At 32.1% G+C, this 122,599-nt stretch overlaps 7 protein-coding genes across 9 annotated transcripts; 3 read left to right on the top strand and 4 right to left on the bottom strand.

Moving 5' to 3' along the window:
- Window positions 1-1,782: 1,782 nt before the first annotated feature.
- Window positions 1,783-4,383, top strand: LOC132752711 (amine oxidase [flavin-containing] A-like; the record flags this gene model as incomplete). Its single annotated transcript, XM_060743112.1, is given in 3 exon segments — window positions 1,783-1,924; window positions 3,248-3,397; window positions 3,685-4,383. Coding segments are annotated over 3 exon segments (475 nt in total), but the record flags the coding sequence as incomplete, so codon positions are not given.
- Window positions 4,384-5,696: 1,313 nt separating this feature from the next.
- LOC132752621 (amine oxidase [flavin-containing] B-like) lies at window positions 5,697-11,007 on the top strand. The gene is made up of 4 exons (XM_060743003.1): window positions 5,697-5,776; window positions 7,261-7,416; window positions 8,142-8,253; window positions 10,215-11,007. The coding sequence occupies exons 1-4, from the start codon at window positions 5,718-5,720 to the stop codon at window positions 10,530-10,532; spliced, it is 645 nt and encodes a 214-aa protein (XP_060598986.1). The 5' UTR covers window positions 5,697-5,717; the 3' UTR covers window positions 10,533-11,007.
- Window positions 11,008-11,545: 538 nt separating this feature from the next.
- On the bottom strand, window positions 11,546-19,925 carry LOC132754245 (mucin-2-like). The gene is made up of 6 exons (XM_060744891.1): window positions 17,955-19,925; window positions 15,538-15,885; window positions 14,760-14,904; window positions 14,162-14,240; window positions 13,470-13,623; window positions 11,546-12,634 (listed from the first exon to the last, which is right to left on the bottom strand). The coding sequence occupies exons 1-6, from the start codon at window positions 19,390-19,392 to the stop codon at window positions 12,483-12,485; spliced, it is 2,316 nt and encodes a 771-aa protein (XP_060600874.1). The 5' UTR covers window positions 19,393-19,925; the 3' UTR covers window positions 11,546-12,482.
- A 3,414-nt stretch (window positions 19,926-23,339) lies between these two features.
- On the bottom strand, window positions 23,340-25,213 carry LOC132752528 (uncharacterized). Its single transcript, XM_060742892.1, has 3 exons — window positions 25,099-25,213; window positions 24,322-24,393; window positions 23,340-23,917 (listed from the first exon to the last, which is right to left on the bottom strand). Exons 1-3 carry the CDS (start codon window positions 25,154-25,156, stop codon window positions 23,553-23,555), a joined length of 495 nt encoding a protein of 164 aa, XP_060598875.1. The 5' UTR covers window positions 25,157-25,213; the 3' UTR covers window positions 23,340-23,552.
- A 13,804-nt stretch (window positions 25,214-39,017) lies between these two features.
- LOC132754087 (uncharacterized) lies at window positions 39,018-90,030 on the bottom strand. 2 transcript variants are annotated; one of them, XM_060744715.1, is made up of 13 exons: window positions 89,140-90,030; window positions 75,773-76,080; window positions 64,525-64,637; window positions 63,916-63,983; window positions 62,633-62,889; window positions 61,255-61,422; window positions 43,983-58,472; window positions 43,239-43,397; window positions 42,682-42,855; window positions 42,215-42,377; window positions 41,670-41,821; window positions 41,302-41,460; window positions 39,018-40,447 (listed from the first exon to the last, which is right to left on the bottom strand). In XM_060744715.1, the coding sequence occupies exons 2-13, from the start codon at window positions 76,062-76,064 to the stop codon at window positions 40,251-40,253; spliced, it is 16,392 nt and encodes a 5,463-aa protein (XP_060600698.1). In that variant the 5' UTR covers window positions 76,065-76,080; window positions 89,140-90,030; the 3' UTR covers window positions 39,018-40,250. The 2 variants fall into 2 exon arrangements, with proteins under 2 accessions (XP_060600698.1, XP_060600764.1); XM_060744781.1 differs by having other exon boundaries at window positions 61,399-61,422.
- A 7,322-nt stretch (window positions 90,031-97,352) lies between these two features.
- LOC132753856 (mucin-3A-like) lies at window positions 97,353-107,108 on the top strand. Of its 2 annotated transcripts, XM_060744500.1 has the most exons (7): window positions 97,404-97,422; window positions 97,837-97,959; window positions 99,792-99,916; window positions 100,604-100,761; window positions 101,311-101,376; window positions 101,733-101,942; window positions 106,024-107,108. In XM_060744500.1, exons 2-7 carry the CDS (start codon window positions 97,837-97,839, stop codon window positions 106,566-106,568), a joined length of 1,227 nt encoding a protein of 408 aa, XP_060600483.1. In that variant the 5' UTR covers window positions 97,404-97,422; the 3' UTR covers window positions 106,569-107,108. The 2 variants fall into 2 exon arrangements, with proteins under 2 accessions (XP_060600410.1, XP_060600483.1); XM_060744427.1 differs by having other exon boundaries at window positions 97,353-97,959.
- A 70-nt stretch (window positions 107,109-107,178) lies between these two features.
- LOC132753995 (uncharacterized) lies at window positions 107,179-118,706 on the bottom strand. The gene is made up of 3 exons (XM_060744612.1): window positions 117,754-118,706; window positions 111,955-112,128; window positions 107,179-111,534 (listed from the first exon to the last, which is right to left on the bottom strand). The coding sequence occupies exons 1-3, from the start codon at window positions 118,120-118,122 to the stop codon at window positions 111,214-111,216; spliced, it is 864 nt and encodes a 287-aa protein (XP_060600595.1). The 5' UTR covers window positions 118,123-118,706; the 3' UTR covers window positions 107,179-111,213.
- Window positions 118,707-122,599: the final 3,893 nt, after the last annotated feature.

The following is a 122,599-nucleotide window of genomic DNA, read 5'->3' as shown; positions in this document are numbered from 1 at the left end:
CTTCCCTTCATTGTCCGTCTTTCCGCCGTCTTTTCATCCCTTACACTTTCTTGTCTGTTCCATAACTATTAAGCCACAGAATTTTTTTTTAAAACTTGGCACAAGTAATCACCATTATGACACAATGTAGGATTGCAATAATTGGGTTGCTACAGCCACATTTAAAGGTTAAGTGTTAAAAAGTCTATATTTGTGCCACTGAAAAAATTCTGAAATAGCTTGGCACAAGTGATCACCATTATAAGACAATGTGCAGAGCGCAATAATTGGGTTGCTACACACAAGGTCAAGATCACACTTAAAGGGCTCAAGTGTTAAATGCCCCGCTCTATAATTTACCCCATTTAAAATGTTTTTTAAGAAAATTGCAAAAATGATACCATTTGGATGTTGGTGCAAAAACCAAACCCAGTTGCTCCCCCCAAGGTCAAGGAAAAATTTTCCCTTAACTTTTTGTTTTTAATGGAAGTTTTTAAAATAATTTGGGAAAAAAAAATTACTTCATGAACTTGTGTTATAATTGATGGCAAAAATCAAGGTAAGGTTGAAAAAGTAAAGTATACTTCATGTTCATGGGGAAAGGGGGTTTTAGTTTCCCCTTTAGACTGCCTTGTAAAATTTATAATATAAAGTTTAAAGTTTTAAAGTTAAAGGGCAAAATGTATTTTTTTCTACCCAATTTTAAAATTCTTTTTTTTTTTGCAGGTGGGGTTTGAAAAATGAAAAAAGGAATTTTTTCGGGGAAATGCTTTTTTATTATATCAATATAAAACTTCTAAGAGGCACTATTGTATGGGAACTTATTAATATCTACAATACATGTAATTAGTCCCCTACCGGTTTACCGGAGGGGACTTTAGGTTTACCCTCCGTCCGTCTGTCAGTCCGTCTGTCCGTCCGTCTGTCTGTCAGTCCGTCCGTCCACAAAACTGGATCCCGCGATAACTTGAAAAGTACTGAAAATATTTTTATGAAACTTGGTATATGAATAGATGGCAGTATGGAGATTATGCATGTCTTTTTCTTTTCTTCCTATGTTGAAAATTCTGGTTGCTATGGCAACAAATAGGCTTAAAATATGGCAAATTTTACACATAAACTGGATCCAGTGATAACGCAAAAAGTACTGGAAATATTTTTATGAAACTTGATATATGGATAGATAGCAGTGTTGAGATTATACAAGTCTTTTTCTTTTCTTCTTATGTTGAAAATTCTGGTTGCTATGGCAACACATAGACTGAAAATATGGCAAATTTTACACATACACTGAATCCAGTGATAACTCAAAAAGTACTGGAAATATTTTTATGAAACTTGACATATGGGTAGATAGCAGTGTTGAGATTATGCATGTTTTATCTGTTCTTCCTATTTTGAAAAAATATCAGTTGCCTTGGCAACAAATAGGCTTAAAACATGGCAAATATAACAATTTTTGTGATTAGTCAAAAAGAGCTGAAAATTTTTATGAAATTGATCTTTAATTCAAGAGTTATCTTCTCTTTAAGAGTTTTGCTTTTAAAATGTTATATTTTGGTAACAGGGGTGTTTCAAATATTAACTTTAGAGTGTCCTTCAGTCTGTCTGTCTGTCTGTCTGTTCATAAAAACTGTTTCCTGTGATCACTTTTAAAGAACTTTTCCAACAAGTTTACTTAAAATAGAGAAAAATTGAAACATAAGTGAATGGCCAATGGCCCTTCAGAATGTTGATGGTGTTCTAACCGGTAGGGGACTTATGGATTGCTTGCAATACTATGATAATTGCTTGTTATTTCAGATCTGCAAAGGAAGTTGCTGGGATTCTTATGAAAGCTTTATTTTGTGCAGAATTGTCCGAGATATCTCTCCTAGGTGCCCTATGGTACTTCAATTGTAGTGGGGGAGTACTCAGAATAAGCTCAATAACAAATGGTGCTCAGGTAACGTCTTGTATTAACATTACCATAAACATCTCATACAAAAGAAAGGGTAATTAAAAGTTATTAAAGCAATATTCTTTGTCTTTACAATTGCTCCTAGTCTTAGTTTATACAAATTTATTTTAGTTTGATTATGTTGGAAGCTATAAGCTTATTGAAACACTCTCAAATCCGTTCCTGGAGTAAACCAGTACTAAGCAATGAGTGTAAAGTTTCTTGCTCATTGAAACAACGGCTTGCCACTGACGGGATTTGAACCCAAGCCCAAGGTGTTAACCAAATGGCCATGCAGCCACTACTAGTCTTAATGAAACAGGTACATAAATCTCCTGTTATGTTGTATTTCTGTTCATTATGAAAAGCCTTTGTCATCTGGGTATCAAGCTTAAAACTGTTTGTAAGTTTTGGAAGAGTTGAAATCGTTGGAACTGCTGTCTAGAATTATGTTTGATTAAATCAACATATCTTGGATATATGACAATAAATCTACACCTAAATTCACACTAATTAAACATGCTGCCTTTGGCATTAAGTTTTTGTATGCCAGTAGTAAACATTGATATCACTAAACACAACCTGTGGGGCATTTATCTAGTGTATCGAACACAAAACTCAGGCTCTTATTGGCTTAGGATGCATAATGGTTGACAAGCTTAAAATACCTGAGTGTAAGTTACCACACTACATATTCTGTATTTCTAGGATGCAATATATGTCACATGGATTTGAAAGAAAGTTGAATAGTGAGTTGTTATAAACAGACAGAAAGTTCTAGTTGTGTGTCATAAAATAAAGGTTACTTGAAGCATCAGACAAGGGATCATTATATTCAGGTGCAATATATTGAGTGTACTGAATTTTCTGAATATTCTGTTGAATCAAATTATATTTTGCGAGCCATTCAACTTGTTCAATAAATTCAGTATTTAAGCGATACAAATTTAATATTCTATTTATAACAAACTTTGAATAAGAACTGTTACAGTTAAAACACTCATTGACACTCTTATTGTGTAAAAGAAATATACCACAGTAGCAAAAGTAGAACTGGTTGTATCTCGGGGTTGGGGGGTTCAAGTATGGTCATTGTTGACAGGATGTCATTAAAACAGAGACGCAGGTTAGACTGTAATCTTGCAGACAAGTTTATGTTCACCCATTTGAATGATAAGTGACACTCTTTTATGTAACGGACATCAAGCATTAATGGAAATAAAATTGAGATCATTTGAGCTTCACCCTGGTCTTTTCAGAAGCAGACTAATTATTTAGCTACATGTAATTAAGTTAGGTTTAGTAACATTTATTTATGTTTAATTGTAGGAGAAAAAGGTTGAAGGAGGAACTCAGCAAATATCAGAAGGTCTTGCTAAATTGGTAGGGGATTATGTGAAGCTTAGTTCTCCAGCTGTTTATATAAAATATGATGATCATACAGTCATAGTTAAAGATTCTCATGGCAACGTTTATGAGGTAAATATACATATGTATATTTTACAAATAGCTTACTATGTCAGTCATAATCTGTCTGTTTTGGTATACTGCCACAGCTTGTTTTTGTGTTAGTTTGGATTACTGTGAATTCACTTAAGTTTGTGAGCATGAAATTTGGTGTTTTTGTCATACAGAACATTTTTGTGATTTCTTAAATTTATAGACTGTCTATTTTTCTAAAGGTGATGCAAAACAAGTCTAAAGACATGTATATTGCCATCTTTACTTGATTCATTTTTTGTACTTCAGTCTTGTATATATTATAGGCTAGGTATGTGATAAGTTCAGTGCCTCCACCACTTCTCAACCGGATAGAGTTTGATCCTCCGTTACCATGGGAACGATTACAACTAATGCAAAAAATGCCAATGGGATCAATAATTAAAACAGTGATGTATTATAAAACACAGTTTTGGAAAAAATTAGGTAAATGTGAATGTTGTTATTAATTGGCCTGAAAAATCAATTAAAATAGTACAGATTGTTCAGAAAAGATTATGAAATAAATAGAAGTGAGTTGCATTTATACTAATAATTTATTGAACATGTATATGTTGTTTAGATTGTCAATCAATGTGTATTGTTTGAATATATTAACTGGAGACTTATTCTTTTGGGTAGTGTTTTTTTAGTTTCCATAATTAGTTTGGATTTACCTATTGAAATGATAGTATAGTTCTAGTCCACTGGCCTATCGGATAAGTACTACAGAATTGAAATCTTGTAAATGCAAGTTTGAATCCTTGACAAACATTTTTCAAATTTGTTTCACAAAAAATATTTCTTGTTATTTTTAAATTCATACAATGACTGATTCACATGCACTAAAACACAGTGGTGAAGTTTCCAAAATATAATTAAAAAAAAAAATATGAGGAAAATATACTGTATAAGTGGTTAATTTTGCGACTTGGAAATATTTGCGATTTATGCAAATATTTGATTACGCAAAAATTATTTCTTTTTAGGCAAACTTATATATGTGTTAATAACACGATAGGTTATTCATATAACAAAAGAATGTTTCAAAATAAGACAGGGAAATGTATGATCAGGTATTTATCAAATAAACAATGTATATTTCAAACAAGTATATAAATATTAAAGGTATTACACAGCTGAATAGAAGGAATACAATAACGTCATATTCTTAACATGTACCTGTGTAATTACTGATATCACAAACACAGTATCAAATTCAAGAAATCATATTTTCGCAAATATTTCCGCACGCAAAAAGTTCACTTTTTGAAATTTGCAAATTTTTTGTGATGCATAAATATCCACTGATATAGTATATAAAAAATGTTTCATTATCATTTGAATCTGCAACCTTCAGGTGAACACTTTGTTACTAGAGGCATATTAGGCAAGTGTTAATCTGGGTGTTTAAAGCTATGAAAATACTGTTGTGCCATACTTTACAATGCATATGGCATATGGTTTACTTTGAGAGTCAGATTATTACCAGCAAAAGGTCCTTGAATATATAAATGTATCAGGCCAATATTGGCAAACACTAGAAAATATATTTAAGATGTGGACCAAACCTCCTGTTAGTATCATTAAAATACACTGTAAAGTTAGGCTCTCTCTAGACAGACTTGTTAAGAATTTTAAGGAGAGATTCCATTGTGTTTACCAACATTTTGTTTTGTTTAAAAAAAAAACATTTTTGTCTTTCAAATAAAAACAGAGGTATTTACTTTCTTATCTAAGGTTTTAGTGCAGTATTATTCACCAAACATTACTGATTGCATTGAAACTTTACATACCTCTTTTGGGACAATATTTTATGCTGTTGATGTAATTGTTATGGATGTCATTTGAACATCATTACCCTGTTATATATAAATATACAAAGTTCAGTTTTTGACGTATTTTGTTCAAACAGAAAGTGGTAGAAAGGTGGAATGTACTTCCTATTTAAAGATTTTGTTAAAAAATGAAAATAAAGAAAACAACTTTTTGTCTATGATTGAGTTGTAGCCCTTGCATTATTGAAACTATGATCTGATTGTAGATTTACATGGTTTCTAATTAGAAATACTATGTATAGTTAATTTTTGGGGCAATTTGTGGCAGAATATTGGGCTGTGAGTTTTGTCTCATATAGAGCTTTTGTTAAAGAAATTTAAAACTCAGTTAAAAAAAAGAAAAGGAAAAAAGAAAAGAAAACAGCCTTTGATTAAAAGTGTCTTATGGTTTGAGTGATTTAAATGGGGATAACCATTTTCATCAGACGGTTATTGCTGTTATTTATAAAAAAAACAAAAATAATGGTGGTCATCCAGCAATAATGGGGTTTATATTGGCTGATAGGGCTAGAGAAATGGCTGCTGCAACACCTCTTGTACGGTAAGAAACATGTATGGTGGCTGTAAATAACTACCCCATACTTTATTTTGGTATTGTTATAGTTTGTCGATGATATATATGGAAGAAAATGGCAGAATGGCAGAATATAAATTAAATCGAACTTTCTTGCTATTGCAAGACTGTAAACCTGTTACAAGCTTATCTAAACCTTAAGTTCATAGCATATATATCATGAGCCATGTATGGATGTCATAACATAGGAACTTGTTTCTTAGTTTTTCAAAGTCAATAAATGGATATTTTGAAAAATTCAGATGTTTTATGACAGTGCAATGTATCAGCTCTTACACTGACACATTTTTGTCCAAATGTGAAACAGTTCCCCATCAGGTGGGGACAATGTATGTATGCATGATTTAATTTTAGCCAGGTTTCACGGTATCATTTCTCAATCTCAGTAAACTACAGACAGTTGCACACTCCATTATTTGTATACGGAGATAAGAAAATATTGTATTTCCATTTGAAGAAACTGTAAATAAAAACGTTTTTCAACAAAGCCAGAAATTGGGTCATGAAGTTTAAAGCTGATGTATGTGAATATTTTATGTACTTGTATATTTGTTGACGACTCACAAAATAAATCATGCCATTCCGCAGTAAATCATGTGTCTTATTAAAAATCACATAAGACTTGCCTGCTTCACAGCCAAACAAGCACTCTTGTGCAATTTCTGGCATGTTGGTTGCTTTGATGATTCTGTTACATATCTTTTTCTTTTCATAGTACAATGTATATAATTGAAAGCTAAAAACTACATTTATCTTGATATAACATCATGAAAACACTGACAACTAATCTACTATTTTAGAAAAAAAAAGCACATTGTGTGGCGACCGTGCATTGATTATATTTGTAGTGCATTGATTGTGTTTGAATTACACTGCCACCCCCTTTATAACATCCCCTCAGTGTGATAACCCCCATCCCCCAAAAGTCAAATACAATCCACAACTTGTATTCAATAAAACCAGTATTTTGTTAATGCAGGATATTTCTGACACTATCTTGTTACAGTAGGCTAATCTACTTAATTTTTTTTATTTAATAGCAGGATAATGCATTTAAGATAGTTATCTTGTTGCTACGTAATTATGATGATAATTAATTTTCTTTCTCTCATTTATGGCCAAAGTTGATAACGTTGTTTACTTCAAACTACTTGCCTCTCAACACTGTAGGTTCTAGCTGTGCAAGCGTCTTTGGATCCTTCATGTGAAAAAGTTATCCAGCTAGCTTACGGAACGTGGGTGGCTCTACTTTGGAGCCCTTTGTGTCTGAAATTAGGCAATGAGGGGCACTCCAGGTCTTCCTCAACTAGTATAATTGGGGTCACTATATGACCTATACTGTGTTTAAGCGATGTAAGATCCAATAAAACAAAATTCTGCCTGATTTACATATGTTCACTATCATTCATAATTTGGATAATGGACTTCTAACCACAATATTGTTATTACAGGAAAGAAGCACTATGTGCTCACTATGCCTGGGTGTTTGGGACAGATGATTTCCTACGTCCTGTAGATTATAGAGAATATAATTGGATGGCAGATCAGTATTCTGGCGGATGTTACAGTTCAGTGATGCCCCCAAATGTCATAACAAAATATGGAAGGTATATTACAAGAAATTTATTTCTAAAGAATTATTCTATATTGTTATTGAAATATAGATGAATGTGATATGTTTGTTGTGGTGTTGCATACTTGATTTATTACAATTGCTTAATTAGGGCATACCTACAGATTTGTACTTAATGTCACTTTAGAAAAAAGTTCTTGTACTATTTGCCAGCCCCTATTTGTCTCTTTGGTCTACAATTGGCACATTTTGCATAGGTATTTCAACTCTTGATATAAAATTAGTAATTTATCCTGAGTGATTAAGTATGAATATTTTTATGATTAATAATAATAAATATTTTGTACTAGTACATTTTATTATCTGCTATATAAATAAATATATGTAATATCAGGTCATGTACATATATAATTCTTTTGCGGTTTGATGTAAAATAATATGTCTCATAATTATTATCAGTGTAATTATTATTTATTGTGTTACAGACCTTCTATCATAGCATAGACCAATTCACTTTAAGGTCACACTTCCAAAAGTAAAATTCTGAAATAAAGGCATGTTGTGTATAAACTATATTGATTTGAGAGATAATATTAAATGACATAATATGCAAGAAGTGATGTACAATGTGCCAATTATGTTTTTAAAATATTATGTACATGAATTAGATAAGAGCCAAGATGTGTTACATAAGAAGCAAGAAAGTAAATCAACTATTTTGTAATGGATGTAGCAGTTGATATATTTTTATCATTTCAGATGTTTGTGGGAGCCAGTTGGTCGTGTATATTTTGCTGGTACACAGACTGCCACTATGTGGCCAGGATATATGGATGGTGCTATACAAGCAGGAGAAAGGGCAGCTAACCAGGTGAGATGTCTAACCTGCTGGAAACAAAAAGGGATGAGCATTTACCACCAGTATAGGGCCAGGCCAACGAGCACATTTGTGAAGTTTAACCAGGCTCTATACTGCTGGTGGACTAACTTTAAATTTTCATCTTGATATTTCTGAAATTAATGAAGGACAGTTTCTAAAATGGAAGCTTAAGAAATACAGCAGATTATAGGTTACCTTGATTTTCCTCCCCCAAGTTATTAAATGGTGTGTTGATTATGTTGAAAATGCTTAAAAAGTTTTCTCCTTGAAAATTGTTTTTGTTTTCAATTTTATAGCAAAACTTTGATGTGACTCGCTATCTATTTCATTTTGCAGAGAGGCATGTTTGTATAAGGCCATTTGTCAAACTATTATGCACATAAAATACCTCAGCTATATTTAAGGTGGACACTGTGTAAAAGTTCATTTATAACGGGAAAAGATTACATTTTTTATGATCATATCTATTTTAGTAGGATTCATATCCGAAATTTTGTGGTGTCCTTAGCCAAGTGGTTAAGTTTGTTGACTTCAAACTACTTGCCTCTCACTGCTGTGGACTCGAATTTGGATTCTTGCATGTGAGGAAGCTGTCCAGCTAGCTTACAGAATGTTGATGGTTCTACTCCGGTGCCGGTTCATGCCCGAAATAATGCACAAAGGGGCACCTGAGGTCTTCCTCTACCAGTAAAGCTGGAAAATATCCATATGACCTTAACAGTGTTGGTGCGACCCAATAAAAAAAAAACTCTTAAGTTAAATCTACAGTGGATTGTAAAAGAAAAGTTTATCACATCATTGATTCTTTAACTTGTTGGCCTTAAATTGTTTTATTAGTCCCCTACCGGTTTACCGGAGGGGACTTTAGGTTTACCCTCCGTCCGTCTGTCCGTCCGTCTGTCTGTCCGTCTGTCTGTCTGTCAGTCCGTCCGTCCACAAAACTGGATCCCGCGATAACTTGAAAAGTACTGAAAATATTTTTATGAAACTTGATATATGGATAGATGGCAGTATGGAGATTATGCACGTCTTTTTCTTTTCTTCCTATGTTGAAAATTCTGGTTGCTATGGCAACAAATAGGCTGAAAATATGGCAAATTTTACACATAAACTGGATCCAGTGATAACGCTAAAGTACTGGAAATATTTTTAGGAAACTTAAAATATGGGTAGATGGTAGTCTGGAGATTATGCACATCTTTTTCTTTTCTTCCTATGTTGAAAATTCTGGTTGCTATGGCAACAAATAGACTGAGAATATGGCAATTTTTACACATAAACTGGATCCAGTGTTAACGCAAAAAGTAATAGAAGTATTTTTATGAAACTTGTAAAATGTGTAGATTGCAGTCTGGAGATTATGCACATCTTTTTTCTTTGAAAATTCTGGTTGCTATGGCAACACATAGACTGAAAATATGGCAAATTTTACACATAAACTGAATCCAGTGATAACTTAAAAAGTACTGGAAATATTTTTATGAAACTTGACATATGGGTAGATGGCAGTCTTGTGATTATGCATGTCTTATCTGTTCTTCTTATTTTGAAAAAATATTGGTTGCCTTGGCAACAAATAGGCTTAAAACATGGCAAATATAAACAATATTTGTGATGAGTCAAAAAGAGCTGAAAATTTTTATGAAATTGCATCTTTAATTCCAGAGTTATCTCCTCTTTAAGAATTTTGCTTTTTAAATTGTTATATTTTGGTAACGGATGTTTCAAATATTAAATTTAGAGTGTCCTTCAGTCTGTCTGTCTTTTTAACAAAACTGTTTCCTGTGATCACTTTTAAAGAAATTTTCCAACAAATTTACTATAAAAACATTAGTGAATGGCCAATGGCCCTTCAGAATGTTGATGGGGTTCCATCCGGTATGGGACTTATGGATTGCTTGCAATACTATGATAATTGCTTGTTAATAAAACGTTTAATGTGCTATTTTCAGATTCTCTACGCAGATGGTAAAATTTCATCATATGAAATAGATACAGTTGAACCTGAATCACAAGACTACCCAGCAAAACCAATTCCCTTCAGTTATATAGAACATTATCTTCCCAGCAACACGGCAGTTCTACGATTTGGTATAGCTATCACGTTAGGTTTTTTCGGATTTAGTGCATATGTGTTTTTCTTCAGCTGGAAAGGTGCATTATTTTGGAAGTGGTTCCAATGGAAGTATGATCTTGATGAAAAAGACATGTGGAAGTTGTCCAAATATTTTAAAATACCATCTCGATTTTACAGGCATGTTAAAAATTAGATTTGACATGTTTATTGGGATTATATGTTGCAATTTTTTTTGGTTTCATATATTACATCAAAATGTCAAACTTTTAATATTTAGAATGATTACTTTGAAACAACATGATTTATTATTTATGGAAAATTTTATATGTTTGTAAAAAAAAGAAATAAAAATCTACCTTATGTACTAATTATGTACATGTGTCTCACAATAATCTTCTGTTAAAACCAGAATAAATCTGAACCTTTAATGTGGTTCATTCAAGGCATAGTTTTGAAATATCTATTTGTTGATTTAGTTTATGAATGTTTTTTAACCTATACACATTACTTTATATACATCTATGTAGATTTTATACTTGTCGAGAGGTCTCCAATGTTTGCTTGATGAGAGGCCAAGTAAATTGAATTGCTTTTGCAACGAAATTTTTATTGGTTTTCTTTTAGTAAATATACACTTTCTGTTTCCTAATAAATTTATATCTTTGTTTTTTATTTGTTTGTTTTTTGTTGTTTGTTTTTTTTTTGTATTTGCACAAACTTGATTCTATGAATGAACATAGCTTATGTTTTGTGAAATGTTTATACAAATGTATGTATACCGATATAACATAAATTTTTATTTGATTTGATTGGAAAAACAGACAAGTTCACTGAACTGCATCCAGCTATTTCTATTTTCATTTCTAACTGCAACACAAACTTAAAGTCTTTTTAAAAAACAGTATTGCATTCAATACATGTATATAACATAATGTATTATCTATACTGGTCACTGCCTTTCATATTTGTCACATGTGATTAATAGAAACTTTCTTTCGTCAGTATGACTCCAACCAAAAATGATGAATTATTTTATGAGAAGGATCTATAGGTAGCTACAATGTATTTGAAGACACATTTTAACTCAATGTATGCTCGTGGCTGAAACAATTTTAGAGAGGGGCTAGCTTCTTAAGGTACAGTATAAAACTATACTCACAACAAAAAACCTTCATTCAATCAAACTTTGTTTTAAAATTTCCAGGAACGGATTCGAAAGTGTGTCTATAAGCTTATACAATGTAGCATACTACACAATCGAACTAAAATAAATTCTGATTCACCCAAACAATATATGTGTTGAAATGAAACTTATAAAATACTCTTGAAGTTAAATGAAACTCAGAACAACATATTTTTACAAAAATGTATATCACATTCAGTTAGCAATATTTTTTAAACATTTGTACGCTTCATTGATTTAAATTAACGATATTACTTTCTGGTCCTTATTGTTGCCATGGAATGGAATCTGAATTAGATATTCCATACTGTCACAGAACGGCTCATTTATCTTGTATAATATATATATTGTTGGAACAAAAATCAGCATATTCGCTGGAAAATTGCCTATTATACAGCCAATGTAATAAACTAAAACTATCACATTAGGCATGAAAGACAATATCTTTTAATCTATTTGGGTCACTTCATAATTTATTAAACGTAAAAAAGAAATGTTACATTCATAGTCATAATAAACAAATCCCATTTATTGCAGATTATGTACATGCATTAATGCTGGACTCATTAAGAACTCTCTTTTTTTAAGAAGAAACAAAATTAATGCAACTTTTTCACTATATGTACACGGTCACGTGATCAACAATTGCACAAATATACCTCTAATTAGTCACATTGTTTATATAACACCAGTACTAGTTAGGCCAGGAGACATACTCGAATATGTTTCGAATCTTACGAAGATACTGTTGAAAACTAAATACTAGTAGGTCTTCATATGACATCATTTGACTTGTAAACTGACATATGGTAAGATTAATCTTTATGATGTTCTCTCCCATACAAACAACTGCCCTTCTTCTATCCAGTTAATGGAGACTAGGATGTTGTTTTTGATCTTCTGGATGACGTCATCGAAATATATGACGCTATTTGAAACACACAAGTAGTTATGCTTCTATTAACCACATTCCTGTTTTCCCTCGTAAAAACACGTGCCACGAGGGCACAGTTGTATCACCATATCACCGGGTAGACATCTCACAAACTTTGTACATGGTGTATACGGATGTGGAATGCTCATTTCTTTTCCCTCATTCTGACAATAATTTACTGAAATATATTCAAAATATTTTCATTTATTCATGTTTTTGCACAAAACAAAAGTTTAACAAAAAGGAATCTAAACCATGTATACATATACATGTAGTTTTAATATGAACATATGTATGTACCTAATATCAATTAGCAATAGCAGTTAAAACAAAACAACCTGCTGAAAACAATATAGTGTATAAAATCCTAAATTTTCAGAGAAGTAAGTTATACATGTATGTCGGAACTTTTTTTTGGTTAAAAATTATTTGCAGTAAAACAACTTGACTTGAAACAAACAACAATAATTTTTTGTTTTTTGTTTTTATAAGTTATAGAATAATAATGATAATTTTACAGGCTGTTACAATCTTATGGATTTACAGCTGAAGTCAATATAGATGGGTTGGTTCCTCTTACTGCAATAAGGAAATTTACCTATCATATTTAATACAATCAAAATATTTACATATCCATACATAATATACACTTACATGGTATATACCAATACATACAGAATGCACATTAATATGATATATAACCATACATACAGAATGCACACTAATATGATATATAACCATACATAACGAATGCACACTTACATGGTATATAACCATACATACAGAATGCACACTTATATGATATATAACTATCCACACAGAATGCACACTCATATGGTGTATAACCATACTTTACTGAATGTACACTTACATAATATATAACCATAAACACAGTATGCTCACTTATATTGTATATAACAATAGAAACAGAATGTACACTTAAATGGTATATAACCATACACAGAATGTACACTTACATAATATATAACCTCAAACACAATATGTACACTTACATGGTATAACTAAAATCTTATCTTGGCCAGGCTGGACTTGTGTGAGATATTTTTCCATTGATTTGTCAACATAATATCTCTTAGTTTCGATATTAGGTTTCACTATAACGGTCGTATCATTCAAGTGTATTCGAGGAAAGACCACTATTGAATGCTGAAATATAGTTTTAAGATTACAGCAATTAGTATTTAATTAATTTATGAAACAGTTTAATATGCAAATTAGGTTACCAGTATATTCACTGAATAAGACACTAAGAAAAACAACATAATGTTATCTAGTCTGCATTTCTTACCATGCACAAGTTATCGCATAGAGTCATCAGTATATATTTTCAATTTTAAAGTTATATTACAGATTTTTATGTATCATTCCTTGGAATATTTATATATCAGTAAAAGTTTGAAACAACTGTATAAAATACGAGTATATATATCTCTAAAAGTAACACGTATATTGCATAATTATGTAATGAATGTTAAACATAATATTTTAAAAATCACACTTTGTATTACAATATATGCGGAGGCTGATGCTTTCGTCAAGCATATCATCATCATCATCATCAACAACAACATCAACATCATCATCATCATCATCATCATCATCATGCAACCGTGGACCTGACTAAATCGCTATACGTTGTCATAAGAACTTATTATTTATGTTATGATACCATTGTATTCTATACCTTAAGTGTAGTTTGACAAAATTTGTGATCCACGTGTAGTTCATAATCTCTATATTCACCGTAATCTGCCAGATTATAACTGTAAAAAAAGAATAATATATATGTAAATATGATAAAAAAGATTATAATAAAGCTAATACATGGACAGACTTCTTCGTGGCTTTATAATACACATTTTCTTACAAGTTTATTCCTGGCAATAACGTATTTTTCTTAGCATTTTGTAACATTGATCTAAATACTTATAGTGTCAGATCGATTACAACTTCAACCAATGCTTGGACGAAAAATAGCTATTCACACATGCATTTAAAGCTTGTCCATTTGATCTGAAGTGATTTCTTTTCCGTCTTCACTTCTTCAGGATTATTGATTAGCATTTTTGGATCACATGTTGATATAATATAATTATTTAGATGAGTCTAAAGCAAGCAATAGCATGGTAGTCGTTCTTAATGTAAAATTATTTGTCATCTTTATCTCCCCTTTCACTTAGAAAACTCTCTGGCAAATAGGTGATCAATAAAACAATAACCCTCTGGCAGCGAAAGGGTTAATCTCAAATCAGAACAAAAAGCCAAATTTATGTTTTCAATACCTTTTATTACTGGCATCTAAGGCGATCCATGACATATTTGCCCAGGGTATGGGGTAACCACCTTGCCATGATGCTGTTATACGGAAGGCCCTGTCTTCTATTACGGATGGCCCAAGTGTCAACGTAATCTTCTTGCTTGGTTTCCCTGAATGAACAGTCAATAAGGATGTCATAGATTTATACAGTTGTATTTTCAATATATATGTCTTATTTTTTAAGTGAAGCGGTGGCCCAGTGATTAAGGTGTCTGTATGTCTGTCAACCCAGGGATCATTGGTTTGAGCCCTTCTCGGGTCACAATCAAATGGAACAAGTAATGGTTAGGTCGAGCGGTCTCGAAAGTGATTGATATAAGTTGCAAAGATACATTTGTTTAAAATTTTAAAAGATTATGTCGTTCACAAACAGGCCAATAAAGATCTTACTGACTGACAATGAAATATGATGTTAATAGATTTAATTGAACTTTGATGTGCCGTGTGGCAGCTATAAAATGTTTACTTCAATGTTGTCATATTTTTCTGGTTCATCGGGATCATTTTATGCAGCACATTGAGTGTTGAAAATTGGGAACCGCTTAAGCCTCACTATCCCTCTTATAGAAACTCAACCAAACCGAGCCTGCACTTTCCATGTAATTTTGTTGTTATTTATAAGTGCTTCCGAGGGATCACCATTTTCAAAAAAATTTATCAGAGAGAAAACATAAATCATGAAAAATACCAAGCCACGTAAATTCAAGTGTACACAGAGTACACCTAATTAGAAAATAACTCACCCACTACGATAAGGCGACTTCTTGCTGCTCTATCTTCTATCGATGACTTCAGACTACAAATATAATCATTTGCATCTCGACATTGGACGTCATTTATTATCAAAGTTAACGTCATGTTACTTCCTGTACCATCCGTGCTGTTGATTATGTCAAACATGACGTCATGCCTGTTTTTCTTCGCTCGTGACCATTTTATGACGCCGGAAGGAAATAACGTGACTTCTAATGGTCTCCAGGCTTGATTAACTTTTACAGAAAGTGATTTCCATTTGACTGCGTGTCTAACATTGCACAACAGTATTGCCTTGTCGAAAGTATATGATGTTACATCAGACATTTCAACTGTATCTACAAAGATTGATCAAACAAAATGCAATTTTATGCTTTTTATAAGGATAAAGCTAAAACCGACATTCTGGCTTTCAGATAAAGCTAATATTTTGCAGACAATAAATTTGTCAGATATAAATTGTAGTCCAATAAAAACTGTATAGATGAACAATGCAATAAAACATTGTGAAAGGGTGCAATTAACTTATAAAAAGGCAATTTCCTGTTCCCAATACAATTATAGTAAGCTGAAAAAACAACGACATGAAAGCTGACTGTTACGTAAGCGTATGTACAATAATAACTTATTCGTGCATACGCAACAAAAACACTGCAAAGTAACGAAAAGCAAAATCCAAAGCACCAAAGACAGTTTTATATAAAAAAGAGACATAATTCATTTTAAGTGTGTGTTCACAGATAGAGAAAAAACAACAACAAAATTGTATGTTGCTTATTTTAATTCCTAGCAAAAAAGTGAAAGTTGTAAATCATTTAAACGCATGTTTTAATTATATAAAAACTGGACTTAAATACACAAAGAGATTTAAAATTTCACTTATAAGATTTTGCAAAAAATACAATTCCCATATAAATTTCAGAGAAAGCTTTTTATGACAAGTCTTTTTTATATATGGACATATAATTTAGAGAATAATGCAGAATGACACATGCCTACTAAAATTAAGTTTTATCTTCAACTTAAAAAAAAACAATGCAAGCTATTGTTTACGTTAACTCAAATGAGAGAACTCATCCGAAAATTGTATGACAGCGGACTGACTATAGCTTACTATAACATCACGCTGCTACGTAGTCATAATACAGACGCTAACGTTTTAAATCAGTGACGATAACGAGAACGTTACTCCAACAGTTGATAGCATTGTAAAATACTTAATTGATGTTTAAGAAATATCATAGAATGATAAAAAGAAAATTTATAATGCTACAGAAGCATATATCTGCAGAAGCATAAAAAGGAATGGTATATATGATGTCTCTTTACAATAACATCTGTGCCCCCACCATAGCACCGTCTCATGCAGGATTCACCGTTTAAATATGAAAAAGATCTAAAATCATCCACAGATGTGCATCATCGAATCTTCAACTGACACTTTTGCGATGTATATATATTGCAAAAAAAGTCAAATATGATTTATGATTAGGTATCAGGGTTGCGTTTCATGGAGAGTCCTAAGTCTAAAATAAGTCTTAAGACCAAAACTGAGACAGTTTTGTGTTTCAAAAAAATGTCATAACATATGACTTCTATGTTAATACTTGTTGGATTTCTGCAGATAAGCATGAACGTATTGTGGGTTGAAGCATGTGCCATTGTATTTCTTAGAAGAGTGTAATTAATTAAAGTCCAAGTATTTGATTTAAGATAAAAATATTTATTGAAGTCCTAAAATTTATCTTAAGCCCTAGGATTTAGGATATATTTGGGACTTTCTATGAAACACCGTCCTGTATCCTATACATGTACCTGTAATATAAATCATAGTGCTATACATCATACATATTCTAAAATGCACATGCTACACAATAATATAATAATGCATATAAATGTAGTAAGCGCCACATGAACCATGCACTTTATTACATACATGTATTTAGATATGTGAACAAAACGCCTTAACAATATTTTTAAAAAAGATAGCGAATTTCCTTTGGTCTCAATTGATACTTATTGCAAAAATAATGAACATGGATACAACCTTGATATAATGCATCGTCATTGGAGTTAACGTATCTACATGTAAATTCAAATGAACAATTTCTTATATTTTTAACATACAAGTTATTCAATTGGCCGAGAAGTTATATTGTTTGTACGAATTGTAAGTGACTGCCGTGCGATGCTAAAGCCGACATGTTACCCACTTAGCGCTAAATATAAAAATAACTGTCGTGTGAAAAAAATGTGAATAAAGGAGATTATACATGCACATCAGACTATATATTTTCGGTTATTGATTATATAACTACTCCCAATAAGTAAAGATATATCAATAGTATATGTGTTATATTAAAGCAGGATCCTCTAGTCCATATATTTCTATCTATACAAAACTTACTATAGTTTTCTGGCAGTGTTGTTATCTCTGGTAGCGTAGTTGTCGTTTCTAGCAAAGTTGTGGTAGTTTCTAACAAATGTGTAGTAGTTTCTGGAAATGTCTTGGTTGTTTCTGGAAATGTCGTGGTTGTTTCTGGCAATGTCTTTGTTGTTTCTGGAAATGTCGTGGTTGTTTTTGTAAATGTCTTGGTTGTTTCTGGGAATGTCGTGGTTGTTTCTGGAAATGTCGTGGTTGTTTCTGGAAATGTATTGGTTGTTTCTGGATATGTCGTGGTTGTTTCTGGATATGCCGTAGTTGTTTCAGGAAATGTCGTGGTTGTTTCTGGAAATGTCGTGGTTGTTTCTGGCAATGTATTGGTTGTTTCTGGCAATGTCTTGGTTGTCTCTGGATATGTCGTGGTTGTTTCTGGAAATGTGTTGGTTGTTTCTGGATATGTCGTGGTTGTTTCTGGATATGTCGTGGTTGTTTCAGGAAATGTCGTGGTTGTTTCTGGATATGTTGTGGTTGTTTCAGGAACTGTTCTGGTTGTTACTGGAAATATTGTAGTAGTTTCTGAAAACGTCGTGTCTGTTTTTGGAAATGCTGTTGGATTTTCTGTAAATGGTACGACAGTTTCTGGAAATGATGTGGTTGTTTCTGGAATTGTCGTGGTTGTTTCCATTATTGTCGTGGTTGTTTCTGGAAATGCTGTTGGTTTATCTGGAAATGTTTCGGTAGTTTCTGGAAATGCTGTGATTATTTCTGTAAATGTGTTGGTATTTTCTGGAAATTCTTTTGTTGTTTTTGAAAGATTTGCTGTCCATCCAGTCTTATAAACCGACAAAACTGTTGTTGCTTTCGGCAACGTCGTTGTTGATGCTTGAAATGGATTCGAACGCAGTTTTGCTAAACCTGTGGGTTTTTCAGATGACTTTTGTGTTATTTGAGACACAGATGTATATTCATCTGGCAATGGTGTTGTCGTTATATTTTGCAATGATGTTGTCGTTGCGTTCCATAATTTTGATGTTGTTTCTGATTTAAGATTTGTTGTGTTTGGTAATGTTTTGGTTGTATACAAAAAAGAATAATCTATTTCAGACACCATTGATGATGTTTCATTTAATGATTTGGTTGTGTTAGAATATAAAGTTGCTGTTTCGTCTACCGTTTCCAAAGTTGTTAACAATGATGTATTCGGCGATGAAGAATGTTCATTTAAAGTTGAAGTTGATTTCGGATACACTGCTGTTGTTTCCGGATAAGTTTTCAATTTTCTCGTTTCGATTGTACCGTCTGATGAAGTCGTTCCTGATATTTCTGCGGTTGTAATGTACAGTGAGGTTGTATCTGTTGTATCTAATGTCGAGTCTGGACGCAATTTGCTTTCTGGTATTTTTGTCATATTCATAAATGTTGTTAAATTTTGCACTTTTGACGATGTAGTGGGGTCAAGCATGTCTACAACATCTGGCTCTGTTGCTTTTTGTAATACAGGTAAAAGCGGTGAAGTTTGTGTTAATAATATTTTCACAAGTTCTGATGTTATATGTGGCGATGATATTTCTGTTACAAGCGTGCTGGGCACCGTTGAAAATATTGTTTTTACTACTTTATCTTTGCCAGTATGTGCTTTATAAACTGATGTAGTTACCCGTGGCACGTATAAAGTTTTAGCTTTTGAATTCGGATTTCTTGATATAGAATATTTCGCTGTTCTTATATTTCCTGTTGTTACAGACGTGGGTGTTTCTGTTTCAGTAATTTGGTTTGAAACAAAACTAGAATGTTCATCGACTGTTGTAAATTTACCATCTAAATCCAAGACATCTGTCGTAGGTAGGATATCAGAACTCACTGTAAGAGATGTTTGTTATTCTATTCTATGTAAACATTTCTCAGATGATCGTTTAAAGAAAAGAACATGTGGCATTTAAAAACATGTATAGCTAGGTTGAATGTTGATATTGGAAATCGTTGAGCAACACTCATTTCTGCTTGTTATTCAATAGAGTCATATCTTATATAATTTTATGACAAAGGAACACTTATGACAAAATGGCTGATTCAAATTTTTGATAAATATTATTAATAAGAATAATCAAATCAAACAGTTTTTGCAAATGTACTTTTGCAGTCACAATTTTGATTTTTTTTTTCCGGATAATTACCATTACATGTAATATATTTACACGCTCGGACCAATTTAGTAAAGCGTTATTCTAAAAGTGATTTTACATTCATAAGTCTAAGCATTTATGCCTCCTTTTCATTCCATTAAAAAATACTATCATTACGTAGGTACGTCAATCAATAAGAACAAATCAGCATATCAGATGTCAAATGATTAAGTGTCAATAGTTATACAAAATGTACACTAAATAGCAGAGTATATTGACATGTCAGGTCAAAATTTAATTAATAAAAAACTAATCTAGTAACGGCCCGAGACACGGGTATAGAATCGGTTACTATGTCGTTAAAAATAATATAATTTACATAACTTTATTTGTTGATAATATCTTATTAAAATACAATACAATACGATGAATATAAACAATAGAATTGTATATATGTTTAACTTACATTTTGATACACACTGTTTACGACCGTTATTATAGAAAGATGCATACAAACGTAACATATATTCCAGACATTCAATAATAAAATCAATCGAAAGTATAGCACATAATAAAAAACAAATAAACTGTTGATAAGCAAAGTTAAAGCAGCATGCCTACAGATTCATGTTAATTTTCATAAAATTTGGAAAATGTATTTAAAAGTAAAATATTGTGAAGAAAAACAAAGAAAGTAATTTTAAAATTGCAAACGGTACTTGCAATCCACGTAAATTACCAAAAAAACAAAAAACAAAACGAGGTCAACATAGCCCTTACTGCGCTAGCCACGCAGTTGAAATATGGTGATAAATACTTCAAAATCAGTCTTTAATTGCACCTAGCATGCAAATTATTACTTTAATCTTGAATATTTTTACTTTTCTTGGTCTTGGTGCTTTTTTCTTAATTATGTTATTTTTTACTTGAAATATTTTGGCTCATCTGGAGGAGTGCAGCTTTAAAGGCAAGTTGGCTGTGCAAATATACAAATAACAAAGAAAGCTTCTTCAAATGTATGCGTTTATAACAGTTAAGCAATGTCCTGTACCAATATTGTGGTCTCTGAGAATGATAACTTTAAATTTATTTCATGACCGTTAAATAATTTACATTGATTTACATTAAATAAAAATAGAAAGTTATTTACTTTTAACAAATGCCTTTTCTAAGTTGAAGGATATTGTTTCAGAATGTAAAAGAAGATATTGTGGTCTCTGAGAATGATAACTTTAAATTTATTTCATGACCGTTAAATAATTTACATTGATTTACATTAAATAAAAATAGAAAGTTATTTACTTTTAACAAATGCCTTTTCTAAGTTGAAGGATATTGTTTCAGAATGTAAAAGAAGATAAAAACAAAACGTATAAAAAGCTGGACAATTTGTTTTCTGTTTTTGTTTTGAAATAAAGAGTTGAAGATTTAAAGACTTACGTAGGTTAATTCTGATATTGATGAAAAGGTGAATTCATTATTAGCAACTATGAATGTCAAATGTAATTGGGTGAAAATGATAAAAATGCAATGAATGAATGACTTGTGCAGCATGACAATATGTGGTGCAAGAACACCAGAAATGATACTACATTTATTTACATTTATTTGCGAGATAGAAATTTTCTATCTATATAAGCGTTGTGCTGTATTCAACGCATGCGCTGCAACAGTATAATATAAGTATATTATCAGATCTGATGATAAGATTATTCTTTATCACTCCGGGCTTGTCACTTACGTTGTATGTTACTTGCAGTTGTTCCATTCTTTGGTGTACCAGATGTTATCTGGAGAAAATCGCTGTTATCTGTAATTGGCGGTTTGGATGATGAAGAAGTTTCCGTTGTCTTGCCAGGTAAAATTGTGGCATTTGTTATTTGTTCTGTTGTGTCTTCCATGACATTTACTGAAGATGGAGATATTGTCCGATCTTCACTGATATTGATCATTACTTCATCGACAGTCACAGTACTCAGGTTGGTGACATCTGCTTTTGTTGTTGATGCATTACCCGTGCCGTTAATCAAACGGATTTTGTTTGTAGTATGCGAATTTTCTGGTGAAGAATTTGTAGTTAAATTACTTGGCATTGCAGAAGGTTTTGCTGTAGTTTCATAGTCGTAATAATAGAAAGCTTCATCGTCTGAAGAAGTGGTTGTCAAAGCGTCATCGCCTGGAGTGGTGGATGTCAAAGCTTCATCGACTGAAGAAGTGGGTGTCAAAGCTTGTGTTGTCGTTTTCATTTCATCCATACCGAAGAATGCCATGTGGTTAATATGCATGGTAGAGGTATAAGATTTGGTTGTTTTCAGTTGTGGCGTCACAGAAACAATATCTGAATCACTTGTGTCGGGATTAAGGTTTAATAAATATGTGGCCAATATGGTGGTAATCAGAGGTTGCGCTGAAGTGAAAATAGTGGATGTTTCCAAAATAAAATGTGACTGTAATAAATTCAGGAGGATAGTAACAAGAAACAAATTAACCAGATTTACGAAGGTTGTCCAAAAAGTTCGCATAAAAGCTCTATCATGGAAAGTTGAACGCACTATTTACGGTTTTAAGATCAAAAACGTATTAACTATGAAAATACATTGTATATTGCCACAGGACAAATTTTACGGAAAATTTTAAACTATTTTTTAATTCAAAATTTTGTCAATCTAATTTTTCAATGTACAATCATTAGAATGCAAACACATAGCATAATTTTCCTCGAATTGTTGACAGTTGTATCTAATGTCATACATTTAAAATTTTGACATCATAATATTAACGTGTTCTTACAGCAAGCATGATTTACTTGTTATAATAAGCGATTTAGTAAAAAAAATTAAACAAAAATTGGTAGCAGTTTTATTTGACTTTCATAAAAAGGGAAAATATAAAAAAATTTGTGCGTGTGTTTTTTAATATCTTTTCAAATAAAAATTTGGGTTTAAAGGGATAACTAAATGGGACAGGCGGACAAAAAGTCCCGGATGCTTTATCGGGAAAAATTCCCGGGACCCGTTTAATACCTAATATTAATAAACATTTTGGGGAATATGCCCAAAACCCGGGTAGCCTGGGTGCCAGTGATTTTTTTAAAAATTAAAAATTTGAAAAAATAAATCCTTTTTCAGTCTTCTTGTCAACTAAAATTTTTCAAAAACCCATAAATTGTATAAAAATTCTAAATTTTCTGCAGTTTAAAGTCGAGATACAAAAATTGAATTACTTTTGTAAAAACATTTTTAAAAAACTTATCACGATCTTTTTTTTTATTTTATAGAAGTATTTTTCGAACTTTTGGGACAAACCTTGTATAACTGGAAATTTTTGTTTCCCCTTGTTTTGTTATACTGACGATTGATATTTTAGCAATGATATATTTGTTTCATTTTCTATTCCGAGTTGTTAATTATATTCCTTGAAACGAAGGTAATTAAGCTTTGAATTCAATTCAGCACCGTGCAGGCCATACAAGATTACTACTTATCTTGAATTATATTGACTAAATACATAATGTGGCAAGCAATTTCAAAGCAGTGAAAATGCAAATACATGTGAAGTGCTCAGTCAAATGATTGCAACCAGTATAAAGATGATACTTGCCTTTAGTTGAAGCCTCGGTGGTAACAGTTCCTCTGACTAAAGTTTCAGTAGTTGAAGCCTCGGTGGTTGAAGTTCCTGTTACGGAAGTCTCGGCGGTTGTGGTAACATGATTGTCGGATGTTTTACCACCAGGATGTAGAGTATGTCCATGGTTTCGCACGTGATCATGGTTGTCATGTTGAGAACTTTTCAATAGGTCATCAAGAAATAATTTATCCTTGTCTTTATGTACATCTGTATCTAATGGCGTTGTTTGAGCAAAATCTGCGCAACAAGTTTAAAAGATTATATTGACTTTTTTTTATTTTATGTGCTATTTTGTACTATACTATACCGTTTAAGATTGATATGCATGTCATTGTTTTCATTTGGTTTCATTTCAGAATTGTATTTGAAATTGTATAACAATAACACTTATAAAAACGACTATGCTGTATTAGTTTAATCGTTATTGAATTATAAGTATATAGGTTGTCAAAACTTTTGATTACATTGGTAATTAACTTAAATGTCTCAAAATTCATTTGTCTTGAAATATAATGGAATTAGAGGATACGATAATGCGTTATTTAACAGTCATCATTATGATATAAACCTAAAACGCCTATGAACATCATACATATGTATCATACATAATAACTAATGTTTTTAAAACAACAGTATTTTACCTGCATGGATAGAGGTTGTTGTGTTCCCAGAGAATGACACGTTAATAGAGTTATTAGGATTTCTCTCCTCCACTGAAATGTTAACAAACCTTTAATTAATTATCATAGCTACGCAAAATTGTAAGAAGAAAAAAAAGATATGCACTTCCTGATAAAACATAATTTGTAAATTAGCATTGTTTAATGGTAAATTAGCATCGTTTAATTTTGAATTAGCATTGTTTATTTGTAAATTAGCATCGTTTAATTGTAAATTAGCATTGTTTATTTGTAAATTAGCATCGTTTATTTGTAAATTAGCATTGTTTATTTGTAAATTAGCATCGTTAATTTGAAAATTGTTTTTTTGCGAACCGTCTACATTGAGTGTATTCTTTATGATAAGACTAAGTCATAGTGCTTTATAAAAATATGAAGTTTGTAAGAAAGGTTACTGTTGTTGGTAAAATGGGCATGATAAAAAACGCCAAATGATCGAAGTATGTACATTAAACAGATGATTTACATTTGAGCCGCGCCATGACAAAACCAACATAATGGGTTTGCGACCAGCATGGATCCAGACCAGCATGCGCATCCGCGCAGTCTAATCAGGATCCATGCTGTTCGCTTACAAACCCTATAACAAATAGAGAAACTGATAGCGAACAGCATGGATCCTGATCAGACTGCGCAGGCTGGTCTTGATCCATGCTGGTCGCAAACCCATTAGGTTGGTTTTGTCATGGCGCGGCTCATTTATCATTTAACTAACTAGTACAACACAAGACTTCTTACATGGTGTGATGAATATAAAGTGGATGACCAGGGCAGTACCAAACGCTAGCGCTGCCATAATGATGAAGCCGAGGATGATGAATGCACGAGTTCTTCGTGCACGACGTCTTTTGTCTTCCTTTAAAAACAAGAGTATCATATGTTTCAGTTGACCAAATGATTGCACATGTAAACTCCAATGTCCTTGGATACTTTCAAAAAGCATTGCAATAGGATTGTTTTCTCTCGAAGCGTTGAACATTCTTTATTCAGTAAATTTATAGAAAATAGCCTGAAACAAATTGCAAGATGCCGATGATCTCAGAATATTATATTATTATGTCAGGGGTTTTATGGTCATTGTTACTTTACATACTTTGATTACTTTTATGTTCACATTAAAAGAAATTAAGTGAAACGGTCAAATTTTAGTTAAACTGATAGTAAAAAACAACAACAACAACTTCCCATGTCTTTATAAATTTTCATGTTGACCGTCACACAAATCTAAAAGATATATCTCTAAATAATAATAATAATAATAATAATAATAATAATAATAATAATAATAATAATAATAATAATAATAATAATAATAATAATAATAATAATAATTAACGTTAAATATGTAAAAAGTAATTGCGATATAAAATATAGACAAGTCATTTGTAAATAAATTGTAGACCTAAGATTCTCGTTTTTTATGAAACTAGGGCATTTAGTATGTAAACTTACGTGTCCCCAATTCCGTTAACTTTTTGTTCTTTATGCCAGTGATCGTCGTCTAACGTGTATGCAGGATTAACAGCTTCCGGACTTTGTGAGTTGCTTGCTAGCCTCAACTTCGTGTTCAATAAGATCTGAAAATAATAAATAAAATTATATACTAAAGCGGGGTAAAAGAATGGAGCGATGCTTTTTCTGGTTTACACAGCAATCATTTAGTTCCTAAACTATAAGAAATTTAACGGTTTCATCCATTTAAGTTGTGATTTTCAAAATAATGACGTTGATGACGTCATCAACCAAAACAGAATAAAAACGTATACGTTTTGCCTGAGTATGTTCGAAAGTGATGTATTATGATCGACCTACTATAGAATGTGAAATTTTATGTTTTTGTTCAGAAATTACAGTTATTTATAAGAATAATTCATATAAAGTACATTTTGTTATTTTATGACAATGGTAAACATGAAAATCTATGATGAAATGCAATTCTTTCAGTTGTATCAGTGGCAGAGCTGCATCAGTACTAAGGGTGTAGTAATTAAGTACCAGTACCAGTACTTGGCAAATTATGCAGTTACCATTACCAGTACCAGTACTAGATTTTAGCTCGATACTGCAGTACCAGTACTTTTTTTTGGTGAATTAATTAAGTATCAGTACCTTTTAACTTTTATATATTCATCAAATTTTTGAAAAAAACATTTGTCAAAAAAAAATAATTGCAATTTTTAATTCAGCAAAGAAAAAAAATATAATTTATTTAAATTAATAAATTTTTTAAACAACTTTATATTTTTAAAACTTTACCTTTTACAAACAATTTTTTACAAAAAAATATTAAATGTCTTTAATTTTTAATTTTTTAGTAACCAGTCAACTAAATAAATACAATGCAAAAAAATCTTTAAAATTTAAAACACAACATTTTTTTGTTGCCTTTCACACACCCTGTTCTTTTTAAATTCCAAAAGTAAATAAAAAATTTTTTAGGGGTTTTTAAAAAATATCAATTTTTTTCCTTGAAAGGGGTTTTATTTAGAATAGAAAAAAATTTAAAAATAAGTGTTTATTTGTTCTTTTCCCTATAAATACAAAGAAAATAAAAGATTTCAATAAGGATATTTTAGGGTTTGAATAAATATGAATGTGTTAGGCTCTGTTATTGGAAATCTCAATATCCGTTTTCTACTACATTATGTTATGTGATTCTATGTTTGTATGTATGCATTTATGTATGTCACAATTTGCTTATGTTTCCCGCTATTGTGGGACTTTTGCATATATTGAAAATAAAATCTGAAATCTGAAATCTGGGTAAAGAGTTATTTAGTCTGTTTACCTTAATTTAATTTTTACTGAAAGTCTTTGGTGCTTTTTATGATGAATACTATGTTAACATTTGAAGGAATATTGCAGCAAATTATCTTTAGATTTGATAACTTACTTTTTCACAAAAATAAAATATAGTTAATGTAATTTACAGCTTTATTTTATGAGAAAAATTGATGCTATTTTTAATTTTTATCAAAACCAAAAGTACTGGGTAATGCAGTAGCAGTACCACTTTTTAAGACAGTAATGCAGAACCAGTACCAGTAGTAGCAAAATTTTGTAAGAGTAATTCAGTATCAGTACCAGTACTTGCAAAATCACTGCAGTATGTACTGCAGTACCAGTACCAGTACCAGTACCAGTAATGCAGCTCTGATCAGTGGCTCATTAAAATGTGTGCCTGATAAAATGTAATGAAAGCACGTGGTTTTATTAATTACTTTATTCATTTATCTAATACAAATTGACTGACAGTACTAATATAAATAAATCAGAATACAATTATCTTCAAACTTTATTGTGATTTATACATGACAAAGTGATTTATTTGTGGCGTTAATGTCAGAAAGAAATGCTCGAAATTAATTATGAAATTTTTTATGAGTTTGTGAAACAAAGTAATGAATGTTACGGAAGTGATTTGGATACTATGTGTCAACGTCCGACTCATTATCAGATTTTAATTTTTTGTGTTGCTGTTTGGTTTTTATTCGTTTTTTTTTGTATTATAAATGACAAAGACACGATCACTCAAAGTGAAATATCCGAATACCATAAACATAATAAAAAAGCTTGTTTACAACGTTTTACTACCAATTTGAAGATGAAATTGAAAATTTGTCTCTTTTTCTTAATGAAGACATCTGGAATTTAGGTTAATACATAGGTATGCATTACTTTATTAGAAAACAGACTGTTGTAACTAATGCTAGTTTATGCTTTGACAGTTCGTTTTTTTTTTCAAAATACAAAATAAAGAGTATAAATTACTCATAATGATAAATCTACTTATCATCATTTTTCATTTGAATGATTACGTTGAAGAATGGAGGGCAGTTAAACTTTGTTTTGTGAAACTGATTTAAACCAGATTCACATAATACATCATTTGAGCCGCGTCATGACAAAACCATCATAGTGCAATTGCAACCAGCATGGATCCAGACCAGCCTGCGCTACCGCGCAGTCTGATCAGGTTCCATGCTGTTCGCTGTCAGTTTCTCCACTTGTAGTAGAGTTGGTTTTAGCAAACAGCATGGATCATGATCAGACTGCGCGGACGCGAAGGCTGGTCTAGATCCATGCTGGTCGCAAACCAATTATGTTGGTTTTGTCGTAACGCGGCTCATTTGTCGCAGAAAAACACTAATATGATTACATAGTTTAGTAAACTAGGAAGATCATGCATCGCATCGTTTTTTTTACCGTTTTTTTCTTTCTTTTTTAAATAATCTATTTCATTATTATTACTGTTATTATTATTGCAATTTAAGCTACCATTTCGTGCCTAGGAAACGCTCGAAAATATAAAATATGGATCCTTCCTTAACCAATCATGCAATGTGACCTTAAAATTGAAGATATAAATTGAAAACCAATAAAACAAAATAAAACGTGTAAAGTGGTAATTAAAAATTCTATGTTAAACATGAATATATTAATTAATTAAAAATTTATTGTCCGCTGACATTTAAAAGACAATTTGATGAGTTTGTTATAAAAGCAACACTTGTTTTGATAAATGAAACACGTGTGTAGGTCTATATATAGTACAATCAATAAATAAAAAACCGCAGCTTTACTTACGTATAAAAATATTTGTTGAAATTAAATTTTTGGATAATGGCGTCATTTTTTGACGCCAATAAACCAAATGACGTCAGGAAAATTACTTATCCGCTCAATCATCTTTCTTTTGTAAATATATGTATCAACATTTCTTGCGTACACGGTTAATGGTTCAAATGCTTTGTAATTTGTCACTCAGGCCTACAGGTAAAATTGTGAGAACGGTTTATTGTTCAAATACTTTGTTGTAATTCACGAAGACCTACCGGCCTTCGTGATTATATTTCCGCGCATTTGAAAATCAACTGTGTATTATTCTTTAACAACGCACTGAAATTAAATAGAAAATGTTAACCTCCGCTGATTATGCAGTAAAATACACTGACAGTAAATATTTGACAGTTCATGACTTGAGCTATATGCCAATCAATGTTCAAGGTCAATATTTCAAAATATTTTGCTGTCAGTTCGGAATGCCTCCTTTTAAATAATAGACATATATAAGTATGGACAGCCAGTTTAGATCACAGACTTTAACAAGTATAGAATACCAAATTATTATATAGTATGCAATGTCAGGCACCACACTTACTTAAGGCAATACGCCCATGACCATTTAGTTATTATATGTAAGCATCAGAAAGTTCTTTGATGACGTAAGGTTATGACGACATTTCTCTACAAAAAAGAATATAAATTAAAAAACAAATAAATTCAAAATATTCAAATATATGCATATTTAATGCACATAGAATTGTGCGAGAGTATCACATATCATTCTATTCAGCACATTATATGCACGCGACGAATTGACAGATGTAAGCGTTTTCCTTTATATGGCTATTGTTATAAAATTAATTGTAATTGTAATAATGCTATTGTACTCAGGGGCGAAACGCAAACATGTGATCGGAGCAAGACACATATCTGTGGCTGCTCCAATTGTGACTTAAATAGTTATTTGTGGATGATTGTTGAAATTAAAATGAAATGTATCAAATCGTTTGCAAAATATATTCACCATAGGCGTTTTGTTCACAACTAAAAGGTGAAAGTTGACCCATGATTAAACCCCCCCCCCCCCAAAAAAAAACAAAAAAAACAACAACAACAAAACAACAAAAAACAACAAAAAAACAGGATATGTATAATCGCCTTTTTTCGTGACTTTGGAGAACTTTATATATTCCTTCGGACTGGAGATAATTATTTGTAGTTTCATCGTTTAAAGATGCCTATATGCTATGCGTTTTACCCTACCTACATTAAATTTTATAAGTATGCAATGTCCGATGTGTGATATATTTAAAACGTTTACATAAAATGCCGTTTGATATCAGAAATAATAAAAGATATACACGTTGAACTGATGCAGTCACCTAGAAGAATCTGAATTACGTAAAATTATATGCATGAGAGCTATACATTCGTTTTTGTGGTTTATATTGTCATGACCTCAACAAAAAATAATATGTACTAATTAATTTTATTACCATGATATGCTGCAATAACATAAAACTGTATATATCCAGAGTATATATCAAACAGTTTGCAGTAAATATTTTGACTATTTCTGTGTTTAGAATTAAAACAGAAAAAAAAATATTTGTTTCATAGTTTTCTTCAACTACAAATGCCACGGACAACTTTATCAGATGGTAAATGAACATTCTTTTCATCTGCTGGTAATTGTTTTGCATTCGCTAGATACTTGAATGTCATGGGTAAACATATAGACACGCAAATTTACGCCTAATTCTGGATTTCTTGAAATAAGTTAATTGCATTGCTTCACAATATATCATTATGTTATAAAACATACATTTCATTTTAAATGTAGCACCAATTTTCAGTTTTTATAACATCTATGGGAGGAACAAGAAAGCGTATGATTCAACCGCGGAACAGGTCTACGCGGAAAACTACCGCGGAACAGGTCTAACAGTGTTGCGCAGACAAATGATAAAATATTGATTAAGAATTAATAATCACTTTAGTCATAGTGCCTTTAATCCATCTAAATTCTTATTTGCAATTTCTTGTACCTCCAAAGCAAGATTGGCCCAAGCATTCACTAAACAGAATATTGGTTAAACCCTTTCCTGTTTTAATATACAACATGATTGTTTCAAATAAAAGTGATATTATCTTGATATATTTATTTCGCTGTTTAATGTGGGTTATAAAACAATTCTATCATAACTTTATAACGTTTGGACATTTGCTCCTTTGTTAAATAAACCCAGATTGGATATTTGAACATTTGTGATATAAAACCACAATAGAAAATCCGACATTCTATGGCTGATAAACATTTTGTCATGAAACAATAGTGATATATATTTTTATAAATATTATATACCGTATGAATATGCGTTTCATAATGGATGAGATTTTATTAAGAACATAAATTTTAACTTAAATTCTACAATAGTTAGTTTGTTGTGCTTTAATAAGTGTGTGTTAAACAGATGCAATTGAAATATTTTAAGTAAATAAAACACATATTCGCAAATTTAGATAGTTTGTAATCATCCGTGTCGTATCAAGAACAAATTAAATTTTTTAACAACTATCGCTTTTACTTCATTAAAATATGTCCTGAGTGTCAGCGTAAATATAATACTAATGTTTAAGTTTGGTTGTACAAGAATAAGACTTCAAAGTACTGGTCAGAATCACATTACGTTTTGAAAACAATTTGCTAATAGTATGTAATATGATAGTATGTTATCAGGTGGCCTCGCATTGTTTTTATGAAATGTGAGCATTATTGAAGGAAAATTTCCTTGAAAGATTTAGAAACTAACTCGTCTCAGATGAAAATACTTGAATAACCTGATCAGTACGTAATTAAACAAGAACATAGATGAACATTTGTAAAGGTTTACTAAATTCATCTAGAATATGATTTATCACTTGCTGCAGGTTCGAATCGCACCAGCAGCTTTGGATTCTTTCATGTAATGAAGTTATCCAGCTAGATTGCAGAACGACGATGGTTCTACTCAGGTGCCCACTCGTACCTGAAATGACGCACAGAGGAGCACCCAAGGTCTTCGTCCACCAGTAAATCTGGAAAACTTGCCATATGACCTCTACTTTGTTGGTGCGAAAATAACCCATTTATTACGTTTTATTTTGTTACTACGACAAAATAATATATGTACAAATATTATACAAACATATATAGGGCAGATTTGGTATAATCAAGCCTGTCCTTCCTGCTTTAATAACATAAGGCATCATTCTATTCGTCTTGTCTTATATTCGTTCTTATATAGGTTAAAATTGCTGCTCCAGTTTCGCTTGTAAAGGTGTCAAACTGCATGTTTTTCATTACAACATTAAATGCTTTCTGAAGAATCATCATCAACATTTATGGGTCACGCGAACAAATGACTTTCATTGTTTGGTGAAATTTCCGACGTTAGCCATATGTTATCAACTTAAATAAATGAAAGTTTAACGCTGATATAATGACATTTAGTGATGTTGATACGTTACAAAAGTGTGCTAGAGGAGCAGAGCAATATCAAACTTGTAGTAATATCCCGCATTACACTTATTGTATCTGTCACGGTAGTTACATACATTTTATGTTTATCATTAATATTTTTTGTAGCTTGCTACATTATTAATTTATCATAGTTGGCATACTTGAAACTTGATACATATCTTTTTAAGACTATAAGAAAACTGTATTTAAACTGCAGCTTTTTTATGGATTCTTCCTTATCTCTGTTCACTTTATTGTCTATATCGCCCCATAACATTGATATCATGCATTCATATTATAGACAATTAAGTATAAAAAGATCAAATCTTGCTTTTATTTACAATCATAGTTATATAACAGATACATGTGCATTCGGTTTCAAGTGCAAATATGATTTGCCCAACATTATCAAATAAAAACATACGATGCTTTCATGTAGCATTTTCTTTTAGTATTTTTGATTGCAAGAATGGTTCGAAAACTTAGATTAATTATAACATAGAATACAATTTAATCAAACAGCGTCGACTACAATTATATAGTTCAAAACAACAACAACAACAACAATAGGAAATACATTGTGATAGTAAATAGTTTTTGTCAATACCCATTCTTACACACATTTAATAACATAACAAAGACATTATCTATCATTATATCATATTAATAGTCATAGAAAATTGATAACATAAATGAAAAATAGACTATTCAAAGTTTCATTTAAAAAAGGAAAACAAACCATCTCTTTTAATAATAAATTCAAAAGGTCAGATCAGATACACATATTTAAGTATTGTTATGAAGTGGTCACGACTAATGAATTGCCGATTACAAATATCTTTGTCATCCTTCATCTAAATACATTATGCCTATTAACATAAGATTTATGAAAATATAAAAAATAAAGTATTTGATACACCAGTAAACAAAAGATCAAACGAGCAAATAAAAATGGCATTAGCATAGTCACAAATAGTAAGCATTTTATATCTGTTTTTTTGTGTGTGCTTTTTTAATGTACACAGCGTCATCCATTGAATATTAATCTCAATACAAAATAGGCAATTCATCACATGAAACATATTTTTTATTTAGTTTTCCTTTGCACCAACTCGAAAAGGTCAAATAGCAACTTTTTAAGATTTACTGATAGAGGTGGAAGACCTCAGGTGCTCCTTCTTGGAATTATTTCAGGTACGAACGGGCGCCTGAGTAAAACCACCGACCTTAAGTATATCAGCTTGATATCTTACCCACATGAGAAAAACTAAAGTTCTTGCTGGGATTCGAACCCTAAGCGGTAATTGGTACGTGGTTTGAAGTCAATAACTTTAATCACTCAGCTACGAACTTCAAATATTTTTGGGGGCGGGGGAATTTAAAAGAACAAAACACAAAACAACAACAACAACAAAACCTAAAAATCCAACAAACAAACAAATAACAACAACAACAACAAACACGCACGCACGCACGTACAAACACATGTCCTTTTTATCGCAAACTGCATAGCGATTATAAATTTTGTTAAAAAATGCAAAATACGAGTAGTTTTCAAAATCATACTTACTAACTATGATATAAACGAGGGCAATATTTCAACGTTACTAATGGACATTTTTCATCTTACCATTGAAACAACAAAGCAATATATTTAGGTATACAATTATATTTTTTAGATTGTTACGGATTTACCGTCGGATCTTTATAACTCAGTGTTGCAATTTATGGTCGAAACAGCTAAATTGATTTATCACGGCGTTTGTAAACATTAAAAGATTGATGAAAGCTATTCATGCATTTAGATATATCACATTAAAGATACGTATTGTTTCAACATTTATAACAAATTTAGAAAAGAGCAAATTGACCTATTATTCGTTATTTTGAAATAATACACCTGAACATTCATTTCCTGGTGGCAAATATGCAGACATTTTATGCAGGGTTATAAAATTTGAATGTTAATGCCCATGCTACTGTACGGATATTAATGTGTTTCCGTGAAATGATAGTTCCTTTAGTACAGAGTTGTATGTTTCTTTAAGATGTCATGAGAAAAATGCTAACCTTTTGAAATATGCTGAAGTCATGTGGTAATGCAAAATTAAAATGCTAAATTTTTCCCCAGTATATTTTGATATGATATCAAAGATTATGACTATATAAATCGTTAAAAATGTGTAAAGGCAATTAAATGCTTGGTGTTAGATAATATATGAGTCCTTAAAGGACACATTTAGATCTAAATAAAATGCTTCTGATATGAAAATAGAATGCAAAGAAAGAACCTGCAGGGATATTGTAAGAATAAAATATAAGAATAATGTTACCTTTGAAAAATCTTTAGTTTTCATGAATTTATCATACTCCTGATACAATGGTCCGTCAAAGAACAAAGTCCATGGCGGATTCTCCGGTAAAGTTTCAATGTCATCTGGAGTTTTCTTCGACATAGTGTTCATAAATATTATTCCACGGTAATAATCACTGTCTGTGTGGATATAAACTTTTTAGGAAACTAAATCTTTATTCGTTATTAGTGTTTGCCACGATATATACATACCATTTTATACAAATTTGAAGAAATTAGAAGCATTCTAATCACGTTTTGAAAAATATCATATCTTTTGCAAATAAATAAATTACACACGATATTTTTCAATGATTGATTGTCTCATAACTGCATTTTTATCTCTGTTCCTTTAGAAAATTGAAGTTTCTTTCACGGATATCCTTTTTTCAATGAAATAAATTATTATTCAATAAACATGCCTTCTGAACATAAACACGTCGTTTAGAAATACTAACAATTTTAAACAATAGATTATTTATTTTCTCTTTACGATACGTTTACGTTATTTAATTACCATCATCAACAATTTCATTTAGTACTTAATTATATACAAACTCTGTCAACAGATGTCACGTAAATGACGAGACTTTGACGAGATTTCGTCTCGCGCGGATAGCGTTCTTTTTTTCTTTTTGCATCAGTACCAATCAAGAATTTGCAAACCACCTAAAATAAATCATATTAAATCATATAAAGACAGCCTTGGGTAGTAATTTATAAGGAATTTATTTCTTTAAAGAATGAAATAATTCAAAAATTAAAAAAATTACAAATAATAATGATAATAATCATGTAAGATGAATAAAACACTTACGAATAATTTGACAACTGAAAATTTGAAATAAACAAGAAAACAATAGCTAGCTTTAGAACTTTTCAAAACTTTTATGATACTTTTATAGCAAATTTATAGAGATTTATGACTTGTTTGTGTCAGTAACAAAATGTCTCGGTTAAAGTCTTGCAACAACATCTTTATTACAAGTTATGGCATTGATAGGTGCATTCAGTACAAGTAAACACCAATTTGCAATTTGAATAATGTTTAATTTTGACCCTTAACAAAATTTATTGTAAGAATAAATCGTAGACACTTTTAGAATACTGTGGATTCCGTACTGAATTAAGTTATAAAGACAAGGAGCATGTAGCAGTGAGCCACTGGAAATACGCATGAAACCAACTAATCAGTTTAAATTCACTACTTTAAACATACAATACATGTATGACACAATAATAAGGGGTTTAAACTCATGAAAACCAGTTTGTTACCACCATAAATATTAAATCTTTGAACTTATCTAACGATATTAAACATTCTTTTTCATAAAAATAGGAGAAATTGTTCGTTTGAGTGAAATATTGAATATATTTTCACGAAACATGATAACATTTTATGTGTTACATGTATAATGAGCCGGAACGGCGAGTTACACATATCGAAATTTATCGTGTTAAGTGAAAATATATTCCATACTTCACGAAAAGCGAAATCATTTGTTTGAGTGAAATATGGAATATATTTCCACGAAACATGATACAAATTTATACGTTTTCAAAAGCCGTAACGGCGAATAAAATATATAGAAATTTATCGTGTTAAGTTAAAAAATATTCCATATTTCACGAAAAACGAAAAACATAACCTATTTTAAATGCAATAAAATAAAGTTGTTTACGAATACATCTATTTGCTTCATGGTTGCAATTGACAGCCTGCAGTAAAATTTTGATTATATATATGTTCATGCCTGTTTTAATACACAATTCTTGAGAAAACATAAACTGGATAATATCTGATAAAGTGAATAGCTGAAGCGACTGGCAGCCACTGAAAAACATTTTAAATAATAATAATAATGACCCCCCACCCCCCCCCCAAAAAAAAAAAACACCATAAATATATATATATAAAAAAAAACACCACCCAATTTCATATTAATATTTGAGTGTTATGGTACCATATTTTATAGGTAAAATTAAATAAAACTAGCATACTTCTTGTATCTGTAAAAATATAACAGCGAGCGCAGGAATATAGTTCATGTCTATAACATACCTATGCAATTACGTTTTACGGAGCCGAAAGGCCGTCCGGGTATGCAACAATATAAAATTATATTATGGTTATATAGTACATAATTATTTTATATGACGCCGTTGCTTTGCTTTAATAGCGTTCCTGGGTGAATGGCATGATATCATCCTATTATTCGACAATGGAAATCAGTTGCTGATTTTTTGACCATTTAGATTAAACAAGAGTCAGAAAGCCATGCCGGAATTTAATGTAAAAATTGGGGTCCTATAGTTAAATAAAGTTATTATTTATCATTACTGATTGGAAGTACACCAATAATAGATATGACAACGCTTGTGGACAGTGGCACAATAAGCTCAGATCTTATTGTAAATTAAAAAAAAATTCGGCGTTGAGAATTATTGTAAACTTATCCTCCCACTTTTTCATGAAGCAGCGTTGAGTAAGTTTCGGTGTGGGGTTTCTCCGATAAGCGTATGGAAATTTTCTGGTTCATGACCGAAAATGCCATTTTTGTGATTTTGTAGAAGATGAATAATTATCCTGTTCTAATAAATTGTAATGTTAATGGGGACCTACGTGATAGTCTTACACATGAGGTAGGCTGTCATAAAACTTTATAAACAAATGATTAACAGAAATTTATTTATCAGTGCAATTTCGTTTCAGTGTCTTCAATTTTTTATGTTCGTTTTACGAAATGGTTACTTGCTGTTCCTTAGTTTTACTATGTAGAAATTGCCTATAAGATATGTTTTATTATATACATGTATGCTCTGTAAAGCTCTGTAAAGTTGTGTATACATATTGTACGTGTACGAATATATGGACGAGACTTTAATAAACTAATAAACCTTTTATTTACGTTCATTTGACTTTAACCAACATTATTTTTGTCTATGCCCGCTGAAAATGAATCATTTTATAATGAACATCAGGGTCCCCACTCCGTACGAAGAAACTACATAAAGTATTTAAAGCGACTACGATTGTTTCTCCTGAATAGCCTAGTCTGTGACCAATTCTACTCCCAGGTTTTTCTCTTGCTTTGTTTTAGTTTAAACAATGTTTATTTCCAAAATTTTCAAACATAGATATACATTACAACCAGAAGACATTGTTTAACTAAAATCATGTAAGACTGGAGATATTAATATAGAGGTAAACAATGCTAATAAGATATTGGGTATAACATACCTATGCAATTACGTTTTATGGAGCCGAAAAGCGGTCCGGGTATGAAATAATATAAATTGTTATGAAATACATATTTTATACGACGCCGTTTTTTTTTATAACTTAATAACCTTATTAAATTCAAAAAAGGTTTGAAAACAAGTCTAAGACTTATATAAATTCATTACCTCAGTGGATTGGAAAGGATGTTCAGGCTGACTCGTCAAAATAAAGTGTAATGTTTTGAGAAATGAATTTACAAATAAAGTGATAAAAGAGTCCCAGTGTGGAAGTGAGTTATTTGCTACCGATAAGACAGTTAGTTTAATATAATGTATAAATCATGCTTATCGTTCTGTAACATGCGCAAGTACTATGATGTGAAACATTTAGTAGCGACAATGTATTTTTGGACGCACCTAAAGATCTTTCTGTTTTGTTCAAAGTTGTGATGTTCAAAGCTATTTTGTTTTCACTCATCAGCTTCCCACTTCATTTTACTAGGATATCTGGTAGACGTGAGCTGTATCCTGAGTTGTAGAATAACTCCTGTAATTTCGTAAAATGATGAGACCCAAGTCACACACTTTCAGTAATTAAATGACTTCAAAGTGGTAATATATCTAACAATTATTTATGATTGAACTCATGTCATTTTCATGTTTATATTTTCAATTGAAACGGTTAGGATTTCAGGTATAGCCATAAAAAAATCCTCGATATGATTTGCCTAATTGATAAATCAGACTTTTGTGCAATTGCACAAAAACATCATTTTTCTTTAAATAAAGAAAAACCCGAACATGATAGCTTTAATCAATATATTTGCAAAACACTGGTTCTTAACATTATGGCACTAAATGAGAAAAATATCAATTACAAAGTGATTATGACAACAATGAGATAAAACGGCAAACAAACGGTGACATGATAAAACACAATCATGAAAAAGTGTGATTGAAAACAATGCTTTAATTTAAAAAACAACAACAAAAAAAAACATGAATGAGTACGCATAATGAGATAAATCGATTTATTTGTGAAAACAGTGGCGCAAAACCAATACTATAAAGGTAATTACAAGAAACATAAATTGCAAAGTTTTTTAACGTTAAAATAAATACAACATTTTGACATGGAGCTAAATGTACATATATTGTATAATTATATATCTGTGTAATTATGTGATATTGAGGAATTAAAGAAACATTGTGTAAAATAACTAAAACACATTAACATTTATACCATCAAATCAATTATGTACATTATTTTAAATAGGCTTATTAATATTGTTTACTGTGACACATATTTTATAAAGTTATACAGTATCATTTTACTGTCTGTCATATAAAGGAGATTCTGATATCAATGGTATAAGAATCAAACATGAAATCTGTATCTACACAAATCTACATTCATGTGACCAGAATCGAAATTTAATACACAAAGTCCATGGAAAAAAATCATACATTATAATTTAAAAACAAATATTCAAATTAAAAGAGAAGAAATATCTATCCAGGCTTTACACTATCAACAACAAAAAATAGGCGAAAATAAATAAAACTATGTACATTATGTAAGTTTATGTGTAAAGCGTCATCACGTCTGTACACTTACTCATACAAAAAAGATACAATTAGCAATCGTAGACAACTTTTGACAATCATGTATTCATACACAGCTGTAAGACAGAATGCAGATACAAACATTTTTGCTCAAATCATTGCTTAAGAAAGTTATAATTAGGATGTAGTAGTTTTAGTGAAGTCAATCAAGAAAGACCATCGCTGGCTTTTATCATAATCCGCTGTAAGGCATTTTAGAGAAAAATCAGTTTCAAGATATATGTAGATGTATTCCGGAAGTTTGTGCAATAACACACCACATCACGTACACATCTATAGGGTATTTTTGGCATATATCTGTATTCTGGATAACCTGCCCTTTGTATACACATATGTACATATGTAATAGTTTTCATGTATTTACTATTGATAGGTTAAATAGACCTCGCTTTTGATACGCGTTTTAGCGATTTCGCACAAAAATGAAATTCTTTGAATGTACATGTATCAATACCTTATAAAGTTGTTGTTTATTACGTCACGATGCCATATAATAACACCATAGATTCAATAGATAAAACTATTTCAAAATGTTACTTAACCGATTTCAACCATTACATTCATTCTGGTAAAATTCAGGATTTCTTTTTGATCAACAAGAGTCGTTCTGTTTTGTATTTTTCAGCCAGCTTTACGCCCACAGTGCGACTGCGCATACGACATGACACAGTTTCCGGGAATATTTGGCGCGAAATAACCTTTGGTACACTTCTTTGCGGTCTTTGTTGGTCCCATGCAAATGTAATACTTCTTGCAGTCAGTTTCGTGGGCGACATAGGAGTACAAAGGTTGTCCAAGGCAAGGATCGCTGCCTACACCTGAAAAAATGAATTTATTTTTGTAATACAATAATTTGAAACAGACAGGCCTTATTGTTAGTTTGAAAAAGTTTACTAAAAAGTATAGTAGATAAAAGAAGAACTTTTATCCCGATGAAGAGGATATAAAAATTCTGCACACATACTGAACGTATTTATCTAACTACCAAATAAGCCATCAACACAATGGATAAAAGACCACAATGACAAATTTATATATCCAAATATCAAACACACGTTGACAAACAAATGAATTTCAATACAAATCATAAAACCGTATAAGATAAAAACAAGTACTGACATTAAACACATATGTCACATTAGAAACGCACGCGCGCTGTCGTGTAATTGACATATATGTGTCAATGGTACAACACAATATACAACAAACTGTAATCATTGCTATTTTTGACATGTGAAAATAACTGGGTGAAGCACTAACTATGAATCGTTTGTGTACTACATACAATGAAATTTGAGTAGTCTCCCTTCCTATGAAATAACCATTAACTTTTTGACAATGTCGGTGATTAATTTGTAGAATATCTAACATATGATTAACCAAATCTTTTTACACTTTTTTGTTCGGTCAATATCAGTTGTACACAGTAAAACACAAATGCTAAGTTAAGACATATTATCTTGAAAAAAAATCAGAATATCTTGAAAACGAAATTTATTTATTGCTTAAACATATATTATATAAAAGCCGACCAACAACAATAAAACTAACAAATAGAAAACTGATACGTAAGTATAAAAAATCATTAAACAAACAAGCATAGAATGTAAATAAAAACAGTAACAAATAAAAGAGATTATTTTTACATAAGGACATGATAAATTGTACTTACTACCAGCCTTGCATCGGACACAGTTCTCCTCTTTTTGGTCATAGCACGTGTTTCCAGGACACTGCATTATGTTGAGTTCCTTTCCGCAGACGATATATTTATGTGGTGTATATGGATGACTTATTGTACCTTGATAACGTACTTTGTTACAAATGTCGTCTGCAAATTAACAAAATTTTCATCAAATAGTTGATCAAATAAAATTATTTAAGACAACCATGTAAATGAACTTTAAGTTGTAAAATATCATAATTTAACCTTAAAAGTTACTAAAATTGATGTTTTGATCTATAGAGTAAAGCACAATTAACACCACATAGCTTTGCGTCAAATAACTAAATAGTAACACACTTAATAACAAAACTTACATGGGAGCAGACGAATGATTCCTTCTGCATAGAAGTCCGTGTTTTCTATATAACAGCGGACTTTGGTGTTGTTCCATTGCAAATCAAACTGGTATTCTACTGTGTTAGTTTCTGTGCGCACGCAGCTTGTATCTGTAACCTTAGGCCTTGAACTGTTTAAACAAGTCAAATATATAAAATGGGATATGTTCTTATAATCGATAATTAGAAACTAAACGGATTATGAAAGTAAAGTAATTAAAATTAAACCACTGAGTTACAATGGATTTGTTATTTGTTAGATACATAGGGGTAGTATAGGCCTTTACTACCGAAATTAGTAGTTTGCATTATTTGGATACGGTCGGATGAACTCTCGTATTCTGTGTTTCTAGAAGAGGGACAGATTATATAATAAATTGATAACAGCGAGCACGACTAAGACACACTATTATCCACCAAACTCTGGGACGGATTTGGCTGAATTCATGAAGGTAACTAATGAATTAAATTTCTATATTCATGTATTTTTTCCTCAATATCTTGGAAATACCTATTCAAATTACCTATAAAATTCAAATGGCCTGAATTCGACTTCTTTTTCTCGCTTAATTTTCCAAATGATTCGACCATTAGGATAACCGGGATGCCCCATGCATGAGAAGTTGGCGACTTTGTCCTCGAATACTTCTGTTGGAAATTCTGGTTTCAGGTCGTCCTCGGGAGGTGCTAACGATTATCATATAAAACAAGTTCATTTACCTTGCAAAGTTTATCTATGATATGTATTAGAGAAATATCAAATAATGTTAAAGAAAGAGACTGTTAAGAAATACAGCAATCAACTGTAATGAAATACAGCATTTATTGCATAAATCCTGGTTTTGATTGAATAGGTTACCATGTTTAGATAAATGCATTTGCATCAATTAACTGACGTTTGACAATAATGAAAAAAGAAATCATCTTGTGTCATTCTCATTTCTATGTATCTGGCATGAAAATAGATTTAGAAAGATTTAGTATATCTTACATATCACGCCAATTGACGACTCAAGCGGCCACATGTTATACGAGTCTATTGAACAATAGTACGTCCCTTCGTCCTCACACTGTAGGGTTTGAATTCCCACCGTCATTTTACCACCTGTTGCAGTCTTTGTACGCTTGACTTTTATTCTGCGATCTCTCACTGCTTTCCTTGCACCTTTTAAAACAAATCAACACGTAAATGTATAATGCTCAAGTCACTGAAGTGTTCTAATCCTACTTTATCATCACGAGCCAACCATTACGAAAAAATCGCTGATAAAGTTTTACTCAGCTAGTAAACAATAAGGACTGAAACTAGATGTATTACGTGATTTTTTTTTATTTGAACTTAGTCAAAGGAAAAACAAATGCATAATAATTATTGGAGTTATTTATCAAATATCCGGAGTTTTGTTTGAGTTACGTCACACATCTTTGTTTCATTATTTATTTCAACAATAAACTTATTGATATTACAATATTCATAAGTTAATGAATTAAAACAAGGACAACATACATTGTTTCTGTTATTTCTAATATCAAGCGCCTCTTCCTTACCTACTCCTAGCTTCCATGCGGCTATTGCCTCTTCTCTACCGTCCTTATTGACTCTTGTTATTTTCATCATGTCCCACTGTGTAAGATCTTCAACAGCGCATGTGGCAAATCCAGGATCCTTCCCTATTATCCCAGTCGCTGTACTTTGGAATGTCAGCCCTAGGATATAAAAATAGAAATTGTGAATATAAACACCGTGATCATTAAAAATACTTGGCATATAATAGTGAAAATACTTAGTATACACCATGAAACCGGCAATTCTTCCCATGCGCAATGTTTCTTTGTAAAAATGGAGACTTAATTTTGTTATACAAATGTCCCATTCCATGTTTGAAATACCCGGTGTTATTGTATAGGTATTGTATAAATGCAAGCAAAATACAAGAACCACATATTGCAATAAATTATATGATTAGAATACAGTAAAGGCCCTTCGACTTCATAAAATGCTATAATAGGCCGTAAAGCTGAACCATCTTTTGCTCCTTCTTTTCTTTGACAATTAATGCAGTTATAATGGTTTAGTATTTTGTATGGAAGTCAAAATACTACTTTGTTTTCATTTTGCTACCTATTAAAATCATATCACATTAGCCGCTACATTTTACAGAGCGATAAACATTCAGCATGCTTTAATCCATTATTTAAACATTATTAAGCTCATATTTGTCCCATCTGAAGAAGAAGAAAAGTATTCTTTTCTTAAGGTAACAATGGAGTAAGTGCGCACATTATACTTACAGTCTGGTGGTCCAGACGGTGTAGTGGTAGCAGGCGTCGTCGTAAGAATAGAGTCTCGTTCAAGTAACTGTCCAATAACGCCAGAAGCTTCGGCATTCAAATCAGCAAGCTTAATCTTGATTGTGTGTGATGCTGCACTGATCTCATCCAAAGTTTTATTGTAATTATCAAAGCGTGCTTTCACATCTGCAAGCGATTCAGTGCTCGAATACATTGTTCCATTTGACCAAAGTTTGTCTTTTAGATCAACTAGCTTATCCCCTGCTTCCTTGTTCCTTCTCAGGGCGTTAGCGACAGTGGAATTAAGACTTTGGATAGCTAAATCCCACTTCTTAATAGAGTTGTCTGTGTCATCTACACCAAATTGTCGCATCTTCTCTTTGATTTTCTCGATTATTGATACGAGTTGTGATATCTGGTCTTCCATGCCTTGTACATTTGGAATGTTATGTGCGTAAGTTACATTGACATTTGCATATTTCTCCTTTAAAGATGGTAAGTTTCGTTTTACATAGTCATGTTTTAGTAGCTCATTATGAAGAGTTGTATTCATAGCGTCTACCTGATTTTTCGTTTTATTCATGGTAGCAGACAATAATGTTATTTTTTGACTGTTTGCCCTAAGAGGCTGGTCCAGTTTAGATAGTTCTTGCTTAGTTATGTTCAATCTAGTATGCATTTCTGAAATAGTTGAATCAACATCTTTTCTTGTCAGATATTTAGAACTAATTTCCGAGATGATGTTATCAAAATTACTAGCAGTTGATTTAAGCTTTAAACGCTGGCGGTTTACACTTTCATTTACTTCATTTAACTTGTTCAAACCGGTTGATGCTTCTTTATAATACTTTGGTTGCATTTTATTCCATTCTGTATGATTTAATGGAGCATACATTGTTTTCATATCAGTCAACTGTTGCTTTATATCAGAACCGATATTTCTTACAAGATTTGTATCATTTTCGAATCTACCTATAATCGTGTCCAAGTCGTTAACATTTTGTTTAGTTCTCATAGCCTCAGTTTGCAACTGTTTAAAGTTATCCATTGATGTATGCAATCCACTCATGATGTTCTCTGTTTCCCTTATTTCATTTTCTGTGTCAGATAATATTGTGTTTACGTTTTCAAGTTTATCTTCAACATCATTCAATGAAGAATTGATACTGTTGAATTTCAGTTTCATCTCATCTATACTAATGTTCCGATCATCCATCGTGTTTAAAAAGTTTTTCAATTCCTTATACTTGTCGCTTAGTTGATGAAACAATTTCGATATATTTTTTACAGTGTTGTTCATTATATTCCAGCGTTGCAATTCCGGATCAGTTGTAAAATTTAGTGTTTTAAATTTGTCAAGTCTGGAGCCAGTGGTTATAATTTCGTATTTTAGATCAGCTAATTTTACGTCTGTGAAAGACAGGTGATTATTTGTCATTTCAAGTGGGCCAAATAAATCCCTGAATTTCTTTTCTATCAATGGCTTTTTTGTAGCAATAAAGTCAATCTTTTCTTGCTCTTTCACTAATGAGTTATTCAAATTCGTAATCATATCAAGGACATTTTTGAGGTTTGGTGACAAGTTGTCTACCGATTTATTTATATCTGCATGGATTTGTCCAATTCCACTTAAACTGACATTAACATTGCTGGAGTTGTTCTTTACATCCTTTAAGTGTTGTTTTAATTCTGAAAGTAGATTTTTTGTTGTCAAGTGTGTCCGGTTCATTTTCTGTATCACTGATTTGGTTTTGTCGTTATCAGCGTTAAGATTCAAGATTTCCTTTCCAAGTTTATGTATATTATCACTAGATGAATTCAACAAATTCATGATAACATTTTGTGCTTGACTGAGGACAGGATCTTTTATATGACTGTAGTTCTGAAGCAGATTATCAAAAGTGTCATATAAAGCCTGCACTTCGTCTGATATTTTTCTAATTGAATGATTTGTTTGTCCAATATTTGCAGATAAATTTTCACCAGATAAAGCATAATTTTGTAAGATATCGCCTGACTCTATATATTCATCAACAGTTGAATTAATATCATTAACTGATTCGTTAATAAATGAAGCTGTTTTGTTTATGTCGTCCAGGGCGTTATTAATTTTTTTGATGTCTTTCTCAATATCATTCATTTTATTGTCGAATCCAAAATACTGGTCTTTCAGCTTTTCATATTTTGTGTTAACATTACTGAGATTATCTATGTTGAGATCATCAAATACTTTCGAAACATTTTTAAAACTATTCAAAACTTCATCAACCTCTTTTTTAATTCTAATCGCTTCATTATTTTCCGAATTTAGTGGTATAGTAATGGCTGTTATGTTGTTCAATCTTTCTTTAACACTAGATAAACGTTCTGCAACTGTCTCAGTTCGCAGGTTGGTCTCACTGATACTATTGTTAGAGTTGTCTAGAATTTTATTCAAATTTTCATATCTTTTTTGCATGTGTGGAAAGTTTGTAGCGATGAATTCTTGTTTTTTCTTTTCTTCTGCTAATGTGTCATTAAGTCTTAAAATTTCATTTGTTATCAGATCAATTGTATTCTGTATGTCATCAGCATCAAGTGCTATATTTCTTTGCGAATCGTGTAAAATATCAGTTTTATTTTTTACATAATTTAGAGAATTCCCAGATTGATTATTAATACTGTCCAGCATTTCTTGATTATAAACGTCGCTATTTAGATGTTCCTTTGTTTCTTTTAGTGTTCTAATAACTCCGGTAGCATCATTTGATATGTTTCTATGTGATTCCTGAACATGTTTTAAAGCTGTCGTTGAGGCGTTTAATCTTTTAATCAAATCTGTGATGTTTCCAAGTAGGACGTTATCGTTTAATGATGAATAGACATTTTCCATATCTTGCAAAATACTTTTTAATTCGTTTACGTTAGAGCGTGTTTGATTGATTATTGAACCTGTGGTTTCCAAATCGCCTTCTAAATTAGAAATATTTTTGGTTAGTGATATTGCAGAGTTATTATGCCCATCCAGCTTGTCTAAAGCGGAATTTAATTGTTTTGTCTGATCTGAAATACTGTTTGTATCATTGTTTACATTTTCCAAATCGGTTAACATTTCGGTAAGATTCATTTGCAAATTATCCAAACTTTCATTGATCGACTTATATTTGTCTTTGATATTCATAACATCTCCAGTGTGATTATCAAGGTTTTTAATATTCTTCTGTAATAGTTCGTACTGATTATCAATATCTTTCAAATTTCTGTTGACTTCAGACACATTGGATTCAAGTTTCTTTAATTTGTTTGCATTTTCTAAAACTGAAATATGGATATTTGAAAAACCTTTTAATTTATCTTTTACTCCTTGAACTAAATTACTTGTGTTGGATAAATTGTCTTTTACTGCGGATAATGTTTTATTTGTTTTTTCCAAAGGAGATTTTATAGCATGAAATTTATCCGCTAAATGTCCTAAATTATTCTTTATGAAATCAAATTTGACCTTTTCTTTGTAAAGCGTTTCATTTATGAAGTCCAAAAGTACAGAAAGTTCCGACAAGGTTGAATTGTTACCATTTGCATTTTGTTTAGCGCCATTTATATCTTTTTCAAGTTTTGTCAATGATTTACTTAATTTCAAATATTTACTTTTAACATCACCGAGAGTGTTATTTAGACCAACGTAGGAATCTATGTTTCCGAACAATGTTTCATTCATATCAACAAAGCCATTTGTAACTTTATCATATATATCGCCCAGCTTCGTCACAGAGCTACGTAAATCATCAAGTGATTTGTTGGTTGTTTCTAACAATTTATTTACGAGAGTGTTATTTTCAATTGTAGATTGTAAGACGTCTGCATACAAAACATTCATTTTGTCAAACCTTTCACTAAAGTTATTAACCACGTCCTGCATACTGTCGATGCTTTTATTTGTAGATGAAAGATCTTTTGCAACATTTTCTATATCTTTCTCCATGATTTTTGTATCCATTTGTTTTGTCTCAAACCTGTCTAATGCATTGTCTATTCCTGCCATTGTCTCGTTTAGAAATTCAAAATGTTCATCCATTTCATATGCTTCATTATCAATTTTTGCCAATACTACATTGATCAAATCTAAGCTATCATTAAAGGTTTTATATTGATCCTCGACATCAGACAAAGATATGTTTCTACCGAATATGTTGTTTACACTTATGTCGTTCCTGAAATTGTTGACTATTCCTTTAACATTATCATAATGCTCCTTCATAATCAGCAGCCTATTTTCGAGGTGTGTAATATTTGCGTCAATATCTGACAATGAAATGTTGATGGTAGAAAAGTCATTCATTCGGAATTTTAACGTTTCTATATATTCATTTAGCATATCTATCTCATCAGCCATTCTTTGTAGAGTTTTGTTTGTCATTTCAAAAGTTCTATTTGTTTCTTCATACTTTTCTTTTAATTTAGGCAATGCCCTGTCAGCAAAGTTAGATTTCAAGTTTTCATTTACCAACGAAACGTTCATATCCCGAAGCATATCACCAATATCACGTAGTACAATTGCTATTTCTGGTATGCTGTTGGTTATATTATCCAGAGATCTGTCTACTTCTCTTACCTTTGTAAAAGTAGGTGGAAGTGTTTTCTCCACATTTTCAATTGAATTATTTAGTACTGAAATCTCATCAGTGGCATTGTACAAAATGGCTGTAATTTCTAAGAATTCATATTTCGAATCAGAAAGTTTTATATCTGACTTGGAAAGCGTTTTGTTTAGTTTAGCTATTGTTTTTTCAGTCATGTTCACTAACACTTCTATATCCCTGCTGTCATATGAGTATTCTGAATACCGTTGCTTCAGCACTTTGAGAGAATTTTTGTGAAACTTTATTTCATCAAAGGCTGTTTTCAATTTATACTCGGTATCATTCAATTTATCATTTGTTTCATGTAACGTCCGATTTAAAGATTTAACGTCCCTTTCTAAATCTTTAAACTTAAACAGAGCATTACTGAGTACTTCCGCATCATTTTTTGTAGAAGAAATAGCTCTTTTCAAATCTTTATACATGCTTTCTAGATCGTTACTTTCGTTAGTAAGGCGTATCAAAGAGTTATTAAGGTTTGTCAATTTTTTTTGTACATAACTCAGTGTTATTGACTTATTATTTGCTAATGCTATAGCATCAATATCAAACATTTGAAGAGTGTCAAGATTACGTTTAAGCTGTACAGCACTTTCATTTATGTTCTTGTGATCAATTTTCTGAATTGAAAAATTTCTGTATAAATTTTCCGTTGTTATATTAACGGACTCTATTTGATTTATCCTATCGTCCAGGCCGTTGACAAATAAAATTGCATCACTAATATTAACTGATGTTAGAGATAAATTATCTGACATGTTGTAAAGACTATTATTTACTTTGTTCCAGGTATCTGTAAGGTCTGGTAATTCTTTATTAAGGAGATCTATCTTTGCTTGAACTTCAAACATGTCTTCAAGCTTATCCAGCAAATAATTTGAATTGTTTAGATGTTCGGACAATCTAATGGCATCTTCACGATAGAATTCTTCGTCACCCACCATATTCTCAGTTTCTAGAGTAATATTCATCAATGTTTCATCCACGTCGCCCAGAATATTTTTTAGTTGATCTTTGCTTGTGTAATTGTCGTTCAGATCATAAACCACATCAATGAATCGTGCACTTACAGCGTTGTAATTTTCCATGATTCGTTTTGAAAAAAGCTTGTTAGCTAATGGTATACGCAAGCCTACAGTTTCATCAATTATCATACGTATCTCATCTATAAGATTTTTTATATCGGTACTTGTAACATCACGATATTTTCGCATAAGATTAAAGAGTCGATCACCATCATTGTAAAATCGTTGTTTAACATCCTCGAGTAGTTTATGAGTCTCATTCAGTTTAACAGATAAATTTTGCAATCCTTCTTCATTAATAGCAGATGCATTTAAATACTTATGATATCTGTCTAACACGGACTTTGTTTCGTTGAGGTTATCGAAACTTTTGTTCTGTGCAGTCTCAGCAACAAGGATAACAGAGTTAATGTCGTTTAACGTACTGTTTATCAAAGAAATATTTTTCATAGAGTCATCAAATACGTCTTTTATACGATCAATGGAAATATTTGACCATTCTTTCCGTTTAAATATATCAGTATTGAAGCTAATAAAATGATCCATTGCTTGATTTAACTGTGAATTTCCATTTGTGTTGTTTTCCTGTAGTAAATTTAGTTGTCGTAGTTCATGTTCAGTTGTAATCTTGATATTGGAAAATGCATTTATTTTTTCTTGAAGATCTTGAATCGTTTTATTCATCAGATTATTTGTCGAAGCTGATCTAAGTAGACTAGCCTTCGTTTCATCTAAAGATTTATTCACCTTTTTGTACAATTGCATCAACAGCGGGATATTGGACTCAAAAAAATCATTCTTTTCTTGTTCTAAATATTTGTTCACTAAATTATTTATGTCATCTTCAATACTCTCTATTGTTTTATTATATGGAGCAACTTTAGGTCTTATATCATTTTCAATATTTTTTTTTATGGCCTGCATATTGTCAGTTATTATACTGATTTGTCTTGTTGCATCATGAGACACAACCTTTAACTGATCAATTGTTGTAATTGATTCATTGAGATTTTGTTTTAATATGCTGTTATTCTTAGACACTTGTTCTAACTTGTCTTTCTGTTCATGAAGCTGTTGTTGTGTCTTTGTTAGTGTATCCACAAAATCAATCATATTATGACCAATGTTATCCCTTTCGTTATTTAATAACGTACTATTTAATTCCTCAAATCGCAAAGACAGTGATTCAAGCCGTAATTTCAAAAAATCAGCTTTAATTTCAAAATGATTAAGATCATCTTCAACGGGTATTTTCGTTTCTCTTAGTTTTTTGAGGGATTGATCTGTTTCCTCAGCATCACCCAGAATAACGTGGAAATTTGTAAGTGCGGCATTGTGAATATCAATTGTTGTTTGTACCTGATCCATTTCACTATCAATATCACTTAGAGAAGTATTTAGTTCTGTTACATTTGCGGATATTTGCTGTAAGAGTTGCTCATATCCTGCAAATCGTCTCTTGATATCTTCTAACGTTTCATTTGACCCCACGCTGTTTGAGATTACGTTCTCCATTTCTTTGTAAATGCTCTCAAGTCGATTTTTGTCAAAGATGACATTTTTCAGTGATACATTTCCTCGATCGATTACGGTTGATATATTATCAAACGATATTTCAATTGAACGACTGTCATTTAATTGTTGTATGGTTTCAACACTATTTTTATGCACACTTATCAGGTTCTCAGTCACAACAATAATTCGTTCGTGTAAATTATCAAGTGTTTTATTCACATGATCATAATGCTTAAGTAGGCTGGGAAAGTTTTCCTTGATGTATTCATGTATTTCCTGCTTTCTAAACTTTTCTTGCAAATTGCTGATACTTTTATTTATTTTTGGAAGCATATCAAGATTTGTAGCCATTACATTTGCTATTTCATTTGTTCTATTTTTTATGAAGATGAGGCCTTCAGAGATGTCACCTCTTATCGGGTAAGCTTTAGTTGTTTTCTCTTTTAATTCATAGAGGGTGGCTGAAATCGTGTTTAATTTACCGTAAATTTGGTCAGATTTGTTCATATTTTCTACGAAAGCATCATTTGTACTATTGATAGATTTATTTAAAAGTGTGTATCCATCGCCAAGGTTTATAAGGTCGCTTAATATCATATTAACATCATTGTACAATGATTTCTCTTTCACATTTTTGAATGACTGAACGATATCAGCAAGCCTATTATCGAGATACGTTTTTCCTTCAGCCAGACGTGAATTATTCCTGATTGCAATCTGTATTTGCTTCCCTTCGTTTACAAGTTCTCCATTTGTTGACTCATATGCCTGTTTTAGACTTTGTAGTTTTATAGTTTCATCGTACAGTTCTTTAAGATAATTCTCTTCCCCGTTTACTTCCTCTCCCAAATCACGCTTCTTCTGTATTATCTGGTCAATAGTTTTACTCACTTTTGAAATATTTTTTTTCGAATCAACAAAGAAATTCATAATATCTTCAAGAGTATCATTTGAACTATAAAATGATTTGATTTTATTTAAATCTATATTTTTAATAATACTACTTTCGCTTTTTAAGATATTTTCAGACTTATTCAAACTGTCTTTTGCTGCCTTCATCAGGTGGATGCTTCGTATCAAAGGAATCTCCAATGAGGATGTGTTTTTTGTAATATTATTTGTCATTTCGTATTGTATTTGTAACGATTTTGTCTTATTTTTTATTTCGTCGACATCAAGTTCAGCCTGCTTCATATCGTTCTTGGTCTTTTGTAGCAAATTGAGCAATATCGGCGCGTTCTCCTCAATATAATCAAGCTTTTGTTGTCGTATAAACATCTCTCTGAGATTTTTGACATTTCTTTGAAGAGCCGTGATTTCATTGTCTATTATGCTACCGTTTTCTATCAAAGTTTTATTCATCTGTGAAAGTGAAGACGTTGATTTATTAACGGAGCTTGCTACACCTTCATATTTTAAAAGAACTTTTCTTAATAGATCAGAATTTTGATGATCACCCATCAGTTCCACAGCGTAGCTGATTGTAACATTTTCGGAAATTGAAACATTGTTCAAAACTGCTTTATTAGAGCCATCCATAATATTCAATTTGGTTAATAAATCTTTTATGTTTTTATCTATTTTTGATTTCAAATTTTCAATTGCCTCGCTAGTTGTACCATTAAAGGCTGTGCACATAGACTTGTATATGTCACGTACAGATGTAAAAGAAGCGTTCCTTTCCAAATTCAGGTTTTGAATTGCAACAAATGTTTTGTTCCAGTTTTTGTTTGATTGTATCATTTCAAAAGTATTTTTTCTGGCGTTTTCGTATGATGATATTAATTTCTGATATACAACAATTGTTTCAGCGTTTTGTTCTAATATTGAGTTTTGTTGTCCAATATTGTCTTTCATACTCAAAAGCTCAGACGTTATGTTGTCAATACGGTTGTTAATAGTTTCATATCTCTTCCTCATATCGTCTATTGACTCTGCATCACTAACGACTGATTCGTCGTTGGCATACAGCAATGTCTTTAATTCCAAATAATCGTTTGAAATATTACGAAGAACAACTGAATTGTTCACAACAAAAGCATGTGCAATTGCTGAAGAGTTGCCTATCTGTGAAATGTCCAAATGTATGTTTTTATGTTTGCTTAGATTAAACCTTAATTCATTAAAATGTTTATCTAAAAGTTTATAATGCGATTCCAAGCCACTGTTTGCTCTTTTTACAGATTCAATTGTGTCATTCAAATTGTCATATTTATTCTTAGGAAAGTATTTTTCAAAAAAATCTAGTTTTTCCTGTCGGCGAAATTCTCTCTCTATCTGGACACGTTTGTTATCTAACTGATGTATTGACGGTTTAACATAAGATGAGTTATGTCCTATGTCATCAATATTTTTCTCCACATTAGTAAGTAACTGTGATATGTTCTTTAAGATTTGATTTTGTTCAAACACAGATTCTGTTATGTCTTTTGTCGAGTTCGACGTTTTATTGCTAAAAACTTTGACTAAATCAAACAAAGTTCGAATTATACTGAGATCATTTGATGTATGGTTCGTTAAATTCTTTAGACTATCTACACTATTGATAATGTTTGACTGTTCCTCATTAAACTGATTAACAAGCTTATTGAAAACACTTTGGTTAATATTTGCAAATCTGTTTTCTATTGATCTGAATGATTCTGTAATATCTGAAACATTTTTAGAAAGTTCATTTACTTTTACTCTTTTATCTTCAAAATCTTTCTCCATGGTGGTGAATACACTATAAAGTTTGACATACAGTTTATCGGAATTATTTACACTGTCTACAGTATCATTCAGAGATGACAATTGTGTAGCTAATTCCGCTGAACCATTATTTATTGTTGCAATTGCAGAATTTATATCACTCAAATCTCCAAATATTTTGTTGAGCATCTCATCTACACGTTTGTATCGCTTTTTCATATCATCTATTGTTTCGTTATTTGAATATCTGCGACCATCATCGTCCCAAAGTGTATTATTAAGCTGATTCAATAGATCAGTACTTGCATTCAATTCATCTAATAAAGATGATATAGACTCGTTGAAAATATGCAATCTTTTGCCTAAATCGCCCAGTGATATATTAAAGTGAGGATACTGTGTCAGACGTTCACTTAGATCATCATATGCTGTTATGATACCTTCTAAGTCAGACTTTGTTTCATCTAATCTCAAAAGGCTGTCCATTATAGAATCATTCGCTTTTTTTACAGAAAATTCTAACTCTGGAAATTTTGTATCAGCTAAAAGCTTCTTTTGGCGATCAATAAATAGTTGCTTGTTAGTAACGTGAATAGTTTCATTAACACCTTTAATTGACACCTCTAGTCTGCGTATATTTAAATTGATAGAATCCAAATCACTACTTATCTTTCCACTTTTTTCTAGAATGCTTTGCACAGTCGGTACTAAGATTTGTTGTATTGTATGATCAATATTAAACCTATCATATATGTCCTTAGTGTAAATCCTTTTAACTGTGTCATACGTATCTTGTAAACTTATAACGCTTTCATTTGCATTTTGCAAGTCAAATGTCAAGTTGGATAAAAGTTTATCTATGTCGTCAATGGCTTCAATTACATATGACTCTGTTAAATCTATTTCTGTTGCTGTGAAGTTTGTGTAATTATTTTTTATTCGAGCAAACTCATCCTGTAACCAAGAATGATGAGATATGGCTTCATCAACATTTTTCCATGTACTATCTAACTTTGTTTTGACCTCGAGAACAGACACACTTGCATTTTTGATAGGTTGTTTTAAATTTAAAAGTTCTGTTAGCTGTCGCAATAGATCCTCAAATGTTTTAGATATATTTTCCGTCTTACTAAATATATCCATCTGAACTGAAGGTATATCTTTTACAACTGTTTCGAAATGTTCAACAGCATGGTAATGTTGTTCGTATTCCTTTTTAATATCTTGGAGTGTATGACTTGACTCATCAAACCTTGAGAAACGTTCATAGAAAGTTTCAAGATACATGTCACTTGTACTTAAATCATTTTTAAAATCAATGATCTTGTCCATGAATGTTTTTAGCTGTCTTTCTTCTTCGAGAATTGATATATTTACATTTTGTTTTTCATCTATGCGTTTTTTAAGAACCTCTGAAATATTTTGTAAAGTTTTGAAGTCTTTAAACAATTTTTCTTGCCATGTAGTTATTGAGTCTAACTTCGTAAAAGCTCTTTGGTAGGCTTCTTCCAATAAAGGTCTTTCACTTGTTACAAAATTATTTTTTGTCTTTTGATTTTGAAGCTTCAATTCAAAGATCTCAATATCAGTACTTGTTGTGTTCACCTTATCATAAATATTACTGACGTAAGTTGAAATATTATGGAGCTCTACGCGTAAATCATTTGTCTGTGATTTGGTATTTTTCATTACCTCTAAAGTATTGTTCAAAATAATCTGACTTTCACTTGACAAGTCGTAAATGTTTTTATGATATGTCTTATTTGCTATTTTGAACCCATGTACTTCTTCTTGGAAAACATTGCTCGAATTTTCAAGCAGTTCAATGGCAGTATTCACATCATCTAAAGAAGATCTGATATCCTTTTCTAGATTATCAAACGACTTCGTAGAGTTAACTGTACCGTTGATATTGCCTAAATTCCTTTTCATTCTTTCAACGTATTTTAATTTTTGTAATAAATCTTCTTTACCTTTAGTTATGTTGGTGTGTAAATCATTTATCATCTTATCAGTTATTGTAATTTCGTTAGAAACTATTGTTTCTGTACTGTCTATGGCGTCGATTTTATCTTTAAGTTTATACATATCTTTTATTTTTAAATGCATATCTTGCTTGAAATCTGTTATATCTGTAACACTTTTGTCTGTCTCGTTCAAAACTTTCTGGAATTTATTTACAGTATTATTGACCCTTTCTGTTTCATTAACAACCGAATCGAATGTGTTATGAACAAGTGAAGGATTTCCGTCATCACTCCATAAAACTTTATCCGTGTTCGTAAACGCTTGTTTCACATGATCAAATGATTCTTTAGTATTTTCGTATTTCAAGATTTCGCTAGCAATTTCTGATGATATGGTGTCAAGATTCAAATCAACATTTGAATATTTCTCAAAACTGCTCCGACATTCTTCAAAATCTACTTTCAATGTCTTCATTGACTCTCCAAGCGAACTAAAATTCTTCTTTGTAGCGACGGAATGATGTTGTAAATAATCATACAGTTCTTTTATTATATCATGTGTGTCATTTATGTACCTGACATTTTTTTCTGTCTTATAGTACAGTTCCATTGAATCCTTTACCGATTCATTCATTAACACAATATCATTTTCAGTGTTATTGGATCGGTCTGTAATTTCTTGTATTGTTGATTGTAACAAATCCAACCTCTCTAAAATAACATTTAACTTGTTATTTAAGCCCGCTTTCTTGTTTACTAATAAGTCACGTTTTCGTATATTGTCGTGCAGTTCGTCATCTAATTGTAATATGTCATCTTGTAGGACTATCATAGCTTTTTGTGTTTCTTGAATTGATGTCTGTATTGTAGGAAATGCATCTCCGAATCCGTATATACTTGCATTCATTTTAGAATATGAATCTTGTATTCTTGACAAGTCTGTTCTTAATTTGTGGAATGAATTTTGAATAGCTAATAATGAGTTGTTCACAAATTGTAAGGATGTGTCTGTGCTTAGGAGCGTACCGTTTGTCTCATTTAGTTTATTTCGTAGCTCTGAAACAGTCTTGTCCACTTCAGCAAGAGTATTATTTAGCATTAGATAAGACTTAGTCGCAATGTCTGCTTTGTTCATAGTAATTCTCATTGATTCATTTGCATTATACAATTGTGTATTCAACTCCCTTACAGTTCCTTTGAATTCTGATACTGATGATTTTAGTTGTTTTGCCGATCCAGTTGTACGTTTAACAGTACTTGTTAAACCATCAAATGTTTTGTTCACATTTGTCACGGTTGAATTGATTTCCATTGCCGTGTTATTGATTATTATCAATGTTTTGTTAACGGTATCCAGTGTACTATTTATGTTTTCAAAAGAGATCTTACTATTTTCAAATATGTCTTTTATAGCCTTTATTGTAAAATTCATTGTTTTTAATGAAACGTCGGTGTCTTTCACTGTAGCGTTAATTGATTTAAGAGTTTTGTCCAGCAGTTTAAATTTAACGTCTATATCATCTAGTGTTCTGTCTATTTGTAATAATTGTTCTTCTAGGTTTTCTAATTTCAAGTCAACCTTGTCAAGCCGAATATTTATATGATCAACGTCATAACCAATTTCAGATAAAGTGCCATTCATATTAAGGAGCATACCGACAGTTTCAATCATGTCTTTGTTATTGAGATTAATTTGCAATTGATCATCATTACTTTCCATCCATAAATTGAATTTTGTTAGTGTCTGCACCATTTCGTCTAGCCAATCCATCGATGCAAGAAGTGATACATTCATCATAGTAATGTTGCTTTGTGCTACATCCATGTTTTTATATAACTCAGATAACCGGTCATCTATTGTTGATAATTTTTCAATGACTTCAAGGACGGTTCCATTGATAAACATATACGGTTCATTCATATTCTCTAATGTTTTATTTATCTTGTCATACGTTTGTTTAAGCTTTTGTGCCTGACCAGCCACCCTTGTCATACTTGAATTGAACTTCAATAATTTTCCATGAAGTCTGTTAAGTTTCTTATGAGTGTTTTTAACCGTATCATTTATATTTTTCAAGGAAATATCAAACTGGTCAGAACCGTTATTGATAATATTTACTTTAAAGGAAAGGTTTTTAATGGCATTTTCCAGACTTATTAAAGTTTGTTGCATACTATCCAAAGTGTCATTTGAATACGCCGCTGTATAATTTACATCTAACACACTTCTATTTACGTACGTTAAAGTGTTGTTCATGTCGATGACATTATCAGATATACCGTTCATCGTGCCATTTATATCGGACATTGAAAATTCTATGAAACTTACAGCTTTTCCCAAATTTCCAATTGTGTCATCAATATTCTTTATAACATCATCAATATTAAATATCTTATTTCCAAATTGTTTTAGGAAATCCTTGAATGCCGTCATTGTGGCGTTTATACTGTTTAAATTCTGATTTAAGTTTCCCAAGGAGACTGTCATATTTCCAAGTGTCTCTTCTAAGTTAAACAAGGGTCTGTGGGTCTCGTGAAATGTTTTGTTTATGAAATTTATAGCATCCTGCATGTGATCTATTTTTGTTGTCATGTTGTACATGTTGTCAACAAGCTGTCTTAATATCTTTTTCATATCCTCAATATCGCTAAAGTTAGGGGATTTCGGTAAGCCTGAAAATATGAAAATATTCATAAAACTTAAGAAACTCGCAATTACATAATAAAGTATGGATAACGTAAATAAGATAAGTGGTAATTTAGCTTCTAATACTAAACTTTAATTTAAATAACTTTAAATTAACTTTAAATATTATTTAAAAGTTAAAAATGTGATATATATATAATGGTTATACTTTAGTATATTGATTTAAGCAATGATTAATTTACAAGAAAGACGAAAGTACCATATGCAATGTCATTATGATTTCTTTCTTCTTAATGATAAATGTTTAATTTATCGAATAGATATTTGAAAACAAGAAGATTTTATTAAAGTCATAATCGCACACAAGTTTATACCTCACCATATATACAAATTAAATGATTAACACTCATTTATAGGACTTGAACTTTTTTCTAGGAGTAACAAAAGCCGACGATTTGAAGGCGTTCAGTCTCGCTGAAAAAGCAGCAAACATTATAAAACAAAGCAATACATTCACAATAACATAAATTTGGTATGTTAAATCAACATTCACAATGACTATATATCACAATTAAAGCATGTCATTAGAGTAACACTCATAAAACAAAATGCATATTAAATGAAATTGGCTGCCACATTTTGCCCAACATAAATGTATCACGAAACATACAAGCGCGTATTAACAATGATAAATATTGTATAACATTATTGAATTATAATGAACGTCAGAAAACTCTCGAAGCGCAATAAGTGTAGAACATTTTTACAAGGCAATGTCTAAAATCATACCCTTTTTTCCTAATATCATTTCTTGATAAGGTTTTAAAAAGTTCCCATTTATGTTTATGGAGCCTCCTTTTTGTGGCCGAAAATTTCCGTCTCTTATATAAGGACCTTTCCGGGAGATTGACTGCATGTCTCTTCTTTCCGTTATTCCCAAATTTTGATTAAAAGCTTGTCTTTGAACACTTGTAGGTACTTTTGTATTTGTGTTATCTGTACCAAATATATGTCTTCGTGCTATCCCTGGATCATAGAAGGCCAGATTAACCCCTACTCTTTTTAAAAAGTTCCATGGTTGTCTGTTTTCAGTCACCTTACTATTTTGTCTGATTTGAATGTTCTTATTTTGAGTAGATCTATTCGGATGTGATATTACCAACGCATTCCTTCCATTTAAAAGACCTTTTCGCAGGTTAAATCTAAATTGAGGCATTCTAAAAGAGGACCTCGTAAAGTTTATTGTTTTGGTATTCAAATCGATAGGTTGATGAAAGCGTTTTTGCTTATTGCTTAATGAGATGTTTCCTCTTAAATTTTGGTTATAAATGTCGATATTGCTATTTACACCTGCGTCTTCATTCACTAGCAAAGTTACGCCAGGAATTTGGCTATTTGTTGATAATGCGGTGTTTACTTTAATGTTTTTCACATGATTCTGCAATCTTCTCCAGGAGAGATCAAAGTCTCGTTCAGGTTGATGCATTCTTAAATTATTTGCGATTTGTGGGTATTGTTTGTCTTCATTTTGCTTGACTGTGTTCTTTTGGCGAGTTATAACATTTGGTAACGGTCGGTTTCTGACTGCCATTTCAGCGTTTGCATTCATTGTCTTTTTAATATTATCAAAATGGGTAGTATTATCATAAGTGGGAATCTGAAAGAATTTGTTCATAAAGTGTTTATTTGAATTACTACTCATACTATTTGATCCAGATTCCCTTTGTATACCAAGAGACAGATCAACAACTTCAGCTCCTGGTGAAACAGCAAGTTCATCAATATGGTGCATGGGTTCCACCCAATTAGAACTATTTGTGTTTAGAATGTCACCGACGTGAACTTCGACAGTTTTTTGCGGTTGGTTAAATAGGTTTATCCATTCTACATTTTCAGTTACAGGTACAATTTCCTCCTGCACAGGTAAATCTACGACAAGTTCATTCAGTTCTATATTATTATCGGCAGGGACAGGATCGTTTACTATTTCTTGTTTTTGACCTTTATCACTACCAATTATTTCTACAGTAAACATGCTATGGTTGACCTCATTTTTTGTCCCGGCTGTTAGATGTGTTTGCGAATGCGTTTCAGTCGCAATGAGAATAGGTAAGATGTCTTGAGAAGAAGGTGACAGTCTTTGTAAAGAAGATGGGATTGGCTTCTTCTTTATTTGAACCTTTTCCTCAACGAATTCATTTAACTCGCTTTGCAGATTGATATTATTAATCGGCGGGATATAAGATGTAGGTTCAATTGCAACGCCACTATTACTTCCCATTATAACGAAAACATCAGTTAAAAGAGTAAATATCTTTTGATTACTTTCTGATGCATCTATGGTCTTATATGTTGTTCCTGTAAGGAACAGTTCAGCTGTTTTACTAAACTGATTTTCAATGTTGTGATTTATGTCTTTGAAAGATGTTTCAATTTGATTTGCTAAATCCTTATGTTTATGTATTCCCAGACCGTTTGTACTGGGGTCATTTTGTGTAATTTTCTGTGCAATAACACCATTTTTAACATGTATTTCTTGAATAGAAGGAAACTTTAACATAGGCTGGACATCATTAGTTGTAACAAAGACAGACACAGAAGAACTTGCTGCTGGATTAATAAAAGCACCTGCACCGTGAAACACAGTTTCCCGTTTCAAAGCATCAACAACATTAGACACCGATACATTATTAAACATATGAGACAAAACAGGCATTGTTTGTAAATGCAAAGCGTGTGTATGCAGGCGCGGTGTGACACTTTGGTAAAACTGTGTTGGTGTAATAATTGGAAGATCGTGAATTTCACCTCTGGGTAAAACCAGTCTTGGTATGTCAAATGACATGTCAACACCACTGCGCTCAAACTGTTCTGTTAAATTTTGTGTTAGTTCTTTAGTATTGGTTAATACTGATGTATTAGTCCCACTATTGTTTACATCTTTTGACTTACGGGCTATGAAGTCTACATCTTCATCTGCAACAAAATAGAAATCTTTACTTTATCTCACTGTGTAATAATATGACGACTAATATCTCGACTATATGCTTAAATATTGTTAGTTTAGAAGCTTAATATTGAAGTCATTGTAACTCGTTTGAACTGCGACTTAGTCGCTTTCCTGGGGAGAAACGGTTCTGGTGTCATGTGAGAAAACGTGCTTGTGACACCCCACTAAGGTTCGAATACGCACTCCACGGGTTGAGCGGAAGATATCTTAAGGACTAGGAAATGGTCTTTAAATTTTATATGGGAAGGTTTCACCCTTTGTTTATTGTATATGAATACTTTTGCATGATGTCTGCATTGTATCTGCATTTTTTATCGTAAACATCACTCGTATTGTAGTGCAAGACACTGGAAAGACTTAATAATAAAAATCAAAAAGCATTTTCTGAGGTTTTTTGACACGATGGGACTGAAAATATTTTTTCCAGATAAAGGACCATTTGAAGTACGTTTAGACCACTAATCTTTTTGCAAAATTTCAGATCATTTGCGCACTTCGTTTTTCCGGAATAGTTATTCAAATTGTAAAAAAAAAGCCACAAAATGAAAAACGTTTAAACGCTTTTTACTCAAAACGGGCTAAGAAAAGCATAAAAATACGATTTTCAATTTATTTCAAAGTGTATTTCTTAACTATCTTTGCATATATTTCTGTTTAAAGTGCCCCAGCTCATGTATGTAAGAAATTCAAATGTTATGGTTTAGGCTTTTAAACCTCAGTGAAGTCTCTTTAAAATATCCGATAGTTTTCTTCCAATAGTTGGTACTGAAACAAATATGAGGTCTAAACTTAAATTATCTAAATATTGTATGATTTGACAATTCTAAAATCTGGCACTTATTGTTATAAAGGCAACGGAGCGTTTTTCAGATCTGCGTTTAACGTCAAATAAAGTTTGTACAAACAAGATAGATTATTGTTTAAACTGGTTAACGTTGTGGAAATAACAGAATCATAAAATGACATTTGCATTTTGTTCACACAAAAATAGAAAGAACATTAAGAAGACAAAAAAGGTTTAATGTGGTTCACAAAATAAACAGCAAACACTTAATTAAAGTCAGGTTTAACCTCTGAAAACAATGGAGATTGAAAAACTTTATGCAATAGATAGTTATATAGAAACATAAATTCATAAGAAGAAATATGCTTAATTATGTTATGTTGTCCACTTACTCCAAGGTATTCTGGGTCTGTGTCGTCTGCCTGGGTGGTCGCCTGGTAAAGGAAGAACTTCGACTCCTACTTTTAAACTTCTCAGATATACCAGGAAATCCCTTATTGCTAGATAAAGAGTATCTTCGGTCTGCTGTCGACCCGATTTTCGCATGATTATCTTCTTTATTCTTTCCCCGTCGTTAGTAACTTTGTTGTCTATGAAATCAAGTGTGTAATGCACTGCTGTTCCAGTTTTCATCTTCGACTTTTCTTTCCTTAAAAAAAGAAAAAAAGAATCATACCAGAAAAATGATGTATGTAAGTAGAAAGAATAATCATGATATCATCATTTTTAAAACTTATTGTTCATTATATTTTGTTTGTCTGTTGTATTTTAACAGTAACTAAGCTATATCATATAATATAGAAGTCCTGCCATCACTTGGAGGAGGTGAAAGTATGGTGGCTGATTTGGTACGCTTTTGTGCTTGTTGGCGCTAGCAACAACAAGACAAAGCGCGAAACGGTGCATTGTCGCACTGTCGTCTTGTCGCTAGCGACAACACGTCAAAGCGCGAAACGGCGCGTTGTCGCACTGTCGTCTTGTCGTCCTGTCTCTAGCGCGGCACGCCAAACGGCTCATTGTCCGTTGCGGGCGGCATTGTTGCGATGTCGCCCTTGTCGCTTGGCTTATAAGCCAATCCTTCAATTTGAACCGAGCGACAATGTGTCATCGCGAAAACACACCGCACGACATCGCGCCGTTTGGCGTGCCGCGCTAGAGAAAGGACGACAAGGCGACAGCGCAACAACGCGCCGTTTGGTGCTTTGTCGTGTTGTCGCTAGCGCCAACGAGACGCACAAAAGCGTACCAAATCAGCCACCATATGAAAGCGAGAATATCTGCAATACATAAAATTATTTCTTATCATCTACTTTAAGCTTGTATGAAGTGTAAAATTTAAAGAACACAGAATTACTGTTCACAGCGGGATTTAAAATTCGTTTATCATTTTGCTGCCTGCACCACAGGTAAACTTGTATCATTACTTGAATCATAGTTCAAGGCACAGTGCTGGTATAAAAGTCTGTGTTCATCCTAATTGTCAATTTATTAATATTTTTCCATGAAAGTGTACGTTTAGTATGCAAAAAAGTTAAAAAAAGTAAGCATCCCATGTTTAAGTAAATCCAGTAACATTCTTTTGTAATATTGACTGTAAATAGATACATCGTAATTTATATAATGCAACAATACATATCATGACAGCATAAAGGTGCTTATTTGTATATGTACTTACGTCATAGAAACAACGTTACAGCCTAAATAAAAGTCTGCCAATTCACTGGTTAGGAAGTATACATCCATCTGAAATAACATATCATATTGAACGTTTTATGCTAATATTAATTTTGATAACGGAATCGGCCAGGCTGGTTGCTTTATTCCGTGAGTAAATCAAGACATAAGGGTAACAAAATACTAATGTCCAGCATTACATTGACGTGATTACACTGACAGACATAGTTCCCACCTGGTAACAGACGTCTGTAACTATCGCTGTTATAATTAGTATAAGAGTAGATCTTTTTTCCAGATATTTAGAGTAGAAAAAGATATATACATATCTCATTATCTAGGTATTGAATAGAAAAGTAATTGAATATGTTTTGATTTGCATATTCATAAGAACTTAGTAAAGCCATTTTATACTTCATACTTGAAAACAAAGAAAATGACATAAAATTAAAGTCTTGTCTTAAGAAATACATCAAAACCCCTAATAATGAAACAATGATAAGACATTTAAATGGCAAGTAAATTAAAACTTTAATTTTACTTGTATGACCACGAATACACTTGTAAAATAGTTTGGCCATTGTGAAAGTCAATGAGAGAAAATCGTTACCTCTTCACATAACGGTCTTGCAAGTTCATGAAAGTCCAAGCTTGAACTGTTTCTCATATCATCTGTGTAGTTACGGTTAGCAATTGTAAATCGGACGTTTGCTCGCAACATTGCTGCAAGAAAAAATGAAGGATATCTATCTTTTCATGAAACTTATGATTAGCACAAAAAGTGTTTGCATTACTTATCGAAGGAGACTAAAAGATCACATGACTAAATGAAAATTATTTAAAATGTTCGATACTACTTTTAAAACGGCGTTTTAATTTTACTGAAATGATCAATCAATAAATTGAAAACAATTAAAGAAATGTTCAAATGTTCGGTTTGATACAGCATGTCATAGGTGACAGCATTATATAACGCCACGGTCCCTTATACCTTCCAAATACATAAATAACTTAATAAAACAACTACATGTAATCGATTTGTCAAATTTGAATATCTGTGAAATAGCTTAATATGACAGTCATTTTAGTGGCTTGTCTGTGATTGTCGCATGGCATCACGCTAATAAGTCTAAAAATAAACTTAACAATTAAAACATTTAAAGTTGAATGAAACTGTGATAGTTATGTTAATTCGCATAAGTAGACACAATATACAACATGTCCACCCATAGTGCCATTTCAAAACAGGACAACCATTTCAGCTTTAATAATTTTGCAATTTATCTCATGTCTTTAAAAGCGTGTATAAAAATTAACAAAACATTTAAATTGAAAGACATAAACAGTTATATCTGTCTAAACCGGACAAAAGAAAAATGTGAATTGTTTACCATATGACATGTGAACACAAAAACATATTTTCTTTGCCAAAATACTACAAAACATCTTTGAAAAGAGTAAAAATAGACGTTTAAAATGAGTGTATGTAGTAATTGTAGTTTGAGGGAGATTTATTCCACAGGTACAGGAGGACCTGATTCAAACTTAAGTGTTATCATTTTGTGAATTTCTGTTCTTTACATACCCTGATTCTAACATATGTGTTTACATTATGTGGTTTTTTATTCTTTATAAAACCTGATCCTAACTTAGCTGTTATGATTATGTTAATGTCTGCTCATACTTAACCTGATTCTAACTTAAGTGTTCCCATTATGTGAATTTCTGTTCTACACATAACCTGATTCTCACTTATGTGTGTCCATTACGTGTATTTCTGTTTCTAACATAACGTGATTCTAACTTAACTGTGCCTGGTTTGTGAATTTCTATTCTTCACATAACCTGATTCTAATATAGTGATTTCATTATGCGAATTTCTGTTTTAACTTGGTAATTTATGTGCTATAATAGTCATACTATATTCTCAGCTAAGCATCTCGTCATTAACAGATATTCCGACCTTAACTTCTACATGATTGAGAAACTGGCTGAGATAGCTAGAAACTGCTTGTTTAGTTTGGCTTCTTTGGACAAATCAAGTATTTATCTTACCATTATCCTATCAAAATTGTGCAACCATACTACAGTTTTCAGCAGTTTTGTTAAAATGTTTGTAATCTTCCTCTTTTTATTGAAAAAAAATGCAATATTTTTTTTAATTTTGCAAATGTATTATCTTTTATAACCTTGTTAACAATAAATAGTAATATATAAATTTTATTTTAATCTTTAGACTTGTAGCGAACTATTTTAAGGCAAATGTTTTCACGAAACATCTTAGAATAACCACATATTAACTCATGTGAAATATTAACCCTTATGATTACAATGTTTAAAGGTCACAAGGGGGCATAATTATGTTGCTGCATTAACAAGGTATGGCTCGTAAAATATAATTGAGCCGCGTCACGACAAAACCAACATAGTGCGTTTACGACCAGCATGGATCCAGACCAGTCTAATCAGGATCCATGCTGTTCGCTATCAGTTTCTCTACTTGTAATAGGGGTTGGTAAGCGAACAGCATGGATCCTGATCAGACTGCGCGGATGCCCAGGCTGGTCTGGATCCATGCTGTTCGCAAACCCATTAAGTAGGTTTTGTCGTGACGCGGCTCAATTTACTTTTGATAGGACATGACAAGTCAACGTAACATACATGGTAACTAAAACACGTTCCCGAATATTCCTTCACGCGTACCTGTCAGCTTCTATCAACCGAGTAGTTTGATTATTTAATTGACATGTTCCCCTCGAGTTCACTTACATGTATTAGTGTATGTGAGAAGTTAGCAGTTAACAGTGAGCTAAGCAAAAAGGCATTACGATTTATATAGGGAAATCAATGATCTGCTGTTATGCTCAGCTGGGTAGGCAATCTAGCGAGGCGTTCCAAAATATAGCGTTAAAAATGCTCTGCCTGGTATGCTCAGGCTGGCTAGGCAATCTAGCGAGGCGTTCCAAAATATAGGCGTAATAAATGCTCTGCTGGCTATGCCTCAGCTGGCTAGGCAATATAGGCAGGGCATTCCTAAAATATAGTGTTTTAAAAATACCTCTGCTGTTATACTCAGCTGGCTAAAGCAAATCCTAGCAGGGATTAACTAAACAAAGGTGTAAAAATGCTCTGCTGTATGCTCAGCTGGCTAGGCAATCTAGCGAGGCGGTTCCAAAATATAGCGTAAAAATGCTCTGCTGTATGCTCAGCTGGCTAGGCAATATAGCGGGCATTCCTAAATATAGTGTTAAAATACTTGCTGTTATAACTCAGCTGGCTAAGCAATCCTAGGCAGGGCATTCCAAAATATAGTGTAAAAAGCTCTTGCCTGTTATTACTCGCTGGCTAAGCAAATCTAGCGGGGCATTCAAAATATAATTGTAAAAATGCTCTGCTGTTATGCTCAGCTGGCTAAGCAATCTAGGCGGGGCATTCCAAAATATAGTGGTAAAAAGCTCTGCTGTTATGCTCAGCTTGGCTATGGCAATCTTAGGCGGGGCATTCCAAAATATATTGTAAAAAAAGATCTGCTGTTATGCTTTGCAGCCTGGCTAAAGCAATCTAGGCGGGGCATTCCAAAATATAGTGTAAAAATGCTTTGGCTTTATGGCTTTAAGCTGGCTAAGCAATTTAGCGGGACATTTCCAAAATAAATTAGTGGTAAAAATGCTCTGCTGAATTGCTCAGCTGGCTAGGCAATCTGAGAAGGGCATTCCTAAATATAGTTGTTAAAAATGCTCAGGCTGGCTAAGGCAATCCAGCAGAGCATTACCTAAATATAGTGTAAAATGCTCTGTTGGCAAGCTCAGCTGGCTAAGCAATCTAGCAGAGCGTTTCCAAAATATAGTGCGAAAAATGCTCTGCTGGTATGCCCTCAGCTAGCTACCGCAATCTAGCAGGGCATTCCTAAATATAGTGTTTAAAAATGCTCAGCTGGCTAGGCACATCCAGCAAAGCATTCTGAAAATTAGTGTAAAAATGTTCTGCCGGAATGCTGAGCTGTCCTAGGCAAACTAGCAGGGATCTTAAATAAAGTATAAAATTTCGTTTGGTCTAGGCAATCTGATTATTTGGCACTCGTAGACTTTCTGAAATATTTAATGCGCAATGCAGATAATGACATTTTTTTGACTTCTACGGACGCCTCAAGTGGTCTATTTCTTTTGGTCTCCGACTGATTCTGGACGATCGCAGACTTTCAGGAATTTTTGGTGTTAATCGCAGATAATTACATTTTGCTGAATTTTTTAGGAGCCATCCAGAAGTCCATTTTCGTTGGTCTGCGAATTCGTTTCTGGAACACTAGCAGATTTTCAGAAATTTTCGGCTGCCAATGGAAGATAATGACATTTTACTACCAAAAAGGACCCTCCTGAGTCTATTTCGTTGGTCTGCGACTGATTCTGAGTCCACTCGCAGCAGACTTTCAGGAATTTTGGTGTCAATGCAGAAACATGGAATATTTCCTTGACTTATGGGACCTTTCTGAATCCATTTTTTTTGGTCTGGCGACTGATTCTGAAGGCACTCGCAGACTTTCAAGAATTTTTTGATGTCAAGGCAGATACATGACAATTTTTACTTTAGGGACCGCATCCAGGGTCCATTTTTTTTGGTCTGCGACTTAATCTTGGACAGTCACAGACTTTCAGGAATTGTTGGTTGCGCAATAGAGATAATCACAATTTATGACCTTTTTGACCATCCATGAGTCTATTTCGTTGGTCTGCGACTGATTATTGGGCATTTGCAGACTTTCAGGAAATTTTGGTGCTAATGCAGATAATGACATTTCAGGGTAAAAATGCTCTGCTTATGACTAAGGGGTCCTTAAAAGTAAAAAAGGCACGATCTGCAATGGCACTAAACATCCTAAAAGTCTGCGAGTCTCAAGGAATCAGTCGCAGACCCAAGAAATGTACTCTGGCGGTTCCCTTAAAGTCAGAAATGTCATTATCTCCATTGGCATCAAAATTCCTGAAAGTCTGCAAGTGTCCCAAAATCAATCGCAGACCAGCGAAATGAACTCTGGTGGGTCGCTAGAAGTCAAAAATGTCATTATCTCCATTGGCACCAGAGATTCCTGAAAGTCTGAAGAATGTCCCCAAGAATCAGTTGCAGACCATAAAAATGGAACTGGCGGGTCCCTAGAAGTAAACATTGTCATTATCTCTATTGCACAAACTTTCCTGAAAGTCTGCGAGTGTCCAACAATACGCTGCAAGCTAATGAAATGGACTCTTAAAGGTCCATAGAAGCAAAAATATGATTATTTCCATTGGCACGGCAACCATTCCTGAAAGTCTGCGAGTGTCCAAGATCATCGGCAGACGACTAAAATGGACTCTTGAGGGTCCCTAGAAGTCTTAATTGTCAATATCAGCATTGCACCAAAATTCCTTGAAAGTCTGCGAGTGTCGCTTCAAAAAGTCGCAGGACAATGAAATAGTCTCTTAAAGGTCCTTAGAAGTCAAAAAGTATCATAATTTCTATTGGCACCGAAAATTCCTGAAAGTCTGCGAGTGCCTCAGAATTGCTAGAAGTCGAAAATGTCAATAAACCCTTTGGCAACATAAATTCCTGGAACTCAGAATCAGTCTTCCAACTGAGCATTCCACCAAGAGCATTTTTAACTATATTCGGAATGCCCTGCTAGATTTGCCTAGCCAGCTTAGCATTCCACCAGAGCATTTTATAACACCATATTTAGTAATGCCCTGACTGTAGATTGCCTAGCCAGCTGAGCATTCCACCAGAGCATTTTTTCACTATATTGACGGAATGCTCTGCTATTGTGCTTAGCCAGCTGAGCATTCCCAGCAGAGCATTTTTAGCACTATATCTAGTAAATGCTCTGCTAGATTGCCTAGCCAGCTGAGCATTTCCACCAGAAGCATTTTTTCACTATATTAGGAATGCCTGCTATACGTTGCCTAGCCAGCTGAGCATTCCTGCAGAGCATTTTAACACTTTATTAGTATGCTCTGCTAGATTGCCTAGCCAGCTTAGCATTACCAGAAAAGCATTTGTTCACTATATTAGTAATGCCCTGCTAGAATTGCCTAGCCAGCTTAGCATTCCAGCAGAGCATTTTTACAACTATCTTTAGTAATGCCCTGCTAGATTGCCTAGCCAGCTTAGCATTCCAGAAAAGCATTTGTTCACTATATTTAGTAATGCCCTGCTAGATTGCCTAGCCAGGTTAGCATTCCAGCAGAGCATTTTTACACTATATTTTAGTAATGCTCTGTAGATTGCCTAGCCAGCTTAGCATTCCTGTAGAGCATTTTTTTACACTGTATTTAGTAATGTCCTGCTAGATTGCCTACCAGCTTAGCATTCCAGCAGAGCATTTTTTACACTATATTTAGTAATGCTCTGCTACGATTGCCTAGCCCAGCTTAGCATTCCAGCAAGAGCATTTTTTCAAATATTTTGGAATGCCCTGCTCAGATTGCCTAGCAGCTTAGCATTCCAGGAGCCAAGAGCATTGTTACAACTATATTTAGTAATGCTCTGCTAGATTGCCTAGCCAGCTTAGCATTCCAGCAGAGCATTTTTCACTATATTTAGGAATGCCCTGCTAGATTGCCTAGCCAGCTTAGCATATCAAGCAGAGCCTTTTTAACACTATATTTAGTAATGTCCTGCTAGATTGCCTAGCCAGCTTAGCATTCCAGCAGAGCATTTTTACACTATATTTAGTATGCCCTGCTAGATTGCCTACCACGCCAGCTTAGCTAGCCAGCTGAAGCATTCCAACAGAGCATTTTTTCACTAAAGCTAGGAATGCTCTGCTAGATTGCGCAAAAGACAGAAGCTGAGTATTTGCAGCAGAGCATTTTTACACTATATTTAGGAATGCCCCTGCTAGATGCCCAAAACAGCTGAGCATTACAGCAGATCATTGCCTTCCCTATATAAATTGAAATGCCTTTTTGCTTAGCTCACTGTTCACTGCTAACTTCTCACATACTGTATTAGTTACGTTTTCAGTTGACAAATGTACGTTTTCTAAAGGATGTGGATTTTTATATACATGTTTAGTGCTCCGATTATATAAAAACATTTTATTATATATGAAAAATATCTGTTACACCAGATCGATGCTGTGTAGATATTTCATAATCTAATTTTAAATTTTGGCATAATTTTAAAACGGTAAATGTAAGATACACTCTTGAAGCATATATTTTGATTAACGCGATATTGTACATATTTTATATTTTATTTCTACGACGTTTTACGGGGTCAAAAGTTCTCAAAACTCTGTTTACCAGGGAGCATATTTTTAAATTTTTAAATCACACTTCTTCTTGCCTTCTTCTTTAAAATGAGGATAGCCAAAGAAATAAATTTTATGCCATAGACAGGTAAAGTTGTAGTTAAAAAGCTGTTGAATGGCTCATATTCTTTGATCATTAAATATTACGTAGGCCGAATAATAATTGGCATTTCCTTGAAACTTTTATGCCTCCTTTTTTACATCAGTCAACCTTGTTAAGTCAATAAAACCCGTTGATCAAGGAATGTTATATTGCCGTTAATGAAATCTTTATTTTTGCCCTATAGCCCCTGATATTTAGCAATCCATAAATCTCTTGAAAGTATGTCTTTTTATTTTTCAGGTGAGTGTTTTTTAGTTATATATTACGCACTTATTTTTTTTAATGTGACCTCTAAATTGACCTCTATTACCGCGTATAAGGCCTCTTTTGTTTTTCTTCCCTATGTCATAAACCGATGAGAAATAACAGACTTACAAAAACGACTCTTTATTTTCAGAGTTTGAGTTAGGTACTGGAGTCATGCAAGATATCTGCACAAATTGCTAAATATAAAATGCAAATGAAAATATAAAGATGAAGACTCTTACGGTAATGACAACAATGTAAACAAAAATAAAGAGGTGAACATTTTTAAGTTTCGGTTCACTTCTGACAACAATCAACGATTAAAGGTCCATTTTACCCCCAAAATACTTTTATCTTTATTTCTCAAAAATATTTTAATTTTAACGTCCTGTTATAGCTTCAAAAATGTTACTCATTGACCAATTATCGGAATCTCATCGTATGTTTCTTTTGTTCTTTGGCAATAAGTACAGTTTCAGCGATTTATTATTTTGTATTGAAGTCAAAGTACCGCTTTGTTTACATTTTGCTACTTTTATGACAAATAATTTCACATTTAACACTACTTTCTTCATGTGAAATTCTCTAAAATCATTATTTAAACATATAAAACTATTCTGTGGCACAATGAGCCTTTAGGAAGAAGTATAGGAGCTGCCACAGTACTGTATCTTTCCGTGCTTTAAAGATCCTAACATTCAACAATAACGCAGACAATTCCTCGACCTGCAGTCACTTTGAAATAACGTACACTAATAATAACAAGTTAAATGTTGATGCTGCACATCAAAGACGCCGCCAAATGATGTGGACAGTCAATCAGCATTGAAAATCATTCTCTATCATTAATCTAATCATTTTTTTCTCCATGTTCTTGGTATGTGCTCGTTCTTTGTTTCATAATAAAGTTCCATATTTTTGTGAAAAAGTAGAACCTAATGCATAAATTCACAAAATAATGCCAGGTCTGAAATTCTTAAATGTTTGTCTGTTGCGACAAAGACTGAAACGTCTGGTCGAATCAAAATAAATTGAATAACAAATAAAATTGAAATGATTGGTATTCTTAAAATAAATTCAATTCCGAGAATATACCCATTTAAATATTGGTACGAACTGCATAATGTTCGAATAATTTTGAGGACAAACTATTCTGCAGTGATCTCCCCTTACAGGCCGTAGCGGAACCGGTTTGTTGTACTTTTTTAACGGTTGAGTGAGAACCGCCTCTTTGATAATGGGCGTGGTTTAGGCTTTGTAACTTGTAATTTAATGATTCAACAAGTGATATTGATCAAAGTTGCCCTGGTTCCCTTCTACCCCGTCAACGAAGACTAAATGCTAGCATATGTAGCATAATATCAAATTTAATATGACAATTTAAGGCGGAGACGAACTTCAACAGAGGTGAAGCAAATAAAGTAAGCGACACTACCTCAGTTGTCACCTCTCTCAACGGTTAAGTTTTAGAACGATCGACTATAGACTGGCTCATTGGCACGTTATTTATTATGTAGATAAAATTAGATAATGATAAAAAGAATATGATATTCAAACATGGCACTATCACTTCAGTTAAACGTTTATTCTAATCCCTTAAAGCTCTGTGACATGTTGTACATCATAAAAGCTATTTTTATTAGAAAATTTAAAAACAGTGTGATTTTGTTAAAAAAATAATACACAAAATCAAGTCTAAAATTTTCCCCATTGCTGTATGGACAAATGCATATCTACTAGACGCCGCTTGCAAGCGGCGTCTAATAAAGTGACATTATGTCAATCCAAGGTATATAGTGCAGGTGAAAGTTAAAATTAGGCACTACTTTGCATAATTCTTTTCAATTTTATAATTTACTTCGCATGAACGATAACAAAACTCATGTAGCCAATAGAAATTTCTGTAAATATCCGGTATTTGGCTGTAATGCTCATTTTATAAAAAGAGTGGGGCAGACTTTTAATATTTTAAGCATATTTATATCTTATCCTAAACATTTTTAAGTGTCAATTGTTGTTCAATCATCATTAGAACAGTCAGTCTTTTGAAATATGTAGTCAATTCAGCGAGAAAACATGAGCATAATGTCACTAAAAGCAGCTACTATTCTTAATACAATTATGTGTGAGTTATAGTTTTGTTTTGTGTATTTTATAGTACATTGTAATTGTTAATTACGTATTGTATAGTGAGAATAGTAAGATGAGAATAAACGATCCAAATTAAGAAGAAACATTTTGCAAGCAGTAAAGAAACAAAAAAGTATTAAGTATTAATAATTTAAAAGTTTCTGTTTGATAAAACATTACTAATAACACAAAACGATATAATGTATATGTAATATCATCTAATAATTGCTATACAATGTAATTTATGTAATAAGTTACAAGTACATAACAAGGTACCCATGCACGTCATACATAATAATTAACATATATCATGATAAATGAAGATATTATACTATTAATAAACATGGTAAAGTAATGATGTAAACATATATTTACAAGTGAGTTGTCATGTAACTGACCGTATGTCCTTATCAACTACGAGGACAACAACATACATATGTCGTGTACTATACTATAACAGAATCGAACAGTCGTAAAATCAAATTCATTTACAGTTACTTATCATAAACATACAACTATAAAGGACATGTATAAAGAACACTGAAGAGAAAATAATACGTAGACGAAAGGCTTGAAATCTGACTGGCATTTTAAGTAAGACAGGTCTTCTTCAACTCGTTTTCTTCCACAGGAACTCGGGAACGGGACCGCAGATTGTGGCGCAAATTTTCGATGATGTGACGGTTTTTTTTAAAAATGTTTCTCCTACATCTAAATATTTTTTAGCATTGTCCGAGTGTATGGCCTCAAAGAATATATTATCAATTGAACACAATCTTTAAATTTTAAAATTTGTCAAATTTTACGATATTATATAAAAAAGACTTCTTCTTCTATATACCATGAATTTGACTGATTTTTAAACTAGCTGATTATTTTGATTGTTTTCCTTTTATTTTTTTATTATGATTATACTGTTTTACACTATCTTAACATTAATAAGAATAGGCATTAATGCTTGCCATACTGTTATTTAATCTTAGTGATATTGTCATAGGGTTACTTTGTTTTCTTTCAGTAATTGATAACAAGTCTGAAGTTTTTTTATTAAATCCAAAGGTAACATATTTGTAACGATATGACAAAACGTTTCAGAATAATGTAACATCGTTTCAAATTATTTAAAAAGGTCAGCCGGTTGATATTTGATTTTAATTTATTAATGAATTTATTTAAAATTTTATTTATTTGTCTATATTTTGGGGAATGCGGGTATTTCAGGCAAGAGTGGGAGGACCGACCCTTTCCGTAAGTTAGTTGGAAAGGCTCCCTACACAACAAAGTTCAAAGCCCCTCGCCGAATTCAAACCCAAAGCATCGAGCGATAAGTGTCTAGAAGTCAGCGACCTTAACCAATCGTCGGCGGAGTCCTCAAAAGCACGGATCACCAACCAAATGATCACGTGGTTTGATAATTTAGGTAATCGATTACCTTTTGTCAATTTTTAATTAGCAATTTAGATAATATGACATGTTTACTATTCAACTATTACTTTTTTAATTTTTTCAGTTATAATGAATATAATAAATTTTTAAGAGAAAGGGGGAATCGTTAATAATTAATTATAAAAATAAAATGGTTTTTAAAAATATTTACTAAATTACGATATTAGAAGAAAAATATTTTAAAAAATATTTTAACAATTACCCTTTTTAGGTATTTATTTTTGAAAAACCAAAAGAGAAGCATCTGTTTAACTGTAATACTTTTAGTAAAAAATTATCACCATCATCTTCAACTACGCTAGGCATCGGAGCAGTAATACCTAATCCACCTTACACTATTTATGTTACTTAAATGAGCATAACAATTATTTGCTTGGTTAATTGGAAATACCAAATTTCTACACAGATCAACCAATAACTTACGCTATCTAAGTAAAGACATGAGGAAATGCAACTCATATAATGATGGGGAAGATTCAAATGGCGATATCCATGAAAAGAAACAATTGGACAAAAAATCAATTCTTCCTCTATTACAATTGTGTTTGATGTCGAGGACGTTTGATAACCACCTACAACTATGCACATCAAAAATTGAACTATTAAAAACGTAATTTATCAACATAAAACATAACAACAATTGTTTACCTTTTGGGTGCAGGAAGTGTAAAATAACACCGGTAATTGCGGCTACAGCGGCAAGGAGAGCTATCGCCACTACAATCACCGCGACCGTGTTCCTCCGCCGCAGAGTAAGTGGCGATCGCGCCGGAATATTTGCTGTGTTGTAAAGTGTATCCACGTCACTAGTACTGGCCCCGTCACCGCCATGGTGTGGTGACGCCAGAGAGTCCACAAATCGATAGCTTGGGACGAGACTCGGAGGTGACTGAATGGGCGTCCGAAAGACCTTGACCCCAAATTCCGCCAGTGATGCCATGGAAACGTAATGCAGGCTGTGAAGGTAATATCAGAAATTTAGGCAACAGTGTGAAATCGAAGGAAAAGAAACAGTATAAAAAATAAATAAAATAAAATATAAATAAAATAAAAAAATAAATAAAATGATTCATACATATAACAAATAACTTTCCAAGATGAGTCAAATACTTTCAATCCAATTTTTAATTTCTCAAGTTAATTTCTTAGCTTGAGAATGTATTATTTACAGATAATATTGATAGTTTAACTGTCTTAAGTATTGGAAGAAATTTTGAAAGTTTTTAAACATGTTTTATAATTAAACCCACTTAATCAGGGTTATAAAAAGGTTATAGATGTTGTAAAAGTTAGTTTTCATCGTAATTTAAAGCAAAAAGGAAATAACTTTTTAAAAAATTCGCAATTTGTTATTAGTATAACAATTCTAAACAACTAACAAACTACAAAAAAATACAATTTCGCGTTTTTTTTTGAAAAATCAACAACAATTTTTCTTATTCGAGCAAAGTCTTTTAAATATTCGGTGGGCGTCGAAAAAAAAAACGGAAAATCTCCATTTGGTTTCTTTGATCAAAAAAATGGTATATTTAATCCGTATAAGTAAATTAGATCATATTTTTAGCCCTTTTAAAAGACTTTCAATAAAACATACCGCCAAATTTTTTTCGCAACATTTAAAAAAATTTAAGTTCCTTTTTATAGGGTCGGAAAAAGAATTTTTATGTCATTCTATTTTTATTTATAAATACATATCTAAAATTCTATCACCCCCACCCCCACGCTTTATCAGACACCTCATTAATACGCTTTGAAATGAGAGGAAGAGAACGGCATAACTATTTTGAAAATATTAAAATGATAACCTTTGAATAGAACAGAATCTTAAAAATTAAAGTCTCTTTTGCAATTGACACATATATTTCGCACTATTTCTTATCGATATGACCATTGGCTGTAATTTTGCATATAATTGCGCGCAGCGCGCATGAACTTGAGAGGTTCCTGACAGGTTTTTGTTATTCTAAAATAAGAAACACAAATTAAAATTAAAAACCTGATAAAAAAGGATACCAAAAAACGTGTCTTAATGTCACAAAATGTATCAGGCTCGGCACGAAAAAAAATGGAGGGCTTAATTGGCTCTTTCTTCTCAGCCTTGCATGATAAATTATATAATATCAGACACACACATGGTATTCTCTATGTATCAATATATAAATATCTCTAATGAATTCGTCATTTTTCGTATACGAAAACGAGTTGTGGTATTACTGCTATCCACTATTTATCACAGATAGTGACGAATAATGCCGAACTTTTCTTTGTCGGGATGATTTTATTCGTGTCACGCTCTTAAAATCACTATAAACTTACAGTCTCAAACAAAATGGAATTCATTTTCTACATCGAATGAATTACAAAAACGACGATTTTATATTAAATAAAATATTTTTGACCAATTTCAATATTGAAATTAAGTTGAATTTGACCTTGATGATGACTTTTCTTGTGTCAAATAAATCTTTAATAACGAATGATTTAGAGCGACTTACATCACGTTTAATTTGATTGTACAGAAAATTTACTTTGAGCTCTTTTAAAGTGTATGTAAACTGTTTTGAACTGTATAAATAAGATCCGCCTAAAATACAGGAACAGTTAACAGCCCACTCTAAAAGATGAGATTCGTTTGAAAAATAGGAAAATGTTTATATTATTGATTGATCTATCTAAACATATGTTTACTTATTGAAAGTATAGGAAACAGGTGACATTTTACCTTAAAATAATTTTCATATAGACTTACTTTGAATGAAGTCATAAGACGTTACGGGGTCAATGAATGTTATCCCTAAGGTACTACATGTATGTACAGATAGATGCTTACAAACTAAACGAAAATGTGCTCTTTAGTATGTCTAGATATAATTCGTACAGTAACAACAGTTTTCCTTAGAAAATTGTCATTGTCGGCACAGAAAAACTGACAATGCGTTGACGTATGCCCTTTATTGCAAATGTTCAACTTATTTTACACGTTTCACCTTGACAAATATAATTTTATTAATATCACTGCATTTCTTTTATTATTTTTATTCAATTTTTAGTTTCAAAAGAAATATTTTGTGCACAATAAAAGTCGCTAGAATGTCTGTTAGAATGACTTTAATTATACAGTAATTTGTAATCTATTTGGCAGCGTTTATAACTAGCGGTTCTCTCAACTGTTAAAACGAACAACGGATAGTTATACTTATAACATCATAAATGCCGTAAAATAGACAGATTTATGAACGTCGAAATATTCAAGACCAGCTCGTTTTTCTATCATACTGTTCAACTTTAGATTCTAATGAATTATTCATCAATTGTGTAAGAGCATTAAGAACAAACAGTGAGTTTTTGTCTTTTTGAAACGTTGTTTAGCGTAAAGATTTTATTACTTAAGATGCACAATTAAATTATATTAGTTGACATTAAATGGTTATCAGTTTTGTTTACTAAACATTTAATATGTCTCCGATACATTTTTTTGTTGTATTGAATATACAATTCGTTTTGTTCCCTTGTTTGTAGTTTGCTTTCAATAAAATTTCTAACTTCTATTGTCAAAGATTTGCATTTGCAAACCACAGACGTATTTTCAACATTTTGATAATGCTTTGTTTGAAAAACTGTCTTTTTGTGATTAACAGAAAATTATGTACATATATTCTGTTTATTCCAGTAAATGTTTAGGCTCTCCGAAAAGTTAGTTTTTCGTATATTTTAGACTTCTACTTCACTTCAGAGTTCTTATATTTTTCTGGTCCTTAGAAATCACTAATTGCTTTACATATAGTGTTGAAAATTGAGAAGCGCTCAAGACGGTGATTGGGGGCGTGAGGGATGTAGGACATTTTTCATTATCCATCGTCTACAGGCTCAATTAAATAGAGTCTGCAATTTTCATGTAACTTTGCTGTGATTAATGCTTCTAAGGGATTACTCTTTTTTCCAGATTTTTCTTATTTTGTATTATATTTTATTTTAAGCGGTACACATTAAAAAATTTGGAAAGCGAAATATTTGGATCACTCGGATCAAAAGTTAGCTTGGAACTGCAACGTTTTTTTCTTTTACGTGAATCAGCGGATACGGATTTATAATTGTCAGGAGAATGACTGCCTTGATGTTATTTAATCTAAGGAAAGATTTAGTAATAAATACTAGAAGCAATTTCCAAGATATGGGGGCTGGCCGGCACCGCCTGACGTATTGCAGTTCCAACATCGGAAATATATTCATTATTATTTTTGTACACCAATTGTTTGACCAGACTCAATCAAACCAAGTCTGCAACATTTTCGATTTTGGCGTTTTTTGGCGTTCTTTAGGGATTCCGTTTTTATCTATTTTACTTTCCAATGTCATGGAGACTTGAACAGTTAGATATATAATTATCAAGACTACCTTAAGGTATTTAAGAAACTTTGACTTTATTTAAAATCTAGATATGATAAGAAATATAGTCAATCAACTTGTCTCTAGAGATCATTTACAAGAAAGAATTTTCTATACGACACCGAATATCACTTATATACTAATTTCATCACAATCTCTTGTTCAATGACTCCCATTTTAATGATTGAAAGATGAGTGCGGTTTTTATAACAAATAAAAAAATATTCTTAATACCTTTTTATAAAAACATTTGCACCTTTCATGAAATAAATTAGTAAAAAACTAAGTGTAGCAATTTCAATTTAGTCATAATGATTTTGATAATATGAAACTGCATTCTCATTTTGTACATCATTTATGAAATTATTTTGACGGAAAGTCGCTCACTTGATTGTTTTCATGATATCTGAACTCGTTGCATAATAATTTATAATTATAAGAAAAAAAGTTTATACATCATACAAACATCATAAGGGGCGTAGCTTATAATAATAATAATAATAATAATAATAATAATAAACTCTTTATTTAACGAAGGTAACTTATTAAGACAATACATCAAAGCATTAGATACAACACATATAATGCAAAATCTTATTTTCAACAAGGCCTTCAATAAAACATAAACATAACAACGGACATATTAAAGCAATTGTAATGATTACAACATTCATAAATCTTAATCAACAAAGAAGACAGACATAATATATATATATTATAGTATAGGTAAATTTTCTATAATTCATCTCTAGATAATAATAAATGTTTGAAATGTGATTTAAAATAATTTAAGACTTGAAAAGATTCTTATTTTTAAAGGAATAGTGTTCCCATAACTCCATACTAGAATAATAAAAAGTACGTTTTCAAATAATTTGTTTTAGGTCGTTATGCATAATATCTTTTTTTATGTGTTGATCTTAGTAAGTAAGTTTTATTTTGAGATAAACGGAATTAGATTAGAAAATATGCTGGCGTTAATTCATTCATCGCTTTTATATACCATAATTCCAGAAAAAGTATTTACATCTAGATTGGAAAAGATAACCATTTTCATATTTTTGAAACATATCAAGAGACGATTTTTTTTACGGGTTTTATTTAAAATAATTTCTAGCGGTTCTTTTTGTAGTTTTGTTATTCTATTTAGATCTGATTTGTTACATGGGACAAATAATACATCCATAATCAAAAAGTAGGGCAATGTAAGCGTTATAAAATAATTGTTTCATTTCAGGTGTAAGAAATATTTGAATTCTTTTCAGCAGAGATATTTTAGAAAGCAAGCTTAGAACATGTTTTGTCAATATGTGTTTTCCAAGATAGACAGTTTAAATATGCAATCCAAGTAGCTTTTGACAAAGAACATTATTTATACTCGAATTCTCAATATGCAGAGAAAGATTGCCTATGTTATTTATTTTTACATTTTGATCCAATTATGCATGCACGTGGTCTTTTTCTGGATTTATGGCCATATTATTGAGAGTGCACCATTCGCTGTATTTTTAGTAAGTCTAGTTGCAACTCAGACTGTATATTACTCAAACTTTGGTCAGCTATGTGTAATGTTGAATCGTCTGCAATACATATCAATGTCTGAATTCGTAGTGACTGATATATCATTTACATATAAAAGAAACAGTATAGGACCTAAGATTGAGCCCTGTGGCACGCCTGATATAACCGGTAAGCTTTCAGATTTATCATTGTTGACTTTTACAATTTTGCTCTCTGTTAGAGAGATATGACTGAAAAATTGTACAGAGTTTTCAGAAAAATGATAAAGTTTTAATTTATGAATCAGTATATTATGGTCAACTAAATCAAAGGCTTTTTTTAAAATCTAAAAATACAGCACCTATTATATTTCTCATCATCAATATTTCGTAAGCCAAGCATTTATAAAGGCGGATCAAAGCCGTTTGGCAAGAATGATGTCTCCGGAAACCTGACTGGTGTTCATTAATGATATTGGTATATATGAAGATAATTATTTAGCTGATTTGCAACATGCCTTTCAAGTATTTTTTGAAATGTTGGGAGAGAATAGATATTGGCCTATAATTATTTGGTTTGACTTATCTCCCCTTTGTGTAAAGGTATAACACGTGCTAGTTTCAAGTTTATCTGGGAATATACCTAGTGAAATACTCTGATTAATAATTGAAGTTATTGCTCTCGTTATAGAGTCTTTACATAGTTTTAACATATTAGGACCAATTCCCATCAATGCCAGAAGATTTATTTTTATCAAGGTTGTCAATATATTTGCTTACTTCAAATGTGGTTATGAAATCAATGTCAAATTGCTTATGTCTAAGTTTATGATCTAGAAAATCTTTTAAATACGAAAAATTGTTAACATTAAAATAAGATTTTTAATTAGATTTGAATTTCTGTATTTAAGGCATTTGCAACATTCACATTTCCTTCAAAAAAGAACATCATTAATGTTTAATGTGATTGGTAAAGACGGTTGCTGCTTATTCTCATTTGATATGTCTTTTAAATTTTGCCATAAATATTTACAATCTCTCGAATCTTCAACTGCTTGTTTATAGAACATCTTCTTACTCTTTTTAATAATAGCCTGGCAATTTATTTCTCCATAACTTATAATTAATCCAGTCTTTACAACCTTTATAGTGATCTCTTTTATTGCGGGCCTCTTTAATTTCGTCAGAGTACCAATCTGGTTGTTTAGTCCTTTTAATACGCTTTACTTTTACAGGCGCATGTATGTTAAATAAATGTTTCAATCATATTGTATAGAACATCAAGTGAGTTATTTGGCTCTGCAATAGTTTCAAATCATATCAAAATTATTAGCATTCAAATCATCTTTAAATACTTGTTCATTAAAATTCTTGAAAGAACGATAATTTATCGTTTTATGCGAGAAAAGCATTTGCCTCCCTTCTTGTAACACAATTTATTGTAAACGACAATGGATAGTGATCGCTTAAGCTTAAATTAGAGACACTCACATCATGAATATGGTTAAGGGAAGATACGTACAAATGGTCAATTATAGTAGATGTATCTGTAGTTACTCTAGTAGGAGATTGGATTAATTGCTCGAGGCCAAAATCTTGAACAATATGCGCCCATTTGCTATTATTAAAATTGTTAGGGTATGAATAGTTAATGTTCATATCTCCAATTACATACAAATCTTAGATTATTTAATTCTGCAGTAATTAATTGCTGCTCATAGAAATCAATCCAAGACTGGTACTATTAGGTGGCCTGTATAAGAAATTTAACAGTACAGATTTATTGTGTGAAAAAATTAACCTGTAACCAAACAGATTCACATTTTTCGACTCTATGTCAATTCGCCTTCTATAAGAAACAGTATCTTTGATATATATTACAATTCCACCGCACCCTTTAATACCCTGTCTCTCCTTTCAAAAGTATAATTATCAATTTGAGATCCTTATCTTCTACTGAATCACATAAAAATGTTTCGCATAAACCAAAAATATCTGGGGCATTTTGATTCATTAAGTATCATACGTATTTCATCAACTTTGGGCATAAGATGTTGTACATTTAGAAAGCTTATATGCAACCCTTTAGTGCTGAAAGAAAATGTTACATAATTACTAACAGGTTCATTAAAAGCAGTTTCAACCGACAACCAGTTTGTGTCACTATGTGAGGAAGTAAGGTTAAAATTATATCAAGATCTATACATTTGAATTATTGCTTGATATAGAATGATTTAGGTTTTTGAATTGACATTCACAAGCTAATTTATCACAAGTGTTGCAAAGTTTTGAAAAAATATTAAATTTGTTTAGTACATTCATATGAGATATTATGTCTGTCTGCATGAACCTACCACCTCCTGCCTCGTCTGCATTCCCTTGTGGTGTGATTGTTAAAACCACAAATATTACAGTGAATAAAGTTATTCAATCTGACCTTGAATTTTTTCATTTGTGTTTGGTCCCAAGAAGGGTCGTCTTTGACCATGTCCATTTGAATCACGTTCCTTTATTATCGGAAGTGTTTTTGTTGATTACAGCTACTAAAGTACTTGCTCCTTTAGAACCTAAGATGAATTCCATCCCGACTGTAGTAATATTTTGCTGTACTGCCATCACCATAGACGAAAGATGGAAAGCAGTTGATTAATGTAGCCCTGGTATCTTCACAAACTCTCTTTAATTACGCGATTAGTTGGTTCAACATCTGTATCACGGCGTGGACAAAGAGTACACAGATAGATAGCACATTTATCACGCATTGAAGCAACGGTAACTTTGAGTTCTTCGTAAACTTTATCAACGAAACCATCGTTTGCCGCATCATTCCACCAACGTAAATAACAATGTTTTTGTATTCACGCAAATCATAAATTGCGCAGACGAAAACACACATCACTTGTCTGCTTCCCTGACATGTTAGCACATCAACATTGTTTTTCAGACGCTCGTGTATGAATTCCTTTCAGAATAGAAATCCGCCGACAATAAGAGTTTTCCATCTACTGGACCCGTTGGATTTGTTTGGTGAATCTGAATCATTAACTTTGTTAATGGAAGGCTCTATATATTTCACATGTGTTTTGGTTTGTGTCCTGTACTTGTCTTCTTGTGTACTGGTCTGTAGAGTAATCTATGAGACAGCATTCATTCTAGGGAGAGAAGAGATTGAGATGAGGAAGATTTATTTTTTCCCACGTCAGTTCTTATTATTGAGCGTTCTGTTAGATAGGAACAGTAGCTTTGTACGCGAGATGATCTGAAATAGAACTGTATGCTTTGAACCAGACCAGGAATTTACCCGAAGAAATTGTTCTTGATTACCTCCGGTGTTGGTTTTTTATATGTTCGACTTCACGCATTCAATCATTAGCAATTTATCCTCTGGCCCCTGAGATTTCAGTCTAATCAAGGAGCAGTGCTGTTATTTCAGCCTATGCTGGTGAAAGCCCCGTGCTTGTGTTAAGTGGCATTGTTTAGCTGCTAACTACGCATTATCTAGGATAGAGGAATGAAATTGTCCTGTTAACATATCTTTGATTGGACTTGAATTGTCATCGGTCAACAAATTTCTCTTTCAGTAATGGTTGAGTTTCTATCATTATTCACTTCAGGGAGGGTGTTAATGGTATATGCTGCTCGTGATTGCCGTCAGTATCAGTTTGAACATTCTTTCAGAGAGTATTTGTTGATTTACTTGACAAAATTAACTGTTGAAATGTTTTCATTGATTTCTTTAGCAGATTATTATTGGTTTTTAAGTGATCTTGCGAGTATTTTTAGTATTTTCTGGTAAAGTCTTTTTCAGAGAACACGTTTTGTTGTTTCCGCATTTATCAAAACATGACGACTTGGAATGGTACATATTTAAAGTGTATATCCTTGTCTTCGGATGTAATTATTATATTTGTTTACGACAAGATTGCCTTGTTTGTCATGTACAAGAATTTTCTGGCATTTGTTCAGTATTTTTTTCAGAACTGTGGAATTGTATCCTACAGATTGTTTCAAAAAGTTCGTACATACCCGTATTGAGAATAATTCTAAGACCACCAGCAGTTTCTATTAATGTTACATCTTCTCGCTCTGTTGCATGTAATTTTCTTTTTCAATGATTTCTTTACATTAAGATCATAGTCTCTCCTTTCATAGCGATCGGATCCATGTTCCAGCGCTTTTTTCAGACGTCTCCGCTTCTTCGGTTATTGCGCGAAGTTCATACTCACTCATATTTTAAGATTCCCGACAACAGAAAATATCTAAATTATATCAAAATGACCAGAAAATTTAATCTGATTTTGTCTATTATTTTTTTTGTCTAAAACTGTTCATTTGAAAAATAATTACTTTCAATATTAATAATTTTATGACGCTCCGACGTTTTAAAACTTGTTATCACTCACCCGACGCTGACGTCATCGTAAGATTGGTTATTGAACAGGTGTAATTAATCTATATTAGATAAGAATTCTGAAAGTGAATATCTATGTTAAGGTTATCTTTAATACAAGTTTCCTATTAATTATTCAAACATAATAAGCTCAATAACAGGGCAATACAGTAAGAAAGTTTACTAACATGGTTTAGATAAATTAAAAACATAGAACAGATTAACCAAGTAAGGCGTCAAGATCAACTAAATCAATCATAGAAAAGACAAGCTTTATACACGAGAGGCACTATTGCATAAATTAATAAGAACAAGGTGGCGAGATATTAAGTAAATTAATCAATATAAAGTAATCGACGTAATGTATGGGTGAAATTGTTAGATGAAGCCCAAATAAAATACATATTTCTGTTGGTAATATAGTTATTCTATTCATGTCGACAAGGCAACAAGGCAAGTACAAGAATCCTCAAAAGCATAGATAACACTGCGAAAGTAGAGCATGTAGGGAGTCAGAGGCGGAGAGACAAGATAATGGCGCAAGCTTTATAAAACGTACCGCCGGTTGCCCAAATTGGCAAATCCTCTAGAAGAGTATTAGTCCTTTTAGATTTTGGAGGAATGCCCAAATTTCATTCCAGAAGCTTCTTCTGGTTCTTTAGCGTCCAAAGATTTTAAGCACTTATACTCGGGACCTTGATTTTATAGTCTCATCCGAAAGACTGATTAGTAATTTTATTTGGACAGTCTTGGAATCAAACCCAAAAGGTCAAGATCACAAGTCTCGCGCTCTAACCGATTGAGCTGGTGTCGATAAATACATTGGCATTTGTAACATAACATACTTTGCTACTACTTCCCGGTTCATTTGTTATACTTTGGATCAATATTCATTTTTTTGGTTTGATTTTGTAATAATATTAATTAATTAGAAGTTTTATATACTGTTAAAATTTTGACAAATGTTCTGACTGGTGCTCAACATTTATAAGCAGGCGACCTTTACGCGTCTCATGTAACACTTGCACTGAACATGGGCTTCTTTCCTGCCTGAACACGTGTATCTAAATTTTGTAGAAGCTGCACTCTTTGAACCGAATACCATATTCCACTTTTTTTGTTTCCTATAATTTTATTTTATGTATGGTGTGAATAAGAAAAGAAACTGATCTGTAAATCGATAAATCAACAGTTGCCTTTGAATACATTGCATTTACAGACATAAAAGTATATCATTGTAGTTTAATACTTTTACTAATCTAATACAACACATTTAACTATAATAACGTGTCAATGAACTGTGTTTTATATTACCTTTTTTTAAAAAAACCTCATTAAAATATAAGCAATTTTTTTTAATTTACAATACGACCGTGTTATTCACGTAAATTATGCTACCTTAAACATTTTTGTGGCTATTTCTTTACACTGGTCGTCACTTTGACCTGATGGATATGGTTATTAAAACAGATCTGAAATAAATTTAGATGGTTGACTTATAGAGGACATAATTCATGTATATTTCACATGATAAGCTGTTCATGTTATACTTTAGATAAAGAGTAAGGCGACCTAGAAGATTATCGTTTCACTACTTCTAATAATATCAGGGATCTGATATTATCCATAAAGACATTTATTATAGTAATAAATATGTTGGCATTGTTTTTTCTGTATTGTTTATTTTGAATTGTTATTGAACAGTTGTAATTAATCAATATATGATAATTCTGAAATGAATATTTAGTGTTAAGGTATTCTTTTACAAGTTTCCTATTAATTATTCATAGACTGATTAAAGCAATGCTGCCTATATATCAGGGATGTAAAAAAAGTTCCTGATATTATTATTTATAAAGAAATTTATTATTAATAAATATGTTGGCATTGTTTGTTCTGAATTGTTTATTTTGAATAGTTGTTGAACATTTATAATAAATCAATTTATGATAATTCTAAAATGAACATTTAGTGTTAACGTATTCTTTTACAAGTTTCATATTAATTATTTCATAGACAGATTAGAGCAATGCTGTCTTTATTATTGACAAATATTGTATTTGAACATAAAACAAAGTAAGGTTACATGTCATGTACTGTTCAAATATACAATTGTTGTAAGTTTCAGATGATATTATAATAATTATATAAACATACTTTAGCAATTAAACTTCAAATAAATATTCTACGACAATTGAGCATCCTTTTATGATTAAACAATTAAATGTTAATTAATGACAATATGACTTTTTATGAAGTGAGTTTGTTGATACAATGTTTAGTTATCATACATCAAATAATAATTTGAAATTTATCATACATCAAATAATAATTTGAAAACAATTGTTCGAAGACGTTTTGGGATAAGACAGTAAAATATAAAGTTTTAACAATATCCTCGGACCGTATTTTATAATTGAACTAATACAAGTTTACGCATATTTTGTCATACCATAAATGCAATTAAGATGATTATGAATACATTATAATTTTATTGTTATAACAATTTATAGATTATAGATTATTATACTTTGAAGTTTCATTAATTATCTTATTTATTTGCTTATGTATTTTTTATGTTTCAGGGTAAATTTAATAACGTTTTTCCTTAAAAAAAAAACTCTCGCGTGAAGCATGTGGGATTACGGACATTGGAACCTAAAATCTCAATTTCGGGTATTTCCTCTCCATACACTATCACAAGTGAACAACAACAACAACAACAACAACAACAACAACATTATGAGCGCACTTGTAGCTTATCCTGATAATGATTACAAGAATCTTACACTGGCTGCCGGTACAGATCGGAATATCTAGCTCGAGGGTAACTGTTTACGGCGATTACGAGGCTCTGCAGAGTTTCCGCTAAACAGTTACCCGAGAGCTAGATATTCTCGTCTGTACCGATAGGCGGTGTTTGATTCTTTTTCTTGCATCTTACATGTCAATTATTTTTGTAATAGAAATTATGAAAACTTAATATATTCTTATTACGCACCTTTTTTTTTCTTATATGCGCTATATGCGCTACGCATGAACACACAACTTCATTCATAATGGTAAAATGACGTTATCTTAAGAACGCAATTCATTCATATATTCTACGCATGAAACAGTCCTTGAAGATCGTTCAGCACGACATTATTTTTGTGTTTGTGGTACTTTTAGTTTTTAATTTTCAGGAAATCTTAGGAAATGTTGCCTGCTTTTTAAATTTGTCTTTTGACGTCTGTGATATGCAGGCTTCATAACCTCTAATCCCCTTTCAAAATTTTATTTTGTTTAGTTTCGGTCATTTTTTCTCGTTTACGTTACATGCTTTCTTTTGCTTGGGGACCATACGCCGCTTTTCATGGAATGACACGAAAGTGTCACATTGAAAGTTCCATGATGACCGCCGTATATCTGCAGATGTTTCTTAATTCAAAATTTCACCATTTTCATGTTTAATTGTTGAATTCTGCTTAAGCCGGTGCAAGGGGGCGTGGATAGTAGTTTGCACTTAACAGTATCGTCCATGAACAGGCTCAATGAAACCGAGCCTGCAACATTTTCAAGTTTGCCGTTTTGGACTTTCTTTAGGGATTCTATTTTCTCTAATTTATATATTTTACCATTTAATCTGCAATCAAGAATGAAACGGGTGAGGGTAGAGGCGTGACTTATGGTAAAAACAAAACAATAAACATATATTTATAGAAAATGATATAATGATTTAAGTAGAAAAATATAGATACCTTATAGAGAAATCTGTTCGTTAAAGAGTCTTCTACCGGTCCATCAAGCTGTGCTAAATTTACCCAATTAGGTTTTTTCTCAAAAGCGCTGCTCGTGCTATACTCGGACCCTAAATCCATCACCTTTTTATCACTTGAAAGCGCTTGTGATTTCGCCATTGCTTTAGTCAAGATTATCTCTTCAATTTCTTTCTCCTTAAAACATTTCAGTTTGCTTTAACACAAAATACGATTTTTATCAAATGAACTACACTATTTTATCGTTTTAGTGCCAATACAATGTAACGTAAGGCAATCCTTTCTTTCAAGGAATTTGTCTCTCGACGCGGATCATCTACGAAACATTCTTGTGAGTCTTTATCTCTCGAAATTTATGAACTGATATGGCGGTTTGGTTCAATTCCTGTTTAATTGTTACTGATTTCAACACAAGAGTAGCTCTCGCGATACCGTCAAACAAAATTCGTCACCGGCTTGTCTTGTCAACATTAGTTACTTTTTCTTGCTTTGCCTTGTCGAAATTTATCAAACATAGTAAATACAAGTAATGTCCTCTTGTAGTTTATGTTTTAAACACGAAACACTACCCCAGGGCACTTTCATATGAACCAAATGATCCCTTAACGTTCAGAGAAAAAAATGTTTGTCCCTACATCGACTCAGTAGCTTAAAATGTTGTAGCACTTTGGTAGGTACATGGAAGACCTATGTTATGTTGCCCGGTTGTCATTAAGAACAGTTATTGTACCGATGTTCACGAATATAAAATGAACAACGTTGTTACACAATCTCTCTCGTAGTTAATATAATAGATCGTAAATCAACGTCAGTAAATGAATTTCTTTAACACATTATTATTTAAATATTCGGTAATATTTTACAGTGAAGACTTCGCCGTGGGTTCATTTAAGGTCATTTGTTCACCTGTTACGAAATAAAATGGAGTAGATTTCTAATAAATTAAATAAACTTTGATTTATATCCTAAATGTTTCAAAAATGTAAATAATTGAATAACCTTGTCAGAGAAACCTTTCAAGACATACCGCGTAGAAAACAATAATCACGATATCTCAAATGTCATGAAAAAATACACTTGCACTAAAATTATCGTGAAAGTTCTTTCTTCTGATTACTATATAGATTGATACATTGTATATTATATTCTTCGAGCTGTCTGTTTATATTGAAGAGATGATAAAAAAGTGATCGTAACATGTTTCCGACAGAGTTTGTCAAAAATCAATCTACATGTAATTAATGTTGGTCGTTGTCCGTCTATCGCGATTACTGTCCGTCCATCGTGTTTACAGTTCGTACATCGCGTTTAATTTCCGTCCATTTCGTTTACTTCGTCCATCGTGTTTACAGTTCGTACATCGCGTTTAATATCCGTCCATTTCGTTTACTTCGTCCGTCCGTGTTTACTGTCCGTCCATCGTGTTAACAGTCCGTCCATAGCGTTTACTGTTGTCCATTGCGTTAACTGTCCGTCCATCGTGTACACTGTCCGTTCATCGCCTTTACTGTCCGTCCATTGCGTTCACTGTCCGTTCATTGCGTTTACTGTCCGTCCGTCGCGTTTTCTGTCCGTCCATCGCGTTTACTGTCCGTCCACCATATTAACTGTCCGTCCGTTGCGGTTACTGTCCGTCCATCTCCAACTTTTTATTACCTGCCCATGCTTCTTCTGGACTGACCCTCTATTTTGTTAATAGTCCGTTTATCTTGACTGTCCGTCTGTCTTGTTTATTGTCCGTCTATCTTGGTTACGTTACTGTCTATCTATTTTGTTAGTAGACAGTCACTGAATGAACGCTCGTGCTAATATATTATGTAAAGGAGGACACTTGTGTTTTCCCATCATCGTCAAAAAGCATCGGAGAATTAGCAATTTTGTGTCGGTTCAACTAAAAATTTAACAAAAACTGACTTATATATTGCACATGTTCTTTGCGCATGTTCTTATACTAACTGCAAGCTTTAAAAATAACCCAAAAATTTAACATTGATGAAAGACTCTTAAAATTATGATTTATTTTACGTATATATATTATTCTTATGAGTGGTATATCGGAGTTAAGGTGTTCGCCATTCTTCCGATTTAAATTGTTTCATTAAGCCCTGTATAGATGGATTACAGACTTTTCACTTTACTGTATATGGTGAATCTCACCAGGCAAGGCAATAAAAATAGCTTGAAATATAGCTTTAGTTTATTTCACAGACTTTATATCTTTACACCTTAGTATTTGGCTATCCATCTTCCTCGTTATTCTTTAACTCCGCTCACTAAATATTTACTAGAGTGTTTTGCCTTAATGTACTTTGTTTTCATATTTACTTTACGGAACATTTTTTCTGTTCTTTTTTTTTTCTTAACATGTTAACTAACCCGATCTCCTCAGTATTAGAGCCTTGTAACACAGCACTTTTGGGTCAAACGCACTTTGGAGTCCGACCCCAAAGTGCTTTACGTACTTTGGGGTCCAACCCTAATTGGGTAACACACTTTGGTGTTAAAGTTTAACCCCAAAGTGCGTAACACTGGTACATATACATTTTAACATCAGGCAGACGACCGCACTTTGGGATTATAAAATTATAGCCTCTTATCAGAAATATACGGGACGAGACGATGTTTTATGACACTTTTCTTTTTGAGTTTTTCACTTTTTTTTACCTATCCTTACTTTTAAATTTCACATGGATCATTTTCCCCTATAGATTTTATTGTATTTTTTTATCAAGTTGAGCGTCATTCAACTTCTAGTATCATGTTTATATCATGTGCATGGTATAGCTTGAACGATTTTTAATTCTGCTACCTCAGGCATAGGCCATCGCTGCTGTTGTGTGAAAGAAAGTTCTTTGAAGAAGTACAAACCGCTATCGACGTTTCAACCATATCACTGTCTTTAATAAATAATTTGTTTACGCCCGTCTGTCAAACTGTCTAAACAAGTTATTAATGCATAAACGCAAATTGAGGTGTGTCTAGCTGGTAGAATCACGACGTGACCACAAGTTTCGAACCAAACATAAAATATTCAGATGCCTTCAGTTCTGTTGCATAAAAAATAATGTAAATCAAATCCGACATGAAACATGAAAATGTTATTAAAACGTCACAAGCTTTGACATGCGCAGTGACCGTTTTAGGTACGTTAAAAATAATGTCGTGCAATTTTGGAATATTACGAAAGTTTCGAATTTTTCAACGTCTTTGTTTTAATTTATCACTTGGCAACATAAGGTATACATAATTGTCATAATTATAAAGGTGTGCAAGTGTAATTAGCAATCTAGAAATTATGATGTTAACTGACAGTGGTTTAAGATAACAGATGTTTTATGGACATCTTGAGGTAAATCTTAACGTGCATAAAATGTCAAAAAGTATAAAACAATGTACAATATTGTTACAGTTTATTTTTAACACAGGTTTAAAGAAAATCAGCCAAAAGCAGCTTTATTTTATAGTCTAAGACAATGTGAAGTGTTTTATTTAATGAATAAACAACAGTTAAAACACTTTACCTTTGGCTAAGAAAGTCCATGATGTTCATTTGATTTTAATTTGATTTGCCTTGCGCATGTCATGTGCTTTTGATAACAGTCAAATATTTTTAATTGTTATGTTCTTTAGGAGTTCTTTTCTTTAATACTTTTACTATGAATTAAAAAAAAAGAAATGCATCCTTTCATCAAAATTGAGCCAGATGATGTGGAAGATAGTGTTTAGACGAATATACAGCTGTCGAAATAACATAAAACAAATAATTTAAAATCGACAGGCGCTTAAATATATTCAAGCCGCTTGACATTTATGATACTTGTTTGAAATTAATGAAATAAACTGGCACTGAGTTATATTCAAGAAGACTGGGCAACGTAGAAGATACACTGGCACTCAAATATATATTACATTCAAGCGGGCGCTCTTAAAGAAGATGATAAGAAATTATGAGCGGGTTAATCATTAAAATAAATAGCAAATCCCAAAGATCACTAGTTTGTCCAAATGCAAGTTAACTTTTTTTTTAAATTAGCGAAACACACACGACTGATTTGAAAACTTATAACAGCACGAAAATGAATCAAATAGGTCGGTAATTAATTACTAGTAATAATTGAAAGGATTGAATTTCTTCGGCCGTAGACTGTTTGCTTTCATCTTCACTTCCGGTAAAACGGGTTATATGCCATGATATTAATTAATTATTAATCCAACTTGCATAACTGAAATTAACAAATTTCATCGTTTTAAGGTAGCCATCAAAAGTCACTTTTTAAATAGCATCTAAGTGTCTTTCTTAAAATTTCTTGCAAGAAAATTTTATGTTTTCATTTTTTTATTGAATTATTTTTCGGCTCAGGTTTACTGTTTCATTTTTTGATATTTGTTTTAAATTTTTTATTAAGACTTTAAAAACTCTATCTTTTTTTAATAGTGTAATCTATGGCATGTTGTTTCCTTACATACTCATAACAACTGTGATATTTTTTTTAATGTAATCCTTTCTTACTATGCACATACTTATTTCTTAATGTGATAATGACTTTTTATTTACAATACCTTACATCTTAAATTGTGATGATTTTAAATGATATCCTTCATTAATGTGATTTATCTTATAATTTGTGATATTTTTTTCCTTTTATGAAATACCTCTCTATGTCATGCCACCAAATGCTAAGGACCACAATGGAAATAAGAGCTTGCTCTTTTTTGTGTTATCCTTGGTTTTGGGAACATGTCATGGTTTACATAATATAGTATTTATTCATTTATTTATTTATTTATTTGTAATTGTTTTAATCTATATTGTGTTTGTTTATCATGTAACATGTTTACCTTTATGCCGAAATAAATCTATCTATCTATCTATTGCAGGGCAGTTAGTCCTTGCTCTTTTTCATTTCAAATATAGCCAAATATAATGTATCCTTAAGGCGTATCTTTTACGAAGTATCTCACTTGTTTAAGCATGTGTTTTAATAATTTTTTTCCAAATGTGTGTATTATACTCACATTACAATATATAAATTATAAATTATAAAGAGGTTCTGTCACATACTTATTTTCTTGTATTGTTAAACCATGATTAAGATATGGTCAGTATAAGAGTGGCACACAACTTTTATATATAAAATTGTATCTTTTATCAAGTGGCTACACAATTTATATTTCCACAAATCAATTGTATTTACCATTCCATTTGCACAGTAATGTCATACACTTATTCATGATGACTCTGTATATATTTCTTTGATATTTGTCAATATATGGGGACATTGGGCCAGGTGTACATGTTGTTACTCTTAATACCGAAGTACTAGTATCATAGTATTGGTTTTACACATGCTACTGTGATAAATAAAATTCTACCGAGGAAACATATTGTCAGTGTTGTATTGATAATAAATGAACAATGAAGAAAATTATGAAAGGATTGTTGTTGTAGAATGTTTAAAAATTCATCTAAATGTATGCGTTCCTTATATTTATGGTGTTACACTGAATAAAACAAAAACATCTGATGATGATTTATTTTGTTACTACGGATTTCACAATATCATTATTTTTTATATATAAAAACATGTCATGTGATAGATAGAAAACACTGATCAATGTGTTCGAGTAATATACTCAATGTGACCTGTCCTTTAAATTTCACTTACATAAGTCAATGTACATATGTAGCGAAATTAATCGGGTTTTGAAGCTTTATATTGATCATGTATATATAAATCTTATTAAAACCAAAAGCAGCTGCGGTAACAACTTCCGAAGAAGAAGAAGAAGAAGAAGAAGAAAAAGAAAAAAGAGGAAAAAGAAGAAAAAAAGAAGAAGAATAAAAAGAAGAAAAAACGAACTGAAAAGTGGCGTTCATCTACAATAATTAACACGTGTTTGTTACAGTGATAAATGACATGTCTCATTTATACTAATTATAATAGCTGTAAGTTTAATTAGCTATAAAACCAGTAATAGTCTGTAAATCATTTGGATATGCTTATTTTTTTTTCAAATATGTTTTTCGAAGAGTGAGGATACTCTTCTTTTCCTATGATAGTTCTTTAATTAAATGGTAAGCCTAGTTGAACGTTATATAATTTAAAGTGGGCAACATTTTTTAACATATGGCACAATCGTTTTTAACCTTTACTATGCGCATCCGTGCGTAAAAAATTTAATCACATATTTTTTTTGAATACGTCTAATTAAAAAAAATATATCTATTGGAAGCTGAATTGGGCTATTACCTATACTGTAGCAAGTTTTTTTTAATGACACTGTATTTATAATGACACCTATAGTGTGTAGAATGTAGGATTTAAAACATAACATATTTGTGTGAAGTCAAAACATGTATATTTTATATGTACAAAGAGACTATGTAGCAATTATCAACATTTTCTAATATCAGATTTATGCACAGCATATCTTTCAATACATATTAAGATGAGCAAAGGATTAAAACATGACAATGGAAAAATGCATAAATATATTTCTTAACATGTGTCATTCCGTCAATCTGAAGTTATGAATTCAAATACATGCAAAGGCTGACTGCTTCTGTTTGCGCAATCTTGATAAATAACCATTTATGGATTGTTTAGGTGGATCACTGCCAAGGTGTCGGTTCTGATGGCTATAATTCGTACATGGGAGATAACAAGTATACCAATTACTTATTTATGCCGTGAAAAGTTAATCCTCTTCACCTTCCTTCTTAACTACTCATTTCCACCAAAACAAATTTAATTCATTGTTTATACTATCTGTTACAAGCAATTCACCAGACCTGTTTCTATAACAAATCTAGATTCCTATGCCAGGGATGTACAAATTCAAGATATTCTGCACACTGAAAATACATGTCGGTAAATGGGAGGTAACCCCTATAATGTTCAATGTGCTCTGTGTATACACTGGTTATGTCACCTTAGTAATATTTTTGTTCTCCTTTTAACGGCTATATTGTCATACATGTACTTATGAAAAAGTACATTTTTCAATTTTGTTACACAACGAGACCAGATTATAACATTCATATACTGAATTGAAAAAGAAATAGTCTTAAGAATATTTTTTGAATACTTATTGAAGGAGAATGTTGAAATATTTTGTATCAGTCATTTAATTGTAAATTGATTAATACTATCAAAACTACTTTTTACACGTAATCAAAGTTCTGATGACTATCAAATTTCAATAAAAATCGAACCAACGTTTAGTCTTTTTTTTCCTGCAAATTTTGATGTAAAATTTGCCAATTAGATCTAAATGCTCAGTTAAAAAATCACATAATTTCGCACTTTATACAAGTGAGTATAATTATATTTAAGGCAAATTATGCATCAGAAATGCATATTTATTAGAAAGGTCAAATGCGTGTTCAAAAATGGTTTGATAATGGATTTAAAGCACTAAAGATGTTAAACAACTTAAGAGAGTAGCACTGAACATGCATCAATGTATCGTAGCAAAGCAGTAGCAAAATGTAAACAAAGTAGTATTTTGACATGCGCACAAATACTAAATTACTATAATTTTACCAATTGTCAAAGAGGAATGGAGCAAAAGATACTTTATTTATATGTAACAAGATAAGTAAAGAAAAATGAAAAATAAGAATGACAGAATTTCTGAGGCTTAATATAAGACCACTGATATCATTTTTGATTCCGGACCGCTTACTTGTATCACTATGCACTATTTAAGTTGGGATTTCTCTATACTCATGTGAAATTACTAGTAGTAATCTAGTGTACCGTCCTCTATAAACTATAGATAAATGTATCACGTATGGATGGATGGATGGATGGATGGATCACATAATACAATTATCGCATTAAAAAAAACAACAAAACAACCCCCCCCCAAAAAAAAAAACAAAAAACAGCCGCATATTACACCGAGAACCAACCATCAGACATTACGTTTTGAACTTTTGGAACCATATGGTCATTACACTGGTAAAATCATACATTATATATATTATGGCTTATATTATATGTAGATATGGGCTATGTTCCTCAGTCTTCGTAAAAATTTGCATTATAAGACATTTTTCTATTATAAGATTTCTTTTCTTTCTTTTTTTTTGAAAAATTAATTTAGGGATGATAAGTGCGCTTAATAGATTTCAAAGTTATGTCATTGAGAACGTAATTGGCGCGTGACGAATTAACACGTCACAACCTGACATCCGTTGTCTTAATTTCGGTTATAAATAAGCGCTAGTATGATAATGTTGGTTGACCTTAATTAAATGTTAGTATAAATGTATTTAGTAATGAAGCACTTAAGCATTGTTTTAAGTAATTAGTACATTCGTCTGAACGCTAGATGGTTTACAAATAGATTGTGTCATCAGTATACAATGACTATGATTGAACGTGTTGATTGATGAAAACTAAAACTCAACTAATTAAAATAACAAAAGGATTTTACATATTTGTCTGTGCAATCATTTTGCATATGAAATAAAGAAATAGTCGGAGATGTGATCCTGGTGTAACACATCTGTTAAAAGACAACCAGATTAACATATTTAACCAAAATGATATGCTAGATTCTATGAAGAAGTTTCTGGGATGTTAATAAAATAACTGTAACAAGATTGTCTATCAAGTACATACATCACTATTGAGTAAGGAATTTGTTGATCTCTGGGAATATATCAAGATGAAAGACAAGGTTGTTGAGAAGAATGTGGACTATCCTGAAAATCCTCCATGGACAATGTTCTTTGATGGACCTTTGTATCAGGAATACGATAAATTCATGAAAACTAAAGATTTTTCGCAGGTGAGTGATCCTTATATTATATACATTAAGATTTCTAAATGACCGGTGTAAATTGTGGCTGGCTATTACATGTTTGAGAGGTAGATACTTTGACCGTTGCGTCACCTTTCCCTTGACTATGTACAATATGGCGAGACGACTAACTACAATTCTATCGAACTAAATTCGTAAAAGAGCATTTTATTTACTGATTGAACGTATAACATATAACTGATTTTGTTTTGATTTTGTTTATATGTAAACATGTGAGAAGTACATAACCATCATCAATTAAGATTAGAGAAGAAAATGTCATACATTAGTTTACAATCTGAAGGCGAACAAAACTATAATGATATATTTGTTATTATTGACATCAAACTTTACAACATAAATGTTTTCATAGAGACACATTGCGTGATCGAATAGGCAGATTTATATAAAAAATAATTTGTATTGATTTGTACCGAATCGTCAGTAATTTGTTTGTATAAAGTTTCGATATTTTGTCTTATTTATGAAAGAGTCTTATTTTTGTCTCACTGTGTTTTTATAATTTCAATCTTTTCATATATAATTCAGGTAAAGTACGCCCATGTAAACGTCTTTTCTATGACAGAGAACATAGCAAATGAGATAACAACGTTTAACAATGCTTTCATATGCTAACCACAACACACATATCACTGCATGCATTATGCAAATATAATAATGCTACCTTGAGTTTCAAATCATCAAAATTAACCTTTCACTGACAAAACAAATAAATTATTATTATTTTTTTAAATTGTAAAACAAAATACTTTAAACATAAACACTTAAAAATTGCAGTAAACATGCAGACTAATAATGTTTAACATGTATATATTTATGACCCTCCAGAATATAAATGCATGATCACGTTATTTACGTGCACGGAACGTTATAATGTAAAATTAGCATATCGCATTAGCTTTTAGTATTCCGTTCCCCCTTAAAAATATGATATTTAGTAAGTAAAAAAAGAAAGTAATTTACGTAAATTTTAATTAATAGTTATGTAAATGGCAACGATGATGTAGACAATTACTTAAGCTAGTGTTGAGACATATATTATATTATGTTGATTAGGAGAATAATATTACACGCAGATGTAAATGACACAAGATTAAAAGGATGCGCTCGTCAAATTTTATGAAAATGCTTAATTTTCGACGGAGAAGACAAATATATACATTGTTTGTTTAACTGTCTTTTAGTTAATTAAAGTAGAAGTTTGTGGAGACAACATTTAAAGTGACACATGGAAAAAAAAGATATATGATAAAAATTAGAAAGAAAAAAAAGAGAAAAAAAAGAAAAGCAATAAAAGCCGCTAAAAAGCCTTGGTTTTAAAAGACGTTTTTATAATAATACTGAAAATAGCTGAGTGCCTTTGTATGATTACATGAATTTGTTAACCGGTGTACGCAGTATCAAATGCTTAAAATCAATGACTGTAAAATGATTAGAAATGATTAACTACAGGAAATCTTTTACATTGGCCACACAAAAATAATTTTGCTTTCTGTAGTGTGTATTGAAATTCTAAATCGCGTACGTTGAAACTTTATTACTGAGACCAGATGATAAAAAACAGTTTATCGTCCTCTTGGTTGTCTTCCAAGAAATCTCTATGATATTTGTATGCGCGCTCTATAGCTACTTGCGCGCTCTATAAAGAAAACGAATACCAGTCAAACAAAAAAGTAAATAGAGTGGCTTAGTCATTCATAGATAGTACTACACATGGTATTTTTTTACACTTGTGACCTTAGAAAATAATTAGGATGTTAAACTATTTCAAATAATAAAGACAAAGAATCTAATTACAGATTTTACTTAACACCAAGTTGAGGCTAGCAAACAACTCACAAAGTCCAGAAGCCATCAATCCTGCCTACACTCTAGACGATGAACACTGGGAGAAGCAACAAGACGTTGATCCAACCGGCAGCACGTGAGATTTTACACGCAATAATGCACGAATTTCACGAGCCAGTTACACATACAACACAAATACTGTACTGCTTCTCTGTAACAATAGATCCCCGGCTTATTTAATGTAGTCATTCTAAGCTAAGGAACACATATCATAAAAAGCAAAAATAATATTACTTTTCCGAGTACAAAAATAAAATTTGCATCGAGAGTGGAAAACTTTGACTTTTAACACCATCTGAAAGCTTTGATTATAACATGCATACACACATTGGCTATCTGTAGAAACCAAGTCAGGCATCTCTTTTTATTTATTTATCAAGCGGACATTACAAGAGCTTCGTTTATGACTTAGATTAATTAATTTATTACATTTGTAATTAATACAAGAATCATCATGGCGAGGCTAGCTGTAATTGTGAAGTGTACGATAAGAACACGTACATGTATCTTGCCACATTTCTGTACATACCACGACTATATATTTACTTAATATAGTTTAGTTATGTTAATATATTAATTAAGCGATACCTTGTTTATTTCGTAAATCGAAAAAAAATCATTATTCTTCTCCTTCGACTATGCTTTAATATTCCATAGAAAATTCGTCTGCAAATCAGTATTTTATCAATCAAATTCATATCACACTTTCTCAAATTTATTTCATGTTTAGGATTATTAATTCTATTATTCCAATTTACTGCAGTTACCAGTATGTTTCGGAAGACTATTACCAAAGAATAAGCGAGGATGAAAAACGTCGTACACGGAGAACTCGTGCATTTATCATCATCAGCCTAGTCATCATGGCGGCTCTTGCCTTCGGAACTGCCTTGGTCATTCACTTCGTCTTCATAGAGCCGTGTAAGATAAGTGCATACAATCTTAGTAAGATTTGTACAATAAACAGTTCCCCCAATTAAACAAACAAATGTGTCAGCGTGGTTTTTGACAGTCAAAACTGATAATAAATTATGGTCTCAATAATGCAATATCTGTTTATGTTGTAGATATAGCGTCTAAGTGTAACTACTGTTGTTCTTCATGCATTAATATTGCATATCAGTCAATCGATGGTAAAACATATAGTTTAGTATTCAATAAAGGATATTATAAATAAATAAAGAATAAATTTACAAAACATTTTAAACCTACTCATGCGTCTCTTCAATCAACAAATATGGTCTCAGCAGCAATTGTTTGATGAATTCCATTATCTCAAATGTTAACGGCGTTGTCTCTCTGTTTGGTGGTTATAAAGATCCTTTAATATAATATATCCAATAAAGGTGACCGTTTTATATTACAATATATTTACCATATATATCTTATCTATTTATCAATTACTTACTCGTATATATTGCAATAATTGTTGTTTTGTTGTTAGATAATGTGCTGTATTTTTTTTTCCAGTGGATACACCAAAACACTCTCTAAACGTGTCTTCTTTCGGTAACGTAACCTCTACTGACCAACCAGGTATGTCATATCAACACCTCGATCTTAATTTCACTTTTTAATTATATTCACCATTACATCATTCAAAATAACACTACTACCTGTTTGAATAAAACACCATTTTGTAACCATGAAATGGTTAATAGTTTTTACAATATATTTCTTTAATCAACTTTTTCTTATAAATTGTTTTCAAGTGTCTGAATGGCACAATTAATATGCCAATGTTTATACAAGAAATACTTATTTTTACAAACTGCTTTCAATTTGAGTAATCATCAATATTTCTGTATATGCTAAACCATTTCTGTTATATATTCAATCTATGAATTTGTGTTCAAATTTAACACATATGTTACTATATATATTGTATACAGGACTTACCACGCCGGTCCCTATGGAAAAGCAAACAGAACAGAAGCCATTACAACTTGAGGATTTACTGAAAGTTCCCGATCACAGTCCCCACGACCACAGACCCCATGATCACAGCCCCCATGACGACAGTACACACGACCATATACTTAATCCTGTTGGTAAAATATTTGATGACCAATTTTCAGCTGTGACAGAAATTACTACTACTGGTAAGCTCCAACTTCAGAACTTTTATTATGTAAGAAGAAACTTTTGTATTTTGAAACGATTCATTCTTTATCTTTCTATTGTCTAACGTTCCATCTTTCTCATGTCTCATGTTTCATCTTTCTCATGTCTCATGTTTCATCTTTCTCATGTCTAAAGTTCAATCTTTCAAATGTCTTCCGTTCCAACTTTCTCATGTCTTCCGTTCCATATTTCTTATGTCTTACGTTCCATCTTTCTCATGTCTTACGTTCGATCTTTCTCATGGCTCATGTCTCATCTTTCTCATGTCTCATGTTTCATCTTTCTCATGTCTAACGTTCCATCTTTCTCATGTCTCATGTTTCACCTTTCTCATGTCTAACGTTCCATCTTTCTCATGTCTCACGTTCCATCTTTCTCATGTCTCATGTTTCATCTTCCTCATGTCTCATGTTTCATCTTACTTATGTCTAACGTTCCATCTTTCTCATGTCTCACGTTCCATATTTATCATGTTTCACGTTCCATCTTTATCATGTCTAACGTTCCATCTTTCTCATGTCTCACGTTCCATATTTATCATGTTTCACGTTCCATCTTTCTCATGTCTAACGTTCCATCTTTCTCATGTCTCACGTTCCATCTTTCTCATGTCTCATGTTTCATCTTTCTCATGTCTCATGTTTCATCTTTCTTATGTCTAACGTTACATCTTTCTCATGTCTAACGTTCCATCTTTCAAATGTCTCATGTTTCATCTTTCTCATGTCTCATGTTTCATCTTTCTCATGTTTCATGTTTCATCTTTCTCATGTCTAACGTTCCATCTTTCTCATGTCTCATGTCTCATCTTTCTCATGTCTAACGTTCCATCTTTCTCATGTCTCATGTTTCATCTTTCTCATGTCTCATGTTTCATCTTTCTCATGTCTAACGTTCAATCTTTCAAATGTCCTTCGTTCCATCTTTTTAATGTCTTCCGTTCCATCTTTCCCATGTCTTACGTTCCATCTTTTTCATGTCTCGCGTTCGATCTTTATCATGTCTAACATTCCATCTTTTTCATGTCTCACATTCCATCTTTATCATGTCTTCCGTTCCATCTTTCTCATGTATTCCGTTCAATCTTTCTAATGTCTCACCTTCTATCTTTATCATGTCTCACGTTCCAACTTTATCATGTCTTACGTTCCATCTTTCTCATGTCTAACGTTCCATCTTTCTCATGTCTCACGTTACATCTTATCATGTGTAACGTTCCATCTTTCTTATTCCTTACGTTCCAATTTCTCATCTTTATCGTGTCTAACATTCCATCTTTTTCATGTCACACGTTCCATCTTTATCATGTTTCACGTTCCATCTTTCTCATGTCTCACCTTCCATTTTTCCCATGTCTCACCTCCCATCTTTCTTATGTCTAACGTTCCATCTTTCTCATGTCTCATGTTTCATCTTTCTCATGTTTTACGTTCTATCTTTCTCATGTATTAAGTTCTATCTTTCTCATGCTTTACTGTACATCTTTCTTATGTCTCACGTTCAATCTTTCTCATTTCTAACGTTCCATCTTTATCATGTGTTTCATCTTTCTCATGCCTTACGTTCCATCTTCTCATCTTTCTTAAGTCTCACGTTCCATCTTTATCCTATCTAACGTTCCATCTTTCTCATTTCTAACGTTCCATATTTCAAATGTCTTCCGTTCCATCCCTCTCATGTCTTATGTTCAACCTTTTTCATGTTTTACTGTACATCTTTCTCATGCCTGACGTTCCATCTTCTCATCTGTTTTATGTCTCACGTTCCATCTTTATCATATCTAACATTCCATTTTTCTCATTTCTAACGTTCCATATTTCAAATGTCCTCCGTTCCATCTCTCTCATGTCTTACGTTCAACCTTTCTTAGGCCGTCCTTAAAAAAATGTTTGTTTGCAGTAACCCGACCCAGAATTTTCAAGGTGGGTAGGTAGGTCGATTTTTTTTTTTATTGAACTGTACTCCCAAATAAACATTGAATTTAAAAATGCTGGACAATAATATGCTTTGATAATCTGGTAACAATTAATAAATTGACAACTGAATTCTAATCTAATAAAAACTACATTTTATTTCTTCTATTAACCTTTAAAAGAACAAAAACAAAGCACAAGACATAATTTTCTGATTCAAAAAAAATATTTTTTTATCCAGACCATGAAAAAAAATTTGAGTAGGGGCAAATTTTGTGAGTCGGTCGCGTTACTGCAAACAAACATTTTTTTAAGGATGGCCTTATGTCTTACTTCACATCTTTCTCATGTCTTACGTTCCATCTTTATCATGTTCAACGTTCTATCTTACTCATGTGTTTAGTTCCATCTTACTTATGTCTTATGTTCAATTTTTCTCATGTCTTATGTTCAATCTTTCTAATGTCTCACCTTCCATCTTTCTTATGTCTCACCTTCCATCTTTCTAATGTCTCACCTCCCATCTTTCTTATGTCTTACGTTCCATCTTTCTTATGTCTTACGTTCCATCTTTCTCATGTCTTACAATCAATCTTTCTTATGTCTCACGTTTTATCTTTCTCATATCTTATGTTCCATCTTCCTTATGTCTTACGTTCCATCTTTCTCATGTCTAACGTTCAATCTTTTTTATGCCCAACGTTCCGACTTTCTCATGTCTAACGTTTAAATTTCATCTTTATTATGTCTCACCTTCCATCTTTCTTGTGTCTCAATTTCCATATTTCTGATGTCTTTTTTTTCATCTTTCTAATGTTTTACTTTCCATCTCCATTATGTCACACCTTCCATCTTTCTTATGCTTAAGGTTCCATCTTTCTAATGTCTTACATTCCATTTTTTATGTCTTACGTTCCATCATTATTATGTCTAATGTTCCATCTTTCTCATGTCTTACGTTCCATCTTTCTTACGTCTAACGTTCCATCTTTCTAATGTCTTACTTTCCATCTCCATTATGTCTCACCTTCCATCTTTCTTATGCTTAAGGTTCCATCTTTCTTATATCTTACGTTCCATCTTTCTTATGTCTCACCTTCCATCTTTCATATGTCTTATTTTTTATCTTTCTAATGTATTACATTTCATCTTTCTAATGTATTATGTTCCATCTTTCTACTGTCTCACCTTCCATCTTTTTTAATGTCTCACCTTTCCATATTTCTAATGTCTCAACTTCCATCTTTCTTATGTCTAACGTTCCATCTTTCTTATGTCTAACGTTCCACCTTTCCTATGTCTCACCTTCCATCTTTCTTATGTCTCACCTTCCATCTTTCTTATGACTAACGTTCCATCTTTCTTATGTCTTACGTTCCATCTTGCTCATGTCTTACGTTCCGTCTTTCTCATGTCTAACGTTCCATCTTTCTTATATCTTACCTTCCATCTTTCTGATGTCTTACCTTCCATCTTTCTGAAGTATCACCTTCCATCTTTCTGATGTCTTACCTTCCATCTTTCTTTTGTATTATGTTCTTTTTTTCTTATGTCTTACCTTCCATCTTTCTAATGTCTCACCTTCAATCTTTCTTGTGTCTAACGTTCGATCTTTCTTATATCTTACGTTCCATCATTCTCATGTCTTACCTTCAATCTTTCTTATGTCTTATGTTCCGTCTTTCTCATGTCTTACCTTCCATCTTTCTAATGCCTCACCTTCCATCTTTCTGATGTCTCACCTTCCATCGTTCTTATGTCTCACCTTCCATCTTTCTTATATCTAACGTTCCATCTTTCTTATATCTTACGTTCCATCATTCTCATGTCTTACCTTCAATCTTTCTTATGTCTTACGTTCCGTCTTTCTCATGTCTTACCTTCTATCTTTCTCATGTCTTACCTTCCATCTTTCTAATGCCTCACCTTCCATCGTTCTTATGTCTCACCTTCCATCTTTCTTATATCTAACGTTCCATCTTTCTCATGTCTTACGTTCCATCTTTCTAATGTATCACCTTACCTTCTTCCATCTTTCTCATGTCTTACCTTCATCTTTCTTATGTCTTACATTCCATCTTTCTTATGTCTTATTTTCCATCTTTCTAATGTCTTACATTTCATCACTTCATGTCTTACGTTCCAGAAACTCCTGTAACATCCACCATGTCAACTTCTACAACTTCGATATCAACAACGACACTGACCTATCTATTACATTTGAATCCGTACTCAGGCTCGGACGGAGATCACGTACACATGCATCCCAAGGACAAGAGTAAATTAATCACGACAACACGAGTCACTTCAGTTATAAAGAAAGCGAAGAAAAAACCCACATCTACCACATTGATTGATCATATAGACTTTTTCGGAATGGACGATTCAGCTTCTACAACACAGTCCATGAACACAACTCTTTCCGATGCTGATTTCTTTGGCATAGATGAATACTATTACGATGAAACAACTATTTCCAAACCTGAAACAAGTCCACAAGTAACATCTAAAACACCTTCAGTAACAACAGCTTCTAATGCTGCAACATCTACAGTTAATTCATCAGGTTCTCTAACTTCTAGTGTGTCAACTCATTCTGGTCATGATTCTTTATTAAAGAAGAATACGACAGAAGAAACAACGTCTAAACCAAAAATATCTTCCATTGTTGAAGTCACAATAGTACCATAGTGTACCATAGGTCTTGTAGACTTTCTGTATATAAAATCTTCCAGTATGTAAATATGTATTTTGCTTTTAAAAAGGTCAAACATCTTTCAAAAACTACCAGAATTAAGACCAATCCAATAGAATTGTAAGTTATGATGTCAAAAATATATATTAAGCTTCTTTTCAGAAAAAAGAGAGTACATTTTGTTCACATTTAGGTTTGATAAGAAACAAATCGAAAGACAAGGTAGATAAAATTTCGAATATTTTTTCATTCTAATGTATGTAGCCTATGCTTAATGATTGTCCTTCCGTCCATTAGGCCATACAAAGTAGTTTTCGCTATCGAGTATGGACCACGGACATATCACCAGTCATCCACTTAAAGGGTTATTTTTAGGCAAACAGCGGTTATGTACCACCGTGCATTTCCACAGGAGAAAAGATATACAGTGTATTTCGAGCCGAAGAGAGGTCACTGTAAAGTGGCAAATGAGAACATATACATACAGTAACCAGAGACAATGAGTTACAAGAATTTGACGAATGCAATAGCCGAGATACAGATTTTAACGGATGCAATAGCCGAGTTACGAGAATTTGACGAATGCAACAGCATCGAGAATTTGACCGATGCAATAGACGAGATACGAGATTTTATCGGATGCAATAGCCGAGTTACGAGAATTTGACGAATGCAATAGCCGAGTTACGAGAATTTGACGGATGCAATAGCCGAGTTACGAGAATTTGACGAATGAAACAGCCGAGTTACGAGAATTTGACGAATGCAATAGCCGAGTTACGAGAATTTGACGAATGGAATAGCTGAGTTACAAGAATTTGACGAATGCAATGGCCGAGTTACGAGAATTTGACGAATGCAGTAGCTGAGTAACCAGAATTTGACGAATGCAATAGTTGAGTAACGAGAATTCGACGAATGCATTAGCTGAGTTACGAGAATTCGACGAATGCATTAGCCGAGTTACGAGAATTTGACGGATGCGATAGCCGAGTGACGAGAATTTGACGAATGCAGTAGCTGAGTTACCAGAATTTGACAAATGCAATAGTTGAGTAACGAGAATTCGACGAATGCATTAGCTGAGTTACGAGAATTTGACGAATGCAATAGCCGAGTTACGAGAATTCGACGAATGCAATAGCCGAGTTACGAGAATTTGACGGATGCAAAAGTAGAGTTTCGAGAATTTTAGTTAGTTTAACGAAACATTTCCGGAATCTCATAAGTTAATCATCTATATTTTATACCATTTTTAAAACAATTACAATGACATCTACCTTTATTGCTTCGGAAATTTTTGATATCAGTCTGTTTATGTATATAATAAAACTTTCTTCCTTTTAAATACATTTATGTTATACTTACATAATATTTATGATAATGATTTTTTGCTTCAATACCAATGACATTGACTAAATTTCTAAAAATAGGAAAATGTACGTGTTTTTTTCTGCAATGTGATGCACTGAATTGCAATAATGTCTGCAATATTTAAATGAAGTTTGTTTTTTAAATTTATTATCAGGTGCCTTAATGTTTTAATATCCGGTTTAATATTATTTATCCCAAGACTTCATGTCAGCACACATTCTATTTTGTTTTGATTTATGTAGTACACGGTTTCAGTTAGAAATACGGCCTACACGTAAATGAGATGATTTTAATTCAATTTAGCTATTATATTTGTGATGATAATTCTCTTTTTATATATATTTTGTATAGTTGTTCAGTTGAATTGTGTTATATTAAACAGGATATTACATGTATATTAAACTTGTATTGTTGTTGTTGTTGTTGTTCCCACTGATGAAAGCTGTTCTGTATCAGTGATTTTTTTTATATATATATATAATTATATATACGGCCGACGGATAAAATAATGTTTTATTTTCCTTTCCGTGTGAAATATTTAAGTAGGATTTTATTCAATATTTAATGTTTCACTCTGACTATAAGAAAATTCCCTACATTTAAAATTTGCATCCTAATTTACATAAATTTAAAAGTTTAAAGATATAAACATATGAGGGGTGTTCGTTTAGTTCTTAATTACATATCAGCATTTTACTTCCAAACTAATGATGCGTTAGATTTTTGTTCTAATTTAATAGAACTAAATTTCGAAAAAGAAAAATGATAAAAAAAACAAAATAAAGTTTAAAAAAATGTTTGCATTTTCCAATGATTGCACTGTTGCAAGTAGTAACTTGAAAGGAATTGCACGGGAATTTTGTGCATCTTTATTAATCTTATATCAAGTTTTATTTGTATGTCATAATTTATATACTTGAATATGCTGGTCAATTTATTCATTAAATTTTAGCATATCGACAACGTTGTTAGGAAAACATTTAGAATTTTTTTCGTACATCTTTTTTTTCTATTTTTTTTTTAAATACTTCATAATATTATAGAAAAGGAAGATTAATTCGTTTTCGTAATTTATTTTCAAGTCAATAATGATGAACAAAAACGATGCAGAATTACTTCAACTAAATTTTGATTCTTTGTCCACATCAAATGTTCAATTAAAGAATTTCAGATGAAACTGTTTTGAAGCGAGAAATGACAGCAACACGTTGTGAACTTAATATTGGGGTGAATTAGGTTTCTTCCTTAAAAAAAAGGCAACATATCCCAAAACGTTAGTACTATCCTATGGTCGCTATTTAAAACATTTTGATAAACTCAGAGACTTATAATGATCCTATATATTTAAGAATTATGTAACGACCCTCGCATTTGTGAACACTTTATATGTTAATATCTCTATTAAAAAGTTATTTTCAGACACACAGTATTGTTTACATATTTTATGAGTTAATGATTATCGCGGTTGCATCGTGCTATAAACGACATTAAAACTTGTTGCCATAATTGAATTAACTATTTTAATTTACTACAGCATATGAATACAATTTATGTTAAGTCTTTTTCATTTTCATTGAGTCATCTTAGCCATTTAAAGCGTAAAATATTATAAATTATAAAACATGTCAACCTCGCATATATCCGGGTTTATTTATTTATTTCAGTTTTTAATGAAACCTTTTGAGTTGCAATTTGAAAGGCTCCTGTTTACATGTTACTTGTTTCTTTTTTGGTTTTGAAAGAGTTTCTTTTGGTTTGGTTAAAACAAATTTGGTGGAACTTAATTGTGTAACAAGTTTTGCAATTTATATATGTATATTAATAACTTTCTTTTCACGTTGGAACTTACAAGTACTGGTGTCCCTACTGTTTTTCCTACCTAATTTTGTACATTGCCGACACCATGGTTTAATCAAATACAACACTTCTTTGTACCCACGAGCAACAAAACTCTTGTCGCGACGCTTTTTAAAATAATATAAGGTACTAACGAACTTGGCTGTATTGATACTTTACCGAGTGTAATTTTGTGTGTTACTTCATATTGAACATGGAGAGTTCGTGTGATACCTAAAGTAGAATTTGTGTTTATACCCCAAATATGGAGCTTGTGATATGCCTGTAGTGAAGTTTGTGTAATACCGTTCGTAGAGCTTGTATTATAAGAATATCTTTCTATTTAAATTGGAGCGTTTTCAGATAAAGATTTATTGTTAATGGTTTTGTTTTTAGAATTATTCAACAAGAAATGTGAAGTGGTTAAGCAAGGTGCTCCTATGTCCTTCCGACCAGACCTAAGCTAAATATCATTGATTACTATTTGTAGTGACAAACGAATATGCTATAATTGTGTATAGCAACTTTTCTATAAGCAAAGTCCTTATACAGAAAAATCGCCGAAAAGGCGAACATAATTGGGTCCACTTTGAGTGCAAATACCTTATCATGAGGCCATGTCTCAACAAAGCTCACCCGTTCTTTTTCCTGAAGTCTGATTTTATCTTAACAGAAATATCAAAAAGAGACATCACTGGTGATAATGTTACTTATAATATGGTTATCTTAATCTAGCCGGTGCTAGGGGGCGTGAGGGCACTTATTCATTATCCTTCATGTACCGAGTCTGCAATTTTCATGTTATTTTGTTGTGATTAATGCTTCCGAGGGATCACTTTGTCCTATGTAACGATTAATGAACAAGCTGTGTTCAGTGTACTTAACTCCTTCAAGTAAGATACCTTTTATATATTGTCTATATGTCTCTACGTGCTACTGTTGCTCCATTTTAGAATGCAACACCACGTGGATGTACATATTTTCTTTATAATTACCAGTTTTTTAGAATAAAAAAATGGAATCTTTGTACACCATTTTTTCTTTAAAAGCATAATTGTGGTTTATTTGCCATTTTTTGCCATTCCACCACAGGCATACGGTTATACTCGATTTAATTGCAACTAAGGAGCATCAAACTATATTGTTTCTCAAAAGAGTTAAGTTCAAATGAATTTTTATTATAAAATACTTTTACAAATCAATCAAATATTTATGTTGATGATCAATGATTTTGCCTTGAACGACAAAATGTTAAAACTGTACATGTATACATTTGTAAAAGTAACAGTGAAATAATGCATTTTAATCATTGTGTCTTAAACGACAAAAATTGTTCATATTTATACAGTACATTTGCCACACACAATTGTTTATGTAACAGATAAAACGCTAATTATACGTCATGTTTAAAATACTATATCTATATAGAGATCATGAACTTATTTTCTTATTAACAAACACTATGTCCGTCTTTCCATATATATGATTAGTCATCAACTGAACACTTATGAACCGAGATGTTAAACTTTTTACAACATCTTTCAAATACTGATTTGTTCCATGAACTTCGATATTAATCATGCTGACGTCAACATCTTGAAACGGAAATGACGTCAACAACTGCATTTCCTGCCCGGTGACGTCTAACACAAGTAAATCAATGCTGTTCCGTTTAAGGGATGTTAATATGTCCGATAATGTGAAACAAGAACCCTCGGTGATATTATTTAACGGCCAGTTTCCAGTTGATGCCTAGAAAAGAAGAATATCATTCAGACACCATACATGCTTGCATATTATGTTATTATCGATTCGACGTTATGCATAGTTTGCTCTTACATGTCAACAGTGGAGGCAGCATAAATATGATTTACATTGAACATAAAATGATTCTTTTCTTATTATTTATTGTTTCATATATTTAGTTGCATTTAATATGTGCCCTACACGCGTTTATGCAGTTACTGAAAATAGTGAAAGAATTTATAAACAATAAACAATTAAATTTCAATGTTACAAAATTTACATTGTATTACCGTTTATTGTAATTCCTTTTTCTATAATTTAATTTCTCACATTATTATATTTTCTACAAAGGTATCGTACGCATGTATTTTAATGAGCTTTAGTAATGTGTTTAAAATCAGTTACCTAAAAAACAATCAAACTTACATGTATACAGGCTTGTAGAAATTTGGAATTCCTCCTCATGTTCATGAGGGACTCGAGCTTCTTGTGGTCATGTTCTACTACTAATCCAGTCCAACCTCTACTTTTCTCCAATAAATATGTCAGCGAATCTGGTCGTACTCCGTCAGTTCCGATCTCCACGAAAAATCCATGCTCCTGTTGAAACAAATGAAAACAAAATCTGAAAGTGATGTATATGCATATCTTTATTAATAACCAAAGAGGGAGCATCATTAAGATAAGTTTTTCGGCCGTGATTAGCCTTGTTTAAGTAATGCTCCATAATGCCTGAGTGGCCTTACAATGAAGACCCTCAGCAATGCTTAATAACAACACACGAATTGTCTGTCCCGTAAAGAACGGGACAATTATAGCGAATAGCCTGTATATTTACCGGACGTTAGGTGAATGATCCAAAACGATGTAAACATCATCATATTAAGGATTGTTGCTTATTCGTTAACATTACAATATACCTCACAAAGTTATTGTTTGTGAAAGCAAATCAGTCATTGGTAATGCAAAGGCTGATGAACGAAAGCGAAAATAAATGGAGGAAAGTTTTTGTTTTTATTGAAATTGGACTATATACACTTCAAGGTATAATATTAAAAGATCCTGATTGTTAAACAAGAGCTTAGATAATGTAGAATTTTCTAAGCTCAAAAAGAATCATAATTCTGGTCAAAATCCATGCAAGAGTTATGGGTCTTGGACAGTGGCCTCCTATGATGCTCTCAAATAATTATTTGCAGTTTCAATCCATTCTCTTGAGTAGTTTTGCGGATACCAACCTTCACGCAAAAGTTTACTCATATTTTTATAGGTATTACTCAAATGGCCTGACTACGGCATTTAAAACATTTGAAGATAGTGATTTCAATGAAATAAACAAGAAACAATCACTTAATTGCTAAGCTTTTTAAAAATTCCACAGCGTAACAGATCTGGAGATTTGATGTTATGCAGTCCAATAGTGTAACAGCCTAGCAAGATGCAACACTAAATCACCATAAGCAAACACATGCACGTTCTACAAGTATACAGAACAGCTCGTTATGGTCAGGATAGAAACACTTTGGCATTTCTTAACATTTCTGTTTTAATACCACTATTGATATACAGAACCAGACGCAATCAAACCGAATCGGTAATTTTCATGTAATTTTGTTGTTTTTAATGGTTCCAAGGGATTACCCTTTTTCAAGATTTTTGACATTAATGTTCAGCGTATTTACTGAAATGTTTTCATCACCACATTGGCCTCAAAATTCAGTGATTATTGTTTTGCGCTTATTTAATTTAATCAAGTTTTCATTTAGGGGGTGGAGTGGTGGGGAAGGGTTATAACTGTAATTGTAATTTCTGAAGATTTTAGGGCGTTTTAACCTATATACATGTACTCGTATACTATATTCTTAGTTTCAATGTAACCGGGTTGTAACCTTTTAAACACGTTAAAAGGCGTGTATGATAAAATCTAAATACATCACAATGTGGTAAAGTACATTAATGTATTTTCATTTTGTTCAGGTGCTAGGTTGCTAGGTATATGAACATGTCTAAACAGCATTAAAATTCTTCAGGTAAGAATAATATCTTTATTGACACAGCTCAATAGTTTTACGTACAAACCCCTTCCTCTTATTTATATTTGTTAAAAAGCCTTGTCAAATAAACTAATGCATTGCTGTCGAAGTTCTTCATGACGTTAAATGTGTATTAATGTAAAACCTGCAGACATGTTTAGAATGATAATGAATATAATTATTATACCATTAAAATTGTATACAGTTATAAAATATATTGAATGAGACCCATCAACCCTTACCATGATATACAAAACATTAGTTATTTAAATGAACTAGATCTATTCATTAACATACTCTCAATTGATCGTGTAGGAGTTAGGCGTCTCTATAAACTTTTGCTATACCCGGTAGTATACAAAGGCAGTCAGACATGCAAACTGTCACTTAACAGAATTGATGTCAATAATCATATAAAATGCACTTTAATTTCTAATTCTAATTCTAAAGACGATTTTTTAAATGTCTGTTGAGCAATTTTAAGTAATTTCAGTTTATATCTGAAATTTTGATTTGTATAAGTCTTCTTTTCACTTCTCACACAGGTATTATGTTTTATCTTATCAAAAGTCAATTTTTTAAATACCATAGGACTTTGCAAAAACAACAAACAAAATGAAATGCCATATTTCTGTTAAGATGTAAAAGCATTAAAATGTACAGTATCGTAAAATAACCTGTTCAGAACTGCTTAGTCTTTTATTACTGATGAAAGTATCTTTCTCTCTATATACTTTAGCTTTATGATTACTTCTTTTATATGAGAGTTATATAAAACTAAAACGGTGATGTTAACTTCAAACTTATCTTTACACGAACTACATCTAATCACTTTTCTTCCTTGCTAGGTTTATCACAATCTCGGCACACATTGACCATTTTACCGTAACCAAAGATAACCCGCTATACATTTATTCTGGCTGTTATAGAAAGATCTCAGATGCCCCCTTACATATGCATATAGACTATTGGAAGAAAATTTTCAGATGTCCACCTGTATACATTGATTCGGGCTATATAAGGAAGATCCAAGATGTCTAGCTACATTAATTCATGTTGTTGGAAGAAGATCCCAGATGTCTAGCTATACATTAATTCATGTTGTTGGAAGAAGAACCCAGATGTCTAGCTATACATTAATTCATGTTGTTGGAAGAAGATCCCAGATGTCTAGCTACACATTAATTCATGTTGTTGGACGAAGATCCCAGATGTCTAGCTATACATTAATTCATGTTGTTGGACGAAGATCCCAGATGTCTAGCTATACATTAATTCATGTTGTTGGAAGAAGATCCCAGATGTCTAGCTATACATTAATTCATGTTGTTGGAAGAAGATCCCAGATGTCTAGCTATACATTAATTCATGTTGTTGGACGAAGATCCCAGATGTCTAGCTATACATTAATTCATGTTGTTGGACGATGATCCCAGATGTCTAGCTATACATTAATTCATGTTGTTGGAAGAAGATCCCAGATGTCTAGCTATACATTAATTCATGTTGTTGGAAGAAGATCCCAGATGTCTAGCTATACATTAATTCATGTTGTTGGACGAAGATCCCAGATGTCTAGCTATACATTAATTCATGTTGTTGGAAGAAGATCCCAGATGTCTAGCTATACATTAATTCATGTTGTTGGACGAAGATCCCAGATGTCTAGCTATACATTAATTCATGTTGTTGGACGAAGATCCCAGATGTCTAGCTATACATTAATTCATGTTGTTGGACGAAGATCCCAGATGTCTAGCTATACATTAATTCATGTTGTTGGACGAAGATCCCAGATGTCTAGCTATACATTAATTCATGTTGTTGGAAGAAGAACCCAGATGTCTAGCTATACATTAATTCATGTTGTTGGACGAAGATCCCAGATGTCTAGCTATACATTAATTCATGTTGTTGGACGAAGATCCCAGATGTCTAGTTATACATTAATTCATGTTGTTGGACGAAGATCCCAGATGTCTAGCTATACATTAATTCATGTTGTTGGAAGAAGATCCCAGATGTCTAGCTATACATTAATTCATGTTGTTGGAAGAAGATCCCAGATGTCTAGCTATACCTTGACTCATGTTGTTGGAAGAAATTGACAGATGACCCTTTGATGAAAAATGATGTCCGCCCTTTTTATACAATACATATTGATTCAGGCTTTTAATCTTCAAGGAACATATGCCATCCCTCCCCTATTGGAGGGAGATCTTCGATGTCTCGCTATACATTGATTCAGACTGTTGGTGGAAGATTCTTTATGCTCCTCAATACATTAAATTGATAATACTGTCGGGGGAAATTCCTATATCCTGCTCCATACATTTATCCAGGGTGTTTGGGGAAATTCCTATATGCTCCTCTATACATTGTTTCAGACTGTTTGGGGAAATTCCAAAATGCTCGTCTATACATTGATTCAGATTGTTGGGGGAAATTCCAATATGCTGCTCTATACAATTCAGACTTTTAATTCTCCTAATTACATTGATTCAGACTGTTGGGGGAAATTCCTATATCATGCTCTATACATTTATTTAGGCTTTTGGGGGAAATTCCTATATGCTGCTCAAAACACTGATTCAGACTGTTTGGGGAAATTCCTATATGCAGCTCTATATATTTATTTAGGCTGTTTGGGGTAATTCGTATATGCTCCTCTATACATTGATTCAGACTGTTTGGGGGAAATTCCTATATGCTCCTCTTCACTTTGATTCAAACTGCTGGGGAAAATCCCTGTATGCTCATCTTCACTTTGATTCAAACTGTTTGGGGCAATTCCTATATGCTTCTCTATACATTGATTCAGACTGTTCGGGAAAATTCCTATACGCTCTCTTCACTTTGATTCAAACTGTTGGGGGAAATTCCTATATGCTACTCTATTCATTGATTCAAACTGTTGGGGGAAATTCAGTTTGGCCATGTCGATGAAGGAAGATAATAATGAAGTTATAATGCGATTCATCAAACTTTATTCAAAAACCCAAACTTGCATTAAATATCGTACACAATATAAAATGATGTTTTTCTATTTAAACTAACAGCTTCTGTTCAATGCTGTGAAGATATCTAATACAGGAGAATATTCGCGTGGCCAACAATATAACACAAAAATCTTTATTTTACCATGTATAATTGTAATAATCTTAATTATAATATATTTGCTTCTATATTTACTTTCTACATAGTGGCTTTAGAAAGGAAGATATAAATATTAAATATCTTACTGAAAGTCGTAATACAAACATTGATAATACGACCATGATCCTGACAAATTCATTCCAATTAATTATAACAGGAAGTCAAACGTAAATTACCTCGTAATGTGCAGACAAACTGAGTGAAAAAATGAGATATATACGAATAAGAGGTTAATACATGGCAGGAGAGGGCCGGAAGGTGATAACCGGCCCGCAAAATGAATAATGGACCCGAGGGCTTTAAATAGCCCGAGGGCCATTATTCATTCAGGGCCGATTATCACCTCCCGGCCCTACTCTGACGTGTATTAATGTCTTTAATACACTAAATGTAGATCTAATAGTAGCATTTTAAAAAAAAAAATACAACAACAAAGTTCTTTTGTTGAAAGTCTTGTCTACTTTTCTACTGTTCTGTACAGAGATGTTTACTGTTTGTGTGTTGAAAGCAGTAGAATCTAGAAGCAAGTTTTATTTTCATTTTTTTCGGAATGAATTTGTCATAGATCTATTATTTCTTCAAATTTCAATAGTAACAAAAATGTGTTTGCACTAAATACGCTTAAGCTCTCATAATAAAAATAAAGCAATTCGTGCTGACAACCTACTTTCACTTTTACAGTTAACTGTTTGATGACGTAAAATATGACGTCATTGTTTCAGTTTGTGCACGTGCACATGTTCTGCGGGCTGATAACTAGTTCTCGGCCCCGGGCCGCAAACTCATAATAGGTCACGTGACACTCATAATCAGTTGAAATCATAGGCAATTTTGTTACAATATATAGTAACAAGTGTATTAACAAGCAATAATCTAGCACTGTCATAGATATACGACGGACGACGTACGACGGACGACAGACGACGGACGAAGAGTGATCCTAATAGCTCACCCTGAGCATATGCTCAGGTGAGCCAAAAATGAGATATAATCGAACAAGCAATAATCTAGCACCGTAATAGATATAAAATCTTACCTTCTTATTCAAGTATCTGTCTATCACACGAAATTGTCCTCTCGATGTGTCAAACACATCGTTATGACCCCTTGAATCATAAGTAAAGTTTCCAGCCCGGGAATCAGTTATTCGTTTACGAATTTCGTCTGCTCTTCTTTTACTTTCTATGTCGTCTGCTTTCTTTTCATACAATGAGTCTTTTTGCACTGTGACACTTGTCTCGATGCTTGCTGTCTTTCTGACTAAAACATGACCTTCAATCGCTGCAGCACTGGGGAATGAGACAGTTCCAATCGAAATTGAGTACACAGAAAGTAGCAGAATACAAGTTATAATTAGGATATAACTTTTCTTCAAACATCTTCCGATCTTCAACATTAACCTCATGTTAAAAATGGATGTTAAGTGGGTTTTTTGTTAATAAATGACGCTAACTCTATTTTGCAGCAGAGCTTTTCAAATATTGAGATATAAAGTTTTAAAACGAAAATAAGATCAGTCCCTCTCTGAAAATATCCGTTAAGTGATATAACAGGACGTGTTCTTTTTAAAACATGATTTTATCTCCGCTTCCCCGTTGGTGTATTATCCATTAATTTAATTACACTCAAATCAACACTGTAGTGCTTTATAAAAGTATCTTCTCCATTCCCATCATTAAAGATGGTCCATCATTAAGTGTGGATTATTACTGTATATACAATGGTAACAACCAACAGTGTGCACTCTCCGCGAGACAACAAAACAAGGTATAGGTTTATATCACTGCGGTAAAATATAAACGGTATATTACGCCCAGTGAAATAACGCACTTCGACCGTACCATCTTTTTTTATAAGTTCAAGGGTGGATTAGGTAGAGATTAAAATGTAAACGGTGCAAAAATATCCTGTCCTATGTTTAATATCAATTCAGATTATGTAAATATAAACTTTGGTTAATCTGTAGGTAACTTCTTCAACCGGGAATACCCATTTGATAGATATTAAAACATACGTTTTCATTTATCTTTATAAAAACTACTTAAACGCGACTCTGTACAAATTTATTTAGCTCAGAGGAGTTTTTTGAAAAGTGTGTGTTATTAGATGCACTCGTCCATTTAATATAATCACATATTCTTTATAGAGTTTAAAGGTTGATTTAATATCTATGGAGATTTATTTGCAATTAAATGTATAGGTTTTTTTCAGGTGTAAAAGCTTATGTTAAAAATCCACATTTTGCAAAGATTGTTAATCAGACTGTTGAAAATATTTACCCCATACCTAACAATCTTAAAATCTCAGACTTATTTACTTTTTGTGGTTTAAAATAGTACAAAATAGACATTTATTTCACCGAAAAACAAATACATAATTTAATGTAAACTATATACCAAAGAGTAATTACAAATGTCATATTTTTTGCATATTCAACCATATCCTACCGTACCGGTATTTTAAATGGTTTACCCCAATAAATCAAACTTGATGGCATTCATCCGTTACTATTTTCTTACAGTGTAGCGTTAACTTCATTCATAGCGTCAAATGACGTCATGCTCTAAACTATATTCTAACACTTTCGGAATTTTTTCTATATAAACAAAGAAGGCCCGAAGCGTGCATTATTCTACAACAATGCACTCGCCGTTCTTATTATCTCCCTGTGTATTTTCACATTGCGGGCGCCATTTTGTTTGAAAAATCTGATAAATAAAAACAATTTTTTGTCGAATTTTGTTGTGAAAACTATCTTGAATGAAAGAAAATGGTCTAACTAAGAAAATGAATCCGAACACCAATATCTTTTATTCGGTCGTTAACGCTGTACAGACGTTTAAAGTATTGTTTACGTGACGTCACAATGTAGCGCCAAACAGCACGTGCAAAACAATCAAATCAAGTACGTTATTTCAATGTCGCAAACGAGTTAAGTTTTACATTTATTTCACTTTTAATAACTTTTATTTCGCTTGAAAAATTATAGAGTGAAGTAAAATAAACAAACAAAGTTTTATCAACGTTTTCAAAATGCGTTATTCTCAAAATGTTTCTACACACTGAAGATTTAACGACAGTTTTTTTTTCATACCACTGTAACAGCCTTTAAAAGAACGTTTCTATTGGCAACTCTGAGGCGAAAACAAATTTAAACACCAAACATAAAGTCCGACTTTATAGTAATAATCATATTTTTTCTCGACGTGTAAGAATGGAAATAGATATTAATTCTTTGTGCATTATTGTATAATAATGCACGTTTTTCGTTCAAATGCTTTGTAATTAATCACTCAGGCCCATCGGCCTTCGTGATTATATTACTACGCATTTGAACTCAAACCGTGCATTATTCTACAACAATGCACTCGTATTTGATATCTATTTCCTAATCAAATACAACAACAACAACAACAACATTTAATAATCAAATAACGTAATTTTTTAAAGTTTAGACAATGAACATCCTTATCTAAAACCCGTCATAAAACTAACTGGTGAAACATCAATCTGATATGTAAATAATGAAGAAAGCGGCGATGATATCAATGATGATGACAATGACGATGGTGGTGGCGATGGTGCTGATGAACAAAATTAATTCAAAGGGAGTTAATCAAAATGAAATTATTCAAAAAGTCAACGTAGGTTGTATACCCTGTCCTTAAAATTTGGCTAATTAAACGTTGTTTTTTAATGTTGTTTTATGTTAATGTTTTTTTGTTGTTACGTGTTAAATTTGTTTCTTTTTGTTTGGTTTTATGTACATCGCAGCAACACCGTGAAGGTCATATGGCGATTTTCTATTCCAGCTTTACGCATTATTTCATGCACGACGTTCCGATAGCTAGCTTGATAGCTTCCTCAAATATAATAATCCGAAGTCTTCCGCGGGATGTTTGAGCCAGCAAGTGATTGGAAATCAACGCCCTTAAAGGGACTCCACTGAGGTAATGGCCACTGAGGTAATGGGACTGAAATAATTGTTATTAATGTTCCATTTTTATACAGGTCTAGAACAATATCTTAAGTGCAAAATTTCAGATCGATTTGTTTTTCTAATTGTGCAAAATGACCTAAATTTTTTATTCAAATTGGGTTAAGAATAGCACACAAATATAATTTTTAAATTAATCTGAGTATGTTTCCTTATTAAATTTCGTATATCTTTCTGTTTTAAGTGCCCTTTGTGATTTATGTAGGTAAACTCATATTTTATGGTCTTAGGCTTTCGAAGCTAGGCGACTCGGCCACGGACGTCATACGTAATTATAAATATGTATAAAACGCTTAAAAATACTTTGACAACCCTCAACTAATAATTAACATATAGATAAAAAAAATCATGGGACTACGATACCCCTAAAAGACATGAGGGTTTAGTAGAATTTTTTTTGCGAAAGAAAGTCCATAAAAATTATAAACAAACGTAAAATAGATTGTAAATAAAGAAAGAGTCGCAATATTTTTTTGCCTTCATTCTTCAAAAAAAGACCGATTAAATTTCTTATCGCAAATACTTTTCCCTAATATAAGAGATCGGACATTGTTTACATTAAACGGTTAACATGCTTAGATGAAGATAGTATATCAAAGTTTTTTTTTCTACTTGTTTGTTAGATTTTTGCATATTTTAAAACTGGTATATTAACCAAGCGAACAACACAATCTAGTTTCCCCTGTGGAAAATAAAGTAGTGACTATCTATCATGTTCAATAAAATATAGGATATTCGTATTCTAGGTTATAGTGACGTCGCAGACTAAACGGCACAAATGCATCTTAATCACAGAGCATTTATAACATTTACGTGATTCATAACTTGTATACTTTGAACCGTAAGAAACATTTAGCCTTAAACTATTGAAAATAAAAAGAAAATTAGAAACGGCAATTCGATCAGGCATAAACGAAAATGAATCATTGTTAAGCATGATCGATTATACTATAAGGTAATTTCGTTAAACTACGAAATACCGGTGGGAACATTTCAACTTCACAAATTCATGGTTTCACAAAATAACAAATCGACGGTCTACAAAATGACCATGCCAGGCGGAAATCTCACGGACATATTCATTGTGTTAGGACTTTCGGCTTTATAATGTGTAAGAAAGACCCTCAAAGCTTGTATAAAATGGAATTTGTAAAGGGATCGGGCAAAGAGTGTGTAAAAGTTTGGCTCGAGAAAATGGAAAATGTCATGCGGTGATCTCCAAACATATTTCTTGGGTTAGGGCTTTTGACCTTATATTGTGCAAAGGTGACCGTCCAAACTTGTACAAAATCAAATCCGCATTGGGATTTGACAAATGGTGTTTTTTTCGAAAATGTTTACAATTTATTTACAAAAAGAACAAATAGCCGGTCCAACAAACGACCATGCCATGTAAAAAGTTTCAAACATATTGCTTGGGTTAAGGCGTTGGGCCTTATATTGTGCGAAGGTGACCGTCCAAAAATGTACAAACTCGAATCTGCATTGGAATCGGACAAATGGTGTTTAAAGGTCGGCTAAAGAAAATGGTGTTTTTCTTTTCGAAAAGTTATACAATTTATAAGCAGAAAGAACAAATGGTCGGTCAAAAAAACGACCATGCAACCATGCTTAGGAAATGGTATTTTTTCCAGAAAATTTATACAACTTATATACAGAAAGAACAAATCACAAAAACGACCATGCCACGCGGAAATCTCACGTACTTATTGTTATCCAACAAATGGTGTTTTTCACGGTTGTCTCAATAATATGTTGTTTTTTGAATAAAGATATTCTATGTTGTTACATCAAGAATAAGGGTTTGCCATATTGCCTATGTATCTTTTTTTAATATTTTGAGCTTCATAGTAACGTATATTAACTACATATATTATTAGTAAGG

The sequence above is a fragment of the Ruditapes philippinarum genome, unplaced genomic scaffold, assembly GCF_026571515.1.
Source record: "Ruditapes philippinarum isolate M1 unplaced genomic scaffold, ASM2657151v2 ctg3014_1_1_1_1, whole genome shotgun sequence".
NCBI classification, from domain to species: domain Eukaryota; kingdom Metazoa; phylum Mollusca; class Bivalvia; order Venerida; family Veneridae; genus Ruditapes; species Ruditapes philippinarum.
The sequence above is the reverse complement of the archived record's forward strand: the minus strand, read 5'-3'. Positions and strand labels throughout refer to the sequence as shown.

What these genes read in the sequence shown, in the direction of transcription:
- LOC132752528 (XM_060742892.1), bottom strand. Translation starts at nt 25,156, where the DNA reads ATGGCAGCGCTAGCGTTTGGTACTGCCCTGGTCATCCACTTTATATTC. An exon ending in CTTTATATTCATCACACCAT is followed by an intron (nt 24,394 to 25,098) that starts GTAAGAAGTCTT and finishes TTAACATTTCAG; the next exon opens with TGGAGGAGAGAAATCCTAAT. An exon ending in AACAACCTCTATCCATGCAG is followed by an intron (nt 23,918 to 24,321) that starts GTAAAATACTGT and finishes CTTGTTGCGCAG; the next exon opens with ATTTTGCTCAAACAACGCCA.
- LOC132754245 (XM_060744891.1), bottom strand. Translation starts at nt 19,392, where the DNA reads ATGCTTGACCCCACTACATCGTCAAAAGTGCAAAATTTAACAACATTT. An exon ending in TTAGATGCCAGTAATAAAAG is followed by an intron (nt 14,241 to 14,759) that starts GTATTGAAAACA and finishes CTTTTTTTACAG; the next exon opens with TTATAATCTGGCAGATTACG. An exon ending in TAAGATTTTAGTTATACCAT is followed by an intron (nt 12,635 to 13,469) that starts GTAAGTGTACAT and finishes AATATATTTCAG; the next exon opens with TAAATTATTGTCAGAATGAG.
- LOC132753995 (XM_060744612.1), bottom strand. Translation starts at nt 118,122, where the DNA reads ATGAGGTTAATGTTGAAGATCGGAAGATGTTTGAAGAAAAGTTATATC. An exon ending in ACAGATACTTGAATAAGAAG is followed by an intron (nt 112,129 to 117,753) that starts GTAAGATTTTAT and finishes TTGTTTCAACAG; the next exon opens with GAGCATGGATTTTTCGTGGA. An exon ending in TTCTACAAGCCTGTATACAT is followed by an intron (nt 111,535 to 111,954) that starts GTAAGTTTGATT and finishes CTTCTTTTCTAG; the next exon opens with GCATCAACTGGAAACTGGCC.
- LOC132753856 (XM_060744427.1), top strand. Translation starts at nt 97,837, where the DNA reads ATGAAAGACAAGGTTGTTGAGAAGAATGTGGACTATCCTGAAAATCCT. An exon ending in CTTCGTCTTCATAGAGCCGT is followed by an intron (nt 100,762 to 101,310) that starts GTAAGATAAGTG and finishes TTTTTTTTCCAG; the next exon opens with TGGATACACCAAAACACTCT. An exon ending in GACAGAAATTACTACTACTG is followed by an intron (nt 101,943 to 106,023) that starts GTAAGCTCCAAC and finishes CTTACGTTCCAG; the next exon opens with AAACTCCTGTAACATCCACC.
- LOC132752621 (XM_060743003.1), top strand. Translation starts at nt 5,718, where the DNA reads ATGGGGTTTATATTGGCTGATAGGGCTAGAGAAATGGCTGCTGCAACA. An exon ending in GCTGCAACACCTCTTGTACG is followed by an intron (nt 5,777 to 7,260) that starts GTAAGAAACATG and finishes TTGTTATTACAG; the next exon opens with GAAAGAAGCACTATGTGCTC. An exon ending in GAGAAAGGGCAGCTAACCAG is followed by an intron (nt 8,254 to 10,214) that starts GTGAGATGTCTA and finishes TGCTATTTTCAG; the next exon opens with ATTCTCTACGCAGATGGTAA.
- LOC132754087 (XM_060744715.1), bottom strand. Translation starts at nt 76,064, where the DNA reads ATGGCATCACTGGCGGAATTTGGGGTCAAGGTCTTTCGGACGCCCATT. An exon ending in CAGACCCAGAATACCTTGGA is followed by an intron (nt 61,423 to 62,632) that starts GTAAGTGGACAA and finishes ATTTTGTTGCAG; the next exon opens with ATGAAGATGTAGACTTCATA. An exon ending in GTCGTCAATTGGCGTGATAT is followed by an intron (nt 42,378 to 42,681) that starts GTAAGATATACT and finishes GATAATCGTTAG; the next exon opens with CACCTCCCGAGGACGACCTG.